The sequence below is a fragment of the Dipodomys spectabilis genome, unplaced genomic scaffold (assembly GCF_019054845.1).
Source record: "Dipodomys spectabilis isolate Male_0828 unplaced genomic scaffold, ASM1905484v1 ptg000289l, whole genome shotgun sequence".
Taxonomy (NCBI): Eukaryota; Metazoa; Chordata; class Mammalia; order Rodentia; family Heteromyidae; genus Dipodomys; species Dipodomys spectabilis.
The window spans coordinates 4,594,194-4,737,500 of NW_024870966.1; the positions used below are offsets into that span (position 1 = coordinate 4,594,194).

Consider the following 143,307-nt stretch of genomic DNA (forward strand, 5'->3'; position numbering starts at 1 on the left):
TCATCATCATCATCATCATCATCATCACCCTCACCATCATCATCATCATCACCATCATCATCATCATCATCATCATCATCACCATCACCATCATCACCATCATCACCATCGTTATTATCATCATCATTGAAAAATTACCAGAGTTTTGTTGCTGTATTCTATATCCATGATTTAATTTAATCTCTGAAATAATGTCATGAGGGCAGCATTTTGTACCCATTTTATAGATGAGAAAACCAAGGTTCAGGGACTGAAATTAGCCTTCTAAATCACTTTGGGGAGGTTGTTCAATAATGAAAGAGACAGATGAGTCAGGAGCTAAGAAGATTCCAGAAGTGTCTGCCACTCTTCCAGACTGTGGTGGGGCATGGGGTGGGGGGCAGACTGGAGCAGAGTTTCTGTCTGGGAAAGAGAGCACAAAAGATTGTTCCTGTTTTGCAGATCTCCCAAGAAAAAGAGAGCCCAGAATCAGCACCAAGATGCACCCCCCAATCAGGGGAACAGTGACTACAATCAGCCCTGGGAAGGAGTGGAAGCCACTGCTGGATGGCTTGTCTCAAGGGGAAATGGCATAACACACGATGTTATTCTGTCTCAGAGCTCTGATCCAACAGCATCCTCTGTGCCTCTCCTTTCTTCCCCTCTCTCTGTCCCCATCCTGCCACTTCTGGTCCATGATTCCACTCTCCTCTCCCAGTCTCTAAAACACGTCCTGCTTCCCAAGTGTTTCTTGTCCTCAGCTTCTTTCTTTTGGGCTCAGGCTCTTCCCTCAAACATGGCAGCAGGGTGGGGGGGAAGTCTAGGGACCCCATATGCTTCTGTCATCCCCACCAAATGGGGAAGCTGAGGCTCAAAGTGGTCAAGGACTGTGAGACTCAAGCCAAGCCAGGACTGTTAGCCCAATGAGCTCCTTTCCCATAGCTTAGTATTCTCCTTCCCTCCTCCACAGCTTAGCATGTTCCCTTCCTAGGCAACACTAGGCCCATGTAGTAAAGGCAGTAAATAATCCACCTGCAACCTCCTCTACCTTGGGATGGCACTTCTCTGGGGCAGCTACCACCATAGAAAGCAACAAGAGCCCCTTAGAGTGACCTTCAGGTCTGGGCAGCTGCAGGACCCTTACCTACTATCTGGATAGCAGCCATAAACCCTAGTCTGCCATGATGAAGCCCCTGCCCTCATGTCCACACAGGGTCTCTGCCTCCTAGGCCCTTCTAGCTCCTCCTAAACCTCCTAAGTCATATAAGTCATCCCAGACAATAGCTGGTGCTTCTTTTCACTTCTCCCTTGTGAGAAGGGGTCGTGCCGGGCCCTTTCCTGGCAGTAAACCGTTCTTTGTTCTCTGTACCTGGATATCTCCGTGGTTTCTGGCAAAGTCTGAAATACTCTAACAAGGATCTTTGCAAATTCTGACTATACTTGAAACCCCTTCTGCCTTCCTGACAAAATTAGGGGGAGTCCAGATCACCCCCAATTCCCATGTAACTTAGGCATGGGAGGCAGGACTAGCAAGTATAGAAAGAAGCCTGCACTTGGGTCCTAGCCCTGAACCCCGCACTTACCAGATAAAGGGACCCCCAGAAAAGCCAAAAGTCCCCTTGGAGCGCAGGTGAATAAGAGGAGGAGGAGATGATCCGAGGCCAGCAGACGGCAGTGATGCTGCGGCCCTGCTCAGAGGTTCTACATCCCCCAACGTCCATCCAAAAACATGCAGGCCAACTTCCAGCCTTGTTAGTAATAAAGTACAAAAAAAATCATTAAAACCTGGAGTTCCAGGTTCCCTGAAAGCTGAGTGCGTTGTTCCTTTCCAGGAACCAAATCTCCTCTCTTCTCCAATGGTCTCCTGACACTTCTTTGTGTCATCCTCCTCGTCTCTTCTGAGCACCCTGACTGCTTATCTGAGAAAGAAACAAGCCTTTTGAAAGAAAGAGCCTTGGCCATGGGTTTCATTTTTCAGGGCAAGTTTTTGATTTTCTTAAACTTAAAGGCCAGACCTCAGAAATTAGAGACGGTCTACCCTCACAGGGCCACAGACCAAATATCCATGTCCCCTACCACAGTGCAGACCTCCCAGCAACCCTAAATATCCATGTCCCCTACCACAGTGCAGACCTCCCAGCAACCCCAAGCATCCACCTTGCAGCTCTGCAGCTTGGTGAGAGCTGAGGATGGTGAGGGGACTCGTGTCCTTTTTGATGCCAACTAAGACTTCACTCCTCCTACCTCAGAGAAACATGGATGTAGGTGCTGTGGAGAAAACGGATTTCCAGAAAAAGAGTCCATTCTTACAAGAGCTTTATGTTTCTGTTTCTCCATCTCTGTTTCTCTGCATGTGTTTCTCTGTCTCTATCTCAATGTCTTTCTGTCTCTGTCTCCGTCACTCTCTTTGTCCCTACTTTCTGCCTGTTTCTGTCTCTTGCTGTCTCTGTCTCGATCTCTGTGTCCCACTTGCTGCTTCTTTTTCTGTGTCTCCGGCTCTCTGGCTCTGGCTCTGGCTCTCCATCTTTCCGTGCTGTCCTTTACTACTTGTGCTTCTTTCTGTTTCTGTCTCTAGCTCTCAGTGTCTCTGTTCTCTATTTCTGTGTATCTCTCTGTGTCTACTTCGTCTCTGCCCCTTTCTGCATCTGTGCCCATCTCTGTATCTGTGTCTCTATCTCTGTGTCTTTCTGTCTGCCTCTAAATCTGTCTCTTTCTCTATTTCCATGTCTCTCCATGTCTCTCTGTCTCTGCCTCTCTCTGTCTCTCTCTGTGTCTCTGTCTCTCTCTCTCTCCCTCCCTCCCTCCCTCCATGGTCAGTGTTTCTTTTCTCGCAGAATGTCACTGGAAGCAGCAAGGGCTCAGGCAACAGGAGACCTTTAGGTCACAAAGCACAAAGTCTGAAGACAGCGGTTACTGCTGGGTTTGCAGCCCCCGAGATGACGGGTGGGGCGCTGTCCAGGTTGCCCTCTCTGGAGGACACAGGTGATCTGGGGACACGGGTGGGCCTCCCTCAGCCTAGGTGCTTTGATCCCCAGTCAGAGCTCCAGGTCTGCCAGGCCTCTGATCAGACAAAAAGCCCCTGCTGTTACAAAGGGCGCAGCCAGCACCCCTCTACCCCGGCTTCTTTAGGCGCACATGCATCATGTTTCCTGGTATCCTGGAAACCACATCAGGGACACAAAGCCGCACACACAAAGTGTGTCCACTGCGCTCTCCGGGAACAGGGCCAATTAAACCCGTCCCTCAGACCCACAGAGCTCTGAGTACTGGGAACCAGGGTATCATTTTTTCCTGAAGCGATGAGCGGCCCTGGCAGCAAGGGTTGCTATGGTGATGTTTTCTACCTGGGTCCGCTTTGGGAAAGATTGGAAACAGGACTCTTAACTATTTAAGCCAAACTAGAAAAATAGCACAGGCAAGGCCCAGCAGGCAGAGGGCAGGTGGGTGCAGGTTTTCTTTTGTGGGTGCAGGCGCATTTTGACCTTCCTGGTGATGCCCGTGACTCTCAGTGAGGTGACATGAAAGGATCCCAGCACTGGAGTCAAATGGGCTCAAGTTCCAATCCTGTGTCTACCACTGGCCTGCTGAGTGGCCCTGGTCTAATACTGGGCGGTCTCTGCCTCAGTTTCTTCATCTTCAGACGTGCAGGGTTAGTGGAATGAAAAGGTGATGTGGGGTGGTAGGTGTGCAGCACGCCACAAGGCTTGGAATAAGGGGTGGACAAGTTCTCAGGTAGCACCTATGCTCTGTATCAGAAGAGCCAAGCCGAGTGTGCCTACATCACACCCAGACAGGCAGACGTGGGGAACTGAGAGACAAGATGCAGGTAAACATCCATGCCCAGTGCACCAGCCTGCCATGCACCTTCCTGTCCCACCCTTCGGTCCTCCAGAGAAGCTGGCCCATGTCCAGGAGGCAGGAGGCTAGCTCTCCCCATCTAAGGGACAGGAAACCAGCACCGTCATGCCTTCCGCCTAGGCAGGGCTGGCTGGACAATCATGTGGCTTGCAGCTGTGGAGGTTGTCAGGAGAGACTTGGAAGGAAAGACGTAGAAAATCAGATGCTTGGTAGTCTCAAGACACCTCAGCCAGAGCAGCAGATCCACCACACAGCCTGGTTGTGGGGCTCCCTGCGGCCCTCCTCGGGGACCCCAAGCTCTCCCTCTAGTGCTGTCCATACCAGCTCAGTCCTGCGAGACCCAGCTCTGCCTTCTGCACAGAGAAGGGCTTTAGTCTGAAGCCCTTCCTGCCCTGGGAGGCGCTGCCCCTCTGTTCCTGTGCCTCTGCTCAACTCATCCTGTGACTGAAGGTCTCTTGCTCTGATGTCCAGGAGAGTCCCTGCATCTACCCGTGAGCCCAGCCTGGGGAGGGCGTGTCCCAGCAGAAGAATCGCCCATCGCTTGCTCGTCCACACTCTGTGCTGGGATTGACCCCAGCACCTTTGGATGCCTCAGTGTTCACCCAATGAGCATCCATGTTTACCAACAGACTTTCCTTCTCGCTTGGCACTGAGGCCAAGGTTTAGGATTGAAAGCCATATGTGCTCTTGCCCCCAGTGGATTAGAGTGAGATATACAGCATAGACATGTAGCATAGTTGGGGTCCTCAGAGCCTTGGGACCAGCCTGGTGCTTCTCAGGTTAACCATGGTCTCCACACCTGCCACATCAGTGCCACAGTTGACCCCATATGACCACTAGGTTCTTTGAAACAACCAAAATGTATGACCTCACAGTTAGAGGGGTAAGAAATCCAAATTCAAAGATGTTGTCGGGGCCATATTCCATCCCCCTGCCAGTCCTAAGGGATGGTCCCCCTTACCTACATACTCATGTTGCTTGGATTTTTCCCCCCTTTGAACTACTTGTAGCATATTACTGGTTTCTTCATTGAATGGCGAGTTAAATAAACCTAACGTGTATTCATCTCAGACTCTATGATACTCATGATTTTACCCAAAATTGTATTAGCCTTTTAACAAAGACAGTGGGACAGTGCTCATGGGTGCTCATGCACATCAGGGTTGCAACGTGAAGGAGACAATGATGAGAATTATGCTGTGATTCAGGTTCTCAGGGGAAGATCTGGAGCCTCTGACAAAACCTCAGCAGGGATTGGCCCGCTTGCAGGATGGAGGGCGGGGTCAGCAGGAGGCCAGGTGTCAGTTGGCCACTGGCTGCAGGAGAGCCAGCCTCTCACCCACTGTGGCCCTGCCCCAGGAAGGTTTTCCCCCCTGAAGTATGGAGAGAGGAGGTTAGATCTGAAAATAACAGGAACAAAGGCCATCAAAGAAACGCTGCTGGAAGTAAGGTGAAGCCAACGGCATGCCAGCTGGCTAAAGTCAGGGTGCTGACAGCCCTGGTGGGTGGAGGCCTGAGGCTAGGATGAGACCGTTCACAGGCAGATCCTTCTAGAAGCACAGATGCCTGGAAGAAGTTCTCCACCTCCTGATCTTCTGTCCACATGGAGGAAACAGAGCTCCTAACATCCTGGAAAGGCCATGAAGGCTGTGTCTATCTCCAGAGACAAGGCGGGGGCAGGTCCTCGGGGGCAATCAAAGAAGCTCATAATCAGCTGGGGACATGTTCAACTGGTAGAGCACTTGCCTAGCAATCACAAACTGCTGAGTTCCATCTCCAGTTCCACCAGAAGGAAAAGGAGGGAGAAGAGGAGTGGGGGACAGAGAAAGGGGAACCCACAGTCTTAGTTAGGGACTGCTAATTCCACATGGGGATGTCCTGCAATACCAAAGCTTAGGACAGGATGTGCTGTACCTACAACGTTAACATGTCAGAAACCTTGGCCTCAGGATTGTGCAAAGGCCCCGGGCTTGCGTATGGAGCTGATTTGGGATCCCTTACTGTTATGAGAAAGGTCAACTCCTCAAATAGACACATTAGCCTCGAGTGGAATCTCTGGATGGGGCAGAGTGAATCTGAGGGTGGATCCTCATAGTTATTTGTGGAATTTTCCTAGAACCCCCACATCCCTCCAGATAACACAGTGAATCCTGGCATTTCCAACCTTCTGTTTCCAGAGGGAAGAAAGAAGCCCGGCACTCCCTGCCCGTGCTGGGATGCTTGACTATCCTTCGGAATCCTGGAATGAAGTGTGAGCTCCACAGAGCAGGTGCCGTGGCCCCAGGTGTCCCAGAGAAGCCCGCCAGCCAGCTGCAGACAGCGTGGGCAGCCCGGACTGTTATTGCAAGTCATGGAATTCTCTGGCCTTGAAAGCTCACCTCCGTGTTTCTGCCAAATAATTAAAATACTAAGTGAAAAACATTGCTGGGAATGAAAGGTAGTGCTGCGTGTCCTCAAGTAACTCCTCAGCTCCTCACCCTGAACTTCCAGCCACAGCGTCTGCCTCTGAAGCCTCAAACTCAGGCAAGGCCCAGGAGAGCAAGTCTCTCCCTCTCCTATACAAACCACACTTTTCCTGGAGGTCCTTTTCTCCTTTGATGACTAGTCCAACAATGCAAGGAGAGGCAATATCTTTTTTCCCTCTAAAACTGATGCTCCAGGCTCAGAGCAACAATGGTTGAAAAGCATCCACAATGTGTTATCCATGTGAGAGTAGAAGGTACAAGGCCAAGGCCTTCAGACACCAGCAAGTCCTCCTCCAGAGCCATGCCAAATGCCTTTTAAATCCTTTTGACAGCTGCAGCCCACATGTCAAGTGTGTCTCCCTGCCTCCTAGGACCTGGGTCGGTCCTGCATCGCTGCTTCTGCTGTGGTCTGTAGACTGCACAGTTCTTGGAGAGCAGGAAAGGAATCACATTAAAGTCCTCAAGGTAATGGAGGCTCTGCAACTTCTCCCATCTCCTCCCACACTCTCTCTACTGTTCAAAAGGCCAACTCAGTCCTAGGCTCTGTAATTTAAACACACACACATATCCCATTCATGTATGGCATTGGTGTGTATAGATTTTTTTCATATATATATATATTATTGGAAAAATACTATACAGAGGGGTTACAGTTACATGAGTAGGGTAATGAGTACATTTCCTATTGAGCATTGTTACCTCCTCCTTTGTTTTCCCCCTACTATCCCTTCCCTCTCTACCTCCCCAACTCCTCCCTCCCCTCCCCCTCCTCGAAATTGTAAAGTTCATTTTCAACATAGCGTCTTGTACATCTCATTGTTACAATGGGCCAACCTGTATCCTTATTTAAGCATTTTGTTATATCCTTTCCCCTCCCCAAATTATAAAAATGTATTGTGTATAGATTTTTTTATGGAGTCATTTGGAGGGAAGGAGGCATATCTGTTCACAGGATAGGTTTCATTCCTCTAGGCACACAGGCTACATTTCCCAGCTTCCCGTGATTCCAGGTTTGACCACATGACCTGTGTCCCAGCAAATAGAAAGAGATAGAGTTGTGAAGGTGCCGGAGTCTATCCCTGTGAGGAAGTACTCTTTCCAACAAAAAGGAACAGAGTTCTGATATATGATATCTCAGAATAAACCTCAAAAACGATGTCAAGGGAAAGAAAACCAGAAACAAGAGATCAAATATGTTGTGACCCCACTTCACTGGAATACCCAGGATATGCAAATGCATAGAGACAGAATGTAGAGCAGTAGCTGCCAATAGAAAATAGGATCAGAGCTGGTGCTGGTGCTTCACATCTGTAATCCCAGCTACTCAAGAGGCTGAGATCTAAGGATCAAGGTTTGAAGCTAGCCTGGGTAGAAAAGTTTGTAAGACCCTTATCTCCAAATAAACAGCAAAAAGCTCAAAGTAGAGGTGTGGGCTTTTTTTGTTTTGTTTTGTTTTTGTTTTTGTTGGTCATGGGGCTTGAACTCAGGGCCTGGGTACTGTCCCTGAGCTTCTTTTGCTCAAGACTAGCACTTTGCTACTTAAGCCACAGCAACATTTCTGCCTTTTTCTGTGTATGTGGTACTGACTGAGGAATCAAACCCAAGGCTTCATGTATGCCAGGCAAGCCATGTTCCCAGCCTGGAGATCTGTTTTGAGCAAAAGAAAAAAGCCAAGCAGGAGTGTGAGGCCTTGAGTTCAAGTCCCAGTACTGACACATAAAAATTAATAATAATAATAGTAATAATAATAATAATGAAAGAAAAGAAAAGAATATCCAAGATTAACCATAAATGAGCAGCAAGGATTTCACTGGGGAGTAAAAAGTTCTAAAACTGGATTCTGGAGATGGCTATACCTCCTGGTAAAAAAAAAAAAAAATGAATTGTGCACTCAAAACAGTAGATTTCACACTATAAAAAAAGTACCTCACCAGAGGTATTTTAAAGAACACACAATGCTGGTGTCATGGCCCACAACTCTCATTCCAGCTCGCGGGAGGTGAAGGGACAGAGGGACAGAAGAGCAGCTCTGTTCCTGAGCCTGAAATGAGCTAGCCTTGGTCTAACCATTCCTCCATCCGGGTCTATTGTTAAAGCAACTGGTCTACCCCACGGCCTGTCTCCCAGCCTCACCTCTCTTCTTGAACTGCCCTAGGGGGTTCCACACCCATCTCTCCAAGTTGGAGGGACTGTTTGCAGAATCACCTTAGGAGAGGAAGGAGGCGAGCAACCTGTGGCTATGAAGGGTAGAGCCTGCGGCAGGGGAAGGAAGTTGAGAGAGCAGGCTCTACTAAACTCCACTGGAGGTGCAGGGCAGAGGCCTGGAGCACTGAAGACACTGCTGGCAGTCACAGTACTGAGCACACTGCGCACACGCAACACACACACACCCTTATCCCAGCTCTCTATCTACGTTTCTGCTTCTCCAGAACCAAGTGGGCACGTGGGTGGGAAGATTCAATAATGTTTCTTTGAATCACGAGAGAGAAATGTATTGAATATTAACAAGGACGAGATACTGCAATAAGGAAATGCTCCCAGGCATGCACGTGATTGGCAATGAACAAAATAATTTTTCAAGCATCCTTGAAACTGTGGAGGAGAAAAAAAAAAATCCTGGAAAGTCTCTGTGGCGTAGGCAATGACAAATGGAAGCTAATTTTGCAACAATCCTGCTGTTATTCAGTGACGGTGTAGAACGCTGTGGGCATTGTCATTATCCAGGCATGGGTCCAGTGCTGCCAGGCTCCAAATTCTACAAAATCCACCCCATTCCCCTCAGTGTACCTTCTCCACTCTCCTCCCCAGCTCTGTCTCAGAGCAACCATGGCCATACCTTGCCTAGATTTCCATGGCTCCTGCCTGCTTTCCCTGCCTCCTTTCTTTCCTCCTCCAGCCCTCTCGTCACAGCCGGTGTGACCGTTATAACCCATGTCATTTTCCCACTTGCTCCCGGGAAGAGGCACGGATGGGTCCCCTGTTCAGTGATTTAGGTTGACCACACTCCTGAAATGAAGCAGAGTGCAGCCCACACATCCTAGCCAGGTATCCTTCAAATGTAACACCAAGAAACCACTGAGGTCTGCGGTGCTCACGCATCTCAGTCCTCACCTGTCATCACTTTTGACGGATACGTCTGTCCAACCGTGTGAAATCTCCAGTCTATTCGCAGGGCTCTTCTTCCGTGGGACCCTCCCTCTCACCTCCCTCTTGACTGCTGTTCCCATGCCAACATTGCATCCACCAGAAGGCTGCCCCACCCCTTCCTAGATCCCCTCAGTCCTCTGGCCGAGTTAGCCCCGAAGTATCCACAGCAAAGCACCAACAGCCCTGTAGTGTCCTGAGAGCTACCGCAGGCTAGCCCTGCCCTAGATGGGAGGTGAGGAGTGGACCTGCCCATGGCGGGGTTGGAGCTGACTAGGTAGATGGGAAGCCAAAGCACAGAGGTTCCACCTCAGCAAACAGGCAACCACGAAGGAGGCATGGAGGGAAGGCAGTGTCCCGTGGACTCTGGAGAGGATATTGTCTCCAGCTCAGAGGAGGCCCTGTCCCTAGCTTCAGAGTGATTCCTTGACACCTTTGCCCTTGGTTCTTTGGGTCTCTGAACTGTTTCTTTATGTGATGATGATCTGGCTGGATAAGATCCGAGGCCTGCTCAGGGTTTGCGTTGGGCTAAATAACCCTTTCCACCCCAGGGCCCTGCCAGGAAGGCTACCCCTGGTGATTCGCAGCCCACTGGTGAGCAGTGGGTGGTGATGTGGCCCAGGGACGGCCTGGGTGGAGATGGGAAGGGAAGGGTGGTAAGGTGAGGGGACAGTAGATATCTTCAGCAATCATCTCCATCTTTCCCCCGTTTCCAAATGCTGCCCTGACTTTTAGGGGTGCCTGCCTCAGGTCCTTAGCCTGGCCTCAGTTTCTCTCTGACTTCCCTCCATGTGAGAGTCCAGGCCAGGAAGCCACAGGGAGAGGGTGCAGTAATAATTCGGGGTGACTGGGGTTCGGGAGAGGGGTAGGGCTGCACACAACAAGAACAGGGAGGAAGACAGGCTCTTTTTTTTTTTAAGTCAAATTGCTAGATTAAAAGGCTTTTTGTTCTATACTGGGCTTCTAAACTCTGGGCTTGTTTTCATTTTGCTTTAAATGAGAAACAGACCTCCGTGGAGGGTTCCACCCTGTGTATTAACTACAGAAAGCAAGTGGAAGGGCATCGGAGCCCAGGCTGCTGTGCCTTTCATCACGGGTCCTTCAAAGGAGCAGCCTGCCCCCTCCCGGAGTGCGGGGGGGGGGGGTGCGGGGGGAGGGGGCGGGGCGGGGGCGGGGCGGGGCGGGGGCGGGGGCGGGGCGGGGGGCGGGGCGGGGGGCGGTCCAAGCTCGCTCAATGAAGGGATGGCTGGCCCCTTCCTGGTCTAGGGAGCCTCTGGTTCTTTCTTCCCTTTAAGTATTTGATTATTCACCTATGAGAAGGGGCACCATGGATATTTACGCATGTTACAAGAAAGAAGTACATTGAATAAAGCCAAGGAATGTGGGGAGCAATGCCCGGGTTCCAGGATCTCTACCACCTCTGGCTGAGCAAGTGATGACACCTCTCCACCTCAACTTTCCCATCTATAGAATGGAATGAGAATGTGAGGTCTGGAAGGCTTGGAAGACATCTGAGTAGGCACGTCGTAGCATTTTCGTATGGACGAAGCATGCCACTAAGTTCAGAGGCTGTGGCAACCTGTCCATCAAGGGGTAGGAGTGTGAGCAAATGGTGAACCTATCCGGCACCATTTCACTCCTGTTGGGCCCAGCCAGGGGTCCCCATCCCTGGACCCGTCAGCAGGGCTTGGAGGCGGGGAGACACAAGGCTGCAGCGAGTCACCCCTAAGGAAAGGAGAAGGTTTTCTAGAGAAGAGCCAGAAGATCACACCATGGTCATTGGCAGTCTGGGGGCGAGGCAGCCAAACCCTCCCTTGACAGGGTCCCCTTCCCTTCCTGCACCACAACCTCGTTTGCTTTAGACAAGGGCCTGCAAATAGGCTTTGTCTCCCTATGCTCAGGGGGCTTTCCTGGGGGTCACCAGCAGAGTCACACCAAGGCTTGGAGTGTCAGACCCAGCTCTGCCTCCCAGAGGCTGCACAGCTGCGGGGGGGGGGGGGGGGGGGGGGGGGGGGGGGGGGGAAGCAGGGGAGAGGGGACCACACCCTCCCCATACACACCCTCAACTTCTCTCTGCTCAGACCCCCACCTCAGGGGTTACAGGTCAAAAAGTGCCTGTCATCCTAGCTACTCAGGAGGCTGAGATCTGAGGATCATAGTTCGAAGCCAGCCTGGGCAGCAAAGTCTGTGAGACTCTTATCTCCAATAAACCACCAGAAAATCAGAAGTGGCGCTGTGGCTCAAGTGGTAGAGTGCTTGCCTTGAGCTGAAGAGCTGAGGGACAGCACCTAGAGTTCAAGCCTCACGACTGAACAACAACAACCAAAAAAAAGGATATCTGGTCAGTTGCTAATTTGGGACATTCTGACCCCTCACCACACATTCCCTCCCTCCCCCCCCCCCGCCCCCGCAAGAGAGAGGCCTACTGATGTAGAACTCAGGGAAAGAGGAAGGTAGGTAATTTCCTAGAAGGTTCTGGATGAGCTTCTTTAGTTGTCTCCAGAGTTCTCCGCTTGAGCCAGCTGGGCTCCATGAAGAAGAGGAGATGTCTTCCCACTGCTAGCTTGTAATTCCAGCGCCGGGCCTCTTGTCCTGCACGAGTCCACACTGCCCAGGCAGCCCCTCGATGTAAGCTCCAGCCCCACATCGGGCCACAACACCAGCCTGCCACCAGCCCTCTCCCTGGGAGCTAGGCACCCACAGAGCCCTTCAGCAGAAACCAAAGGCCCCCACCATCTCCCGGTGGCCTCCTTTCCCCTCACACACACATAAACCCCCCAGAAACCACCTTCCCCTTATTTTCATGAAACAAACCAGATGGAAAGGAGAAAACTCAAAAGAAATGTTTAGAGAGTAATGACTTTTTTGTTGCTGTTTAAAAAAAAAAACACCATGCTCGTTAAAAACGAATTCAAGCCATGTAAAAAGAACAAAAAGATCCCTTCAAAGTTAAGTGAGGGAACAATATAAAATAAGAAGAACTTGAGCTATTCCATTTTGAAATGACTGTGTACTTCAGATGTGACTTCTGCTAGAAAAGCCCAGGAAAGGGCCGTCTGCCCCGGGGGGGGGGGGGGGGGGGCGGGGGGTGCCCTGCTCTGCAAAGCAACTCCACAGGTTGTTGAGCCTTAATTCTAGAGCAAAGGGGTTCCAGGAACTCAGCCCCAAGCGCCTTCAGGGATGATGGTGCCTACTGCTTTGTGTCCTAGGGACGGTGGGTCCCCCTTCCTTCCCACCGAACTCTGAAGGCTTGGACCTCAGACACCCTTTCTGGGAATGCGTGTTTTGTCTGGTTTCATCTGCTTTGGTGCTCATGGGATTCAGCTTTTGTCTCCAGTACACAAGGCTGCGTCTGAGCACTAATGTCTCTGTGAGCATTTTTCTCCTTTTCTCTTCCCCTGAGGTACAATGTACTCGAGTTGAAGATATAAATTCCCCTTGTAGAACGTTCTCTCACTCCTTCCAATGTCCTTTCCATTCTGCCCATGCTTCTCTTCTTGAGAAACGTCGGCCACTCTCTCCTTGCCTTCATTTATGATCTCCTCTCCACAGCCATGTTGATGTCTTTTTGTGCGGGTAGATTTTTGCATGACTTGGTCAAAACGGCATTTTCCAGGGTTTGTTGCTAGATGTGTGCTGACTGTCTCCACGATGGTGCTTTTGTCTCCATGTGTCCTGAGCTCCGTCAACCTGCCTTCCTTCCCTCTGCCGTCAGAAAGTCGCCGCCTGGAGACTTACACAACGCTCTGCTGAGCCTGGAATTTCTCTGTCCTGTCTGTGGAGCTGGGGTTCATGGGATGATTGTTTTCCTCTCTTGGAGCAATCATTCTGCAGAAGTGTGCCATGCGGCTGAACCTCCCCACGCTCCTTTCTGCCTTGGTTTCTGATCGCCTGCTTGCTTGTTGGTTCTCCTGCTGTGCCTGCGCATAGGTTTGCGCCAGTTCTTTTCTGTTTAGCTCTCGGCTTCAGTGGCTCAGCTCTCTCTGATGAAGCAGCGGCTTCAGTGGCTCAGCTCTCTCTGATGAAGCAGCGTGGGCGGGAGTGAAAGACAGAAAATCATCAAGTCCAGTCCAGCCTGAGCTGGGGCCTGGCCTCTCTTCTAAGTCCAGGGCTTGACAAAGCCCCTTTAGTCAGGCTGTGGGATCACCTTGCTCCCCACTTTCAGACAGTCCCTTCCAGCACTTTTGTGAATGTCACAGACAGTAAATCAACAAATACTTGTAGTTGTCTCTTCCTGCTCACCTTCTCAGGCCTGTTGAGGCAAGATACCAGCGAGGGGAGATCCAGGTTTGAGATAGAGAATGATGAAGAGGCAGGAGGCGTGGGCAGGCTGCTGAGTGTTCTCAGCTGCTTCCTGACCATGCTTGTCTGTCACCAGATGAAGTGATGGGGGGGAGGGGCTTAAGAATCATTTCTAATGAGCCAGGCACTGGTGGCTCACGCTGATAATCCTAGCTACTCAGGAGCCTGAGATCTGAGGATCTGAAGTCAGCTAGGGCAGGAAAGTCCATGAGACTCTTATCAGCAATGAATTAACTACCTGAAAACCAGAAGTGGAGCCGTGGCACAAAATACTAGAGCACTAGCATGAGCAAAAGAAACTCAGGGACAGCACCCAGATCCTGAGTTCAAGCCCCACACCAGCAACAGCAATAACAACAAAACAAACAACAACAACAAAAAGAATCATTTCTTTGATGATCTTCTCCAGAGAACCTGGGACAGTTGGCACCTGGGAGTCTTTCTTTCGGAGCTGATCATTCTGTTCACAGAGGTAACTGGCACACTCCAACCAAGTAGCACCACATATTCTGGAGATGGGCAGGAAGAGGCAGACATCCGGAGGTGTGGAGCATATGTTTTGTTTTGTGGGATTTGGGGAGGAGTGAAGGTAAACTTCCCTGTGGAGCTGCCATATTTAACTGGACTTCAATTCTCAAGATCTACATTATAAATAGTCTCTCACAGCTGTCCTCCTGCCCAACATGCTCCTGGAAGTCCTACCAGGTTCAAGGCCTATGTGAAGAAACATTCCTTGCTGCCCTTGGAACTGTACATCACCAGAACTCCATCCACACCAAGAGGACCTACAGAGTATGGACATGTAGACAATGTACCTACCCTATGTCTACATGATTACAAAGTTAGACATCAAGCAATAGCCAGGAGGAAGGAACACTGACAAACTTACTTTCTGAACAGCCTGAGCAGTCAAGTTCAAACTGTTCAAGTCTTGCACTCTAGCATTTCACACTGCTACGCACATTGCACACTGCGTTCCTAACCATACCTGACTCACCCTGACCACCCATCATACACACTGGGTGCTTCTCCCTCCTATCTACCTCCTCATAGACTCCACCTGGGCCTGAGGAACACTCACACAATAAGGTGGCCCGCTTGGGTTAGATGGGCCCTAGAGGGAAGTCAGCATGAACTCCAGAAGTACATGGGATCCTTTGAGGATCGCTTTGAATTTGTGCCAAGATAATTAGTAAACTATTATTCTAGGTGTGTCTGTATGAGCTTTTTTTGGATGAAATTAGCATTGTCATCAGTAAACTGAGTAAAGCAAATTGCCCTCCCCAATGTGACTAATCTATGAAGGCCTTAAAACAATCAAAGACTGGGTAAGAGAACTCGGGCTCTCTCCTCTACTGGTCTTCAACTGGGAACTTCAGACTTCTTTTGCCTTCAGACTTGAAACTTACACCTGTGACTCTCCTGGTTCTCAGATCTTTTGGGGTCACTTTGGAAATATACTCTTGCTTCTCCAGCTTAGCAATGATTGACCCTGGGACTCCTCCATCCCACCAAAAACACCTGAGCCAATTCCTTACAGAGCTTGGAGTGTTGTCTAGAGGAAAGGCATCAAGGCAAAGAGAACATGCCACCCCAAATACGCCTCTGTGGTCTAAGGACTATTTTGAGCTGATTATTTTGAGAAGCTCTGAAGACAGAGTGGAAGTTGCCCTAGGAGGAGGGAGATTTCCATCCACAAAGCAACCTCCGCTGGTGAGACCTCTTCCTGAGCAAAAGGGGGCTCCAAGTCATGCTAGCAATCTGCCTTTCAACCCTGGCTCTTCCTCATGGTGCGTTGCCTGCGCATCTCCTCTCTTCCTTACCAGCTTTCTCCAGATCTTCTCTCTTTACTTCAGAGGGCAGGGGTATTTAAGCCTGAAATATAGGCCTTTTTTTTAATATTTCTTCCTCTTTCTTGACATCTCCCACTTGTGCACAGGGTATACTTGTTATTAAACGCCTGATGGGTTCTCTCTCATTTATCTGTCTTTCGTTTCAAGCATCTGCCCTGCCTTAAAACTATGAAGGGTAAAGAGTTCATTACTTTTCATCTCTAAAGGGCATGGGCTGTGTGTCAGAATGTCAACTTGGTTTTTAGTCTTTGACCTTAGGGAAAGGACATAGCCTGGGTGCAGAATGTCAGGGTGACTATCTGTGTCTTCGGTGACCTCTGCTGTTATTCATGTCTGGGACAAAGAATCGAAACCCCCAGCTCAAAGAAAAAAGCTTTCACAAAGATCTGATAGTTTCCAACGTTATGATACCACCTCGCCTTCATCCTTGGAGCCACACCTACCATTTTAGAGATACCTGTCTTCTGGAGCCTGAGAGGCGGCAGCACCACATTGGACATTGTCTCCTCACCTTTCAGTAGCCACACCACGGCCGCAGCACACCGGGTCTCAACCTCCTATCATCCAACCTGTTCTGTCTTCCCAAGTTCCCATCCAAAAGCCAATGTTCCACATTGCCCTGACGTGTTCTAGACAGTAGACCAGTAGAGATCCAAATGGCAGTTCCTGGCTTTTAGAAACTCCAGAGCCAATCATTTTAAGTTGACGCAAACACCGTGATTCCATGCCCAGCAGCTGAGCAGCCAAAACTGAGACCCACCATGGCCTCAGAGCAAAGGAGAATGCGCCGAGCCTTACCACATCTCCTTTATATTTCATGTTTTGCCTGAGACCAGGGAAAGCTTGAATCTCTCCTCATTTTTTTTCCACATGAACAACATTTGGAAATTACTTTTTAGAAGCGCGTAACTGGGGTGAAAATTAAAAAGCCATTATGTTAACCAGAGGCATATGGTGCCCGGCTTGCCGGGATGGCGGCGGGAGAGCACGGGGAGAAGAAGCAGATGTGAGGCTGACTTTCCGCAGAGCTCACCTCAGTGAGGCAGCTGGGGGCTGCCTCTGTTTCCCCTCATTGTACCGATGCTAGTCCTCCCTAAGTAGCAGTGCCCAGCTTTGCCTTGTCCCCTCCCCCCCCTCCCCCCCTGGACCAAAGCTGCTCAGCCAACCTCTGCCCACCTCCCTCACCCTGCTCCCCACCTGCATTCCTGCTGTAGCCCCTGCCTGGAATGCCCTCCCTTCCCCCTTGCCCCATGCCTGGGGGGGGAGGGGGAGAGCAGCCTGGGACCCTCCCCCGGAAGCCCACGGGAATCTCTCCACTCCCACAACCCACTTGGCCCCCACTTGCTTCCCAGCCATCTCCAGCCATTGTCATCCACTACTGCTGCCCGGGTCCTGACTTTCTTCCCCAGGGCTGGGCCTGGCCTGGCTCTTAGAAGTTATAGAACAGCTATAACTTCAGACTGCACAGGAACTGGTCCTATTCACATGTCGAGAGAGCCAGACCAAGAGTATCCACTGTTCCTCCTTCCTCGCGCTGCTGAGAGGCTGCTTTGTTATTTTGATCTCAAGTCCTCCCAGGTGCATTTGTTCTGCAAACTCTCCGGTCACACTCCAAGCCACTGCCCTAGCCATGCTGGCTGAGGCTCTGTCCATAATCCTAACAGTCTGGAACTGTATTCGGACTTTATGAATCTCTTTGTGAACGGGGCTAAGATTCAGTGTGAAATTCTGTCCCTTTTGGAAACACGCCTTTCCCCTGCCATGCGTCAGTCATTCACACCCCCAGCCTTGAGGCGGGCTGCTGCCCCTGCTAGGGACTGTGTGATCCGCCCGTTAACGTGAATGCTGCCTCTTCAGCTGGGGCTGGGGTTGATGGGCCATTCCTTACCACCCAGTGTTCATACTGGATCAGGCTCCCACTATTCCCAGTGGTCAGCCATAGAGGGGCATGAGGGGAGGAGTTAAGGAAAAAAATGTCTTTAAAACCTGAATAGCTGAAAGCATGCTGGTCAGTCAAGTGAGCTTGTTCTTAGGCTGAAGCTACAGTGTGAGCATACTGAGGTGTCTGCTCCTGTCACAGTGGGCGCAGGTGAAGGCTACAGGCCTGAGGAGGAACTGTCTACCCAGCCTGGTGACTTTAAGGCCCAATCTAGAGTGCTTCTTCCTTAATTTCCAAAAGAGACACAGCGATGTGGCAGCCCGGACCCCGGGCTTGCACCTCCCTTATCCTCCGAGGACATTTGCTTCCTGGAGCTGGAAAACTAAAATAAAATTAAAAAAGCAAAAAAGATCGCATGGTCCCCAAATTTGCAGTCTGAGACAGGGCCTGGCATCAATACCTTGCCAGGCATGGCCCTCCCATGCGCCATCCCTTCCCTGGCGGTCAGCTCCGATGGGGGAGAGACAAGCAGGGGGCAGGGGTGGAAGGGAGGAAGCAGAAATCAGAGGGCTGGGAACCAGCACCAAGCACTGGCCCTGCCCTCACCAGCTGCGGCCCCAGAAAGAGGCCACAAGGAGAGTGTGCTGGTCAGGACCCAGGATGGGGCCCCCTGGCCTCCCCGCTCGGGGCTCTCTCTGTAGCCCTTGGAGACACACCCATCAAGGCCAAGGCTCTTTAAGGCCAGCCACCCACTGGTCAGGGAGTGTCACCTCCACAGCTTGGAAGCCACGGCAAGGAAATTGGGTGTGGCTGAGAGATGGTGCCAGACCCCTCTCCACACACCCTGGACCTCCCTGATGAATTGTGACCTCTAGAAAGGCCCTGAAAATGTGCCAAGCCTCTGCTCACACTAAAGCCTCAAGGATCTCATTCAATGACCATATCATACCGGTGGGTCTATTCTTAATGTCAACAGGCTCACAGCAGACCTTGAATCTAGAAACTTCCACATTCACACACAGGTGAAATATGCTCCTGGCCAGCCCTGGATAAAAACTTACTCTGGTCCTCTCAAGTTTGGGAAGAAGAGTCAGCCCCACCTCAATGGCACCCAGCACTGGTGCCCGGCTGCTGGACCCAGCAGCCCTGAGATGATGGACAAAGAAAGCATCAGCAAGTGCAGGTTGCCATGGAAACACGAATTGTGTCTAGAGAGCCTGCCCCGCTACTCAGAGCCACCTGTTGGTTCACACCTGTGCAAGGACCCCTCTCCCACATGAACACCAGTTCCCCCCAGCAGGCTGGATGGGGCTAAGCATGGCCGCCGCGCTGTTTCTCCTCAGCCCTCAGCCCTGTGGCCTCTCTGTCCGATTCCTTCCACTGTCTGCACCCTGCTGTGAGGACGTCATTCTCCCAAACATCATTTCATCCTGTCCCCATCTGTTTGGAGATAGGAAACAGATACTTGTCTCCTCTAGGGCTCTGTGGCCGCCAGTGCCTGCCACAGGAGTCTCCAAGCTCTGGCAACCTTTCCCTTCCTGATCTGGTGCCATTCCCTGAGTGACATCACCCATCACCCCATTCAATGGGTGACACAGGAAGGAAGGAAGGAAGGAAGGAAGGAAGGAAGGAAGGAAGGAAGGAAGGAAGGAAGGAAGGAAGGAAGGGAGGGAGGAAGGAAGGGAGGAAGGAAGGGAGGAAGGAAGGGAGGAAGGAAGGGAGGAAGGAAGGGAGGGAAGGGAAGGAAGGAAGGAAGAAGGGAGGGAGGGAGGGAGGGAAGGAGGGAGGGAAGGAGGGAAGGAAGGGAAGGAAGGAAGGGAAGAAGGGAGGGAAGGAGGGAGGGAGGGAAAGAAGGAAGGAAGGGAAGGAAGGAAGGGAAGGAGGGAGGGAAGGAGGGAGGGATGGAGGGAAGGAAGGAAGGAAGAAAGGAAGGGAGGGAGGGAAGGGAGGGAGAGAGGGAGGGAAGGGAGGAAGAGAGGGAGGGGAGGGAGGGAGGGACGGAAGGAAGAGAGGAAGGAAGGAAGGAAAGAAGGAAGGGAGGGAGGGAGGGAGGGAGGGAGGGAAGGGAAGGAGAGAGGGAAGGAGGGAGGGAGGGAGGGAGGGAGGGAGGGAGGGAGGAAAGGAGGGAAGGAAGGAAGGAAGGAGGGATGGAAGGAGGGAAGGGCCTGTCTTCTCAGCCCATGCCCAGAGGCAAAGGATCTTCACTGCACTTCTGCTTCTCTTCCGGAAGTGTTGCAGCCTGCAGGGTCTCCCTGTGACCCGGAAGTTTCTGGAGCACTTGGTCTTCTACCACTCTGCCTAGAACCCGCACCCGCGTGTGAGCTCAGTCAGTTGTGGGGGGAAGATGAATGCCAGGGGTCAGGAGGTCCTGTGGGAGCCGCCAGCCTGGGACAAGTGTCTCCCCCAGGCCAGTTCCACCTCTGCTGAGGAAAGAGAGATCAGCGCGTGCGTCCAACTCCGGTCACGAACCTGTCCTCTGATGCCGCGGTCAGAAGGAAACAGCGATGGGGACGAAAGCCAAAGGCTTTGAGCTGGAATGTGTACTGTGTCCACGCCCAGGATTCTTCCAGAATCAAAAGCAGACAGATGCAGCAGAGGCCAGCTTCTGCCCAAGACGAGGACCTGAGCTGCTCCCGGGGGGTCCTAGCTGGAAAGAACGGCCACCCCTGGGGCGGACGGGTGGCCACGGTGAGGCTTCTGGGATGTCAGAGCCAACCTCGGTGGCCAGGGCTAAGCCTGACAAAGGAGCCAGGCACAGCGAGAAGCGTGGGTCTGTCTCCTGTGCTCCTCACGGGGGCCAGCCTGTCTGCCTCTGCCCCATCCCTGCCCCACCCCAGCCCTGGCTGAGCATCCACCTGCTAGGCCAGGCCATGGGGCGGGCAGTGGGGGAAGGCTGGGTGGATCCCAGGAGCTCTCAGTAGCACTGCGTACCTCCAGGGGCTTCTGGAATGATCTGGATCAGTATAGAATTTCAGCGTTTCTTTACTTTTCCAGAGGCTGGGGCTGAAACTCAACCTGTAAGCATTTAAAAGAACAACAGGAAAACCTGATCCCTTTCTGTCCACAGCCCTTGGGGATGAGCGCCTTGCAGCGGGGAATCTTTTCAAAGAAAATACAGCAACTATGCCAGGTGCCGACGCTGGCAGACCCAGAGGGACCGCTGCTGCCCTCGGCCTGTGGCCAGCACACGGGGCCAGGCGGCTTCTGACTGATGGGGTTCAGCCCTGCCTCTGCTGCTCTGAGGCTGCTGGAGACTCGGGGTGGGGAGGTGTTCTGTAGTCTAAGAAAATGACTGCACCTGTCATCGCTCACACGAATGACACACGGGCCTTCTCAGCACTTCCCGGGCATTCACAGGCTTGGTCCCAGTAACGGATGAGAAACTTAGGATGTGGCAAAGGGTCCAGGGCCACCGCGTGGCAGAGCAGGCAAGGAGCCCTGGCTGTCTGGGTGGGATGTGGCTTAGATTACAAGGTAGACAGCAGGGCTGGTTCGGGGCTGGCAGGCTAGGACTAGCTGGGAGCCACGGAGACTGCAGGAGCTCAGGAGAGCAACCCCTAAAGGGCAGCGGGAGGGACGAGGGAACCCACCCTGTACAGGACACACACACACTCCCATAGCTAGAGCCTCCAAAACACAGTGGGCAGGGAGTCTCTGGAACAGGCAGAGATTGAAGGGTAGGAAGCCAGAGGACCTGGCTTTGCTGGGGGAGAAGCCTGTCCTGGCCGCAGGCTCTGGAGGGAGGAGCACCTGGAATGCTGCAGGTGGTGGGTGGAAAGGGAGCCAGGTCAGCGCATTCCCAGGTCCAGCCTGCCCCCTGCTGGCCTGACTGAGGATGTGCAAACAGGGCAACAGTGGTCTTCCTAACATTTTCTTAGGACCAAATCGGCCTTCCCGGTGTTTCCAGACACCGTGTTCATAACTGGAGGTGGCAATTCAAAAGAAAAGGTTAATAGAGTGCTGTGCAAACTGATTTTTTTTTTGTGCCACTACTGGAACTCAGGTCCCGGGCGCTGTCCCTGCACCTTTTTGCTCAAAGTTAGAACTCTACCACTTGAGCCACAGCTGCACTTCCAGCGGTCTTCATCATTACTTAATTTAAGAGTCTCACAGACATTCCTGCCTGGGACAGCTTTGAATGTCATCCTCAGATCTCAGCCTGCTGAGTAGCCAGGATTATAGGTGTGAGCCACTGACACCCTGTTGCGTGGAAAAGTTTTATCATGCATGCCAACTTGAACTGAGAACTGTGAGCTTCTCACAGTTGATGAGGTCGCAGCATGAACAGAATAAAATGTAGGGAGGGGGCATTTTAGTCCCAGCTGGGGGCTTGGAGGAGAGTATCCAGATGAGGAAAAGCACCGGACTCCATATTGTCTACCCCAGGATTTTGCAGTCCATTGGGGAGCCAGACTATGGCTCTGCTTTGGAAATTGGTCCTCTTGAGCCAGGTCAGCAGGGCTTCTATGCTGTGCACCTAGATGCAGATCTCAGACCATCTGGAATCAGACCCCAAGACTTTAGCACCAAAGATATTTGATTCAACCATTAGGAGCAAAGAGTTTTGATCCTGTTAAGAAAACAGCCTTTTGCTAATTTGCCTGAGAGACGTTTTCCTCCTTCTGTTAAGTTCATTAAGTTAGACCAGGTATTTTTCAACTATTTCTGCAGTTGACTGTAAAACACAAGCTCTAGTCCTGTAGGGGTCTCACAAGACCAGCTGATCTGAATTTTTCAATGACCCAAACATCCCAGACTGGTTCTCAGTCTACTGCTTGTGGTTCAGATATCAGTGCTCTGTCCTCTGGCCAGAGGAAGCTAAAGCAGGAATAACTGTCCTGACTATAAAGCCAGTGGCAGAACAGGCATTGATTTCCTCTAACTGGAAGTCAGGCCCCATTAACTTACTAGCAGTGGGGTAAGTATGAAGGACTCCTCCCGCCCCAAGGCTCTTGTGTTGAAAGTTGGTCCTCAGTTGGTGAATCCAGTCGTTGAGAGGTGATTGGGCCATGAGAGCTCTTACGTCATCAGTGGGTCCTTCCATTGATGGACTCACACTTGGGTGGAATTACGGGAGGTGAGGAAAACCGAGTAGTGGGTCTGGCTGGAAGAAGATGGGGAGATACCTTTGAAGGGTCTACCTGGTGCCCAGACCCTTCCTCTTCCTTTCTCTGCTGTGATGAGTAGCTGCTGTCTTTTCCCATGCCATTCTGCCGTGATGTTTCAGCCTTGGCTCAGGCCCCCAGCAAGGGAATCCGCTGACCTCGGACTGAACTCTCGGAAACCATGGGCCTCCAGCATTTTGTCACAGGCATGAAACACTGACTAATACAAGCAGCAATCCTTGTCTCACGAGGCATGCGTTGGTGACTCCACTTCTCTTCTCAGCTCCCAAGACATCATCACCTCCTATAGTCTCTCCTCTCCTGGTCTAAGATGCTGACCAGCGGCGGGTGCCTCCAGAGGCCAGACTTTCACACATGCAGCTGAAATGCAAATGGCTCTTACCTGAATGCAGCCTATACAGAGCCTGGACCCAGTCACACAAACCATAGCTGATTAAAAGGAAGTCTCAGATGGTCACACTGATGAGCACACAGCCATCATCATGGGAAGTCCTGTCGGACAGCCTTGTCTGAGGTGGGTTCAGAGATCAAGACAAGCCGATCCTGCCTCCCAGGCTCCACCCGCCACCACGGCCTTCCTTCCCCAGGCAGGCAGGAGCATTCGCCCTCCTCAGCTCCCAGCATTCCTGCTCTTCAATTCTCCCTTTGCCTGTTCTGACTGGCAGGGGAGAAAATAAAGAAGTACAAGTTCTTTCTAGGTCCAACCCAGAAGATATGGGGGCAACTAACACTGAGCAAATACCCACTGAGCACTGTGCCAGATGATTATGATGGGAGTTACCACGAGGAAGGCCAAGTCCTCCTCTCCCTGGAGCTGAGCTGTGGCGGAGCGGGGGGGGGGGGGGGGGGGGGGCGTCAGTGGAAGGCAAGAGACACAAGACACAAGACACAAGCCTAGGAGGTGGATGGAGTTTCCAGCAGATGACATCACATGCGAAGTAGAGGCGGGGGGGCGGGGGGGGGGGAATCAGAGCAGGGGGAGGGGTGGCAGGCAGGGATTGAAGAGCAAAGGAGGGGTGCCACACAGGCTTTTGGAGGCCGTGGAAAGGATTCGAACTTCCATCTGAGCCAGCGGGGCGCAGGCAGAGCTGGAGCTGAGCACAGCCGCAGTCCATGCTTGCCAGTCTCCCTCCGGCCTCTGGTCTGTACAGCTGCCACATGTGGGAACGACAGGCCGAGGTGTCCACAGCCCTGTCCCCCCAAGGGGTGCTGGCATGTGGATTTCGTCTCAGCAAGGGAGGAGGTGAGAGGTGACCAGAGGGCTTTGAACCACAGCACCATGTGAGGCCCTGGGGCGCGGTGTGGCGGTGAGGTGAGCTAGCTGGTGGCGATGGAGCCTGGGTCCTCGCGAGACCTCAACGCGCAAGGACAATCAGGCTGGGGCCCGGTATACAGCGAGGCGCACGCTGGGGGTCAGCAGGTCGGCTGCGTGGTGCTCTGCCCCCTAGTCTGGAGGTCACGCCTCCCCCCCCAGGCCCCATGCTCGTTCCCACCCAGCCTCCCCTCCACCAGCCTGCCCTCTGCAGAGGCTGCCTCCCCCAGGGCCTCAGCAATGGGGAGATGACTGCACCCAGCCTGGCACAGCACGGGAGCCACCGGGGGACTGCTCCCTGCTGTCCTCACCGCCTGTCCGCAGAGGTGGCTTAGGCCGGCCCGCAGGCACCAGCACCCAGACATTGCTGATTGAGAGGACCCAGCCCTGGAGTCCTCCATGCTCAAACCTGCGCACACGAGCACCCTCCACACACATACACAGGCCAGTTTCTTTCCCTCTGTCTCTCTCTCCCCCCTCCCGTCCCCCTTTCTCTCTCTCCCCCCACTTTCTCTCTCCCTCCCTCTCTCTCTTCTTTCCTATCCCAGGACCCAGCTCTCCTCCCCCTTTCCCACTCCTTCCTGAGACTAAGAGATACACAGAAAGCCAGCGACCCCTGCTGGTGAGTGTTGGTAACAACAGAGTGCAGCTTATTCAGTACTGATCCTGAGTTGGCTGAGGAAGGACAGACTTCTCCAGACCCCTTCAAAAAGGAAATGAACAAAGTTCCCCACCTGTGGCCCTGCCTCCGAGTCATCCCTTGCATTTCTCCATTACCATCAAAACAGTACTACATGCATGGCACGCATGACAGCAACCGTGGAGATGCACATCAATGCATGGGAGCAGGCCAGCTAGAGACTTGCCCTGTTCTGAGTCCCAGATGCCTGGCCTCCCAGGACCCAGCAGGCAGGAGCGCCCTCTGGAGGAAGTTCTGCGGTTCTCAGCCCCCAGCCAGACCTCTGCTCCCCCCAGAAGTCAGGGGACAGACGCTTCCTCATCTCCTTGAGAATGGGCGATCAAATGGTTTGTGTGCTATTTTCTAATGTTAAGTCAGTGACCCCTGACTCCCAGCACCGGAGTCAGGCATAACTCCAGGTGTGGGGAGCTCTTCTGAGTCCCACCCCTAACCAATCCCAATCAGGACAGCCACAGCCTGTGGGGGACGAAGGGGTCTCTACACCCAGACCCTGGGCTTGCAGGCTCTCTGCACCAGCTACAACTGAGGAGGCCCTGGACAGCAGGCCTGCCTCTCCCCACTGGAATCAATCTTCGACCAGGTTCTTGTTCCTCTGAGTCATCGGGGCAGGATCTCCTTCCAGGTATGGGGTTCGAAAGTGGTGGTATACAGGCAACAAGGTAAGATTTATATTCTCTCTCTCCCCTCCCCCCATTAAGAGACTTCATAGCAGCCCATGTCCCATGTGGGGTTCAGACCCCACAGTTGAGGGGAGCGGGCCTCAGCAGAGGCGGGAAAGTCGGGCAGCAATGACCCCTCCTTTCATGCAAGGCTCCAACTAGGGTGGTCCTGCCTGGAATGAATCCACAGAAGCCTTGACCAAGTCAGGACCAGTCACTAACCCGAGGCCCCGCCCCTGCTGGGAATGAGGGCTGTGTTAGCCCAGGACAAGGATTTCACCTTCCTCCTTTCTCCTTTCCTGGGAACGCAGAGACTCCACTTGACTTCTCTGAGCTTGGGGCATCTGTAGTTGGGCTTGGCAGGCTCTGCTGGGGCAGGAATATACTTTGGAATCCTGACCGCTCACAGTTGCTTAGGAATTCCTAATTTGGGAGCAGAGGCGCTGCTGGCAACCGGCTCTTGAAGTGCAAGGTTCTGCAGAGACTGCAGGACCCCAACACCTGGTCCCTTCCTCGGGAGTTTCTGGCGAGCTCTGAACTGTGCTTGTCTGAGTACGCTGCGACTTGCCGTCTCTCACGGATTCTTTTTTATTTTTCACATTTGTTTTCAGCCCCCTCGTCCATGATGCTTCTGATGAAGCTTACGGGAGAGTGAGTGCCCCCCCCCACCACCACCACCGAGCTCTCCTGTGTGCACTACCCTCTCTCCCTCCCTCCCTCCCTGCTCAGGGCCAGCTGGCCTCAGCTTAGTCAGGAAGGGAAGTGAGATGCACGAAGGGGAAAGCTGTGCATATCTTTCTGAATTGTTTGAGCCTAGACTAAGGCCGTTGAAGTTAAAAGGCAAGAATTTGAAAACTTTCCACTTGGTTTTACTTTTTATTTGCCCCCGGGAGAGCTTAACCACCAAGCCAATTAAAGAAAGCATCCAGGGGAGTTAGCAGGAGCTGATTTTTTCCCTGTCATCCTGCTGGATGCAGGGAGGGGGGCTCCACCCTGTCCGCCTTTCTGGCGGCCTGGCTGGCTGGCGAGTCTTCTCGTGGTAGGCTGAAAGCACGGAGGTGCTGGCTCTTCATCATCCTTGCACCTAATCCTGCCCAGGACACCTGCAGGAGCCCTCCTGATGTGCGCATGCGTTTGCCCATCCCTTGACCCATGTGACTTGCTTTGGCCAATGGGATGTCAGCAAACCTGATGCACCGTCTGCCTTGCTCCTCCTCCTTTGCCCTGGTGCTTTGCTGAGAGCATCCTCCTGGAGGATGAGCAGGTGTAGCAAGCAGTTAACTACTCACTGGCCCAGCTGCATCATCCTAAGTGAGCCAGGCTGGAGCAAACCACCAGACCAATGGGTGAGCCCAGCCCCAATCAGAACAGACAAGCAAGCCCAGCTCTAAGTGAAATCCACAATGCTCAGAAGCTGTAAACCCAGGGCAGGGATTTGGTGTGACAGTGACTCCTCTTGTATGGAAGGCACACTTGGAAAAGAAACCGCGTGTATCGTCTCTCATATCTCTGCGTGTTATTGCCCGCATCTTATCCCACCGCGGGAGAAATACACAATTTTAAAAAGCAAATTATAGAGCAACTTCCCTGTGAGCATAGATACAGAAATTCTCAATGAAATGCTTGCAAATCCAAATTCAACACACATTAAAAAGATCAAGTTGGTTTCATTCCAAGATGTTAAGTCTGATTCAACATACACAGACCAATAAACATAAAACAAAACCTAAACAGAATCAAGGACAAAAATCATATGCTCACTTTAACAAACAGAAATAAAAAATCTCTGACAAAATGCAGCATGCTTTCATCATTGAAAAAAAAGCACTGAAGAAAGTAGGAATTAAGGATTGTACCTGAACACAGTAAAGACTATATGCAACAAATGTATAGCCCACATTATACTTAACTTTAAAAAAACTAAAGCATTTCCTCTAAAATCAGAAATTTAAGAAGGGTATCTACTTATTTCACTCTTATTCAATATAGTGCTTAGATTCTTAGGGAAATAAGAGAAAGAAAAAAACGAGGGGGGATTCAAATAGGAAAGGAATAAGTCAAATTGCCTCTATTTGAAGATGATGTGCTTCTATACTTTAAAAACCCTAGAAATCTCTTTGATCTGATAAACAGTCTGAATAAAGTAACAAAATACAAAACTCAACATGCAAAAATCGGTAGCTTTCCTATATCTTAATAATAAACATTCTGAAAAAAAGTCAGAAAAGCAAACTTAACCGGAAACTATGGGGAAAGACAGGTGGAAAAATAGAGAATCTTATCAGAAAAGTGAAAAGCCATGAGAGGAATTAAATGGAAAAGTTGAAAACTAAAAATCACAAGAACTAAAATTAAGAATGCAGTAGATACATTTATTATCTATTTGTGTTAATAACTATTATTAGACTGGAACCAGCAAAAGAGATGATTAATGAGTTAGAAGCAGATCAACATTAAAACTCCAGACTGAAACATAAGAGCTAAAAAACAGAACACACAGAAATGAGCATGAAGAATATGCAGAACCAGATGTAAAGACCTAATCTTCTACATATAATGCAGCCCAGATAGAGGAAGGAGACGATGGGTAAAGAAATATTTGAAGGGGCTGGGAAGGTGGCTCAGTGGTAGAGCGCTTGCCTTGCATGCCTCTGAGGCCCTAGGTTCGATTCCTCAGCACCACATAAGCAAAAAGAAAAAAGCCGGAAGTGGCGCTGTGGCTCAAGTGATAGAGTGCTAGCCTAGAGCTGAAGAGCTGAGGGACAGCGCCCAGGCCCAGAGTTCAAGCCCCACGACCAGACCGTCCCCCCAAAAAAAGAAATATTTGAAGAACTAATAGCTGACAATTTTCCAAACCATGGACAGACATTAAACGCACAGATGAAAAATCACTGCAAACCCTCAGCAAGATGAAAAGAACAAATACATCATTAAAGACACATACACGGGCACATGTGGCTCATGCCTATGACCTTGCATCTTGGGAGGCTGAGCTCTGTGGATCTTGGTTCAAAATCAGCCTGGGCAAAACAAGGGATTATGGGACCTCTTCTCCACCAATAAAAAGTTGGGTGTCAGTCCAGCTGTATGGGAAGCATAAATAGGAGGATCACTGACCAGGTTTACCTAAGCAGAAACATGAGACCCTCTTAGAAAAATAACTAAAACCAAGAGGGCTGGGCGTGTGGCTCAAGTAGTAGAGCACCTGATTAACAAGCACCAGACCCTGACTTCAAACCCAGGAAAACCAAAACAATTAAGCAAATACATATAAGTATAAAAAAGATGCAACACAAAGTAATAGTGATAGCTATAATCCATATATATCTATCAGTGTGCTAAATACAAAGTAGACTGGAAACACTGAGTCTAGTAGTGTTGGGTATTTGTTTTGTTTTATCTCAGGGTTGGAGACTGAACCCAAACACATTATACATACCAGGCAAGCACTCTACCACCAGGCATTCTAGCCCAAGTAAGCTTCTTTAAAACCTTGATTATATGTTTGTTATAAGAGATCTACACCAAATAAGAGAAAAAAAGAGTCAGTAAAAGTTAGAAAAAAAATTAGCCCAAATAAAGGAAAGCGTGTGTCACCACGCTAGTAAATACCAGACAAAGCATCCAGGCAAGAAGTATTATTAGAGGTAAAGTGAGTGTTTTATGACAGAAGGGCCAACCCACCACACAACAAAAACAGGGAGGCTAAAGAAAAAATAACAAGTTCAGGAATGAGGTGTGCCCACAGGCCTCTCCACTTAAGATAGGAAAAGCAGGTCAAACTCAGGAAGGATGGAGAATGGGAAAACACCACCAGCCCAACCTCATTACACCTCATTACCATCCATGAGTGAATGAGCTTTCTCTGTTTGGTGTTGTCTTTCTCCTGCCTCAGCCTCCAAGTGCTGTGATCCCATGCCTGGGCCACCATGCTGGACTGACAGCACGTGAAGTCCACGGAGAGCACTTGGTAAAAAGAGCCAGGTGGATGCTGGGCCATAAAACACACCTCAGATTCCAAGGGCTTCAGATCATTCAGACAGGCAAGTCCTCAGACTACCTTGAACTAATACAGGCATTAATAACACAAAGCCGACTAGAAAACCTCCTGCTCTGCCCTGCTGGTCACCTAAATAGATATTCCTCTCTTTGTAATTCACAGACAAGAGGAAGGAGGGAAGGAGGGAAGGAGGGAAGGTGGGAAGGAAGGAAGGAAGGAAGGAAGGAAGGAAGGAAGGAAGGAAGGAAGGAAGGAAGGAAGGAAGGAAGGAAGGAAGGGAGGAAGGGAGGAAGGGAGGAAGGGAGGGAGGGAGGGAGGGAGGGAATCACTAAGGGCAGAAGTCAACTAGAAAGGACAGTACTGCTACTGGATGATTCATGAACCAGCGCCCCAGAAGTTGGGGTGGGAGGCTCAGCGTACCTGTGTCCAAAGGCTGGATAAAGCCGGGAATCTGGACGACCACTCGATACTGGAGTTCTCTTGCTCTCTCTCAGCTTTTTCCACTCACAGCTGATGCTCTACCACTTGCTGATTAACGAGGGTTAAGCCTTTTGGGTTTGTTTGCCTGGGCTAGCTTCAAACCAAGATCTTCAGATCTCAGCCTCCTTCGTAGCTAGGATTATAGAAATGAGTCACCAGTGCCTGGCTAAGCCTGCCCCTTCTTATAAGAATGACCACACAAGCCAAAGAGAAGTATCTGGAACAAGGCCTGAGAAGGTACAAGGGAAGGCTCCTGTTAGAAGCTAAAATCCCCCCAGCCCCCCAGCCCTTGGCCCCCATCAGATATAAAGTCTTCATCTTAACTTTCCATGGAGGAAGGAAATCCCAAACCAAAAACTAACTGCAAATGTTCATTTTAGCAGAGTGAATCTCTGGCGACACAAAGCTGGATTGTCTCCCAGAGCTCCCAGCTCAAGGCATGTGCATGCTCCAAGCTAAGACAGCCACGGCCCAGAATCAAGCTCCCAGGAAGCCTTTCAGGTGAAACACTGTGTGAGGGAGAGTGAGCAGATACTATCTACAGGGCAATCGGAGCTCCAGGCCCCTGTGCTAACAGAACAGTCCAGATCCAATTATACACAGAATGTTTGAGACGATTCAATATATTAAAAGGAATAAAAATCAGATGGAAAGAGCACTATTCTATTGGGGGGAAAAAATGAGACTTGAAAATGAACCAAATTACAGATACGTTTGGGGACTGAAGATGACTTTTAAAAATATAATTTGAGCCTGGTGGCCCAGGCTGGTAATCCTAGCTCGTCAGAAAGCCGGGCTCCAGAGGGATGGAGCTGCCGTGGTGGAGAAGAATATCACCTGAGGGGCTGGGAGGGAGCTGGGTAGCCGCACAATGGCATCATGAACTTGGCCTTCCAGAAACGGCTTTCCGGACAGCTGTGGCAGGTTGGGTGGGAGGTGTGGCTGGCTCAGAACCTGGGAAGAGAGTGAGGAGATGATCGATCCAAGGATGGAAGGGCAGAGTGAGGAAGGGAACGGGAGAAGAGACCCAGAAGACTCCCACTTCCCAGGAGGCTGGGCGAGGAGGCTTCAGCTCAGTCCATCCTCAGCTGGCTTCCCAGATGGACAGCCTGAGCTGGGGATCAGTCCAGCATCTGTGCAGACCCTCTCCCACCTCCTTTTCCCTGGGAGGACTGTCCAGTTTGTGCGGGTCCTGGGCCTTGAATTCAGGATCTTGGTGCTGTCCTAGAGCTTTTGTGCCATAGCTCCACTTCTAGCATTGTGCTGGTTAACTGGAGGTAAGAGTCTCATGGACTTTCCTCCTCTGGCTGGCTTTGAACCATGATCCTCAGATCTTAGCCTCCTGATTAGGATTAGAGACGGAAGCCATCAGTGCTTTTATATAAATTATTTATATAATTTATATAAATAAATTATTTATTTATATATTTATTTATTTATTCGGTTGTGGGTCTTGAACTCTGGGCCTGGGCGCTGTCCCTCAGCTCTTCAGCTCGAGGTGAGCACTCTTCCACATGAGCCCCAGCGCCACTTCTGGTTTTCTGGTGGTGAACTGGAGATAAGAGTCTCTGGACTTCCCTGCCCAGGCTGGCTTTGAACCTCGATCCTCAGATCTCAGCCTCCTGAGTAGCTAGGATTGCAGGTGTGAGCCCCTCATGCCTGGATCAAATGATTTTTAAGTCATTATCAGTCCAAAAAAACCTATAATTTGGTTCATGTTCAAGTCTCTCTTTTTTTATTTTCTGAGAGGGCAGGTAGGGAAAACTGGAGACCAAAAACTGGAGGGAACGCTGCTGGGCCCTCACAGCTGCTCCTTCCCGCTCATCCACAGCCTTGCAGACAACCTCTCCCGAGGCCACCATGGCCTATGCTGTGGTGGTCCGGTGGGCAGTGGGGATGGGTGAGGACTCCAGGTGGAGGCTCAGAGAAGTGAGAAACGCTTCCTGGGTGTAGTTCCCACATTGGCCACCAGAGGGAGGATCCGGGCTTCTTTCAGGACCTGCTGGCATCCTGAGTCCGTTCTGCAGAATGCAGACGCAGAAGGCTGCCAGCTGGGCCCGGTCCTGTCTTCCACACCTTCCTCCGCAAAGCACGCCAGGGACTCAAGTACTGTGGGGCTCACTTCCAAAAGGCACAGACACTGCAGGTCTAAAGGACCCCAGACTCCCGGCTGGCTCAGCAGCTGGGGACACAGACTCGGAGCCCTTACATCACTTGGCTAAGGCTGTCTAGCTCTGTCCCTAGATCCCAGTTCATTCTCCTCTTTCTCTGGCTGTCTAGGAGTGGGGATAGGACAATCCAGGAAGCCTTCATGGAAGAAGCAGCAGCCCTTGAACTTGGCCTTGGGATGCAGGGAGCTGTCGGGGAGATGGAGTCCAGGAAAGGGAGGGCAGGTGAGGCCAGACTCCGCCTTTATAACTGCATGGCTGGCTTGCTTCTGAAATTCCCCGAATTCCATTTTGATGAAAGTGCAGAATGTAGTGGCTTCCCCATTATCTCATGTGGAGACGGGAGTAAGCAAATGGTTTCCATGGCCACTGTTGTACGGTCCGGCTGCCCCTGCACTGCTGGCGGCCAACCCTGGCCGGAACGCCGGCCTCGCCCCCATTCCTCCGCTGTGACTTGAACCCATGGCGGCCAGGACTGCTGGCCACTGACCACAGGACTGGCTGTCTGTCTCAGCCGCAGCAATTTCCTGGGCTCTGGGGGGTACAGGAACCAAGATTCCCACCTAGGCATCTCCCCCAAAGTCAGGGGACCCCTCCTTAGGGCCAGCGGCACAGGCCTCGGCTTCCTGCCGCCGGGGTGGACAGGGCGGGAGTGGGGGCATTTGGGCCTGGGAACCTCCACTGGCGCCAGGAAGGGGGCAGCTGGCTGTCCCAGTCCGTTCTGCTGTATCTCCAAAGGTCAGACCCACCTGGCCTTCACCCTGGCTGGGGTCCTCGCCTGGCCTCAAAACACTTCCCTCCTATCTCTGCAGAAACTTCCTCCCATAAACTTGAATTGCATTTTTTTTTTTTTTTGCCAGTCCTGAAGCTTGAACTCAGGGCCTAGGCACTGTCCCTGAGCTTCTTTGTGCTCAAGGCTAGTGCTCTAACATTTGAGCCACAGTGCCACTTCCGGCTTTTTCTGCTTATGTGGTGCTGACGAATCGAACCCAGGGCTTCATCATGCAAGGCAAGCGCTCTACCACTGAGCCACCTTCCCGGTCCAGACTCAGATGTGGGAAGCTGCCATCAGGACTCCGGCCCTGACTGAGCGCCCACTTTCTCCTCCTCACTGGCGGCGAGTGTGAGCATGCTATTCAGAGTCCCCATCCTCTGGCCTTCACAAAATGGTGGAGGCTACAGTATGGGCAGGCCCTCCTTGTGGGGTCGTGGTGAGGACTGAGTGAGAAACGCGGTGCCTTTGGGGGCTGGGGACCACCCTGTGACAGGCATCAGCCCTGTGACAGGCATCGGACGCCATCGCTGCCAATTCCCTCCCATCCGGCCTTCCTCAGGCAGATGTCCTGCATCCCAAGCACCCTGCCCCATGCGCGGCTCTCCAGGCACTTGGCCATGCTCTCAAACGCCCTGGTGTCTGTTCTGTATTTCCAAGTCAGTCATGTTCATTCTCCAGCTTCTTCTATGCCACTTGTTCTTGGCATTGTAAATGCACGGTCTAATTAAACATATAAATCAGCAATTTTCAAACTGCTTAGTCCCAAGATTCCTTTACATTCTTAAGCGTTTCTTCGATCTCAAGGGAACATTTGTTTATGAGATAGTCTTCTCTTGATATTTATATGTGAGAAATAACTACAGCCAAGAGGGAAGGATGGAAGGGGAGATGCGGCTCAAGATGCATTGCACACACGGGTGGCAGCTTACATTGAACCCCCTGGTGCAACCATTCACACATCCTCCTCCTCCTCACAGGAGTGTTAAGCACACCCCCTACGCACACCCCATCAGAGGTCAGAGAGCCTAGGGCCCTGTAAATCTTTTACTTGTACAATTGAGAAAGAATAAGAGGGTGAAGGGTAAGCGACACCCATGTGGTCTAATTTCTCTCATAGATCACAAGAATCCGGAGGCTCCCGGGCAAAGCAATGATGACATAAACGCCAGTGCGAGGGGAACGCACCCTCAGAAAACCGGGGTGAAGGCTCAAGGATGTCTCTCCGAAATGAAGAGGATAAGTTAGAGGGAGAAGCCACAGGATTACCTCGGGACTCCACCTCCAGGCTGCTTTGCAAGCGCTCTCTGGTTCTCAGGCCCCTTTAGGGCGCAGAACAGGAAATCAGTGCTGACTCACTGTGCTGAGGTTTCTGGGAAGAAGAAAACCCAACACTCTGGCTGCAGACCCATGAGGAGAAAAGGTTCTGGCCCTTTAGCAAAAGACAGGCTTGAGATATCTCAAGTGAAAATAAAACATTTCAGAAATGTCCATGTGGCTCGCTAAGACTTGCCCTTCTGGCCAGCTTGCATGACTGTATTTACAGATTCCGCAAAGATACTAACCCATCCCAGCCCCCTTCCCGATAGGGTGAAGCTCCGAAGCTCCCCCCACCCCCCCGCCTCCATCCACCTTAGGCCAGGCACCAACTCCAAATCTAATCTTTGCCTTGATCATTACTTCAGCACGCTGAGTCTTTCCTGGAGGGCAGTGTGCAAGAGTCCGGGATGGGGCTGAAGATGGGATGGGCAGCAGTCCCATGAATGATCACAGTGAGTGAGGCAGACCCACCAGGGCCTCTCGGGGCACTGTGCTGGAGGGATATAGCATCAGTCATCATGGCAAACGGAGCTGGCCTCTGCGGGGAGCCAGTGGGCATGTGTGCTTCGGTGTAACTTCCCATTGACTACAAGCCTGGGGCTCAGACAGGTTACGTGGCTGAAGTCACACAGTAAGACTAGTATTAGAATCCAGCAAGTCTCCTTTCCCATTGCACCTTTGAGAGTAACTGGAGCATGTGACAAGCACTGGGGGAGATCAAAGACAAGGCCACAGAGTCAGACTGGGAAGGTGGTCAGGTGGGAGGGGCAGGACACTGAGGCGGACCAGGAGGAAGCAGCAGAGAGCAGAGGATCCCAGCACAGGTGGGGTAAAATCAAGAGGGAAGGCAAGGCGGGCCCCAGAGGCCAGATGAAGAGTCATGGCCTGGCTGGGCTCAGGCATTTGGCCCTCACCTGCTTCCTGGGTGGCTGAGATGGGTGGACCGTGGGAGATGGGCTGCATGGGAGAGGGGCGGGGCCCAAGCTCATTCCCCCCACAAAAGGCATCCCCCACCACCACTGTGAGCAACTCAGGGCTGGGCCCAAAAGCCCAGTGAAGGAGGATGAGGATGGGCTGAGAGCAAGAGCCAGGCCTGGCCCTAGGATCCCCCCACTGCAGGAGCAGAAAGGGGGGGGGGTCATCACAGAGGCTTCCAGACCAATCTGCAGGTCGGTGTCTGAGCCCAGTGAGCGGGCCTGAGGCAGGCTGGGATTGGTCCTCCCACGGCCTGAAGCATGCTGGGACTGGTCCTCCCATGGCTTGGGGAAAGCCAGGCCACCATTCCAGCCCCTCACAGGAGAGGTGACTGGGAGCAGGGATGGGAGAGAGTGGAGGGTGCAGGTCACTGTCCCCAGCCCCTCCTTTCTGGCTGTCATAGTGCTGTGTAGCATTGCATAATGCTCTGATCCATCCATCTGTCCATTTCTGATCATGTCTGTCGGGCCCTAAACCCCAGCTTCCTGTGGGCAGATGGTGGATGTGCGCTCCCTCCAACACCAGGACTCGGTGGAAAACCTGAGAATGTTGGCAGTGAGCAAAGAGCGGTCCTCCACCACACCTCGTCCAGAAAATATTTACAGAGAAAATGAAATGCACAATTTCTAGCTAGGCGTGGGCTTTGAGGCAGTCAGGCAGGGCTGAGGCTGAGGGCAGGGCTGTCCACTTGCTGTGACTCAGGCCTTGGGGGACCTGAAGCCCATCCACGGGGTGGCTTGGACCACTGGCTGGCTTCCCTGGGCAGTGGGAGGCAGGGAGGGAGGGAGGGAGGGAGGGAAGAAGGGAGAGAGAGGCTGAGAGGGAGGGAAGAAAGAAGGAGGGAGGGAAAGGCTGGGAGGGAGAGAAGGGGGTTGGGAGAGGCAGGGAGGGAGGGAAGGGGGGAAGGAGTCAGGGAGGGAGAAAGGCAGAGAGGGAGGGAGGAAAGGAGGCAGAGAGGGAGGGAGGGAGGCAGGGAGAGGCAGGCAGGGAGGGAGGGAGGCAGGAAGGGAGGGAAGAAGGGAAAGAGGAAGGAAGGAGGAAGGTCAGAAGGGAGGCAGGGAGGAAAGAAGGGAGGGATGGAGGTGGAGAGGCAGGCCCGGAGGGAGGGAAGGAAGGAGGGAGGAAGGGCAGTCCTGTAGGCTGGGTCTCCGAGGCTCAGCCCAGGTCCTGCCTCTTGCCCTTTGATTTCCCCAGGAAGCCCCATCACCATCCAGACCCCTGGCTGGGCAGGTCCACTAAAGCCCTGGCTCAGCTCAGAGGACCCCAGAACTCACTGCCCTACCTTGAGGGCACTGGAAATGGGGCTGGAGGGAGGGGTAGGAGTCCCACACTCTACATGCTGCTGGACTGCTGAGGATGGGCACTAAAACAAAAAGCTTTTATGTTGTTAAAAGACAGCTGCCATTCTGCTCCCTCTTTCTGGTCCCTGAGCTGTGTGACCCCACAGGTGTGCACAGCCTCTCTGACACTCAGCTTATAAACTGTTTGCAACTCTGATACCTGATCATGAACTTGACAGACCTGTGGGTGCTAAAAGGATCTAGCGGTTACCCCAAAGTTCTGAGTGGACCATCCCAGGCCCTCTGTTGGGCCCCAGCAGGGTAATCAGCTCCGAAGCCTCCTGACCCCAGGCCCGCCTCCCACCCCTACCCCCCAGGGCCGTCCTTGTGGGGCTGTCTGGTGGGGTGAAGTGGGGCTCTTTGTGGTGGTGAATGCTGAAGCTGGGGGCGGTCACACCTCTCTTCCTCTCTTCCCTTTCTCTGCTCTTCCTCATGAGTCAGCTCCCTGCTGTCTGGGGCAAGCTATGAGTCTCCCAGAGCCCATGTTTCAGCCTTTCTAGATCCAACCACTTCTAGATCTCCCCAGAGCCTGCCTCATGGGGTCTTTCAGAGCACAGAGTCAGGGGTACCCCCCATGAAGCCCCCTGCACAGCTGCAGGGGCCTCTGCACCCACAGAGGAGTCGAGCTTTGGCAACAAGCACCGAAACAGGCCTGGGCGGGTCCCACGTGCCCAGAAGGGCATGGCCACTCACCGGTGGCTGGTGACCGAGGTCCACTCCTCCCTAGCCCAGCCCCCTGGGGGGTCACCTGGTTATCCCTCATGTCCACCCTTGTGCTCACCCCTTATCACGCAGGCTTTCAGAGGACAGCAACTGGAAGCCCAAGGACCCCAGGCCGGCCCATAGTTCTCCATCCTCTGCCCCTGACATGTCTTACAGTCAAGGAAGACAGAGGAGAGCCGCAGAGGACTGGCCGCGCGGGGAAGGCAGCGCTGGGATCAGGCTGGTGGGATGGACAGAGGCCACAGGCCAGCCTGGGACCATCAGGCAATGAATGCCAGCCAGGTAGGAGGTCAGCCTTGCAGAGACCAGGGCCGGGAGGATGCAGCCCCGGAGCTCTCTCTTGGGATGGGGAAACCTATATTCGCAACTTTCACGAGCTGTTCTTGAAGCATGATGAACTCACCAACAGTCCCGCTTCAGAGACCGGGACCTGCCCAGGTGGCTCTAATGGGCCTGCTGGGGACATGAAAGAGTAGCTTCGCAAGAATGAAAATGCAAACAAAACTGTAAGCAAGTGTTCCACAAGCTGCCACTTGCAAGGCTGAGAAACTCAGCTCTCCAGAGGTCTCAGCTCGGTGTGGGAAGCAGGTCTCTTGTCCCTCTAATCCCATCACAGGGCAGGACGACACTGCTTCAGGCTTCTGCTGGCCCTGCGGGGACATTACACAGAACTAGCGTCTGGGAACCTACTCCATCTCCTGCGCTCTCCACCAGCCCAGAGCACTGTCCTGTGGCAGCAGAAAGATGGCTACGGTACAGCCCCACAGCCCACAGATGCATTCCACAGCAAAGACGTGGCGGCTTTGATCTCGAGGTAGCGAGATTGTCCCCTACCCCCCCCCCCCCCCGCAGACTATCCAGTAAGTCCAGTGCAAGCAGTGTTTTCCTGAGAGGCAGACGATTTGCTGCAGATGTGGCTACGGGGCACCGACAGACTGAAGATGCTAAGCTAGGAAGATGAAACCACGAGCCAGGGATATCCGGACCTTTAAAAGCTGGAAGAAGTCAGGCAAATTTCCCTCAAGCCCTAGGGGGAAAAAATGGATGCAGCCCTGCTCATGGCCTGACTTGAGCCTGGGGAGGTGGATCCCTGACTTCGAGCTCCCAAAGTGTAAGATGAGAAAGCCGTGTGATTTTAGGCCACTTGGGTAGGGGAGATTTGTTGAAGCAGCAGCAGGAAACACAGCCAGCTCCTGGGGCTACCGCTCTCCTCAGCTGGGCCCCGCCCCACCCCACCCTGTCCTGCCCCACCCCCGTGCTTTGGGTGCCCTCAGGGAGGGCCAGGGTTTCCCCAGCTCTTGGAAAATCCAATTCATCAAAGTGCTGTTTTCTTGCAAGTCTCCACAAGGTTGGCCCCACCCACGGCAGACTGCCTGATGGGTGGGAGAGAGAGAGAGAGAGAGAGAGAGAGCCTCTGGCCTCGGCACACAGGAGCCGCCCACCCCTCCTCTGGGCCTGGGGGGGGGGCGGGGAGTAATGGAAGCGCTTCAGGAAGGCCCTGTCCTGCACCCAACTCCCACTGACCCCTCCCCCAGGCAGGCCCGTTCTCCCTGAGGGAGCTACACTCAGCTGGCCTATGATGAAAAGCTGGAGCTCTCCCCTTTTCCCATCCCCAAATACCAATTTGGGGACAGTACTTGGGAGACAGGTTCTTTGGGGCTTCCCCAAACTGGGGTGCCAACTGGGGTGTATCCCGGGTGGGCTAGGTTCCAGAACCCAAAGGTGAGACACTGCTGGGAGACTTGCATCCCCCTCCCCAAATCCACGTGTCCACACCCCAGCCCCCAGTACCTCAGAATACAGCTGTATTTGGAGAGGAGGCCTTTAAAACGGATGGTTGTTAGAATGGGTCCTTCCTTCCGGCAGGTTCTCGTCCTGTCTTGACCAGTGTCCTCGTGAGGTGACAAGACACTGGGGACAAGCAGAGGACCAAGTGAAGAGGCAGCCAAAGAACAGCCATCAACAGGCTGCAGAGGTGACCCGAGATACCAGTGCTGGCCTCTCACGTGGACTTCCAAGCCTCAGAATTGAGAGAAGTGCCTGCTGTGTAAGCCATCCAGCTTGGCCTACCTTCTAACGGTGGCCTAAGCTGACAAATGCACCACCTCCTCCCTTAGACTCTTAAGTCCCAGCAGGGCACCGGATGTCTACTGACAATGACACGCAGCAATGAAACACCAGCACCCCACACTGATACTCCTCAGGGGCCAGGCAGGGCCCAGGAGAGAGGCCTTCGCTCAGTCCCCCTGCAGATTCCAATCGCTAAGGCCACAGCTGGGGGGGAAGGGCGCCTGGCTCGGCTCTCCACAGGACACCCCAGGACCACCCTGACTCCGCTCTTCCAAACTCAGGGCCTGGATGTTGTCCCTTAGCCTGTGCTCTACCACTTAGAACGAGTGACTTTCCGGTGACCTTTGCACGCATGTTGGACACCGCAGAAAGAACAGATGGGCGTGCAAGTGATGGGTGGGCACAGCCAGGTGGGCCCGTCTTTAATTGTGTTAAATATTCATGAAAATACAGCATAATGGTGATCCAGGTCCCAGGCCTCACATGGCCGGGGGAGGACAGTTGGATACAGTTGGAGGTTTGGGGGGACACAAGGGGACTGCAACACCAGGTCGGGAGAAACGCTCCTTTTCACTTTGGCATGGGGTGCCAGGCTGCGGTCACTGCCTGAAACGCTACCTGTGCGGTCACCCAGAGAGAGCCTCAATGGACAGAGCGCAAAGGCAACAGCAGTGACCGCAACGCCTGGAAGGAGCGCCAGGTCTGGATGGCACTGAGGGTGGGCCTGAGGAGATAAGATCAGTAATGAACCAAATAATATTGGAAATAATATCCCCAGTAATACTTCTGTAAGAAGCAGAATTGCATGGTTTTTCACATGCGTAGGAGTGTGTACAGAAAATCCCTTGTAACCATTATTGGTGAGGAGTAGGAAAATAGATACTGCAAAGGAGGCGTTAACTGGAAGAGAAATTAATCTATAAAAGCACAGTGTCCAGAGAGGAGGTGGGGGGAGTTTCATCAGCCACAAAACCCGGAAAGAGCCCACTCCGAAAATGCAGCCCCCACATACGCACACACACACACCGTATTCCAAATAAATACACACATACACACACCGAAGTGACAGCGCCCCAGCACCCTTGTGCTCCAGACAGATCCCTTCCTGGCGGCCGCGCTGAGCTTTGGCTGGGACTGTCTCTGTACAAGGGCACTGGGGACACACAGCTCCTTCAGGAGCGGAGCAGCCCCAGCTTCCCGGTGCGGAGGGCTCTCGTGCACCTTCAGTGCTCTGCGCAGCCCATCTCCAGCAGCAGACCGAAGATCCTCACACCACCCAGGCCCAGCCTCTCGCACCAACGCCAGGGACAGCTGGGTATGTAGTGTTTGCACTTTGTGACGCAGGTGGATGGGACCGTGACCCGAGACCATGAGTGAATTCGCAGGAAGCGTCCACTGACCACACTCCAGGGCTATGCTTTCAAATGCTCCCACCCAGGCCTGTGTGCCAAATGGGCATTGCGTCTGGTCTTCCCTGGGGCTTTCCGAGAAATGGCAAGACCTTCAGCCCCCTCAAGCCACAAACCAAGCTGCCAAGAGGCCTGGAAAGTTCCATGAAGAACATGGCCCCAGTCCCAATGTCACACGCTACCCGAAGTTGAGTTGGTGCACCAAGCTTCAGAATCAGGACCTGAAGATCTTACAGGACCATTGCGAGGGAGAACTTGGACTACGCACAATGGAGGATGTGGGTAGTCTGTCTGAATCAAAACTTGAAGCATCCTTTAGCTCCCGGATGACGCTGTACACGTACGAGCCTCGGGTACCAGATTTCCCATGAAGTGTCTGATCCCTTGAGGTGGCTCTGTCCTGGCATTGACATCAAAAAAAAAAAAAAAAGCTACAAAACTACCCTTCCAAATACAAGTTGAACTTCTTCAGAAAGCATTTAAAGAGGCAGAAGGGAGCTGGGCACTGGTGGCTCATGCCTGTAATCGTAGCTATTCAGGAGGCTTGAGATCTGAGGAAGCCAGCTGGGGCAGGAAAAGTCCGTGAGACTCTTAACTCCAGTTAACTATGGAATAGCTGGAAGTGGAGCTGTGGCTCAGACGGTAGAGTGCCAACCTTAAGCAAAAAAATATAAGAGACAGCAGACTGGACCTAAGTTCACACCCCAGTACTGGCAACAAAAAGAAAAGAAAAAGAGGCAGAAAGGAGAGGTAGGGCTAGTCAATGCAGGAAGTCATCTGTTCTAAAGGTATTCCTTGTCTGTGTTAAACATAAATAAAAAGAACAAAGGGGAAGAGGTTGGAGAGATTTCTGGGTTGCCAAATGCTGTGTTTTTTCCCCTTCTTCTTGGGAAGAGTGGAGTGAACAGGGCTTATTTCTGATGTCACTGAAGGGCTGACTTGAGAATAAGATTTCAAAAAAGAAAGAGGCTCTAGACAGCATGTTTCCAAACTGCATCTGAAGTGTCAGCAGAGGAGACCTGGAGCACGGCCTCAAGCTTACTTAGCGGGATCCCAGAGTTTGTGGAACCCCTCAGGAGGGGCTCAGTGGGCAGGGCGGGGCTGTGTCCTCCTGAGACGGCCTCTCTGTGTCTGGCATGGTGCCAGCCTCCCATCCCTGAGCTCCAGGTGCTCTGGGAAAAGTGAATTCCCGTTGAAGTGTTCTCTGCTTCGGCCTCTGGTGGAGAAGCTGTGGGACGGGTCAAGGGCTGAGCTTGAAGTGTGGCAGGGGAAATTCTGGAATGGCTGTAACAAACAGGTGCCTGGGGAGAAACCCGGGTCCCCTCCATACTGTGACTGAATGGCTTCCTATCAAGAGAGACTTCTCAAGTCATGGCAATGATGGAGTCCAGCAGCTGCAGCAGGACTCGGTGTTTCACGGTGTCTTCCAAGCAAACGCTTCATCGGCCAGGACCTGGGCCAGCCTGGCATTGAAAGGCCTGTAGAAGTCCCGCAGAATCTTCTGTGTGACGGGCCACATGGGCCCCAGGCTGCGATCCTCAGGACGCCGGGCGTTGGAGGCTGGGCTCTTGGTCATCAAAGCTTCTTGCTTCTCACTGAGAGGCCCTGGAGTGAAAGAAAAAGAATCTCCTGAGCTGGGGGCATGGCAGGAGGCAAAAGGAACAACGGACCCCAAACCCCCAGCGACGGCACGCTGAGACATGTGTTTCCCTTTAAGAAGACTGGGTTGGGGAATTCAAATTCTTTGGCTGGTTCCATTTGGAGGCGTGGAGGGAGGAAGATGGAAAGATCATTATGAGATTGCGAAGCGATTCTGGGGCCCAGCGTCTGCGCTGGTATGCAGAGATGAGCTCATCTGGAGCCCAGGCCTCCACCGTGGCCCACTTGGGGGCTTACTCCTCATTGCCCTGGAGGGCTTGTCTGGCAGCCCATGGGCCTGTCCTGTGAACGGGGAAGTGCCAGCTGCCAGGCAGTCTTAGGACTTGGGGTTTTCTTCTAAGCAGCCGCTGGACTTCACCTGGCCCCGTCTCATCCTATGTCGTGTCTTCTTGCAAAGTAGCCATGGTGGCGACAATGCCTGCACCCAACCCGTGCCCAGAGCCCCGCTGGCCGCACCCACACCTGCGGCCAGCACGCTGGTGAGGACAGGTTGGCAGAGGCTGCGCTGAAGCCCACCCTCCCCCCACAGCCCGGCCCTGCAGAGCAGCAGCTGCACACTGGCCCAGCCCACGGTGACTGCCAGGCCTCCAGGACCCAACTTAGTCCTTAACATGTCTCAGTGCTCTAGGGCTACGTAAGACAGAGAAGTGGCCTTACTGTCCCTTGTAGGGACAAAAGGACAAGCCTATATTAATGCAACAGTCAGTAAGTGGTCAACTTTTTTTTTAAAAAAATGGCTTGAAGCCTTTTTCAAAGGAGAAAGAAATGACTACACTTCAACCAATGACCAGATCTCCAAAGGAAAGGAAGAAACAAAATAAAACCAAATGGCTAAAGGACCCTGTGTTCAACAAAACTTTGGTTAACAAGTCTCAGGAAAGGTCCTCAGATGGCTGCAGGAAGGAAGGCCCTGCTGCAGCCTTGCCCGCTAGCCCTGGGTGACGGGTGCACAGGGGCCGCTCCCTACCCTGTGGCTGCTTCTCTGCCAGCTAGCACCGGGCACTGCCTTAGCACAGTGCCCCTGGGACCTCCCCTCCCTCTACAACGTGAGGGCTCTGACGCCAGGGGTCCCAGCAGCATCAGAAATGAATGATACAGCCGCCAGCTCCTTCCTCCACAGCCACACCTCTGCCAGCCCCCCACTGTCGCCTGGGGCTCCCCCATAGCTCACACTCACATCTCTCTCTTTCCATAAACTCTCCACAGCCCTCCCAGGAGCTGTGGCAGGGCTAGCCTCCCCTTCCCCTGTGGCCTGTTCCCAGCCACTCTGTGAATGGAGCCGAGGCCTCCTCTTCTCCCTTGAGGAGACAACTAACTTCCAGGAAGGATGTCACCTCCCCTTCCCCCCCCCCCCCCCGCCCCAGAGAGCCCCTCACCGCACCTCAAACCTCGACCCAGGTGCCTCTGCTGACCCAGACACAGGGACTGGCCTGGCCTCCCGCAGCCTGTCTCTACCCCCCTCGCCCTACCATGCTTGACCTAGAGAGCTCCAAAAGAGCCAGCAGGGGCCAGCAGCCGGGGACTCATCACGCTGTACCCCGCAGTGAGAGGCATAGCACATACCCAGGTTCAGGAACTGGAAGACCCTGTGCATGGTGTACTTGACATTGGAGGCGTGGTCTTCCAGGCGCAGAATGAGGAACTGCTCCTTACTGAAGACGGTGAGCCAGTCGAGAAGGTACACGGCATACAGCCCGACCTGGAGCCTCACCTAGGACAGAGAAGGAGGCTGGTACCGCAGGAGACACTCTTCCGGAAGCATCGCCACTACAAGCCAGTGATGGAGGCTCCCAGCGGAGATTTAATACAAGCATTTAATGCAGCATTTTTCTTGAGCGGCTTCCTGCTACATGTGCTAAGAAGTCCTAGCCCAGGGTTGCATTTAATCCTCTTGGCAGTGCCTGGCAGCTCCACACCGCTCACAGGTCCACACCTGCACCCAAGGGGGCAGGCTGCAATAACCAACAGCGTCCACGTCCTCTGCATGGCATGTGGCTAGCCCACTGTTCCTGGTGCTACCCAGGTCCAGCAGGCTGAGAAAAACCAAGCTGGGACACCCCAGGCGCTCTCGGGACAGGGCCGTGGCCACTCGGCGGGGGTGTGCACACACAGACTGGAAAGAGGCCAATCAATCGGAAGTCCTTCCACCTTCCCACCTACTCAGTTCTGGGCCCTCATCTTCTTGTCCCTTTTCGGCTGCCTACCAGGTGTAAACCGGGCAGTAAAGAACTGCCCTGACTCAAGAGAGGGGTAGCCTTGGTGCCTAGAATGTGCTGCCCCACAGGAGCATTTGCGCTCACTGGGGTTTGGGGCCCAGATAGGCTGACACTGTCACTTACAGTTGGGACTCTGGGCCACAAAGGTAGGTGTCAGCTTTGGCCTCTGGGGAGTCTCAAGACTAAAGGCCAGCCAGGAGGCAGCATGCACCCATGTGACACAGAGCTTTGGGGTGGTGACATGTACATCATGGCTGTTAGCATGACTTTGTACATCTTCCCTTGAGTGACATCCACCCTCATGCTGTGTCATACATCCTTCAGGGCCAGACCTTCTAGAACACCGAGCAAGAGTGGTCTGGGAACTCTCCTCTGCAGCCCTCAGTCACGGCCAGAGCAGGAACAGTGGCAGGGCTCTCACCTGCACCTCCTGCGTAGGCCCGTCCCCTGGTCCACTGCCATCTCGCCTGCTGGGCTCACGCAGCTCCTGACCAGGCCGCCCACCTCCCATCCCTGCCCCCCACTCCTCAGCCCCCCACCAGCATGCAAAGCAGTGAGCTGCATGGGCCGACCCTGTGGAGAACTCCAGGGCTGAACTTCCTGCCCACCCCTCCATGAGGGGCACCTCCCAGCGTCCTTAGCGCCCCTCCCAGGAGTCAGGCACTCTCCCATCATACGTCCTCCCTGTGCAGCTTGACCTTGAGCTCTTGGAGGGCAGAGACCACTGCTTGGCCATTAAATCACAGCACACGGAGCAGTATGGACCTGGGTAGGATTGCTGCACATGGTATCAATCAGCATGATGATAAAGCATTAGACAAGAAACGGGCAGATGCTAATTAGCTTCAGCTCTCAGGGTTCTTTTTTCCATTTTTATTATTTTCCTAACAACATAGGAAAGGATGGAGAGGAAGAAAAACACTTAGTGGGAACAGATAAAGTTGTCTCCAGAATTCATTAGCTGCCTCCAGCCACACTTTGTTGCGACCCTATACACTAATCGTAAAAGATGCTGGGTGGAAGCCAGAGAGAAAATGAGTGCCTGCCAGTCTCAGAAACAAATACACAGGTCACCTCCAGCACGGATAATGCGCAGGAACTTCCCGTGGTTAAGTCACGGGCAAGCTTCTCCGTCTTCCCCCGACCGGCTCACAGGCCACTCCTCAAAGGGAAGTCAGCAAGGGATGGGGCGATGTTGTCCAAAAAGAAATGGACTCATTTCCTGACTTACGTAGCTAACTGTAACCCTTCTGTATATCATCTGTACAGTAACAATTAAAAAATTTTAATTAGGAAAGGAAATATAAAAGATGAATGAGTTAAATAGCTATTATTTTTTAAAAGATTTTTAAACCACACAAATAAGAGGAAGTCTTATCTCCTGGGTTGCATTTCTTCCAGAGAGCCTGCCTTTGTGGCCTGACAATTTCCCAGGAGAGGAGCTGAGTGTTGGTGGCAGGATGCTGAGTTTTACAGTGCTGAAGCTGACCCTGCACCTGACCTGTAACAGACCATTCCCTGTAACTTTCTGTGAGTACCCCGTGGACAAAGTCTTGTGGCTGAGTTGTGCATTGCACAAGGTCTCTTTTCCAGGTCGGGCTGGCCCAGGTGGGAGGGGAGAGGTTTCCTGGGTGCTCTGCCAGATCCCAGGGGAAAGAGCCTCCCATCAACCCACTCCAGTACACTTCCACCTCCTCACAGCCAGGGGGAGCTCTGAGCATCTCAGGGAAGGGTGCAGCATTGCCACTGCAACAAAAACCCAGGCCACTCCCTGGGGGTCCCTTCTCCCTCACCTTTGCCCAGTGGGGAATGAGAAGCAAAATAACCAAAGTGGAGAGGAAACTCAATGTATTTAAACATAAACTGTATTACATCCCAGAGAAGCCTGGAGATCACGAGTGCCGGCTGTTTCATGTGGAATGTACAGGCCCAGAAAGGGCTCTGCCAGCACCGGCATTTGACCTCTCCACAGTCAGGTCCTCATGCATGGGGCTTGTCCCACCTTAGGGGAACCCTGAGGAAAGGTGTGCACCACAGAACATCCCAGCAAACGCCACACGGGACACAGAGAGCCCTTTGTGGAGACCTAGGGAGGGGAGGGGCCCAGGGGACACCGCATGGGAGTCAGACTGAGCTGACTCTCATTCCAGACCCAGACGGGCACCACGCATCTCTGCCCTCCAGCCAGTGGGGACTCTCCACCTCCTCCTTACTATTCTCCATTCATTCACTCACTCATTCATCTGTTTAGAAACGACTTTGAGCTCCCACTGTGGGAAAAGTGCCTGCTGGGCCATGGAGACACATTGCTACTTAACAGGCTGGGCCCTGGGGCCATGGACCTTGCAATCTAGTGGTGGACACAGAGTTACAGAAACACCTGCGACGCACACTATGAAGAACAGGTCAGATTAAGAAAGGCTGGAAGGGTGAGAGGTCCTTCCACGAGCAGGGGAAATGTGTCCAGGAAGCCAGGGAGGGATAGTGAAAAGGTACCCAAACCTGACGCACAGCACTCACAGAGAGGCTGTGGACAGACTGAGGTCCCTGCCCACACCCACCTGCACAAACATCTGACCAGGATGCCAGGGGTGGGGGTGGCGGGAAGGAGGCAGAGAGTTTGCATTTATGGCCAGCGCCTTGGAACCCTGCTGTAAGCTCCCGTGTGGAGTCTGGGGCCATCGAGTGATAGGGAGGAAGGTAAGGAGAGGCTGGGCTCGGCAGCACTTGGGAGCCGCAGGGAGGCAGGGGACGTGCAGGGTCCCCTCTGGCCTAAAGTGCTGCCCCACCCCCCACCCCCACGCTGAAACCGGGCTGGGATTTGCAGATGGAGAGACATTTTCTTTGCACAAGTATGGAGTCATCTCCAAGAGAAAGGCTTCCCGTCCTCCCCCAGGGACTGGAGAGAGGTGAAGCAACAGCCCCCGCAGCCACAGCTGCCCCCTGCGCTCCTCCCTTTGATAGAACATCATCCCTAGCAGGTCTCCAAGGGAATTAAGATGCGTGCCTCCTCCTGGCTCAAAGGCTTTGGGGAGGCAGGCAGGGAGTTTCAAAGCCACCACACTTGGGAATGAGCCTGAACCAGTCTCTGGTTTCAAATGGGAGGACATCTTTCACTGGAAAGTAGGAAGGGACCTGGGGAGGGGGAGCAGTTTAAGACAGGGCACAGCACGGACAAACGGGATTAGATCCTTCCCCGTCTCACCAGCAGAACTTCAAACCTTTTATGAGGCTGTTTCCAGCACACAAGGAAGTGGAGGGCATCGCGTGGCCGCGGTGAACTTCCGGCCCAGTCTCAGCAGTGTTCTCATGCTCACAGCTGAGGGTAGACGGGAAGTGAGCGGAAGGGCACACCCTCTGCCCTCCACGGGAGGAAGTGGCTGCAGAAACCCTGCCTTCAGGAAAACCGTTTAGAGACTGGCAAAGCGGGTGCAGCTTGCCTGGCCCCAGGCAATGCCTATCACAAGAGAAGGTGTCAGGGAGGGCCGTCTGGGGCACCATGGGTAGCATGAGGTGCCCGTGGCATGCAGACCTGGTTATGCCAGGCACTCAGCCTTCAGCGGAGAGCGGCACAGTTCACAGCTAAACCCAGCTGTGCCTGGGCAGGGGTCCACCAGACTGGCCTCTCCCGACCCGTCACAGCCACCAAGCTCAGGCTGAGCTGAGTCTCCTGACGTGAGCCCACTCCGCCCCGCTGGGGAGCTCTGCTCACTCCATGCTTCCCTGGGATCGGAGCCCTCCCTGCCCTTGCCCTGCTTCCCTTCTTCCCTGTCTTCCCCCTACCCATCAGGCGAGTGTGCAGTCCCACACAGTCAGTGTCAGATGGCCGGGGTGGAAACACATCAGCCCGGGTGAATACCATCCTCGACCTGTTCTAGGCCCATCAGCCTTCTCCCTCGGATGCCAGGTGCTGCCACAAGGTGGTGTACCAACTGCTAAACACCAGAGTGCCGAGGACACACCGCCACCCTTGCAGGGAGTGAAGACGAAAGGCCTATTTCTAGAAATTTCCACTGGGCTCCTAGCCTCTGCCCCTACCCTCTGGCATGGCTCTGTTACAACATGCTGGGGCTATTACCTCCCTCCCAGCCCCAAGCATCTTCCTAAGATACTGAGCCACGGTAGCTAACGTGGGGCTCGGGCAACGTGGCCCCTAGAGATGGCGCCTTGAACTCAGGAAGACTGGGGGAGGGGGAAGGGGGGAAGTTTCCTCACCTTCCCGTCCTGCTCCCCTGAAGCAGGCCAGGAACTCTAACCGACCCTGCACGGAAGCAGGTAACAGTGCCTTCCCTGCACGCAGAGGAAGCCGACATCCTGACCCCTGAGGAGCCAGGGCCCGAGCCCACAGGCCTGCTGAGAGCGCAGGACCGCCGTTAGGTCACACCCTCTGCTGCGCTCCCTGGCCACCAAACCTCAACATCACAACGCACATCGGTCCCTGTTCCCTGGACAGACCCAGTCACACACCCTTCTCCTTTATGTTGGCCTCACAGAGAAGCATTTAAATCTGTCGTCCATTCTGTGGCTGAAGACATTTTGTCCTAGGCCACTGAATGTTCAAACAACTGGGGTTCCTCTAAAACTCACGTGCTATTCCCCGGACATCCCCCTACCGTCACCTCCCCTGAGACAGGGGTGTGTGAGTTTCTGGGTCCCACCAGGTTGGTGGGTGATCACATTTGTGATTATCCCTCCGGACTGTGACGTCTTCTCTTCGGGTAATAAATCTGTACGCCTTTCTCCTATCCGTCTGTCTGCGGCCAGATCACCCCCAGGGAACCTGAAGAGGGTACAGAGGAAATTCTCCTTTGCTCATCTGCCCTTCTCTGCTTAAAACCCTCCTGTGTGGCTGGAGGGCAGCTCAAGGGGTAAAAACCTGCCCAGCAATCCAGAGGCCCTGAGTTCAAATCACAGTATGACTAATATTATATGTGTACATATTGTATATTATATAACATGTAACATATAATATATATGTCTCTGTGTGGACAACTTCAGAGACTCACTAGGTCCTTGGCAAAGCAGCCCATGCACCCCACAGCCGGCCCCCTGCTCATGCTCCCCTGTAGCCATGGTGGGTGTTTGTAAAGCTTCTCTCTCAAGCTGTTCTACATCCAGACCATAGCTCTCCCCTGGCCTTGGTTAATGCACCCAGTACAGACATTCCCTTCCATAAGTCACAGCCTGCCTGGCGCCGTCTTCAGCAGCCTCTGCTGGTGCCATTTCCCAGCCTCTGCCCAATCTTCCTTCTGGACTACACTGAAGGACAGGGACCATGTCTGCCTTGTCCTTGCTGCAGCCCAGGGCCTAGCCCCATTCAGGAACACAGAGGAAGGATACAGTGCAAGAGCAAGTGTCCACACCATCCACCCCTTAATTCTTATGACACCCTGGTAAAGTAGTTTGAAGCAACTGAGTCTCAGAGAAGCTAAGATAGCTGCCAAGAGTCACACAGCCAGCAAACTCAAGAGCCAGGAGGTGAACCTACACCACTGCCTGCCTCTGAGCCCGTGCCTGGCTGCCTGACACATCCTCCTCACCAAACTACAAAGACCAAGGACATGGCTACCTGTGCACTCTGCCTTCAGGTGCGATGGTCTTGGGTAGCCAGCCCCACCTCCCGGGGGGGGGGGGGATCTGAGGCTCCACAGCATTATTTCACTCCTTCGAGTGGAGCGCTCGCCACACTGTGGAAAGCTGCCCGCTGAAGGAGTGTCTAGGACCCCAGAGCCCAGCTGCCCGCCCTAGCCTAAAGGTCCTGGATTCACCCTCAACAACTGCTTTTGCCTAAGAGAGCGCAGACATTGACAGATGTGCTCCTTCTGGGGAAACAAGAGCCTGCAGAGGCCCGCGAGAGCTCTTCCCAGTAGACACACGGAAGGGACTTTTGAAGAAGCCTTCGAAGGCACTAATGGGGAATTTTTTTCAACCAGCAGAACAATCCACGCTACAGAAATGCCCATAAGAAAATCTGAGAGCTGGGTGTCCTCCTGTCTGCCATCTCTAATTGCTGGGTGTGCTTTTGAGCCTCGCTAAATGGAATCTTCCTAAATGCACCCTGAATCTCTCTATGAGGGAGGAGACAGATGATGCATAGTGGCAGGGTGGCCGGCGGCGGCGGCGGCGGGGAGCAGGCTGGAAGGGCCGTCAGCTCTCACAGCTCTCACAGCTCTCACAGCCCGGAGTATTTGTTTCTCCATTAGCCACCGCTCAAGGCAGCTGAGCGACATTTGCATATTAAAATGCCTCTCTCAGTGTTGGTGCTCCACTCCCGCTGCAGGATGCTCCCTGCGCAGAACAGCAGAGGCCCCCCTCTGTAACAGGCCCCTTGGTGAATACGCACAGGCATGGCGTTGTTGAGGGTGTTGTTGTAGACACAGGCGCGCAGGGAATAATCCAGCATGCAATTTTCAAACAGCTGCAGAGCCTCTGTCACTTTTTCATGGAAGTCATCTGCAGATTTATTCGAACTTGCAAAATAGAGATAATCTGAGTACAACCTGTGAATAAAATAAATGGATAATTTTACCATCTGAGAATGTGAAATCATGCCATTTGGGTGACAATGAGAATCAACGTGCAATTACATTAGCTAGTTTTGTTCATTACAACGCAACCATTTCTCTTCCTTCCTGCCAGGAGTCCCCATCCCGGCTGCGCTTCACTCTCCCACCCCAGACTCCTCTACCACAGCCATGTTTTATGTTTGTGTTTTTATAAATTCTTTTTTAAGTCGAGCACCAGTGGGTCATATCTGAGGAGGCTGGGATCTGAGACTTTATCTCCAATTAACCATCAAAAAGCCAGAAATGGATCTGTGAATCAAGTGGTAGAGCACTAATCTTGGGTTAAAACACACATGCACACACGCACGCACTCACACGCGTGCACGCGCGCGCACGCACTCACACACGTGCACGCGTGCGCACGCACTCACACACACGCACACGCACACACACACACACACACACACACACACACACACACACACACCCCTCAGGGACAGTACCCAGGCCCTGAGTTCCAAGCCCCAGGACCAGCATACACATACATTTTTTTTTTCTAGTTACCTCACATTAGGCTCTGCTTCTACACCACCAGATTTTAAAAATCATACAATAGAGGGGAGAAGCCATGAAAATTTTATATACCTTCCCAACCATTTCTCCCCTCTTGGAGGGAACAAACACAGAGCATCTGTTGCTCTTGCAGTTTTACAATGCCTTGTGAAATTCCTGGCTTGTCCTAGAGATGTTCCTAACATTTGGGGGAAAAAATATTAACTCTGCCTTCCTAGATTCAAAGGCTCACAGGCACCTGTTTTCTAACCCAGTGCCAAAGTACCACCAGCGCAGGTGCAGGTGAATGTGTGCACAGCAGGTGCTGTTTATTCAGGTGCAGACTCAAAGCTATGTGCACAGATACACCCCACACAGGCAACCAGCTCTTCCCCCAGAACTGACAGCCTTCCTTAACCCAACTCAACTTTCAGTGGCCCAGGTCTGCCTTTGCATCATCCCATTTTAGCAGGATTTTCACTGGTATAAGAAACTTGTGGAAGGAAGGCAATTGCTTTGGGCTTCTCTTCTAGACCTAACAGACAAGACCAAGACCAAACAAGAATGGAGTCTTGGAAATGGCGGGGGGGGGGGGGGGTTGACTCAAGTGGAAGAGGATAAACCTTGAGCAGAAAAGGCCAGTCAGGAGCAAACAGCCCTGAGTTCAAGCCCCACTAGTGACATAAAAATAGGGAATAGGTATATAGAATGGAGTCTTTCCCCTAGGCATCTAATAAATCAAACCACACTTGGAAAAGGCAGACTCTAGCTTGAGATGTAGTGCCTCTGAGTTCAATCTCTAGTGCAAAACACGAGGCAGGGGGCGGGGCAGGGGCAGGGCAAGGGGTGGGGCAGGTCTTTTCCATAACACAAGAAGATTCACAGCAACCAATCAAAAGGAGCCCAGTCAACCTGAACCTGCAAGGTAAGAAGTCCCACTGCTGTAACCCAGGGTGGAAAGCAATTCTCAAACCGTCTACTTCTCATTTTCTACTTGTACTTCTTAAACACCTGTGCCTATATTGTCCACCTCTATGCACCAGTGGCAAGCGTATGTGGGGCCCATTCATGAACCCTAGACCCTTAAATTAAATCCATGAAAATGTGGGGTTTATAGACAATGCCACCCCTGCCCTCCAAATCTGATCACACCTTCTGCTCTAATCAGGTACCTCCTGGGCCAGGAGATGTTTGGTCCCCTGGCCTGCCTTCACCAGGAATCCTGTTTAGGCTGATTTAGCTAAAATGTCCCCTTATCATCAAAGTTTCCCAGCCCTCTGCTCCTTGGCTACAAAATGCCCTACTTCTTTTTATGAAGCGCTGAGACCATTTCTTTCCCCTACTGCAAAATCCAATCATAGCAGTCCCTACACCTACAGCAACAGCCCTGAAGAAAAGTGTTTTAACATTTTAGCAGATGTCAGGATTTTTTTTTTTTCATTCACAGAACTTCTGGGTTGTGAGTCTCCTCCTTATGGAAAAGGTAAGAATTTCCTTTTTCGTGGGCGGGGGGGCTTTTAAGAATTGCTTTTGTTTTTCCAGATGTTTCTCCCTCCCCTCTTCTTGCACAGACCTCCTGATGCTGCCCTGGCTTTGTGTGACACCCTTCCAGCACACACCAGCCCCAGTCATACCTCCTGCTGAGTCTCTATGGAGACAGATATGCTGCTCCTCCCACTCAGCCCTGTGCTTTCTAATCTCCAGCATCTTCTTCGTGGTTCTCTCTTTCCAATGAAGGTAATACTGTGACTTTCCCCCTGGATCATGGATCTGGGGCTATACAACTGCATTGACAATTACACCTTCTGCCTCAGACACACGTACACCCCGCGGAAGCCATGGCCCCGCAAGATCTGTGGTGAGGCTTTCACTGCCCTCAGCTCCAGTGGCGTCAGATTACCCCACAGGCCACTTCTTAGGAACAGGGACAGATCTTACTTGCCTCTTCATCTCCCACTTGGCACACTGCCTTGGGGACCACCGTTGGGAACTGCTAGCTGAAGATCACAGAGGGCACAATTCTTGGACAGCTTGAGAGGTTTGGAAGGTTCCCACAGGTGGCCTAGAATCTATGCATCCACCAGAATAGAGTCCTGTTGATCCCTGCCTGGCCAGCCACCCTCTCCAAAAGCCTTACCTCAGAAAGTGTTATTAAAGATGCTCGGGGGGGCTGGGAAGGTGGCTCAGTGGTAGAGCGCTTGCCTTGCAGGCCTGAGGCCCTGGGTTCGATTCCTCAGCACCACATAAGCAAAAAGAAAAAACCCGGAAGTGGCGCTGTGGCTCAAGTGGTAGAGCGCTAGCCTTGAGCTGAAGAGCTGAGGGACAGCGCCCAGGCCCAGAGTTCAGGCCCCACGACCGGACCCAAAAAAAATAAAATAAAATAAAAAATAAAATAAAGATGCTCGGGGGAGAGGGGTGAACAGCTGTCCCCCAGATCCAGACCCACGGGCCAGTGAACACAGAGATCCAATCTCTCGTGAATACTTTCCTCATCAAATTAGCCTGGTCCTGGTGCTCCTTGACATGAGCTATGCTACTTTCCTTATTCAAAATCAGGACATGCAGCAAGACTGAACTATGGTACCTGCTACAGCAGGGCCAACCATAGCTAGTAGAACCAAAGTCTGATTGGTAAATGCCAAGGTCAGATTTGCACAGATCTGGACTTACAGTTCGGCTGAGCCTTGAGGGATCCCATGGGGTATGCTGATGGGATCTCCTAGGCTACTCATTTCCCATCAGTCCTATCAAGAGCATGGCTCACATAGTGTCTTGTGAGTATGGTTGTTGCAATGGCTCATCCTTTGTTCTTGTTTTCATCATTTTGTTATTCTCCTTCCCTTCCTCAAATCAGATAAATGTAAGACACTATGTAGAAAATGAACTTTGTAACCTTGGGAAAGGGAGGAGTGTGGGAGGGAAGGGATAGTGGGAGAAAAACAAAAGAATGGGTAACAATGTTCAACAAGAAACGCACTCGTTACCTTACTCAAGTAACTGTACAGCATCTTTACAATAAAAAATCAATGGAAATTTATTTTTCAGCCCAAGGAACTATGTCTATGAAAATTAATAGATGCTTCCAAAATCCTGGTCCAAACCTCCACATAATAGTTCTTACCAAGGATGCCCACAGAACTATCCAAACTGTCTGATGGAAGTAGATTTCTAGCACATAAATTCCCTCAGAAAAACCCAGTGATTGGTCCAAGGTTTCCTTCCACACTGAGATTTTATTTTTCCTAGTGGTAATAACATTTCTTGTGGACATTTGGCTCATAAATAAAACAAGAACACCTAAGCCTGCTTCCATTTTCAATACAAAAATAACGTCTTGAAAAACTCTGCTGATTCCATACAATTCTTCAGAGATCAAGAAGTAATCTTTGAGAGGAAAAAAGAAATGGAACATGCCAAATGTCCCACCCAGGCAACTACACCCACCCGAGTGAGACTGTGGAGTTACACCTACTCTGGGTACCTGAGAGGGAATCACGGGCCCACTTCCTGTGAGTCACAGCCTGTTCTGTCAGGCCAGGCTACTTCTGCAGCAGTTAAGAGATTTTCAGGGTCCCTTGGTCACCTCCAGGTTCCTTGGATCTGACCCCCTTCCAGCTAGAGCCCACGTTGGAGTCCAGGGTATAAACACTCTGCTGCCAGAAAACAGCTGAAAAAGGACTTGATTCACCCTTATTGTAAATTGTGTTCTGTCCAGATTGTGCAGTTAGTTAATAGAAGCCCCCTCGCCCCCAAAGATGGAGTCTAATGGGAGCCTGCAGGACTGGAGTAGACACACTCATGCAACAACAAGTCCTCATCCAAGTGCCTGTTGAGTGTGATCTTATTTGGCAGCAGGGAATCTTCACATGTGTAATTAAACTGAAGATCTTGGGATGAGATTTAAGGTGAGTCCTTATCAAATGAGAAGACACAGGCATCCGGAAGAACACCATAAGAAAACTAAGGCAGAGACAGAAATGGCTCAGCTACAAGCCACACAAGGCCAAGCGTTGCTGGGAACCATTAAAAGCTGGGGGCCAGGCAGGGTGCAAGATTCTCTCTCAGAGCCACCAGAAGGAATCTGCAGACATCTAGATGTCAGACTTGGGCCTCGAGAATGTGAAGGAATAAATTCCTGTTGTTTTAAGCCACTAAGCTTGGGATGATTTATTAGAAGAGCCCTAGGAAACAGATCCAGTTTCAAAACTCAAATTCCAAGGAAGACTGAGTTGTTTTGGTCAATGCTATTCTCCTACCCTGAGGCCCTTGAAGACTCATGGCCAAATGGCCAGATTTGCCCCAAGAAAACAAGAAGGGAGACCAAAGCAAAGCAAAGTTCCCTTCGGGGGAGCTCTGTGGTATTCTTCCTGGGAGGGAGCAGAGGCCTGGATAGGCAGCTTTGGTAAACTGTGCCATAGTGTCACCATACTGCTCTCTGGGAGTCAGCTGACCATCATGGGCAACTGAAAGCTAACTGCATGGATTAAAACCATATAGGAGAAGAAGTGGCGAAGGACAGCAAACACAAGAACATACACCTAATGGAGCCTGCGGGGCTGGAGCAGACACACTCATGCAACAAGCTACCATGTAAAGAGACAGATTTAGATGTAGACATTGCAGTCTTTAAAACCACCTGCACAATGCTGAAGAAAGAAATCCACATGACAAACATGTATTCATTTAGCTGACATAAGGTTCTGTGCATCATCACTCACCTGTGGTCGCACAGATGCTATGTGAAGGGACAAGTTAACAGCAATGGCGCTGAGGCAGGTCCTAGCCCAGGAAGGAGCAGCTTCCTGGGGACTCCAGGACTCAGAAGAAAGGAGAGGTTTTCTGGACTCCTGAGCAACTGATCCGCAGATGGAGTTCCAGTTAGAAAGACGGGCTTCATGAAAGGGGAGAACTCCCTCCCACCAGGGCAGTGGTTTTAGTGGCCGTGACCCCAGGCTGGATGGGAGGAAGGCTCTAGGATAGTGTGGAGCCACAGAACCTGACATGCCCTGAGTTCTGGGGCTGCCCAGCCCCCTCATACTGATCCAGACCCAAACCATCCTGAACAGACGGGTGTTACATTTGGCCAGCACTGTTTCCAATGGCAATTCCAAATATAAGCCCAAATACATTCCAGGCCTTCTGTGCTGCGGTTATTTTCGAAGGCTGCTGGGAAGGCCCAACCACGCTGGGCCAGAGCTGTACAGCCCTGTCCCTGTGCAGCGCGAGGTCGCAGGGCAACAGGAAGGCTGGCATGTGCTTCAGAGAGAAGAAGTAGGTGCCCTCGGAAGGTAACCATGGCAGTGAGCCCCAAGGCCCCACCACATATGACCTGGGTGTGTACCCCATGGCCACTGATGAACTCACCCACTGACTTTAGGGAGCTCTGCTTGGAGCTGACGTGAGTGGCAGGCAGACAGTGTACGCCTATGAACCCCAGAGCTGGGGGCGGGGAGGGGGAGAGGCTGGGGTGTGGCTCAGTGCCTGAGGCCCTGGGTTCTATGCTTGGTTTTGAGAAAACAATATCAAAGAACAACTACTAGTGAGTGGGTTCACACAGACTCTAGCTTATTGGCGGTAGTTCACTCTGGGTCTGGCCTGGTGTGGACAGTGGTTACTGAAGGCCTGATGTCCCCAGCCCCACTGGGCACTGAATGCATTTTCTTTTTCCTTCCTCACCGTCTCTCTGGGAGATTACAAAGGAGACTCATATTTAAAGGGTTCAGGAACTCATCTAGCCTCATACGGCCCAGGAACAAACCCAGGTCTGGTTGGCTCCATAGTCCACTGAACCCACCAGACAAGGCCCAGTCCTCATCACTCAGGGAAGCGGACAGGCCAGCGCCACTCTCGCCAGGATGGTCTGGGGGCTTTTGTTTGATGTTTCTACCACTTTAGGTACACAGTGATTTGGAAGAAAGTCAATTTTGACACAGAACAACTTGTTTAGTCACAGGAGACTGGCGAGCAATTACAACAGGCAACAGCAGTAATCAAACACTTGTAAGGAAGCTGAGGAACTCCACTGCCATGGTCAACAAAGGTGGAGGGGACACATGGAACATCACACTGGCTATCTAGAGAAATGACAGCAGCAACATCAAATGAGTGTTCAAACAGCTCCTGTTCCCAGCACACACTCCATATTCTCCTACCACCGTCCTAGGCCACAAAGACAGGCCCATGTGGACACGCTCCTGTGAATAGGCTTATATGGTTAGGCTCACATGAGAGGCCAGCATGGATAGACCATATGAGCAGCAGCTCATTAGATTTTAAGTTTTAGCTCCTAATCATGAATTCCTTATCTCCATGGGAGGACTCTGAAAGTTCTATTTCCAAGGACACTAGTTTGGTGAAACCTCTCTGTAGCTGATTTCCTTTATAATATTTTTGTTCTCTGTTTTGTGCATCTATGTGTGTCTGTGTGTGTAGGTATTGGGATTTGAACTCAGGACCTTGAGTTTGTTACAACAGCATTCTACCTTGTGAGTCAAGCCACCAGCTCTGCTTTTTACAGTTTGTTTTTGGAGGTGGAGTCTAGGGAACTTTTCTGCCTGGGCTGGCCTCCAGATCTCAAACTTCTGAGTAGCTAGGGCTATCGGCAGGAGCCACTGAATGACAGGCTCATATCATATTTTTATTGAGATATAATCCATTCACCATACAATTCGCCCTTAAAACTCAGCAGATTTTAAGATATGCACAAAGTTGTTAGAGTACTACCACTGTCAAACACGAGAACATTTCCATCACCCCAATAAGTGGCTATTGTTTTAGCAGGCCAGACCCCGGAGGGGCCATGTCCAAAATCACTAAACCTGCTCAGAGGCATGCCAAAGCACAAACTCAGACAGGTGCAAGCTCTTGGTGGCCTTCAGCTGGGAAATTCAGTCCCAGTTACCTCTCTGTGCATCCGACCCTAGAAAGGATGTGTGGTGGGTGCTGAAGTGGGGGGGGGGGATGGGGCTCTGACTCCTCCTGGGCTGCCTCTCCCCAGTGACACTGCCTCCGCCCTTCCTGTGCTCCTCCAGCCCCTGCCTGCAAGCCTCTCAACACCACTAACGCGAAAAGCCACATCTCCTCACCCAGCAGCCTGAGAGGTGGCCACACTTGTGTCCTCCAATTCACCAACCCCACCTCACAGTCCTGCAGCCACATGAGAGCCATAATAAATGCGCTCATGGACATCAAAGCCCGAGCAGCTGGCCTCATTATTCTCCACTGCCAGCATCCAAATTCAAATCACTGATCAATAATTTCCCAGCCTCTAATACAGTGCCACAGATAATGATTATGGACATGCTCTCCTCAAGAAACAAAAGGCCAGTGCAGGTGGCTGGAAAGGAGCCCTTTTGTCTCCCTGAATCACAAACTGTGACTATGTCGTCATGAGGCAGGCCTGGCTAGGCTAACTTACTTGGAGGAAATGCCAAAGGTCACCTTAGGCTGGACAGGTGATACTGATGAGGGTCACTTTCTACCAGGTAAGAGCATCCACATTTGGACCAACAACACATGTAAAGGGTACAAAACTGCCAGGTGCTGGTGGCTCACCCCTTTAATCCTAGCTCCTCAGGAGGCTGAGGTCTGAGAACCACAGTTTGAAGCCAGCCTGGGAAGAAAAGTCCATAAAAGCCTTTTCTCTAATTAAGCACCAAAAATCTGGACAAGGTGTTGTGGCTCAGCAGTAGAGAGCCATCCTTGAGGGAAAAAGATAAGGAAGAGCACCCAGCCCTAAATTCAAGCCCCAGTACCGGTACCTCCCCCAAAAGAGGAGGGACTCCCTGTTCTCTGGGGCCACTAAGGGAGCAGAAGTCATTTCTTCCCCTCAAAGCCCAACATTTCTTGAGCATAGTTTGGCTCTTTTCAGGAATTGTAATCCTGAGTCCTCACCCAGGTCCTCAAAGCGGAGTCGGGACCTCTGGCACAGCACAAACATTTCTGAGGGCTCTTGTGACTCACCGGAGGCGGTGACAGCTGACATCTGTATGGAGGAGAAAACTCAGGAGCTCCCAGCAACCACTCAGGTGACCAGTCAAGGACAGCTTCCACATTTGAAACCTGGACGCACATGCTAACCCCTCCTTCAATGCTGATCAGCCCTAGGACAACAAATCCTTGAATTCTCCCTGGCTGCCCACAGTATATTACCCTATCTAGCCTGTGGAATACCTCATAAGCGCTTTGCCTCAAGGTGTCTCCCAAACCCTCTCCATGAACCACCCTTTGCAAACATTGCCTGAGAGAATACAGACAACCAAAGGCTCTGCAAACACCCCTACCCCCCCCCCCCACCCCCATAAACACTGTGGAACATACTGGGATTTCCAGCTTGATGGTTTTCCCCCACTAGTAATACCAGGTGGTCACTCCTGAATGGTCCTCAGAGAGGACTAACACAAAGGCCTCTGCTGTCCTTGTGGCCCTCTGCTGCCTCCTCCTCCCTGCTTGGAGGCCTGAGCCAAACCCCCTCACCCTCGGGTGGCTGGATGGCTCAGTCCTATTACAATGGCCTTAGGCTACTTCTGAGGCCCACAGAAAAGTCTTCCCTGACACCAAAACAGGAGGCTTTGGAGAAGTCAGATGCCTGTGTGCTGTACTGGAGGTTGAACTTGGGGCATCCTGCTCTTGCTTGGCTTTTGTGCTCAAGGCTAGCATTCTACCACTTGAGCCACAGCTCCACTTCTGGCTTGGTGGGTGCTTAATTAGGAGTCTCATGGACTGTTTTGTTTATGTGCTGGTGTTACTGGAACTTGAAGTCAGGACATTGTGCTCTTGCTTGGCTTTTTCATTCAAAGCTGGTGCTCTACCACTTGAGCCACACCTCCATTTCCAGTTTTTGCTGGTTATTTGGAGATAGTCTTTTCTGCCCAGATGGCTTTTAACCATACTCCTTAGATCTCAGCTACCAGAGTAGCCTGGATTATAATTACAGGCTTTGGCATGGTGGGATGGCTCAAGTGGGAGAGAACTTGCCTACAAGTGGGAGGCCCTGAGTTCAAAACCCCAATACTAACAAAAAGTAGAAATAAAAAAAATAAATCAACAGAAAACCGATTACAGACATGAGGCACCAGTGCCCAAATAACAGGCAGCTCAAGTAGTCTCTCCAGTTCCCTCTGCCCTTCTTAATCCCCCAAGGCAGAGTGAGAGCTGGGGTGGAAGGTCAACTTAAGGCTCCTGCACCTGTCTCTCCACAAACCCACTTCACACAGAGGCAGTCTCATGCACGCGCCCCAGGAACCGACTCGTGACAGGGGTGAAATGCTTGGCTCTTCATCAGACCTCAAGACTCCCCAGGTGACTTTGGGTAGTTAACCTTACCCCTCTGAGCCCACACACCTCACCTGTGCTCATGTCCTGACAGAACGCTCACCTGTTGGCAAAGCCCCAGTGAGGCCCTGTCTGAACAGGACTCAGCAGAGGTCGGCTTGAGCAGGTGCTCCAGTAATGTAAGAGCTGGATTTCATTGGGGCCCTCCACTAGCCACAGGTCCCGAGGGCCATGTAATGGTTCGTTCTCCTATGTATGGAGTGCCACTGGCTCATCAAGGAGTTCATAGATGGTGAGTGAGTGATCAGCCTCATTCTCGTTAGGTACTGCTGACACCTAATAATAATACTAATAATAGTATCAGATAATATTTTTCCATTTATCCAGCATCACTTAAATACATTTCTATGTATGTGGAGTCATTTAATTTTTGTCTTCCTAAAGGTAGGCCTATTCCCTTCCTATTCCCCACTTCATTTTACTGAGAAGGAAGTAAGACACACAGAGGTTAAATTACTTGCCCCAGGCTGGAAAGCCAGTGAGTGGCAGAGCTGTAGACCTAATGTGGACTGTCCAGGCACCTGGCAGCTATTCTATCACCATGACCCCAAGACACACATCCTTCGCATGCACACACACACACAAGAATGCACATATACTCACACACCCACATGACGACCCTGCATTCTACAGATGAAGAGAAATCATGAACTCTGATTCCTATCCAAATGTTTAGCCAAGTGATTACTCCGTGTCCCCAAGGGCAACCACATATAAACAGACGCCTTTCATTAAAAGCCCCATTCACTTATCCTCATAAGTAGATAAGTTATTTAGACAGTCCAGGGGATTGTTTTTTTTTTAAAAAAAAATCAGTTTATATAAGCAGATGAAGAAAACAGCTACCCAAGTTCCAAGGCTCTCAAAAGATGTGGGTCAAGATCCAGTCTGAATAACTGAGTTTGTATGAAACGTAAGAAAAGAACCATCCCTGTGGTGGACACTGTACTGAGACTTCACGCAGAATTACAGACAAAATGGAGACATAGCAAAATCCACAACAGATGGTGCCTGACCCCTCTCCAGGGGTCCCTGGAGTGGAAGAGGAATGCGATGAGGTCAAAGAGCCAGCACCTTCCACCGTCTGCCACATCCAGTGGGGGCTGTAAGGTCCCTGAGTTAAGAAGCAAACTTCGTTGCCCGCATCTCACAAATGAAGAGGCTGGAGGCTAATGTGAGCTGCATTTGAACAGTGCTGACCATGTAAGAGTGGGTTAAATGAAAAATTCTGCCTGCAGTTTCCTAATTAAGTAGGTGATTTAGCAGAGAAATGCATTACTTTAGTTCAAAATTATTGCAATCTCTTACAAAGAGAAACTTGGAACACAGATTCTTGGCTGGCCTCTGTCATTTGAGCCATCCCACCCACTTCTTTCCATTATTCCTCTATTCTCTTCCAGAAAAAAAAAAAAAAAGGACTATTTACATCTTTCTCTGGAAACTTAATTTGACTTGACTTCTGACCCCAACATTTTTCACACACTCTACCTTGGATTAATTATAGAAATACAGCTATATGTAAATATAAAGCTAGAAATAATCCGTTACTCTCCCCTGCCAAGCTGATGTGCAGAAGGAAAACAATCATTTGGGGGCTGGGAAGGTGGCTCAGTGGTAGAGCGCTTGTCTTGCATGCCAGAGGCCCTGGGTTCGATTCCTCAGCACCACATAAGCAAAAAGAAAAAAGCCGGAAGTGGCGCTGTGGCTCAAGTGGTAGAGCGCTAGCCTTCAGCTGAAGAACTGAGGGACAGCACCCAGGCCCAGAGTTCAGGCCCCATGACCGGACTCCAAAAAAAAAAAAAAAAAAAAAAAATAATCATTTGGACCCATCCAACTGGCATCAAGCAGCCCAAGGCATCTCCCACGTGCAGACGTGCAAGGTCATAAAATGACTAAAGTGGGCTAAAGGCCCAGAAGCCAGTTAGACTAATGGGGCCTGGGGTTCACGGTTTGTTTCCTCAAGAGTGACCTAAACACACAGTATTTATCATCATCTCTATGGCTAAGACGGGGAAGCCAGCCACTTCAGATAGGCCGTGAGGCTCTGGGGTTCCAAAGGAGAGATTCCTATGGTTGCATATTTTTATAAATGTTTCCAGAGCAATGAAACAGCTGCTGCTGTCAGTAACTCAGAGAAAAACATGCACAGGACACCCGCCCACAGGAGTAGGAGCCAGCCTGAAGCCGGCGGCTTCTCTGGGCTGCAGGACAAAAGTGCGGCTCCTGAGCATTGGGTTGGCAATGCAGAGTGCAGGGGTGAGAGCTGGCTGCTCTTTGTCTTCACATCTGTGCTCTCCTCCACATGAATTGGCTGTGGCTGGCTTCTAACCAACAGGAGATGGCAAGTGTGATGGAATGTCACCCCTGTGATTAGGCAACAAAGGATCATGACTTCAGATCTACTAACTCCCCCTTGCTACTTTGATGAAGTCAATAGCCATGTTGGAAGGCCTCATGACAAGGGAGTGAGCACAGTCTCATCTAACAACCAGCAAAGAACAGAAGCCCCAGTTCAACAGCCCTTAAGGAGCTAAATTTATCTAAAACGCAAAACACCTCACTACTCAGTTAAGGGGGCACCTCAACTATCTCCTTGAAAAAGACCCTGAAGCAGAGAACCAGTAAAGAGTTGTCTAAGCTCTTGACTCTCAGAAACTGTAAAATAATTGGGTATTGGGCCGGGAAGGTGGCAAGCTGGGAAATTGGCTCAGTGGTAGAGTGCTTGCCTTGCATGCATGAGGCCCTGGATTTGATTCCTCAGCACCACATTAGCAGAAAATGCCAGAAGTGGCTCTGTGGCTCAAGTGGTAGAGCACTTGCCTTGAGCTGAAGAACTGAGGGACAGCACCCAGGCCCAGAGTTCAGGCGCCTTGACTGACAAAATAGTAATAATAATAATAATAGTAGTAGATAGCTAACAGAGCAGGTTACCCATGAGTGCCTGAGCATTCTGACACATATGTCGTGGCCAGAGAGGCAAGAAGCCTTTCTTTACCTTTGGTTCCTAACATAGAGTATTTGTTAGAGAGAGAAGGAAAAGAAAGAAAGGAAGGAAGAAATAGAGGGAAGGTGAAAGGAAAGAAGGAGGGAAAGGAGGGGAAAAAGGAGAGAAAAAAGAAGGAAAGAAGAAAGGAAAAAAGGCAGGAAGGAACAAAGGAAAGAAAGAATGAAAGAAAGAACAAATGGAAAGAAGGAAAGGAATGAAGGAAGGAGATAGAGATATAGCCATGTGCTGGTGGCTCATGCTTGTGTAATTCTAGCTACTCAGGAGGCTGAGATCTAAGGATCTCAGGATCCTCTGCGATCTGAGGATCTCCAAGCCAGCCTGGGCAGACAATTCTGAGAGATTCTTATCTTCGATTAACCAGCAAAAAGCCTGACAAGGAGGTGCGGCTCAAGTGGTACAGCAATGGCCTTGAGTGAAAAAGCCAAGCAAGAATGAGAGGCCCTGAGTTCAAGTCCCAGTACTGATACCAAAACAACAACAACAAAAACATTGTTGCCCAAGGAGGACCCTTCCAAGATGGTGGACTTGTGCCTGGGTCTTGAAGATAAAGTGGGCAAGTCCTGCTCCTGGCAAGCAGCTGAGCCTGGCCAGCATGGCTGCCCACCTACTCAAAGGCTCACCTTCATGGTGCTTGTGCTCTTAGAGGTAGAGCCAGAATTCCAGGGGGAAGGCACGCTGGGTTCACTCTCCGGAGGACACATCATCTTTGCCTCTCTGGAGAGCTGCCCTCTCTGCAAAGGATGCTTCTTTCCACTGATTCATATTACTCCCTTGTTTATGTGGCAAACATAAACTACTTCTCATCGTTTAAAGCCCACTCTGGCATTGCTCCTGCAGCGCAGTGGCCCTTCCCACTCAAAGCCCGTTCCCTCTCCCCACCTCTGGTTCTTGCTAAGTCTGCTAAGCCATGCCTGACCCCCTGACTAGCCCAGGAGCCCCCACTCCCTGGCCAAAGCAGAGCTGGCATAAACAGAAGCAAGTGCAGACAGCCTGGTCCCCACCTCTGCCCGAAGGGCTACCAAACCCTGCTGTTTTCACTCCAGGCCCTGAAGCTGGGCACGGCCTGACCTTCCTCAGGATGGGAAAACAGGAGGAGTGACAGGAAGCCACATGAACAGACAGTGTTCCACCCTGCAAACTTGGGCTAGCGGGAGGGGGGGGGGTACAGGGGAGGGAGGCAGAGCAGCTGTGAAAACACCTCACCGGGTGGTGCGGGGTGGTGCGGGGTCAGTTCCCTGGGCAAGCCTGCCCCTTCAGGCAGCAGGCCACACAACAGACTCTGCAGTTGTCGGTTCTCCAGGAGAGCACCTCAGGATAGCACAGCTGTTCTGGCCTAGGGAACCCAGCCCACTTCATAAGGGCTGAGCTCCTGCATGGCCAGCAGCAGGTAGGATTTGGCAACTTGAAGCTGAGGTGGGCTCCGAGGCTGGGAGACTCACAGAGAAGAGGGAATGAGTGCAGCAGCTGCCCTGCACCAGGCGGGCTGTGGTGCACAGGCGTGGCTCCCACGGCAGTCACTCTGGGAGGAGCTGCACCTGCTCTGAGCCTTTGCAGACCTCAGTTCATCAAGCATGTCCTCAGGTGAAAGAAGAGGCTAGACGGTACACACCGCACTGTACTCATCTGCATAGAAAAGAAATCTACAAGAAAATGCATGGACGTATAAACTGTAATCATCGGAGTGAGAGAGTATAGGTGTATGTGAAAAGTTTTCTATACAGTTTTCTAATGTATTATCTACCATTCTGCTCTTTTCTTCCCTCCCTCCTTTCTTTCCTCCCTCCCTTCTTCCCTTCCCCCTCTCTGCCTCTCACTTTTTTATTTTGGCAATACCAATGTTTGAACTCAAGGCCTCACACTTGCTAGGCAAATGCTCTACCACTCTATCCACACCACCAGTCCTGCTTTTGGCTGGTTATTTTGGAGATGGAGTCTAGCAAACTTTTTTATCCAGCCTGGCCTCCAACCCTAATCTTCCAAATCTCAGTTTCTTGAGTAGCTAGTATTATAGTCAACTTCTATTTTGTAACATGCCTATTGTTACCATTGGAGCAAGGCTGTGACAAATCACCACACTGAGGTAGCACAGAACAATAGGAATTTATTCCTTTATTGATCAGGAAGCTGCAAATCTAGAATCCATCTGGTTCCTTCTGGGAGCTCCAAGAGAGAACCCATTCTAATTCTTTGGCTGGAGGCCATATACCCCACATCTCTTCACAGAGCAGGCTCCCAGGTCCAGCATGACCTCATTTTAACTTAAGTGCATCTGCAAAGACCCTATTTCCAAATAAAGACACAATCATAAATACTGGGACCTAGAACTTCAGCATGGATTTTTTTGGAGGTATAATTCAACCCATAACAAAACCCGGTTAGCCCAGAGGAAAGCAAGACACAAAGAGCTGTGGCCTCCTCTGTCTTTTAAATATTTGGTAAGTTCTCCCCGTTTGGAAAAACTAGCTAGAACTAGAGAAGACCATTGGACCAATGTGTGAAGCCACCAAAAAGACCAACTTGGTCTCGAAGCAGGAAGAACTGAGTTGTCCCAACTTACACTTGCCATCTTGGATGAGGCTCTCTTACTTCAGACTAGAGCCCCTCCCCCCTTCTGATGTGGTAGCAATTAGAGGGAGCACTGGACTAAAAAAAATTAAGGTCTGGTAGTCCTGTGATTGACACACACCTGGTCAATGACTTAAGTATCCCCCCAGTGCTGGCCGGGTCACCCCAGTATTGTCTATTCGAAATCACAGATTAAGCAAAGCAGCGCTGTTTCTTCCTTTGGGAATCAAGACAAATTAAAAAGCACAGTTCAAGGAAAAAAATATCAACCAACTTGGGGGAGGGGAGGAGAAGAGGCAGGTATGGAATTCTTGCAGTAAGACCACACAAAGAACCTCAACACCCTTGATCTTAGGATGTTTCCCCACATCCTAAGATCACCCCACATTCTCAGGTCAACCCCCCCCCCAGAGGCCTTGACCCACAGCCTAGCATCAGAATTGCTGAGAAAACAGTCTACAATTTGTTTAAAGGCTGGGAGCATTGTATTAAAATAACATTTACATAAGAAATAGCCGTAATGTAGCAAGTTTAGCTTGTTTATTTTGGGTTTGTTTTTTCTTAAAGTGGCAAAGTCCTATTTGTGGTGAGAAGCAAACATTGTGCTCCAGAGCACCTTTTTTCCCCACCCAAATGCAAAGCACCCACACACCACACACCCCCACCCCAGGGCTCACCTCTCCACAGGGTCCCTGAGCATGACAATGAGTTTGGCATCGGGCTGAAAGGCATGGATGAAGTCCTGGGTCAGGAATGGCGGCTCACCATCTGTGCTATTGTCATAGAAGAAGGTCCAGGCATTGTTATCCCACATGGTGGAGGCACTGGCCTCTCCTGAAAACAGAAGATCCAGCAAATGAACAGGTGCTGGGGTATGGGGTAGGGCTCCCACTTGGGTCTGGAGGCCAAGTCTGGCTCGCATGCCTTCCTCTTAAATAACTGTGACAGGCAAGTTGGTCAGCCATCACAGACAGTTAGGACTCTGGGGAGAAGTCCCACTCCTACTACAGCATCCTCCTACCTCCACTACAGGGACCCCGTGGCCCCTAAGGCCCTCTTTTCTCCTGCCCATCTCTGTCTAGAAATCCAGGCAATCTGCACAACACTGAGTATCCCAGTCCCCCCAGAGCTCCTCTCTCCAGGATGAACAAAAACATAATCTCTAATTGCGTCCATAATAGTTCCACTACATAATGCTTAGCTCCGCTGGCAGCTCATTGCTCTAAGGCATTTTAAGGGCCCACTGAGAATGTATTAGATGGTTTTCTTCAGAAAGTGTCAGGGAGAAAGGCTGCTTGGGGAAGCTGACCCTCACTGGAAAGTTGGATGCAATTTGTGTGCGTCTTTCCTGAGAACCATAACAAGTTAGTGACAGAACACACTCTAGGACCAAATGGGAGGAAGGCTTTGCCAAAAGCCCAGGGGGCCTCAGCCCCGGGCTCTGTCTTCTGCAAGGCCAGCTGTCTACTATCCACACCTCTAGCACTCCGTGTGCACTGGACAAACAAGTCTCAACCCTGTTTTCTCATGGTCCATATAACTGAAGGATGACACTGTTAAGTATACTTTCAGAAGGACAGCGATGAGGACAATGCACAGCGATCTAAATAACACAACCTCTCTCAGGTAACCGAGCTCATTATCTATAATTTTTTTAAGGAATATCTTCAGAGACTTAGAAGAGAAGGCAACTCAGTCAATGAGTTCTACAATCAATATCCAGACAGGGTGCACAGAACTATGGGTCATATCTCAAAGTCTTTCGTTCAAGGAGAATCTGAATCAAAAGACAGTGTCTTTGGTCAGTGCTAAGCGCATTAGGGCCTCATTTCTTCTGTTGGATGTGTAATCATGTCAGCTGAGCATTTCTGTCCTGGCCTGCTTTCCTTTATTATTTTTTGTAAGACATAATTCTCTAGGATACAAAAAGGCAACTCAATCAGAAGTCCTTTGAGAATTCTCCTCACAATGAATAGAGAATATAAAAGACAGGCATACCTAACACGAAATTGGCATAAATTCTTTCAGCTCTCAGAAAGGAACTGATTCTAGAACCACAGGGGCATTTGTCCTTCTTCCCAGATGTCTGTCCATTCATCCTCTATCTGCCTAGAAACCATTCATTTGGTATCTAATCTGTGCCCCTCTTTGTGCTCAGCACTCACTGGGGCCAGATGAGGAAAACAAAACACGTGGACTTTATAACCCTAAAAGGAGGGACAGACAATTGAAGAAGTCATCAAGAGCCAGGTGTGGTAGTCCACACTTGTAATCATAGCTGCTTGGGAGATAGGGGTAGGAGGATTGTCTTCTAAGAATGGTTCAAGCATAGTTAGTGATAACCCATCTCAAAAACAAACTAAAATCAAAAGGACTGGGATGGGACTCAAGTGATAGAACTTAAGCTCTTAACATGAATGAGCCCTGATTTCAATCCTCAGTACTGGAAGGAAAAATGAAAATCCATCAGAAGAGTTGAGAGTATATAGCTCAGTGTTAAAGCACCTGCCTAGCAGCTGCAAGACCCTAAAGGAGAGCATGCCCCTCCCCCAGTACAGGGGAGGAAGGGAGGGACATAGGAAGGGAGGGAGAGAGGCACAAGATACCGCGTGAAGTGCAGAGACTAGACAGACAGGGTGCTGTATCAACAGAAGCAGGGGCCTTTCAACATGTCCAAATCTCCAGCCTCCTGTGTGCCTCTCACTGCCAGAGACTGCTAAGGAAAGGCTCCTTCTGATCTTGTCCCAAGGTGGTGAAGGCTTTCTGGCTCTGCCAAAGCTCCAAAGGGAAAGAAGGGTGAAGCTGAGCTGAGTCACATTGTGGGGAGGAAAGAAGCCCAGAACTGACCTGGCCCAACAATCTCCCTGAACAGACATAAAAACTGAGTTCAGCCCAAAGCTTGACTTGTTATGTAGCAGGGCCAGACGCCAGCTCTTCATCTGCCTGTCCACCCTGCCTATCATTTCATGAGACCACCATAAAGCATATCAACTCCAGCTTTAGAGTAAATACCAGTGTGGTATTTTGACTTTCTGCCTTTTTAAAACCTAACAGTAACTAAAATTAGAGAACTAATCAAGCTTCCTTTCTCATTAACGAAGCCTCGGTTTCCTGGACACAGGATGAATAAGTTTCACTCTTTCACAGAACCTGAGATTTCCCAGAGGCGCATGGTATAGGAGTCACAGCAAAATATTAATTATACTTATTATTCAGGGGTATTTGGGCCTCCAAGTTTGAAAAAAATAACAGCCAATTCATACTGCAGGTTGGGGACACCCACTGGCTCCCAGTGGTCTGAGTTAAAAAAAAAAATCAATTTGGGCTTTGGCATAGACTAATATCTCCTTGATGGGACAGTTACAAGGAGAGATTCTTATACAGCAGCTGATTGCAACTCATCCTGCTCATGGAGAGATTTGCTGGGTTTACAGAATCAAAATATAATACACCCAGGAAAATTCAAAACTAGATCAATACTGCCAGTAACCAACTTGAGCAAAAGATGTGATGAAAAGTCTCTCTTTCAGAAGGTATCAGCAATACTCACCTTGTTCGAGCTGATTTCCAGTAAAAAGAGTTATGACTGAGTCCAGAGATCTAAATGTACAATATGCTGACTACAGGTAATAATATCATAATGCATGCCTGTGGTAAGGTGCCAAGAGAGTAGATCTCAGGTGCTCTTACCATAAAAAAAGGAAACCATGTGAAGAAATAAATGTGCTAATTTTTGTTGCAGTAATCATTTCATTATATATAAACACATATTGCATATATGTTATGTACATATATAGACTCTATTATGTAATGATATATATATGCATATTATATATATACACATTATATGTAAACCAGAAGCTGGTGGCTCACTTCTGTAATTCTAGTTACCTGGGATGCTGAGAATGGGAGAATCTCAGTTTGAGGCCAGTCCAGGCAGAAGAGTTCACAAGAACCACCCTCTCCTTCCACTCCCCCAACCCCACCTTTCTCAACCAATCAATAGCAGCATGTTGGCACATGCCTGTCATCCTAAACTGCATGGGAGAGAGAGACTGGGAAGACTCCAGGCCAGCCTGGGCAGAAAAGTCAGCAAGAATCCTACGTCTCAATGGGTGTGGGGATACACGCCTGCATTCCTATCTATAACTAAAGTCTAAAATAGGAGATTGTTGTCCAAGCATGCACGTGGCAGGAATAAGACCCTATCTCAAAAATAACTAGCACAGAAGGGAGAGGTATAGCTCCAGCAGCAGACTGCCAGCTTTGAGCAAAAAAGCCAAGCAAGAGTGCAAGGCCCTGAATTCAAACCCAGTACTGGCACAAAAAAAGGGCTGGAGAAGTAGCTCAGCAATGAAGCACCTAACTAGCAAATGTGACGTCAAGTTCAAACCCTAAAACTATCAAAAATACAACTCCAAACATATGGTTACAACTAAATATGCACAATCCAAAAGAACTCTTTAAAGGGTTAAGGTATATGTTCCAAACCGTCTTACAGATTTTTGAGTGATTAATCAAGCAACCTCATTTTGAATTCCCATAGGCATTAGGCTGACAGCTGCTTTTACCCAGGGACTGAGTGCAGATGGTGCCCAGGGCTGTTCAGTTCAGGAGATGCTGCCTTCATGCCTCATAGGATGGCAGTAGCCCAGGTTACAAAAGCACAAGTATTAAATCAATGGTTAATCAGTAGTCTAACTTGGATCAGTGGACTCTAAAAAGAGTCCACATGCCTGTTTAAAAGTTAAAAACAAAGGAAATTAATACTTTTTCAAAAAGTCATTTCAGCTATCCTAAGTCTTCATAGAATGGACAAGCTGTTTAATGTTTCTGTTTTATATTACTGGTAGAAGTGAGGAGAACATTTATGCAGATGTATAAGTGACAGTCTGGCGAGGAAGGGAAGGAATGCTCCGTGGTCATCTACAGCCATCTGCAAACGCTCTGCACATGAGGCAGAGCAGCCCAGAGAAGTACTCTCCCAAGCCCTGGGGCTGCCCACCAGCCATACCAATAATGATCTTATTCATCTTGCTCTGCTCTTTTGCAGAGCTGGCTTGCAGTCCCTGATGGATCTGGTGTGCAGCCAAGTCAAAGAGGTCCAGGTAATCTTCCACAGGGTAGCGGTCCCGCAGCCCATCCCTCAGGCGGACAATTCCTGCAAGAACCAAGAAGCAGGTTATTAAGGACAAAGTTGCTATTGCTGGGGTGGTGGTCTCCTAGACAATCACCAGGAAAGGGAAGGGAGGGCCCAAGGGGCCCACCTACAGCAGGGTCCAGGTGAAGTGTCAGCAGAGGTTACCCCAGGGACCTCTGGGAATTGCTACCCCCTTTCCAAACATGTATGCATGCTTCCCACCAGGATGGGCAGGGGCTGCTGAGAGCATCCAGGAGGGCCAGACCTTGGGACTTGGTTAACAAGAGCACCATGTGAGGCTCCAGTGAGTGGGCAGCAGTGGCACCCAGGATACACACAGTGTGCCAACCAGGAAGAGTTTGGAGAAAGTCAGCCAGCAAGGAGGACCACATCCTGTCACCTCCATGGTGCCTCTTTTTACACAAGCCTGGCAGCATCTGCCTGCTGCTTGTTCACAGGGTAAGGGGAACTGGTCATCTCTTGGATGGATATATTCTGGCATCAGCCACACATGGCTGAAATTTGACCTTTGTCTTAAAATTGGGCAAGTGCTCACAGAAATGGAGAGGCAAAGGGTGAACAAATGCAGCAGTGGTATTCATTGGATACTACGTTGAAAATGTTATACAACTTGTGGGTGGGGACAGGAGGGAAAAACTGGGAAAGAGCAAAGGGAGCAGGTGACTCTGTCCAAGAAAGAAATGCACTCAATATAGCTCGCTAATGAAAAGGTGACCCCTCTGTACATCACCTTTATGATAAGAATTTTTAAAAATTAAAGTAAAAAAAGGGCAAGTTCCACTTGCAAAAGTGTGTGTGTGTGTGTGTGTGTGTGTGTGTGTGTGTGTGTGTGTGTGTGTTGGTACTAGGGCTTAAGCTCAGGACAGGCACAGTCGTTGCTTTTTCACTTAAGGATGGTACTCTATCACTTGAGCCATAGCTCCACTTCTGGATTTTGGGTAGTTAACTGGAAATAAGAGTCTCATGGCCCTTCCTGACCAGGCTGGCTTTAAACCATGATCCTCAGATCTCAGTCTCCCAAGCAGCTAGGATTACAAGCAAGAGCCAACGGCACCACATTTTAGTAAGCATAAAAACACACACGCACGCACGCGTGCCCAATACCTCAGCAACTAAATGACAGCATAACAGAAAGAGATTATCTGTGGTCTAGGCAATACCAGCTTCTAAGGCTTGCCCCTGTTCTTTCCTAACATTGGCCACCTGGTTTTCATTAAGGGAAACAAGAGGCCATGGAGGGAAGTTAGCACTCTGTAGTGACCAAGTGTGTTCACATACTTGGGCTAATATACAAACCAGAAGCCTTGGCCACCAGAACAGTCACTGCTAACACACACACACACACACACACACACTTTTTTTGTTCAGTCCAGGATGAACAACACAATGATGAAATCCAAAATCAGTTTGTCAGGAAGCCCTAAAAAGAGATCTAAGAAACACTTGAGTTTCGTCTAGCAACCTGGGGCCCTTTATGTGGAAAACATCCTGATGTCCTGCCCAGACTTTGGCAGAAAATAAGCCATGTATCACCCTGTGACCAAACGTCTCCTGGCAGAAGGGAAAAGGTTATGAAGAGGAAATAGTGACCAGAGGGCCCCAGGGTGCCTGGGCTGGGCTAGAACAGAAACCAGCCTACAGGAAGGGATGGACAGTATCTATGGTCAACTCATAGCAAAGCAGGGTGTAGAGAAGATTTTATGGAGAGAAGATTCTCCGGAGATATTGCCTTTATGTTTCATACCACAACACATGAGGCAGACAGGACAAGACACACAAGCCAAGGCTGAAAGCAGATGTCTCTCTCCCAGGTGTGGGGGCTCCAATGAAGTGGCACACAGTTGGATCCAGGCCCCCATGTCGTGGTGGGCTGCTTCTCACCTAACCTGGTCCGGCCATGCATTGCTCACTGTTGGAGTCATGCACCAAGAGCACTTGCCTAGCACGTGCAAGGTCTTGGGGTCATTCAATCTCTGGCATCGCCCCCATACACATATATACAGACAGAAACAGGAAGAACTGCCTATTCTGTACCAGTCCCCTTGCCCTGCACACAGGTGGCACTCAATCATTGCTTACTGGATGGTTGAAAACTGAGTTCTGGCCCTTGGCAGTCCCTGCCCATGAACTGTTGCTACGGTTTGGAAATGGTTTGAGTGTGTCCCCCAGAGGCTCACAGGATGGAAGCTTGGTCTCCGGTGAGGCGGGGCTAAGGGACCTGTAAGAGGCAGGACCTTGGGGCAGGGGATGGGGTCACTGGGCTCCTCCTGGGAATGGATTAAGTGCTGATTTCTTGGAGTCACTCAGTTCCTTTGCTAGTGTGTAAAGCAAGGCCCTCTGTGTGCACTTGGCTCTCCTTCCTTCTTTCTCTGCCATGTTTTCTTGCAGCCTGGGAAAGGGGTGGGGTGGGGGGAGAACTCTTGCCAGATTGCCAGTCCCATGCTGTCTGACCCTTCAGTCCTCAGAATCAAGAGCCAAATAAGCCCTCTTTTCAGTTTCCCAGAGTCTGGTCTTTGGTGTCAGCTGCACGGAACAAGTCTAACACACCTGTGTACTAAGCAGTGGCCACAGCTGGTGGATCTCTGCGTCCTCACCCACTCCCGACCCAGCCCTCACCGAATCGCTTCCGGGTCCACCAGTGCGGCTCCTTGATGGCCGAGAACTTCACTTCCGGGTGCAGGCGGAGGCGGTCGTAGAGGTCGGTGGTCCCGCACTTGGGCTGCCCGATGATGTAGAAGCGCGGCAGGCAGCGCAGGCGGAAGTGCTTGCCGCGCATGTGCGACAGGTGCGCCCAGAAGGCCTTGCGCAGGGCGTCGAAGGTGGAGCGGAAGCGGCGCGAGTAGAGCACGTAGGAGTTGCTCAGGTAGGGGTCGGTGGTGTTCCTCCCCGAGAACTCCTCGTACCAACAGGGGCTCTCGCTGTTGGGGAGGAATTTGTTGGGGATTACTGAGAACATCTGCCGTGAGAGGAGAGAGAAGGGAGAGACGCACAGGAAGAAGAGAGCATTAGCCACGCGAGTCATCGCCACACGCCCCATGGTGCTCCCAGGAGGACCACAGGGGACCGGATCGGAAGAGGCAACTGAGCTAAGATGGGCCATCGACGTGGGTTTTCCCTTTCCCAAAATAAAAATTGCGTGAGAAAATGAAACTTCCATCAATATCCAGCTGACTGTGGTCCCTCCCTCCCTCCCTCCCTCCCTCTCTCACACAATCTAGCTGAAATCTTCTCACCACTTGTACATTTCCGTAGCCATTCAGGACAAAAAACAATGATTAAGACCGAACAGGAAAAAAAAAATTAAAATTATTGAAATTAAAAATTTATTTAAAATTATTAAAAATTAAATCCCCAAATCTAGAATTCTAAGTGATGATGCTCTACAACCATGGTGCCTCCATTCCAGGCAAGAGTGCAGTCAGGAGAAGGGGGTAGTCCTTAAAATAAATATTTGTAGTGGGGCCATTTAGAATTTCTTAGTGTTCCACAGCATAAACAGACAAAGCTACTGCTGTTCTGTGAAGCTGTCAAATTATCCCTGCTAGCCGAGGCACAATGGCTCATATCTATAATCCAGCTACTCTAGAGAAAGAGATTGGGAGGATCTCAGTTCCAAGGGGGAAAAAAACAAACAAACCAACCTAGACCCAATCCCAACCAATACAGTTAGTGGTTCATGTATATGGTCCCAGATGCATGAAAGCTTAAGTAGAAAGATCACTTTCCAGGCTGGCCCAGGCAAAACCACATGATCTGATCCAAAAAGTAAGCAAAAAGAATTGGAGATAAGGCTCGAGTGGTAGAGTGCTTGCTTAGTAAGCTCAAGGCCCAGTTTCAACTCTAGTATCATCATGAAAAAAAAAATTATCCTGGCTACATCTGAGAAAAATTTCTATCATTTTCCTCTTGTGTTCCCAAAGATGGCGACAGGAAAGAAAGGCCTCATTTTTTTTTCATTTTCATTTTTTTTTCATTATCAAGATGAACACAAGGCTACTCACATGCAACTCCTGCCTCTTGAGATCTTGTAAGTCTGGGAGCTGTCTGGTGGTGAACTCAATCCTGGCAGTGATACTATTGATAATTAATTTAATGCTTGGATAGTCCTTCACATAAGAAATGTTATTTACAAAGGGTTGGTGATGATATTCTTTCATGTCACTGGGGTTTTCATTGTCCATCAAGCTGGGGTTACTGGGAAAGCTCCCATAATGGAAAGGGGATGAGATCAAAAGCTCCTGGTGGGCCCCAGAGAGGATGTAAGAAGCCATGACTAAGGTCATTATTATCAGTCCAAATACCAGGCTACATCGCTTCCCCTTCTTAAAACGCAAAAACCCACCCCAGTTCTCGTTCCCCTCAGTCCTCACTTCGAGAACAGCAAGCAAGTTCATCTGCTTACTGTCTACACGAAACAGAATTTTGTTCTCTCCTTTGCACGTGGGGCACACCTGGTGACTGTGATGAGGGCCTTCTTGGCAGCCGACTTGCTGTTTATGTGTGCCGTCAGGTAACAACTGTATGCAGGGATTAATGCAGTGCCTCATGATAGTGCCCGTGGGCGGCTGGCTTAGCAAGCCTAGGGCAAACCCCCAAGGAATGTCTATGCATGTGAGCTGTGCTGGAAAACTGTAAGTTAGATGTCCCAAGATTCCATAAGATGGTCAGAAAGGCCCAAGCATCAGAGGCTAGGCTAATGTGAAAATGAGCAGACACCAACACACTAGGGAACAGGAAAGCAAATTCTTTGGTTCAGTTCTTCAAGATGATAAAAGGAAGCACTCTCCAACTGTCTATGTTCTGTGCAAGCCACTGCGACACAGAAGTGGTCACAAGTTCGAGTACAAGTCTGCCTAGTTCAGGTGTTACCCATGGTACCCAAAAAGGTGGGAGCAGTATCACTGGAAACCATGGAGACACATGAGAGATTAAGAGAGGTCATGGTTATCTGGTGGATGGACGGATCGGCACGTCACCACAGAGGGTCTTCACTCTTACATCATGTGTTCCTCCGGAGCAAACTCCAAAAACTTCCAGATTACCTAAATAGAAAGAAAGTAAGTGTTATTACAGTATTATATTTTTATGTGGTAACAGTGATATATAGGGATCATCTCCCAGGAAGGGATTACAAGGTTGCACTTCTCTCTTCTACAGGGAGCTTTGCAGTTGTCTTTTTGTGGTACTAGAGATTGAACCAAGGGTGCTGAGCATGCTAGGAAAATGCTGAACCTCTTGAGCTACCACCTCAGTCCTTTAGTTTTTGTTTTTAACACTGGGCCTTGATCCTTTGTCTAGGCCAACCTTGAACTCTCAGTCTTCCTGCCTCTACCTCTAGAGTAGCTGGGCTTACAGGCGTGACCACCAAACTTTGAAGGTTCTGTGTTTGGCTTTGGAACTCATTCTCTGCCACCAAATATGGTCCTTAACACCAGCACCACCATCCCCATAGCATACACCATCCCACTGTCCCTCCAATACCTCTGCCTATATACATCTAAGCTACAGCACCCCTGATGCAAGAGTTTGTGGCCATTCTCAGATATGTGCATAATGATCATGAGTTTCAAAGATGAAGTGAAATATCAGTGCTTTTCATCAATGAAAAATTTTAAGGAGTTTTAAGTGGAAATGAGCAAAGACAAACAGGGTTAAAATAGAGTTGCCTACCATCCCTCCTTCCCCCTGCCCCTTCCCACCCCATAGGATCAGTAGTATTTCAGCTACAGCTAATCTTTACTATGGGTTTAGGAAGCAAAAGTTAATGAAACTCTAGAAACAATGAAATGGTTCTCTTCTTCAGTAGAGTGTATCATAAAAAAAATCATTTGACTTTAAGTTATTAAGCAATTAAATCCAATGTACAGTATTCCTCGGAGCAACATAAAATTTCAGACCTTGAAGTAATTTTTCATTTTCATCATCAGGGGAAGACATGATTCTTTAAAAATCCCATTAATGTGATCCTGTGGTTGTTCATACCACACTTTCTTAGAGATGTAATAAATGGAGCAGTGGATGAGCAAAATTGAGAGGAGACCTACTTAGTTTCTAGCTGTGGTAGACCTGAACCTACCATCTATGTGACTTTGAGCAAGCTATTCAGCCTCTCTGAGCCTTGTAAAATTAGAATGAAAACAGTTATCACCCTTGTAGGTTTGTAACAAATGCTAAATGACTTAACATGTGTAAAGAGTGTGCATAATACCTGAGAAATATCTAACACCCTATCAAGGTATGTAACATTGATAATAATAGCATCATCCATGACTATAACTATTAGGATCTTAATTGTCAGTTAATTCCAAGAACATCTGAAAGGCAATCCCAGATGGGGAAATCCCAACCCACATTATTTTTGATTATTGGTTGATACCCACAGGGGTAAAACTGACTTCCAACTCTATCCACCTCTCCACACTCCTTACTGTACTCAGAGAGGTGGCACTAAGTAACCCTTCATCAGAGCCTCCACCTACTGGCTGGAGGACAAGCAATCAGCACCCAAGAGAAGAAACGTTCACTTCCCTTGGACCGAAAAGCCCATGTTTTCTTGAACTATGCCAAGCAGTGTTTTTCCCAAAACATCTTCCACCCACAAAATGTTCTGCATGCTGTCTGTATTTGTGTTTGAAGGATTTGGAGAAAAGTAGGAGGAGGGGATGGAGAAAAATCTACAAGATTATTTATGGCAGGACTTTCAGGGTTTTTAATATGGTAATGAGCCCTGTGAATCCACAGGAATATAAGAAGCAAAACTGGCAAAACACAGTCGGCCAAGAAATTCTAAGGTCTCATGTCCTGGATGGAGGAGGGCAGGTCAGTAGATGCTGAGCTTGGAGTCACGCAGGGCCCAGGCAGCTGGAAGACTAGAGAGGAGGGACGTGTGGGAGGAGCTACCCTCTCTGGCCCCCTCTCTATCCCTTAGGACAGCTGGAGGGGCATGTCAGGATCCTCCAGGCTCCACTCTCTGCTTCCAACTTGCTCAATCACCCCTGACCCATCACTTGGTACAAACAATTCCGCCAACCCAAAGAAACAAAAGGGCAAGAGCCCCTACTTGGAAACTCTACCACTGGAGCCAAGAAAACATTTTTTCACATGTCCAAGACAAGGCGAAGCTGGGGTTAAAAATGAGACTCCAACCAGGAGTTCAGCAGGAGGCAGTTCGCACCCTTCTGTCTTTCAGCTGCTAAAGGTCTAATTAGATTCTTTTAAAAAAAAGAAAAAGAAAAGGATAAACAAACACAGACTCTGAAGCCACAAGACAAGAATGTACATAATCTGAACCCAACAGAATGGACAAAACATTCCTAACCAAAGCCAAAGTTATTTTAAGAAAGCAAAAAAAAAAACCCAGGGAAGGAGAGCTGACAGTCTCCACAGTGGGCATCACAGTGCCAGGCCAAGTGTTCTTCCCCTGCTCAACTGTCCCTCCATCCGCAGCAGAAGCTGCAGGACCCATTCGCACACATACAGAACTAAGAGAAAAAGCAGATGCTCCTGAGCCTTGGCAAACATCAGAGATGGTATTTTCTTATCATTTGTCATTCATTCATGCATTCATTCACTCACTCACTCATCCTCAGCTCCTGGCACACAGATTGTATCTTTGGAGTTTCCTGACTGCTAGGGTCCATAGAAGCATCTTTCATGATTCATATAAGCCCTTTTGGCCACGCCCAAGTTTATGCTAATGAGTGACCTCTAATGAGGCTACTAAGTGGCTTCAGGATGGGAACTGCCTCCCAGAAAGGCCAAACCTTGGACAGAAGCTTGGAAATCTCAACCTACAGGTAAAAGAGTAGAGCTGGAGACAACATTAATCACCAGTGATCACCAAGGTAATCAATATGCCTACATAATGGCCTATAAAAATACCTAACTCAAGGATCTGAGGGCTCTAGGATCAGATAACACATGTAGATACAGGCATATAGGACAAAGATAGGGACGCTCCATCTCTTTCTGTCCCTGCTGACTGGTCCTGACCTTCACCCTCTATAACAAACTGCTGATCCTGAACACTTCCCTGAACACAATAAGGTTTTCAGTGAGTTACCAAAACTGCACAAGATGCTATGGGAACACACACATTTGTGGCCAATTCCCACAGGAGTGTGGGTGGCCTGGGAAACCAATACTGTGAGTGGTGTCTAAGGTGGGGCAGACCCTGAAGACAGTCCTGAAACTCCAGAGGGTATCATAGTCGGATAGCAAAACCCCAGGTTAGAGTGGAAGAGTTGAAAATTTGTTAGTACAGGAAACACACTGGGAGGGGAAAGGACTCCTCTTTTACACAAATACAAAACTATCTTATATTTTCCAGTTTTACCAAAATATGCAGCTACTGGCTAGCATGTAAAATATCATCACCAATCTTGAGAGATTACATTGCCCAGCATCTTCATAGGTGAAGCTCTCCTGGAGCTCTGGGGAGACGGGAGTCATGTAAAGGTGACCAAGAAAGAGGTGTCGTTATATCACACTAGGGTGGGGGGGGGCTGTAGGACAAGATATAAAGAAGTTACAATGAATCAATGAATCAGATAAGTCCAGGGGCTGATTTAGGTGCTGAAGGAAGTAGGAAGACAAGAACAACCAAAGCAAGGAAGAGAGTTTCACCACCACAATGCCATGTTGGGGCTGGGTAATTCCTTGCCATGGGGCTGCTCCTGGCATTACAGGATGGCCTCTACTTGCCAGATACCAGTAGAACTCTCTCCTAAGATGCAACAACCAGAATTGTCTCTAGACCTGGCCAAGGTTCCCTCAGCAGGGAGGGGAGAACAAAGTACAATCACCTCCAGTTGAGAACTGTCTTAGAGGGAGGAAAGCCACACAGAGGATGAGGAGGAGGAACTAATCACCCAAGGAGCCATTTGAGGTGATGGCTGATTGACAGGAGGAAAGCTTCTCCCACTGGCTTGGAAACCCGGCCCTGGAGAGCCAAAGCCTGGGTAACAGAACTCCTGGGACAGAGCCTTGGGGTCTGGGGCTGGGAGGTGAGCAGTGAGCAGGAACCATACACTGTAGGACACCAAAGGCCAAAGTAGGGGTAAGGTTTGCTCAAGCGTAGAAATGAAGGCTGGCTATGTACTCTTTCCAAAAGATCTTCATAAGATATATTAAATAACACATTTTAGGGAAGAAAACAAAAACTAATGTGACTATACTGGGAGGGAAAATGGATCGCTATCATGTTCCTTAATGGGTCTTTTCCTTATTCCACAGGCTATCCCAAGAACAGTCCCTGAGAAAACTAACACCCATGGTTCTTCCCTCAGAAATAAGAAATGCACACCCCGGCACTCCACCTGTCTGGAATGCCCACATTTGGTGCCAGTTGACTCTGATTAAGCAGGACACTTGGCACTGCCATTCATGTATTAAACTGGAGTCCTCAGGTATACATTTCAGTGAGATTGCTTCCCAGCCCAGGCTGGCTCCATTCGGTGCCCATGGATGCAGACCTAAGTGTGGGAACCCAGTGCCACCATAAGAGATCAGATAACTGGTCCCCAAATAGAAAGCATTCAATTACCCAGCCTTTGCTTGGATGCCCCCTATTAACCTAGTGCCCCTAGCATCATTAGCAAGCCATTTATAACAAAATTGTAATTGAGAGACCCAAAAATATCACTCTGGATTAAGTAATTGAATGCCCCCTCAGTGTAAGATCGATAAAGGGCATCCAATTTCACCCTAGGAAAAACTTATTAAATTATTGCAGCTATAAGCTGATATCTCAGAAGAAAGATGTATGAAACTTCAAAAGAAATCCAAATGGATTAAAAAAAAATAGCTTCCTTTAGGTGAAACATTTACATCTGCCCTCTGGGGGCAGAAAGGAAAAAATAGCTAATTACATTATTTTACTTTTCTGTTTTAAGGGGAAAAATTCGATGGTTCTTAATTAACCTTTAATAGAACACAAAGCCTTTTTCTGATTAGTATGTCTAAATGCTGACATCTCTCTTTGGGCTAAGTATATGGAAATACATTTTTGCAAGGAAAATTAATCAACAAGTAGAGAAAGGAATTTCTTTTTTTTTTTATTAGCTCAAAGACATCATAAGGGATGTCACTGAGACCAAGAAGAAAGCTAGTAAAATGAGAGGATTTTGTACAAATAATAAATGAGTTTTACAGTCTGATTGCACCATAGTCAATTAACAGACTAAAGGTATACCTTTCACTGACACTCACTGGCCTCTAGCAACATGAAAAAGTCACAGCTAGTGGTCACACAGATCAAGATTCCAAACTCCTATCTAACTAGGGACCTCAGACAAGCCACCTAAGTTATCTGGGCCTCTGTGTCCTCAAATAGCATCCCAGTTGGCAGCATGCCACACACGATTGGGGCTGACAGCCTGGATGTTGGAGACAAGCTGCCCAAATTTGACCTTGAGCAATACATTCCACCTGTCTTCTCACTGTTCTTTTCTGATATAAATTGAGAGGAATCATAGGAATTATCATAGCATTACTGTGAGTATTGAGCAGACTGATTTTACAGTAACCAGGTATAGCCCATATTAAATACTCAACCAGAGTTAGCATGGCCCTGGACCATAGAAGTATCATTAATTATGACTCATAAGCATCACTGATAATACATTACTAGACCTGATCATTTCCCAGTGTATTCTCAAAGTCATTAGTAATTTCAACTACAGCAGTGGAGTATGTCTTCACCCTTTGCCTTGAGCTATCTTCCCTGTTTTGACCAAAAGAAGCGCCCGTGTGCCAGTCATAAGCCCATGCACTGGGACAGGTATGTGTCCCATCCTCTGATATCTTTGCATCCCCATGGAAGAACATGGCTGGGCCAAGAGGAGGATGCAGCCATGTGGAAGACCACTACCCGGCTGAGCTTGACCTGAGCAGCCAGCAGCTAGCTGATCCAGCCAATCACAATTAGTTCCAGTGTGCAGCTAATCTAAGTAACAAATGGAAGGAAGCAGGTGGAAGCACAGGCAGGCAGGCACTCCAGTGCTGGGCTCGGGAGAGAGAACAAAGGATGCTGTTCTAACTCACTGAGTTTGGGAGTGGTTTGTTACATGATAAAAGCTAACTGAAATAATCTCTTTTAGTAGTAATAGATGTTATGGAACAGTTGTAGGTCTGTGGATTTCAAAATTGTGAATCAGGCAATTCAGGCCCCTGCAATTCACCAAGGACACAGTGAGTCCATTAAACTGATGCTTTTTCTTAAAGAACCCTTCCACCAACACCAGAAGTAGATATGCTAAAATAATGCAGGAAAGCCAGATAGGAGCTCTTCCTAAATCAAGACACAACTGCCCCAAACATCACAAACCACATTATCTTCTGGAAAATGTGTGTTTATGACAACCACAGCAGCTCTGTTTGAGTTATCTGAACAAGTGACCCCACTCCTCCACTTCCTGATGGAGAAATTTTTCTCCTGGCCTCTTGCTTCCTCTCGCCAAAGCAAGTCCCTCCTGTAATCTGATCCTTATAGATGATTCCTTGCCCGATTTCATCTTTCCTGATGCCAGCTCAATAGGGGTGATCGTTGTGACCATGATCAGCAAGATTTTCTTAGCCAAAACGTGTGTGCCATGTATACCACAGGAGGTCTTCAAAGGTGGGGGGGGGGGCAGTGGAGGGAGGGTTTGTGTGTGTGTGTGTGTGTCTGTGTGTGTGTGTGTGTGTCCCAAGGCTTTAAACTCAAGGTATGGGTGCTGTCCCTCAGCTTCTGTGTTCAAAGCTTGTACCCTACCACTTAAGCCACAGCTGCACTTCTGGCTTTTTGGTGGTTATTTTTCAAGCATACTCTTCTGTGCAGTTAAGTTCATCTCAACATTATGTTAGTAATGACCTCCTTGCATGCCTTACAGCATAATGACAGCATAAGCTATCACTGCATTTCATGGGCTGTATCTATGTGAAACACATCTTCCCAGGGAGCCTCACAATGTGTCCCACCCGTCCCTTACACTTGCCTGTGGAGCCCAGGTGGGGCTCAGCAAAAAAGTGCTTCCTATGCAACCAAACGAAGGCCTTCTGTGAGCTTTGGAGTTGGGCAGAACCAGCATTCCATCTGGCTCAAATGTTACAAGATTTACGACCTCAGGCAACAAACTGAGCCATAAGACAGGAATCAAACTGTGGCAGTCTCCCAGCAGGAAAGCAAAGAGATGTATACATACAGCAGGCCTCGGTAAAGAAAGCACGTTCTTCACATTCTTGCAGAGGCCCTTGAGCCCTCATCCAGGGCCATTTGCTTAGGCATAGATGTCAACTTCTGCAGTAATGAATAGGAAGAGGCAGGGGGAAGTTTGAGGTAGACACACAGACACAGGAAGTGACACAGTGTGACCGTAGAAGCAAGCTATTGAAAAACAGGGCTGCCTGGGACCATCCAGGCACCTCTGCAACCAGACCAGGGGTACTAGCTCTGGAGACGCCAGTTCAGGGTGACACCACTGGGGAAAAAGCCCACCCCTGAAGGATGACTGTCCCAAGTACTAAACAGGTAGGACCAGATCTCTAGGAATATGTCAGACCTCAAAGGCAGGGGAAAGCCACCTGCTTGTAAAGTGGGAGATAAACAGCAGGCAATGTCACAGGGCTGGGGCCTTCTGCTATACAACCATTCACAATGTGAAACCTGTCAGCAGTGGCCACTCAGCTCTTTTGTGTTGCTGTTGTCAGAATATAAAATTACATTGGGCCTCAGTTTCCTCCCTGTGAAAGACAAGGCTGAACTAGAAAGTTCTTACAGATTCACACCGTCAGGTTGATAACTCTGTGAAGCCCACCCAGGTATATCAGGGCTCTCACTGTGCCTACCTCTGTCTTTAAGATGTTGGGGAGTTTTCAAATTGTGAAGCAATAGTGTTGATGCATGGAGCCAGAGTTCCTGGCAGCCAAGGCAAGAGGGCAAAGGGTCTTTCCATGTGCTTCTCACAGAATGGTCTACTCATGCTCCCTGTGCCTGAGCCCAGTGCCCCAGTCCCTCTGAAATACCTGACATACTGCAGTTCTCTTTGCAAAGGCAGGGTGGACAAGAGAATTCAAATATGTTCATGCTGCAGTTGTCACCCAATAATTTCAATGTGCATAAAAAATAGAAAGATCCTTGTGACACAAATGATGATTTTCTTTTTATGAACCCAATGGGGGAGAAAACCTATTTCAGAGCACTCATTTTATTATTTCCAGTGGTGAGTCAAATCAGTGTAGGTAGCAGATTTTCCACTCAAGCACATCTGTCCACTAACTTGGTTTTCTGTTAACTTGGAGCCCACTGAAGCTCAGCTTTGTAGCTGCTATGAAGTCGCCTGTCAAAATGCCTTCTGGGCAACAAAGTGGCCAGAGCCATAGATCTGAGAAGCATTTCACCCTTGAAATCATATAGACTCCATCTAGAGTTTTAAATGACAGAGAAAGGAGGAGGAAATAAATACTAGCCCAGGATCGGCTGTGTGCAGAGTATCATGATAGGCAATTCATGACAGCAACTCCTTGGATCACATAGCCAGTGGTGGGTCAAATCTAACTGCAGGTCTGCTTGGCTGCAAAGTCTGTGAGATTTCTCCTACACCAGGCAACACACCAGCAGAGGCTCAGAGTAGAGTGTCAATCGCATTGGACCAGCCACAGGTGAGAAAGCCAGGCAAGACTTTAAGGTCAACAGAAGCACAGAATCTGTAATGTTCAACCCTGAAGAGCACATGACTCACATAGGACAGGAACTCAATAGATTTCTAGGTTAACAAATAAAACTAGCAAACACACAAATAAATGCCCAGCCACTCCTGAGAACAGGGCTCTAGATGCTCAGGAATTAGAGCAGCACCAGCTAACACTGACTTGGATCCACATGCCAGCCTGGCATAAATGATTGTTTAAATATCACAGTAGAGTAAGAGGAAAACACAATTTCTATCCCCATTTTATGGACTGGACACCTGTGGCCCAGAGACACTAATGCCATCTGCCTCCTCCCAAGCATGGCTTACAGAGACAGAAGAGAGGGCCAGGCTGGGTAGGCCCTGGGAATGGAGGGGCCTCTACCGAGCACCATCCTTCACCAGCCAAGTGACCTCAGACAAACCCTTCACCACTTTCCTCCTCTTCTCAGAACACCCCCCATCATCTTCTTCTCATAGCAGATAAAAAAGAGCATTGCACATAGGCTCAAAAGACCTCAACAATGGGGTGTTTGAGGAACTCTGTTACTCTTTTTGAATGCTTTCAGGGGTTCCCGCATCTACAACACCAAACCCCTAACTGCCAGGAAATTTCCTTGTCCAACTGGGGTTCATTTTGGCTGGACCACAGAGATGAGTACAGTGGGAATTCTAGTTTCCTTCCAACATTTTTTCCCTAACATAAAGAGAAAAAGAATGAGAAGAGGAAGGAGAGAGGCTATATCTTAGGCCCCCAAGGAGGATGGCTCTGCTCCCTCTCTCGTCCCCAGACTCCTCCTGCCCTCTGGGAGTGACTTCAGAGAGTGGGGCAAAGGTTCTCAGCAGTGGAGATGCCCATCAGGATGGGCAGAGACCAAAGGCTTGGAGTAGACACCCAGCTCCCACATTCAGAAACAACTGTGAATAATGATCCTGCAGATGTACACCAGCACCCTAGGATGAATACATTAGAGGCGGCACAATTGAAAGGGGAGCAGCTGCGTGCTCCCCAACAGATGGCCTTGCTGATCTGAATACTTCTCAACATTGTTATATTTCCCAAGATAAGCAAACTAAGAGTCTGGTTAACCCGTAAGTGAGAGGAACAGCCCCCAAATCATTTCACTGGAATCTGTTTTGTTCTAATAGAAAGACTGAGCAACCTACAGACAAAGTCCTCTGCAGCAGTTTACAATGAGCTGAGTGGGATTTGGCACACTCATCCCTGGGCAGACCAGCTCTTTCCAGGTGTGGCAAGGGGCCTTCTCATGCGTGTGCAGACAGGGACTAGGGGGTTGCATGAATCTGCAGTACAAAACTGAAGCTTCCATGTTGAAAATATTGAAATGTGGTTTTAAACTCAGGATACACCCAGATCTATTACTAAGTGGGAGAACTTACTATCTTTTGCCTTCATTGCCTTTGGCCTAAGTCTTGATAGATGGCAAGGAAGAAGAACTGGCATGAATTGAGCACCTGCTCAGTGGCAGGCCTGTGCTGGGAAGCCACACATTTCATCTCTGACTGCTCCCTCAGCCACTCAGGTAGAACTGAGGATGTTCCCCCAGTCATGGTGCCAGCAAGAGGCTGAGCCGGATTTAGACACAAGCCCAGTGCCTCCATCCAGGGAGGGATGTGTACATCCCCATCCCACATCTAATAGTTCCTAGGACTCAGACAGCTTTGACACATAGTTCCAATCTGGCTGCCAAGTTGACTCACACATATAAAAAATACTGAACAATGAAGCTATAACAGATAGAAATGAGCTGGGCCAAAAATTCCTTGACACAAGCTCACATTCAGTGAGTTGTGACTCTGAGCCTCAATTTCCCCATCTATTAAAAAAAAAAAAAGCACACACATCTTACCATCACCACTACCACCCCCTGCCACCAGATCAGACAAAGTAGAAAGGATAAAAATGAGGAGGTCAAGGCCAGGGATGACCAGGCTAAAGGGTTGTGTACAGAGTGCAGACTTACAACTGAGGCTGACTTTACTCCTCATCTCTCAAGTTACCTTTGAACTAACAGCATCTTTGCACCAATCCTAATAGTAATAAGCCAGTCCCATCTGACTCAGAAGAATGCACCAGAAGTAAGCCCAGGAAGGACACTGTCATGATGATGGAAAACCCAGAGCAGACCGCAGAATGCCCCAAGTGCACCTTTATAAATATGCCCAGGCCACGCAGGGCCAGGTGGCAGAACAAAAGAGACAAAGAGACCATGAAGGACACGTACTGAGCACACTCACCAATGTCCAAAGAGCTCTGGACAGAGCACAGAGCCACAGCAAGTGTGGGGTATGCGCACACCCCTGGTGGAAATAGAAACACGGTGGAGAACAAGGAAGCCAAATCCCAGTCATATATAAATGCACACCTGCCCATCTGGGCTGCCTGCACCCCTTCTCAGCTGTGTGTCCTCAGGCCAACTACTTTGCTCTTCTGGGCCTGTTGTTGTTCCTGCATCATGGAGAAAACCACAGCTCCTACCTTACAGAGAGCTGAGATTAAACAGATCACCCATGCAAATGCTTCATGGGAATGCACACCCCCAACCACCACCTGCCTCTCTCCTCTCCTGGGGTTTCTGTAGCTGTCAAGACTTTGACCTGGCATCTCATTCTCCAGCCATACCTGAAGTATGGCAGGATACCTTAGGAAGAAAGAAGGCAGAAGACCAGCAGTGTGTGGACAAACTAGTACAGAGCCCTCACCTTCATGACCCTGTGGTGCCGAATCAGGACCATTGGCGCACCTGCAGAGTCAGAGCTGCCCCAGAGAGGGAAGAAAGAGCTAGGGAGGAAATGCTCCTTTTAACTTCCTTTAAATATCAGAAAACAGACCCACTTTCAAACCTGGAGTTTGACTCCCAGCATTTATTTATAGCCATATCACCCAAGGCACTGAGCTTGGAGATGCCTATTCTATTAAAAAGGGATTCTTGTTCTTATTTCCCCTCTTAGTCCAAACAACCTGAAAGTATTTGATAGGGTATGAATTGCTTTTAAACAAACCTCTCTAAGTTTCAGTCTTTGAAGCTGGAGAGATAAATGTTGAATAAGTACTATAGTAAGATAAGGTCATCCAAGAGAACCTATGTCTGTCCCCAGCTTGGCTAAGATACTCTGAGATCATGGCTATTTGCCCTGCTGACCCTAGAGGGAACTGCCACTTACAGATAGGTGAGGCTGGTTGAGAAAATGGGACAAAGTGTAGAAAAGTGTCCTCAGTTCTATGTAAACAAGTTAATAAAAATTTTTTTCTTCAAAAAAACAGTAAGTGGTTCTTGGCTTGACCAAACCAACTCCCACAAAGCAAACCATTTTTGATATGAGAAATCTGTGACCTCATCAAATGAGCCACAGGAGAATGGAACATCTCTCACAAAGACCCAGGGAGCGCCCGGTCTCACCGGGAAGGCCAGTGCTATTCTCAGAGAATATACTTCCCTCCTGGCTAAAAGGAGGGAAAAGGAGGAAGGAAAGGAAGGAAGAAAAGGAAGAGGGGGGACAGAGGGGGAGAAGTAAGAAGAGAGGGAGGAGGGAAGGAGGAAGGGAGAAGGAAAGGAAAGAGGAAGAGTGGAAAGGAGGAAAGAGGGAAGAAAGGAGGGAGGGAATAAGGTAGAGGAAGCGGAGATGGAAGAAGAAGAGGAGAAGGAAGAGAAGGAGAAGGAAGAAAGGGAAGGAGAGCCTTGTTTAAAAAAAAGTCCTTGTGCCGGGCGCTGGTGGCTCACGCCTGTAATTCTAGCTACTCAGGAGGCTGAGATCTGAGGATCGTGGTTCAAAGCCAGCCCGGGCAGGAGAGACCGTGAGACTCCTATCTCCAATAAACCACCAGAAAACCGGAAGTGGCACTGTAGCTCAAGTTCTGGTAGAACACTCTCCTTGAGCTGAAGAGCTGAAGGACAGCGCCCAGGCCCAGAGTTCAAGCCCCACGGCCGACCAAAAAAAAAAAGTCCTTGTGACTGACTTTCTATCAAGAGCTGCTCAGCTCTTTGTTTCAGAAATATATTTGGCCAAAGTGCACAGTTGTTCGGCCCAACACCAACCAAATTCCTGTCAACACCATTCAAGTCCCTATACGGTGCCATCCCTGCCCTTCCCAGGGATAGCCTCTGGCACAGGCCTGGCTCATTCATTTTTACAAAACAAAAATAATAAGTGTTAGATAGGTAGATAGCCACAACACAGAAAGTCTGCGATACTAATCTCCAATTAACTGCCAAAAACGCAGAAGTGGAGCTGTGGCTCAAGTGGCAAACAAGTTCAAGGACGGCACCCAGGCCCTGAATTCAAGTCCTAAAAACACCCCACCACCACCACCAAAAAAAAAAAAAAATACCCTGAAGGAAGAAAATTAGGTGGGAAACAAGCAACACAGAGAAAAAGACAGCAACAGCATAAATAAAAAACAACCAATAAATGCTTACATCTTGGGCAGTTAAGATAGAATTTAAAGTCCTTCAGGTTTTCAAAGCCTGGCTTTCTAGGATTCGGCTCTGCATGGAAATCCCATATCTTGATGTCTCACAGGTGGGAAGCTATCACTGGCCTCTGCTGTGGCCCTGGCTTTGTAGGCTTGAGGATACGTGGTACCCACGGGCAGCTTTCCCTCTGCCTCACGTTACCCAGTTCTGCTGGGAGCAGAAATGAGGGAACCCCAAGGGGTCCCATGGCACACATGTGCCTTATTCCTGCCTCCTAAGGGCACCTCCTTGCCTTTTCTAAATTAGCTTTCACACTAAAGAAAACACCAAATGATACGATATATCTTAGTAAAATTTATGAGGGTATTTTTTGGCAGTACGGGGGTTTGAACTCAGGGCTTCCTGTTTGATAGGTAGACTCTTTACTGCACCGGGCCATGCTTCCAGCCCCTCTCAACAAATTATAAGATCCTGATCTGTGGACAGAAGTTCTGTTTCCTTCATTTTGCTGGATTTTGCCCCATTTTAGTTCTTACACATAGATCTTTCAGGCAAATTTCTGAATGCATTCAGATGCCACCATTTTCCACCACATACCACAAAATCCCAAGTACTGCGCTTGGGACAAAAGAAAGGGAGAAAAAAAATCCTCCCTGTGGACATTCTCATTCCATTCCTATAAAGGAAATTTGGAAGTGCTTCAAGAAAAACCAATTACCTCTCATTTCTTTCATCTCTCTTTCTCTAATTCTGGCTCCCTCCATTATATGTTCCTCCTTCTATACTTCAGAAAAGATAAGCTACCACATCATTTAATGATGTGATTTATCTCCCCTGAATTCATTTGAGACCTTTACTGGCTTTTATAGAGGACTACACTTGGGGGTTCAATAATTTTGCAATCACATTAGATGTTGGGAACTGATGGAGCGGCAACCACTCCAGCACAGAAAGAGTGTGGGGGTGAGTGGGAAAGACAAAGTTCCTCTCTAGCAGGGCAGGGATTCAAACCCAGGGCTTCATGTCTGCCACTGTCAAGACACAAGAGCTATTGCTACTTCAGCCTCTGTTTCTGACCTCATCCTCCACCTTTTATGAAACTGGTTGGCAGAAGTAAGTCTCCTTTGTCACAAAGCAATTTGAAGTGACCTTTTTTCCTGTGTTTTTTGGCTAGAGTTATTTTTACCTTCTGATGATGATACAATTGATGACATTGATGTTTTTCCGAGGTTTCCACACCCAAAACCTTGAACAAAAATGAGTAATCATGAACAAGTCCCACAGATGTTTTTCCTTAGACATGGCCAAAAAAGGAATGAACAGATCAGCCCAGGCAGAAGAACCTGTGGCACTCCAGCTTAGCAGAAGCTGAGCATGGTAGCATGTGTCTGTCATCCCAGCAACAGGTGGATGTGAAAAATAGGAGGAGGGTGTTCTAGGCACATGCACCTAGAAAGAAGCAAGACCCCATCTCAAAAATAACCAGTATAATACTAGGCTGGAGGTGTGGCTCAGCAGTGGATCACCAACCTGATTTCAACACGCAGCACTGCAAATGGATGGATGGATGGATGGATGGATGGATGGATGGATGGATGGATGGATGGATGGATGGATGGATGGATGGTTGGATGGATGGTTGGATGGATGGATGGATGGATGGATGGATGGATGGATGGATGGATGGATGGATGGATGGATGGATGGATGGATGGATGGATGGATGGATGGAAGGATGGATGGATGGATGCATGCATGCATAGTTGGATGGATAGTTGGATGGGTGGATACATTTCATCTGGGGAAAGGGGGATCCTAACGAGAGGCTAAACATCTCTCTGCCATTGAGGTTGACCCAAGCCAAGAGGCTACTTACTGAGGCTATAGTCTTCCAATGTCCCTCCTAGTCCCCCACCAGCCAATTCACAGCTTTCTGAAATGTGAGGCAAGGCTACATTAGCACAGGTTCAGCCTCCTCCTTTGTCCCACTTGCCCCCACCCCCCCATCCCATGAAGATCTGACCCACCCTGGAGGAATGCTGTATCTTGAGCTGAGGAGCTGCCTGAACATCCCAGAGTAGTTGACTGGGTCTCTCTGGGCGTTCCCAGCCTCAGGTGCAAGACAATAGCACCCCCAGCCACGGCATCCTACGAGGAGGCCTGAGGACATGATTGATGTGCCAAACTTCACAAGCAACATACGTCAAGACTCCATAAATTATCTTTGGGGGAATCACAAAGAAAGATAAGGAATGCTTTTCAGAGGCTGCATGAAACTCTTGGATATTTATCTTCTGTAGATATTTTCTCGGCAGTAATTTACATTCACATCACTCACTGAAATCCCTGGCATCTTCCGGACGTATTCAGACCAATTTGCTCCGTAATCAGCCCTAGTTCTATAGGAGGAAAGCAAAGAGGAGCACACTTCTGTCCTGCATCCCAAGTGGACAACCCAGACGAGCACAGGGACGTCTGGGACAGAGGAGTCCAAATTCTATAGAGCCACCAGAGAGACAGTCTTGTTTAAAGACCTCCTTCCCTAAATGAGCAAGGCCAGACAATCTCTCCAAGGTCAAAGCTGGCTTTCAAGTCCAATAAACAGCTGGAGAATTTTGTGTGTTGGAAAATTAACTTATAACTCAAAACCTTAGGAAGCCATCAAGTACTTTCGGAAAGGAAGTTCGAAATTGAAGTTAGTATCATTTCCCCCAAGTAGAGTTTGGGGTTTTCAAATTCCATTAAGGGTTGTGTCTAAGCATGTAATGTGAAAATGATACATTGAAGCAATTACTCAGATACTTAATGTCAAAACTCCCAACACCTTGGAGTCAATTAGTGAAATAACCGAAGCAAAAAATAAGCATATGGCTAATTCCGGGCAGAGCTGGCTCGAGTTCTCACCTTCTCTGGGGATAACAGAGCCCATTCTCCACTCCCATGCTGCTTAGGTGTTGAACACTGGGGAGCAGAGTGGCGGTTACAGAGACATGAGCCATCTATCTAGACACCTGGAGTTCTTATCACCAAGCCCCTCACTTCCTCATCTTAAAACTGGGGATGGCAAGGTGGACACTGGTGCCTCACACCTGTATTCCTACATACTCAGGAGGCTGAAATCTGGAGATGACTGTTCAAAGCCAGCCCAGGCAGAAAAGTCTGTAACACTCTTATCTCCATTTAGCCAGCAAAAACAAAACAGAAGTAGAGGTCTGGCTCCAGTGGCAGAGCACCAGCCTTAAGTGGAAAATGCTAAGGGAGAGTGCCCAGGTCCTAAGCTCAAGTCCCATACCACCAGCACATTCACACAAGAATGACAATATCTAGCCTAACAGAACTCTAGGGAAAGCTAAGATGTGGACAGAATGTGCTGACCAGGGAGCCTGCCACCCTATCATTGCCAGACAACAGTGCTATCTTTATTATGATAACCATCACCATCATGCCTGTTGGTACCGACTCTTTAAGTTTGTGTCTACTGACACAGACAAGCAAGGTGTATATGGTCTGGTCCAGTCTGTGCCAGGCAGATCTGTATTTCTTTCTGGTCTCATCTTCTAGAAGCCTGCTTGGATGGAATACATCAGAGATGAATTACTTTACTGCCTCTTACAATAGCTTTGCCTTCATCTTTTAATCCACAAAAAGAGATCAAAACACATGCATTTTAATGTCCAATCACGTGTGTCAGCACCATGTTCTCATTAAAAAAAAGTCCTTTCATCACTTGCCTTAATAGCTCTACTCCCCAATACAAACAGTAACAATAAAGATCAGAACACACAGGAAGAAATCACTTTTAAAGAGATCTTGTCTTGTGAATAACTGTAAAACATTCGATCTTAAAAAGAAATTCGAACAATAAAAACTGGACCCTTTTTTATTAGAATGTTCAGTCTTCTGGTATTTGAGACCTTGAGTACACACACACACACACACACACACACACACACACACACACACAGGATGAGCTGGCCCCGTAGTGGCAGTGCAGAGGACAGCTCCTTGTCATGGCCCAGACACCCCTGAGCTCAGCATCTCCCCCCTCAGGCTCTTCCCCAGGGAGGAGGCTGAGTTGGGGGTTGGAGTTCCCTAGGCCTAATGGTAAGCTCCTCCCAGGGAGTCCTAACCCATTTTCCAACCCAGGTCAACTGAATTCTGCAGTTTAAAGTCAGTGACTCAGAATTCTCCAGTACCTATCAGTGCCACACAGGCAGGAAAAGCAAGGGTCTTGCAGACTTCAAGCTGATCTCTGCTAAGTTGGGGGCTCCCTCTCTGAGAGAGACAAGGGGTGTCATGGGTGACAGTGGCAGAGACAAAAGTGACAATGGAACATTGCAGAAACCATTCAGGATGGCACTGGGCAGGGAGGGCAGCACAGGGAGGCGACAATCTCTGACAAGTGTGTGGGTATCCCCACCCCAGACTGTGTGATGTCACATCAAGGTCACTGAGCATTAAAGGATGATGCAAAAGCAAACATGAACAAGCAGAGTCCTGTGCAGAGTCTGACCTGGGGAAGCTAAAATGTCCCAGGTGTCTGAGTTCATGGCTTCAGGCTGTAGAAATCTGAGTCACTGACTTTAAACAGGGAGACAGAACAGAGGATCCACAAACAGGACAAGGCTTCTCTACAAGTTCCTGCTGGGGACACCTGGGCACACCGCCAGTATGAGACTGTGGCTTCCCAGGTGGCCAGCTTGTCCCTGCCACCGCAGACCCTAATCCTGCGTGAAGAGGGCACAGATTTCTCACTACCTGACTTCAACATCTGCCCTCCGGGTGGACGGATCAGGGTTTATACATTAAGAGTTTCAGGACAAAGTACAATGTAGATCTAAGACGCTTGACTATACTCAAGTCTCCACATGTGGGTCTATTCCTGGGGGTGAGATGGCAGGGAGGTCCCTCTCCCTACCCTCCAGAGCCACATTCTGCCTTCAGGTTAAGACAGCATGCTTCAAATTAACCCATTCCATACCGCAGGCTAGTGGGAAAGCCTTCAGAATTCAGTGAAGACATATCAGAGGGCTGAAGGAGAGAATCTGCTGACACTCGGGTGTGCTCCTACTTGCCACAGCCTCCAGGAGACCCTGCAAAACTCCCTCCGCTCCTCCAGAAACAGGCAGGCACACAGGGAGGCAGCATGGAAACCCTATTTGCTTTCCGGGCCACATTTCTGTGGCTTGGCACTCAGCAGTGCTCTCTATCTCACTGGGGCAGAGAATTGGATTAATTTAATTAAGCCAGAGTTTAAAGGCAGAGTTCTCACCCTGAATGGCAGCCGGTCAGGGCCTGCTTGCTTGAGGTTGCAATATAACCCAGGGCAGGACTCACTTGAATGTAGGGAGGATGCTTATTTCTAAAGGTATCATCTGGAGAGAGATGGTAGAAAGGCCAGGGCCCTGACCTTGAAGCAAACTACCCAAAGGACAGGATTACCACAGGCCAGCCAGAACCCAGAAACCCATCAGAGGCAGCCTGGAGGCCATGCATGCAGATGCCAACCCTGAGCCTACTCCCGGGTGAGTGAAACCCTCCAGGACCTCTCCAAGTCTCCAGTCAAATTCTTCTTTAAAATTTTTTTTTGGTTATGGGACTTGAACTCAGGCGTTGTTCTTGAGCTCTTTTTTGTTTTTGTTTTTGTTTTTCCTCAAGGCTAGCACTCTACCACTTTGAGCCACAGTTCCACTTCCAGTTTTTTGAGTGGTTAGCTGGAGATAAAAAGTCTCAAGGGGACTTTTCTGCCCAGACTGGCTTTGAACCACAATCCTCAGATCTCAGCCTCCCGACTGGCTAGGATTACGGGTGTGAGCCACCAGGGCCCAGCTCCAGTCAAGTTCTAGCAAGACAAGTGAATCCTCACAGAAGCTCTAATAGAAACCCCAAAGTTTAAAGGTCCCAGGAGAAGTTAGCTTTCATATGTTATGTTTCCAATCTATCCTAAATAATACCATTTCAACATGTAATCAGTATCATGTAAGCTATTAATGAAAATTTCACAGTCTTTTAACACTACAGTTTCAAAATCCATTCATTTAGCATCCAAATTGAGATGTGCCTTAATGGGAAATTACAGCACATCTCAATTTGGATGCTAAACTTTTATCATAAGTACTTGATGTATTTAAATTTTATAGGACTTAAGTGCCCAAGCTGCTCCTAACCCTCTTAAAGTCTTCCCATAACCGAAGTGAGAATCTGTTCTTAAATTTCAATTAGTTAAATGAAACATAAAATTTCATTTCTGCAGTGGTTGTAGGCACATGTCGGGTGCTCACAGGCCCTGTGTGGCTGGTGTCACTGGGGTGGACGGTGCAGTGGGCGGTGCAGGTGGATGATGCGATTACACAGCAAGCCCAGCATCCAGAAAGTTCTGACACTCAGGGATGCTGGCCCGGGAGCCCTGGGGGGCCAGGTGTGTTGCTCATCTCCTCATTCCCTTCTTCTCTGCCTACTACCAAAAGACACTGGGAAGTCATCTTCCCAAAACTGAAGTAAGCCTCTCAAGGGCACCTGCCCAGATCTACTACACCCGCCAGGGCTGGGAAAAACCCCAAGTGTAAAGTCTTCTCTTGGATCTCCTGAAGTCCCTCCTTCCTGAGCTACTGAGTGCATGTGGCAGCCCCAGGCCCTCCCTCCAGGAAAGAGAATCACAGCAGCTCCAGCCCTACCGCTTTCATCTCAAAGATTGATCTAGAGCCTTCATTCAATGCCAGCACATACCCAAAAGCACAGGGGCTTAAAACGCTGATTCTGCGCTCTTGGAGACTAACCAACCCACCCCCAGGTTGGCACACAGCACGGTCCAATGTGCAGAGACCCAATAAGGACAGGCCCACCTTTCTGGAGACTCTCTCTACTCATTCCCCTGTTCATCCAGGGGTCGTCTGTCAAGGTCCTTTCTTCTGGGGAAGTTGGGCAGAGGACCAGGGGAGTCTGCCTCATCTATGATTTGCCCAGGTTCTTATTTCCTCATCTGGGATATTTTTGCACTGCTGTTGGGGACTGCAGAGCAGTATGATTGCTTGATGGGCTGGCAGCATCTCCTGAAGCTAAGCTGACTCATCCCAGGTGAGCCTTCTACTCATGCATATGGGCAGAAAGGCATCCTGTGCTGATCAAAAGATAGCTAGCACACCCTCAGTTCTATCTGTAAAATCCCAAGTGGAAATCTCACAATGTTTGCCCACAGGAGAAATGGGCCAGGGTAATTCAGCTATAACAACAAACAAACAGGCCAAGGAAGAATCCCACAGATCTAGTGTTGAAGTAAAAAAAACCTAGATATGAAGGACCCATTTCCATAAAATCCCAAAGCAAGCCTGAGCTGTGGAGGTCAGAAAAGAGGCTTCTCTGGGTTTGGGGGAGGTGGACAGTGACCTGAAAGAGGCCTGGCGTTTCCTGGGTGCTGCTCAGATGCCTGACCCCAGTGGTAGTTGTACAGGTTTGCTCTGTTTATAAAAAATAACCCATCGCCGGGTGCTGGTGGCTCACACCTGTCATCTAGCTACTCAGGAGGCTGAGATCTGAGGATTGTGGTTCAAAGCCAGCCCGGGCCGGAAAGTCCATGAAACTCTTATCTCCAATAAACCACCAGAAAACCAGAAGTGGCGCTGTAGCTCAAGTGGTAGAGTGCTAGCCTTGAGCTGAAGAGCTGAGGGACAGCGCCCAGCCCCAGAATTCAAGCCCCACGACAGACAATAAATAAATAAATAAATAAAAACCATCAAGCTGGACACTGATGGCTCACGCCAGGAAGCTGAGATCTAAAGATCAGGGTTCGAAGCCAGATCAGACAGAAAAATCTTGAGCTCAAGAAAAATCTTGAGCTCCAATTAATCAAGAAAATGTCCAGAAGTGGAGGTGTAGCTCAAGTGGTAGAGCACCAGTCTTAAGCAGAAAAGCTAAACGTGAGCAAAAGGCACTGAGTTCAAGCCCCAGTACTAGCACAAAGAACACAAAAATCAAGCTGTCCACTTAACAGTAGATTCTCTCTCTCTGTTATTTAAACATAGTGCATATGGACTAAGTAGAGCTCCTTGCCTTTCCAGTGTAAAGCCCTGAGTTCAACCCCCAACACTGCCAAAAAAAAATAAAATGCAAACTAAAAATAAATATAGCAAAACTAAAGCGAGAGGGGGTGGAGTTAAGCGTCTGCCCTTGCACCTTGACCTTGAAGGTAAGCACTCCATCAGATGGATGCCCATTTCCCTTCAGAGGTGCCAAACCAAAGCTTCCTCCCTTTAATAATGTTTAACAGAGCTCAGAACCACTTAAGGCTCATTTTATGACCCAGATTGCAGTCAGATAGCTAATGACCTCCGTGTGCCAGGTTTCAAGGATTTCCAGAGTCTTAAAGGGCACCACCCTCCCCAGACTCAGCCAGGAGGCCAGAGGCGCTGCTCTGCTTGACCGCCACCCAGCAGACATCCCAGGCGGGGATGTCACCCACCTACTTTTCTCAGCCTCCCTCCACGGAAGACTTTCTTGGGGCAGAAATGGGTATGACCCAAAGTGAGCCCAAGCCCGCTCACTTCCCTCAGAGATGGCGAATTGCTATTCCATCCCAGGATGGCAGACCCTGGCTTCACAGGCCAGCAACCCGGGGTTAGGAAGATCTCAGCCCTTCCACGGTTCCCTCACAGTTACTCCCACAGGATGTCCCAACTCTCCCAAATCTCCCCAAAAAGAAAGAAAACAAGCCTCCTGAACCCTAACTATGGACGAGAGACACTCAGGTCCCCTGGGTGTAGTCTACAAGAGACACCCAACCTGCCTCTCAACCAGCGGGTGCAATTCTCGGGGCAAGCAAGAGAGGGAATGGTTGGGAGAAACTGGCTAGCTGTGGCGATCAACCCACTCTCCATGTGCAAGGGGTCAAGCTTGGTCTCTCAGCAGGAGAACCACAGGTCCAGATGCCTTTCTGGGGGTTTCTGTAATCCCTACCCTCATGTTCCCCATAGCTGACACCTGCAGAACACCTGCAGGTCCTGTCTCCCCGGGGACGGGGAGGGCCATCCCTTCTAGCCGTTGGGCTCCGAGCTTCCTCTGCACCCAGACTGTCCAAGTTCCCTGTACTATGACCAGAGACCTGTGATACGTCCTCCCCACCCCCCACCCGCAGAGGTCTCACTGTATTAACTGGACAAGGACATCCATACCACACCCTGAATGCCTTCCCTCTGTGGAGGTCACCCCAACTAAAATTAGTCTGTCAACTGAGAACTTCCATCTGGTCTACCCCTAGGCTCTAAATTCCAAAAGGGGCAGGATGGGGCAAGACCTGTCACCCCTGCCTCCCACAGCCTGGCTGATCATCTGTCCCTGTCCCTCAGTGGGTTAAGGATCAGACTGGAGACACCAAGGCATCCTAAACAACAGCTGGCCATTGATAAGTGGCATTACTTCCTCAGCCCCTATGGCTCCCATAGTCTAGAAGACACTGGGGGCAAGTGCCTAGACACTGCAAACTGGGTGACGCCAGACAAGTTACCTAACTTCAACTGCCTCCTCTATAAGTAGGTATCAAGCCATCTGCATCTGAGATCTGGAGAGACTGACTCAGCTATATTAAACACAGGCCACAATGTGTGGAATATGACAGTGTTTTCTTTTTCTTTTCTTTTCTTCTTTTTTTTTTGCCAGTGATGGGGCTTGAACTAAGGGCCTAGGTGCTGTCCCTGAGCCGCTTTTTGCTCAAGGCTAGTACTCTACCACTTGAGCCACACTGCCACTTTCAGCTTTTTCTGAGTAGTTTATTGGAAATAAGAATCTCATAGACTTTCCTGCCCAGGCTGACTTTGAACCACGGTTTAGATCTCACTCTCCTAAATAGCTAGAATTATAGGTGTGAGCCACCAGTGCCTGGCTTATGAAAGTCTGATTTTTTCTATCTTTATCAGTTCCTTTCATTTGAGACCATTGCCCAAGACCACCAACTCAAAGGTCCTAATGGAAACCTAGTACCTGGCTCACTATTCATTAACAGATTCTTCAGAGTGTGTCTGTGCCAGCCTGGGGCTCAGTGGGTGGATGTGGCAGATGGCACCCTGCCCTGTGGAGTTGACAGTGAAATGGTTTGGGCACATTCGTCTTTCCCTATGTCGCTTGTTTGCTCCTTCTCTCTTTGTGACTTGTGCATCAATATATTTTCACCAATATTTTAAAACCAGACTTACTCAAGTTCTTCCAGAGTCCCACATTAGATAATAAAAGTACAGTAAAAGTATAGTGAGTCTTAGCATTGTTTTCTTTTAAAATGGGGGGGGGATTGAAAGAGATGGGGAGAACAATGGTAGCAAAGCAAGGAGTGACACTGATCAAGAAGCATTGTACTTAGACACTGATTGGCTGAATTGAACTCCTTTTTATGACTTAAAGGCAAAAAAAAAAATTAAAACAGTGATTGTAGATGTCTTAACAGGAAAGATAAATAAAACCAGCCTGAACATGCAAGTGCTATGTTTGTTCTTCGCTGAGTAAGTTAGGCCCTGGCTGAATTCTCAAATGATTGAAAGGATCCAATTCCACACATCCAGGTACAACACAGACTTCCCTGTGCCTGGCCCACAAAGGCTGGCTTCCTGCCCTGCTTTCTCCACACAGCCTGGAGGCATAAAAGACACTTTCTTTCTTTCTTCAAGTGTCACAGTCCCATTCAGGCTCATTAACTTGTGACAATGCGGTCATGGCACCGCATCCTGGCTTCCTCCTCCCTCCAAGTTCCCCTGTCTGCTGGCCTCTACAAAAGCTGAGGACACAGGCAGAAATCATGGAGGAAAAACAGTCCATTCCCAGTGAGGCAGTTCTGTGGCCATGGTGGGGAACGCACCAATGGATTCTGAGCAGAGTGTCAATTCTATCACCAATGTACAGCTAACTTTAATCCTCATTCAAGATCCTCAATTCCAACTTCAAGTCTGAAAAGACTGGGCTCTCCTTTGGCTGGAATCTCCCTTCTCTGGCAGTCAGCCCTGGATGCTACTCTTGACTGTTCTGGCTTCCAAGAGGAAAGGGGAACCCCCCCCCTTTTCCAACACACACACACACACACACACACACACACACTCCAAGCCTGGACTCCTGAGCTCACAAAGACTCAACACAAAGGAGGGGAGCCTCCATCTAAGCCCATTTGCTTCAGGGGAGGGAAGGCTTGGCTAATGTTCACTTCTGCTCCAAGATGTAGAGTAGGCCCTCAACTCCCACCTCCTGACTTTGCAAGCTGGTTTGATCCAAAAGTGACGGGAGTGATTTCCAGTGTCCTCTGAAATCCTAAGCTGTCTCCAAGGGCTTCCCACCCAACTCAAAAGGGCAGAGCTTGAACAGAACGTAAGAGAGATGAAAAGCCAAGAAGAAAAGCTAGCTTCCCACACTTGCAACAGAGCTACAGAGCTATGGAGGCACAGAGCCATGGACAAAACCACCACCTTAGCATGTTACCCATCACAGTCTTTTCCATTTTGTAGGGGAAAGACACAGACTTGAGCACTCTCTCTCTTTCTCTTTCCCTCTCTTCCTCTCTCTCTTTCTCTCTCTCTCTCTGTACGCGTGCACACACACACACACACACACACACACACACACACAAAATCTTCAAATTTTGTGTTCAGGTTTTCTCTTCTCAATGCAGAGCTGTCAGTGCTCATTAGAGAATTTCAGTCCTTGTCCCTGTCCCTTCTGAACACAACATAGGTAGATTGTTCCAGATTCCTGACACGTGGGCCCTGAAAGCCACGGGGAATCCCCACATGAACCAAGAGCGTGTTTGACTCACCCAATGCAAGCATTTCCTACCTGTGTACTCGACCAGGGGCCTGGCACACTACCTCTGCTCTCAGGTCGTTTACCATCCACTCTCCCAGGGTGCCCTAAATCCAGTACTTCAGTATTATAAAGGGTCCCAGAGGCAGCTCCGTAAGCCAGGACTGGACAGTCCACCAGTGATCCAGTACAACAATGGACCTCTCTCTGTTTGATTCAATGCATTGCTGTACCTGTTTTGAAATTCCTAATGCTTTTTGTTTTGTGCCAGTTACTAGGGCTTGAACCCAGGACCTTACACTCACCCTTGACTTTTTCTGCTCAAGGCTGGTGCTCTACCACTTAAGCCACACCTTCACTTTTGGCTTTTTGCTGGTGAACTGAAGCTAAGAGTCTCAAAAACTTTCCTACCTGAGCTGGCTTCGAACCTCAACCCTCAGATCTCTGCCTCCTGAGTAACTAGGATTACAAGTGTGAGCCACTGGCACCCAAACCTTCAATGCTTCTTAAATAAGGGATTCATATCATCACATTGCATTGGGTCCAGTGATTTATATGACTGCTGCTGGAGACAGATACAGAGTTAAATAGTTGGGATTAAAAGGAGAGAGAGGACACATCCAAGAAGCTCTTCTCATGACAGACAAATGCTTAGAGAATGGCGCTGCACCTTGTATTTAAGTTCATCATCCTGTCCAGGAGCTTTTCAGAATGAGACACAGAACCTTCCATGTGCCCAGGTTAGCAGAAGTGGCTTCCATTAGTCTAGCTTACCAGAACTCCCCCACCAGGAGCATTTTCTCTAATGCAGAGCTGGCTGCTAATTTCTGTTTAACGTGGGGCCCTTTAATTTATCACACTAATGCGATCACACATTCATCCCCAGAGCCCAAGCCTCCCACAGCCACTCAGGCCAGGCCGGTGGTCATTGGAGAAATTTACGAGCTGAGGTTTACACCCGCTCAGCCCCTATAAATGGGAAAATCTTTATCTTGTCTGAGTGATGTGCTCCATCCACAATCTGAAGAGAAAATTAAGCCCTTCAACCAGTGCCCTGCTCTGTTAGTTTTTACAACTCGTCTCCAAGCCTGCACAGTTTAAATACCATTTACCAACAGGCTCCATCCTACCCTTCCTTGGAAGAGAATGTGAAATCAATTATGCCTACGCAGATAAAGCCCTTAAATGCCATGCTGGTGACATCTCACAATTAACACTGCCTGTGAGGCCAAGAGAAAGGGACACGCATGCGCAGACACACATGCACACATGCATATACATGTACATGCACTCACACACAGTTGTAAGTCTTCTGGTCAGGATGAGAATCCCTTTGGCACAGAGCTGAGCTGACTAAGAGAGATGCAGGCCCAGCCTACTAAACAGGGATTTTGTATCTTGAAGAAATCTGTTTGTAGATGGTTTAATTAAAATACACCAGAGCCTAATTCAATTAGAACTGAGGTTCCCATCAAACCTAATTAGGCTGCAGAAATTTCTCCATCCTTAAAAGTACCTAGAAGAGGCAGGGCAGGAATTTTGCCTGTCTTTTGTGTGTTTCTAGCTCACCAAGAAAACCCCACTGTGCTGAGTTGCAAAGGGCTGGACAGGCTCAGAGAAGTCAGGAAAGCAGCCCCAGGACACAGAGCAGCCAGTAAGCACTGACACCCAAAGTGGGCAGGCTCGAACCAAGAAGGAGCTCTGTGAGGCAACTAAGCCATCTCGGACTTCAGAGTGCCTGGGTTCAAGTCCCACCAACTCTCCACCAATCACAGGAACTTGGGCAGGACAAGCTCCTCTGATTTGGCATTTGCTTGTACAAAACTGGGGTGTTGGCTGGGAAGGTGGCTCAGTGGTAGAGCACTTACCTTGCATGCTCAAGGCCCTTGGTTCGATTCCTCAGCACCACATAAGCAAAAAGAAAAAAGCCGGAAGTGGCGCTGTGACTCAAGTGGTAGAGCACTAGCCTTGAGCTGAAGAGCTGAGGGACAGCGCCCAGGCCCAGAGTTCAGGCCCCACGACCGGACCCAAAAAAAAAAAAAAAACTGGAGTGTTAACTTGTATCCACCACAAAGGTTGCTGAGAGTATTAAATGAAACTAGGCAGATGATATCTAGCTCACACTAAATATGCCAAGCATGTGGGCACTGTGATCAGAACTTGGGCTCACGCAACCTGTCCTACATTCTTTCTCCCTGTCCTACATTCATTCTCCACCTAACTGCTCTCGATGGTTCCATCTCCAAAAATCACCCAGGAATGAGGCACCCCAAAACACCATGTAGGCCCCTGAGACACACACAGTGCATTAAAGATGGCTCTTCTAGTATTGCTAACCGGACGGAAACTAATTTTAATTCACTGCCAAGTGGAAGGCATCCAAAACCAACTAAAAGATAAAACAACAATGTTGGAATTATGTAATTCTAAGCTGCTCGCAAAGTACCACGGGTCCCTGGATTCAGTAGAATTAGAAGGTGGCAGAATGTGGCCTGCAGCTTCGTCCAGGGCATTGTCACAGGTCGATGGAGATACTGTGGCACTGGAAAGCCGGGTGAAGGCCACACAGGAAATATGTACTATTTTTGAAACTTCTTGTGAGTGTAGAATTTTTCAAAATAAAAAGCTAAAATTAGGAAGCAGCCTCTAGAAATGCCAAGAGGTGAAGGAGACTCTGGACAGATTTTTAGCTTCCAGGAAGTTGGGGTGGTGCATGAACTTAGGAAGGATGCAATGTTGGATGTAGTATCAATCCAGATTCTATTCAAGACGGGGAGGGGATCCTATTTTATCTTTCCATTTATAAACACACAGGGATGTTTACTTACAGCTTAAAAGTTACCCGCCAACAACATAAAATGTTTAATACTGCTACAACTACTGACCAACACCTATTAGGAAAATATTGTAATGTTACACCTTCAAGAAGGTCCAGTGAGTATCAAAGCGGGATTCGATGTGGAGACAGGAGGTCAACATTCTGTTGAGGATCTGACGGTTTTCAGACCTATCATTCATGTGGATATGGTTCAAGGCATCTGGATATAGGACCCAGGATGCCAGAGTACTATCCCATAGAGGGATAGTTTCTGGGGTGATGGCTGGGGCAGAGAGGCAGCCTGGAGTCTGCTGGCCTAGTGAAAGACCTTCCAAGAGCCAACATGCTACTGAGATGAAGAAACCTCTAGAAGCCAGAGTGGAAGAAAGGAAGAACCTCTGCCTGAGAAGGCTTAAGGAGATTTGAGTCCTGGAGGAGGGTGGTACAGTAAAATGATGGTCAGGTGGGGGCCACACGAGTGCAGTTTTCTACACCTCACCCCTCACCAGGGACCAGAATCAAGCTGCCTGTGCGGCTGAAGGCAAACGAACAGCCCAGGCTCGGGGACAGCACAGACTATTTCGGTCTTGTTTTTACGAGTGTGGTTTCAGCTGCTCACCCCAAGACTTCCCCCTCACGCGTGTGCATATATAAAATTAGCCTTGCTTGCAGACAACCCCCTCCCAGACAGGACAAGGCCCCCCCAGTGGAAGGCTGTCTCTTGTGCTTCTGAAACTCTGCCCTAGCTACCGGCCAGCCAGCCTCAGACAGGTGTTCTTCACCCAGCCAGAGGAAAACTGGAGAGAACGACAAGCAGCAACTTGAAAGGTAGAGAGCAAGAGAGAGCACCCCCGGCACCCCTCAGCGGGAGTCTCTCTCACAAGCATCATTTGCCTCGTCTCATTGTCTGGCTCCCCTCCTCTTGGGATCTTGCATGGCCTGTCATTGGCCCATGCCTCACACAGTGGTACCTCCTGCCACTGAAGGCAGAGTCGAGGTGTCACTTCCTTGGTAGGGCTGTCCTCAAGCCACAATCAAGCCCTCCTTCATCCAGCACTTAGGAATCCCTGTCCCCAAGATCTGTAGCCTGTCCACTATCTGCCTCTCCCCAGGAGAACAGATACTGTGTCCACACTAGACCTATCTAACTCTCTGGGTTCAACATGTGATGTGATAAGTTCCCAGGACAAACGGCCTTTATACGAAGGACAGGCAGAGCGGATCCAGAAGAGATGGGAAGTAGGAAGGTCCGGCTCCCAAGTTGAAACCCTGTAGGGTCTCCCAGGCCCCAAAGTGCATGCAGGAAGGGGACAGAACAATCAGGAAACCTCGAGCTATCAGTGCATCGTGGTACAAGGTTCTCCAGGATTCAAGACACGCCTACCCATTCCTGCCTTCCCCTGACCTATCTGTCCACCCATCTAACCACTGCTCTGAGTCTCTTTCCCATAGCATAGGCCCTGGGGACAAGGTTGAGTAACACACCCTTCCTGCTCCAAAGGGATACAGAACCTTCTGGTGGCCAAGACAGAAAGGAGGCAATTCTAGATTGCCACGTGTCAAAGGCGATGCGTGTGCCTCCAGCCTGGCCACTGTGGGGATACTGAGTCTCAAAGAGAAGGAAAAACCCATCTAAAGTCCTGCACTCGCTACAGAGAGTGACAATGAAAGAAAACCTGTGCGTTACATCTGAGGAGTCTGGACCTGGGACCCAAACCAGTCGCAGTGGAAGTCTCAGCCCAGAAATAGAACAAGAGAGGCGTGAGCCTCAGCTCTGCCCTGGAGGAACCAGAGATGGTCCTGGAAGACCAAGTATAACTGCTGCCAAGTTCCAGCACTGTGTGTTAGCTAGAGAGCATAACACATGCAGGTCCACACATGTGTGCACACACATGCATACCACATACCTAGACACACACCCAAGACCCACTTCCAAAGACCCAATTCAACAGGACCAACAAGGCCCCAGCATCTCTTTCCAAAGCCTTCATGGGGTTCCCAGTGTAGCATGCAAATGGCAGATCACTTTCCTCCCAAACTGAATTTCCTTCCAAACTGACTTCTTTTGTGTATGTTGTGTGCCAGGACCAGGTCTTGAACCAGGGTCCAGGTGCTGTAACTTAGCTTTTTCACCTAAGGATGTCACTCTACCACCTGAGCCACAGCTCCACTTCCAGCTTCTGGCTGTTTATCTTGAGAAAACAGTCTCAGAGAATTGCCTGCTTGGGCTAATTTTGAACCATGATCCTCAGATATCAGCCTTCTGAGTAGCTAAGATTACAGGTGTGAGCCACTGGTGCCTCACCGAAATTGCTATCTTACAGTTGTGAAGGTGCGTTAGGGGACCACTAACCATTACCTGACATGGGTCTGTTAGGGTCTTTTTGAGAAATACACAGTTTTAACTCCTCATCCCCCTCTCCCCTCTCAGTTCTATCTGCCTCTTCTGCCATCCTCTGGGTGATTTTTACCTGGTTCCCTGACAGCATCAAAGGTTCCCCTTGACCCGCAGTCAGCAGCATCCTTCCGGTACCTGTTCAGCTTCCGGCCTCAGTGATGTACAGCGACTCTTTACTCTTACTTGTGTCATCACACATCCCAGCCCGTCCTTCCTCAATACATCACCAACAGAGATGCCAAGGCTAGCAGATGTGACCATAGAATGTGTTCTGAATAGACCAGAACAGCAGCCACTCCATGAGGACTGGACAGAAGGTCCCCAAGCAGAGAGAACTTTCCAACCACAAAGCATATGTATCTACCTCATGGGACCCAAATAGGACTTGGACACAAAGCTCTTGAAAGCCAAACCCCCCGGACTGCATCCTCAGCCTATGCAAACCCCCAGCCAGGGAGGTCTGCAGCTGGAGCTCCGACAGAATTCTTTCAAGGCTACAGCTCACTGCAATTCTTTAGAGCACAACTTCATAATGCATCCTGGAGTCACAAGCCCCTTGTTTATGGGCTTGGCCAGATCAGATAAAATTTCATTCTCTGAATTGGTTCCTAATTTAATTACTCCCCGGATGAGCAGCGGCCTCCGGCTGCTGCAGGGGGGAAAAGAACTAGAAAGATGCTGGCGCCACAAGTTGTGGCTCTTGTTCCAGCTGGGGGAGGATGGGACACATTCTCAGGCCTGTGTCAGATCAGGGGGTCACAACCATGGGCTAGAGTGGGCGGCCACCATCTATCTACCAACCCTAGCCTACTACCCAAGTCAATCAAGAAGGCAGCCTGGACTGAGGGTATGACTCAAGTAGAGAGTGCCTGCCTAGCAAGTACAAGGCCCTAAGTTCAAATCCCAGACTCACCCAGAAAAAGAGGGGGGAGGAGGAGAAGGGGAGGGGGCAGGGAGAAAGAAAAGGCAGCCTGGAATTTTACTAGGGGTGCAGGAGGAACTCCAAAACCTAGGTTCAATTCTAACTGTTCATGGTTTTGCTAGGCCTTAGCTCCCCCATCTATAAATAGTCCAAGCCAGACGCTGGTGGCTCACACCTGTAACTTACCAGGCTAAGATCCAGAGGTGTGTGTGATTCAAAGCCAGTCCAAGCAGGAAAATCCATGAGATTCCATCTCCAAAATAACCAGCAAAAGCTAAACTGGTAGTGTGCTCAAGTGGGAGAGTACCAGCCAAGTAAGCAATCTGAGTTAGTGTGAGGCCCCAAGTTCAAACCTCAGTACTGGCAAAGGGGAGAGAGGAAGATCTGAACTATATTCACTAGTTCCTCTCAGCTCTACAGCTCAAACTAGTCAGTATCTCAGCAACCATCATAGCAATGGGAATCAGGACCTCATTTGAGATTCAAGAGCTCTCTACAGCCAGATGAAGAAAAATATCATATATATCTATATATATAGATATACACATATACATATATACATTACCCTAGAGATGGAAACATATAAACATATGTCCACATGAAAAAAATCAGTGCACAAGCATTCAAAATAGCATTATTCACAAGAGCCAAAGCATGCAGACAACAAATACCTACCAATAGACAAATGGAAAAATAAAGCAGTGGTCTTCCCCATATCATAGACCACTGTTTGGTCTTAAGAAGGGATGGAGTACACACCCCACACCAGAGATAATCAGTGATTATCCAAGCAAAGTGAAAGAAGCTAGTCACAAGCGAACACCTTCTCTTCAGCTCTGTCTACATCAAAGTCTAAAATAGAGGAACTGAGTCAAGACTGAAAGATTTGCACCTGCCTAGGGCTGGGGAGTGGAGGAGAGAGAATGGGGAGCCAGCATGTACAGCTGAAGGGTATGGAGTTTCTTTCTAAGGTGACAATAATACTGACTGTTGTTAGTATGATGCACATATCTGCAATCTGTTTTTAAAAAAACATGGAATTGCATACTTTAATTATAGATCAAGTAAACTGAATCTCACGAAAGCTAGTTCATTAGCCAGGCATGGTAATTCACACCTAGAACCAGCTATGCAGGAGGCAGAAGTAGGACTGTGTTCTGGGTAAAAACTTGCTATCTGATCTGAAAATAAATGTAATAAGCAAAAAAGGCTGAGGTCATGGCTCAAGTAGTACAGCATTTGCCAGGCAAGCATAAGGTCTTCAATTCAAACCCCACCGCCACGAAAAAAAGAAATGGATAATCTGAACGGGTTGAGGAAGGTCTGTTATAACATTTCCAAAACCAGTCACATGACAGTCTTGTGTTTTTATATATATTTGTGGATATGTGTGTGAATATATCTGTGTACCTGTATATGTGTGTATATGTACAAGTTTGAATGTGTATCATGTATATGTATATACATGTGTTGTGTATGTGTATGCCTGTATTGTGTTCATGTGGGTACATGTGGGATATGTGTGCATGTATGTACATGTGTGGCATGTGAGGTGTGTGTGTGTGTGTAGAAGCTGGCCAGTTCTGCAGACTCCTGAGCCATCCAAGGGGCTGTTCAGTGGGCAGAAACATCCTGTAAACCAAAACCCTGCTAACTGCAGAGTGGGCAGGTCTGCAGTTTCCTATTGATCTGTTTCAGTTGTAACAGCTGAAAGCAAATTTATTTTTGATCACTCAGATAGCACTGAGGCTCATCTGGTTTCTGATGCCAAACTGTATATAATGTAAAGGACATGTAGACTTTCAAATACCGATCAGCAAACACACGATTTTTGTTTCAGTTTTTCAGACATTTCTTTCAAAGAGGTTCCATTCTCCAGCTGCAGCTCTCCCATTCAGTATATCCTGCCTTATCTAATTTCTACTGAAACTGCTATCAAGGGTATAAATAGCTTCTCAGAGTTAAGATGACACGAAATGTCAGGCCGATACCATTCTCGTTCCTCTGCAGGCCCTCCAGCCCCCCCTTTGGTGTTGCTGATAACTTTCTCAGGTAAATTCAGCACACCCCAGCAGCAGGAGCTACTTCCTGTCACTTCCAGGGTAATGAACTTTCACAACTGGACACATGCCATCACAGAACAATGAGGACGGTCAAGGCATGTGGATCAGGCAAAGAAAGAAAACAGGAAAGGGAATGGTGTGTTTCTACCATCCAGCAACACCTAGAATATTCAAGAAGATGGGTCTTCTCAGGCCCTGCTCTTAAGCCCATATGATATGATCCAAGGGTGGAATGGTCCCTGGTCAGTCAAAGGAGCAAATTGGAAGTTGTGTGCTTGACAGTGGATGGCACATAGTGGATCTTGATCACGGGACTCCTGACTCTCCTTGCCTCAGACCACAACTCCCTATGCTTCCTCTTCCATGCTGGGCTCAGCATCCCAGAGAAGGGAAGGTTGCAAAGTATAAGGATGCCTGCCACACACTCCCAAAGTCAGGACCCCAGCCCTTTGAGAGGGAGATGGAGAAGGAACAGAGAAGGAAAGATCCTGCTATCTCGAGGATTCCTGGTCCCCACTCAGGGTGTTCAGTGGAAGAAGAAAGAACTGCCCTGCCCGTGGGAAGGGCCACAGGCTGGCTGGGAAGTGCGGTCAACAGAGGCCCTTCATTCCAGTCTCCTGGAGAGCCAGAACTGAGGACCACCACTGGTGAGAAGCCCTTCATCCTATGACGAGAGGGATTCTGCCAGATGGAAGGTCAACAGCAATCTGGGGTCTGCTCGGGGACCAGGCCGCCCTCTTACTAAGTCAGCTGACCTCTGCCATCCCAGTCACCTCCATTTGAGCCTCAGGGCAGCTTGGTTGGTTTGGTCAGTTGGTTGTTCTTTTTTGAGAGGGGGACTTTCCTACAGCATGGTAGGGAGTTCCTCAGCTCATGCAATCTCCCACCTCAGTTTCTTGCATACCTGGGATGACAGGCTTGTGCCACCATACCCCACTGGCATAGAGGGTTTGGAGAAATTCAAGAAATGCCACCGACATGTGCCATGATTCATTGGAATGAGACCCACATGAGGAAGAAGAAGAAGAGACAGAAAGAGACTCTCTGAGCTCCCCTATCTGTCTAGAGAGGGTCCCCCAGGAGACACTCAATGCCAGGAGTCCCCTCCCAGGCTCTTATCAACCAAGGAAGATTGCCTGGGAGAAGAGAAGGGCTCACCTGTTCTCCTGAGGGCTGCTCCAAAACAATGTCACCTGAGAACCATTAGCTACCTGACCTGTATTCACCTTGTCCCTGCCCCCTTGCCCTCCCGTGGTGCCAGGCACCCACAGGATTCTGAGCTCGTCCTTTCTCTAGCTCCACTGACCTTTAGCCATCCCACCCCTTCTTCCAGTCCCCTGTTTTGTGGGACTCCTGTGTGCAGGTAATTAAATACAGCTTTCTTCTTGCTCATCTGTCTTGTGTCAATTTAATTTGTAATCCAGCCAAGAAATGTAGTAGGGTAGAAGGCAGGCATTTTTCACCTGGCTACAGGGCCATCCTACAGACAGCTTTGGGAATAATGCCCCTTGTCTGGCCCAGCTCCACAGCAGCCCCTGGCCTCTTAGCGAACAAAGTAGGCCAGAAAAGCAAGTAAGTATGTGACAGATCTGGGCTGTCCTCCTTAGGCAACTGAAAAAGCCAACCTGCTCCTGATGTCTCTGATGGGAGAACATGACACAGGATTGCCTTCATACTTCAATAATGACCCTCAATGAGACGATCCCACTCCCTCCAGAAGGCCACAGAAAAGTCCCCAACATCCCCTCTCCTCCACATCTTCCTATAGCAACAGCACCTCTAAAATCAAGGGCCTGGTTACAGGATATAGAGATCAGCCAGCAGCAGTCCAGCCCCATCCTGGGCGCCCGAACAAGACAGGAAACCAAGCTAGACCATCCTGTAGGCCTCCAGTAAATTCCACCTCAAGCCTCAGCATATCTGTAATTCAGTGGACAGAAGAATCAATAGTGTATGCTGGGAAACACCACCAGTGCCCACATTCCCCAGGCCACCCCGCTTTCCTGAAACCCTGGAGATTCCTTATGTGTACAAAGCAAACGCGGGTTGTGTGTGTATATATTTGGAAGGCTCTTTATATAAACAGGTTCACAAATCAGAGGAAAAGAATCCTCTGTAGGCCAATAGTCTGATTGGGTGTTTAGAAAATTACGGTGGCTAAAAATACACACCAGGACATACTTTATATTTTTAATGCAAATATTTACATTCCAAACAAAGGAGCTATTTATTCCAGCTATAGGAACTGCTAAGCAACCCCACCTCCTGCCTGAGGAGATAGATGACTCTTGCTTATATTCCTGCAACACCAACTAAATTTCCATCATGTTTTCCCCCAAAACTCTCAAGATTAAAAAAGAGAAAAAAGCTGTGGTTGCTACCTTTTAATAGCCCCAAAACCTGATACCAGGAAGTCTAAGCTTCCTGGCTCTGGACTTCTTTACAGGTTCAATGGCAAATGTCAACTTTCCTGTGGCATGCTACCAAAATCAGGATTCCTTGCTGAGTCCATAACAGAATCTCTAGGAGAAGACAGCCCTCGAAGGATCATTTTTATGGCAAAAGATCATTTTAATCCATGAATGAATTCAACAAATGGCAGGAGTGCTTCCAGCTGTGCAAATGTGCCCCGATCTCAGACATTCCCTTTGCTGCCAGGCAGCCTGCACCCAGGAAACTGGAACACCATGCAATGAATATGTGGACAGGATCAAGGAGGAGAAATGCGACAGAGAGGAGCCGCAGTTCAGAGAAGGAAGATCGCACTTGGACAGGGTCAAGAGGCATGCGTGGGAGATGACCAGAGTGGCTAGCCAGGTTTCCTCAAGGCAGCAAGGGGGGAAGTGGGGGGCATACACAATGGAGGATCAAGACAGGTTAGCACTGGAGCTCCCCACTTCAAGGACTACAGACAGAACATAGCCACATCCAGACTCACCAGGAGGATACATTGCCAAGACTGAGGTCTCCATCTGACAGAAATACAGGCCAGAGGTACCCAGTTGTAGTCTCAAGACTAGGAAGACTGAGGCTGGAGCATCAGCTGAGTCTAGGAGGTAGGAAGAGGGAGAAGAGAGAAGGAAGGGGAGGGAATGGAGGAAGGGAAAAGAGGGAAAAGGGAAGATAAGAAGGAGGAGGAGAAGGAGGAGAAGGAGAAGGAGGAGGGGAGAAAGGGGGGAGGGGAAGGGATGGGAAAAATAATAATAATAATAAAGTGCTGACCTGATAGGGGAATAAGGAAGAGGCAGAAAAGGTTCCCAGACTAGCAGTGAGCTGCTATCCCCACTCCAAGTGTGTTGTGCTCACATTAGAATGTAACCGTGAGTCTTCTAAAAAGTGCAAAACAGACATTCTCTCCCTAAAGCCAGATAATGTCCCATAGCAGATGACATCACCGAATGAGCACACCATGCTCACACTGTGGCTGCCTCTACCCACTACATACCCAGGAGAGCCGGGCATCAACCCCCACCACGGGCCAGGCACGGGGCAGCATGTGACTGTGTCCCACTGGGAGGGAGTGCCACCTGAGACCTCTCCAGGTGCCACACCTGAAGCTGCCCACACGTAGAGGAAGGGTCTGTATCTGAGTGTCTGCTGGGTCTCAGGAGTGTGGAAGGAGAAGCTGGATATGGCCAGCCACCCAGCCTGGCACCATAAGTTGTCAGCCCCTCCCCTGCTAAGTGTCTAAGGGAGACAGAGGGCAGTTCAAAAGAGACCACAGATCCCCAGCTCTGCACACACGGGGCAGGTCAGCTTGCCAAAGCACCCAGTTCATTTACCCACTACGCTGGTTCAGCCATGTTCTCCAACCTCAGCTACAGACGGATAATCACATTTCATCTCCACTTGTCCTCATCGTCTGTCTCTCCACAGGTTCCAAATACACCAGGACAGAGCCAAAATTCAACATACCAACAAGCTCCATGGAACCCTAACGTATTCTTCTAATAATCACTCAACGTGGTAGAGAACTCCACTTTACACATGAGGAAATTGAGGCACCAGATTAAGACACTTGTCTAGGAGAGATGCACAGTGGGACTTGAGCCATTGTCGGTGAGGAACCCTGGCTCTATGAGTGGCCTAGGCCAATGTTCTATGCACAATCCAACCCCTATGCTACCCTACCCCAACATCCACTGACCACAGCATGAGATTGGCTGTTCTTCCTCCCACCAGCAGAAAGGGCTCACCAGTATGGGAAAGGGCAGCCAGGCTGTCCAGCCCTGTCAACAAAGACTGAGAACAGACAGCACATCTTACACCTTCTCCAACCTCTCAGACTAGAAAAGCCCGGCTTGGGCCTCTTGGCAAAGCTGCCCTGGGCCGATCTCAGGGGAACAGCCACTTATAAGGACACAGACAGACATTCAGGGCAGAACCCCAACCTGGTCGGTCTTCCTCCTGAAAGCCACCCCACTCTCTTTGGGACCACACAGAGCAAAAAAGCCAGGCAAGTGGATATTCCATTTCAAGAGGAAATGGTACAACAACAGGCTCCAGCATAGGGTAGGAAATACATAATTGTGCCTGGCCTATATCTAATTATCTGTCCCTGTTGGGGTATTTTCCAGGCACCTGGGTGGCTAGGCTGTTTCAAGACTTCTACCACAAACACAATTCTGGAAAGTATCCAAGTTTCCATTATAATGACACCTCTGCTTTTCAGGATCTGCCAGGCCCACGTTCTTCAGAAACCTGAAAGGCCTGGACCAGGATGAGTGCTAGAAACGTCAGTGACACAGAGTGCCGGTCCTATGCTAGAGGCCTCCCTCCCATACCCCAAGGACCCTTTTAGGCTTAGCTAGGTATTCAAGATGTGACATTCAACAGGGAGCTACCACAGCCTATTTCCACCAAAAAGTGGCCTGGTGCCTTCCCTGCTTAATTACATTACAGAGGAGGAACCCAGCAAAAAAAAACAGTCCACAGCCTGCCCACCAGGCTGAAAGGGGTAGATGCATAGATGAAGACAGAGACCACACAGATCAAGCAACCAGAGAGGGGAAACTGATCTGGACTGCAAGAAAACCAGGGGCTCCTCCTGTCCTCGTGCCCCCCACACACACCTTGGTCAGTTGTGGGGCTTGAACTCTGGGCCTGGGCACTGTCCCTGAGCTCTTCAGCTCAAGGTGAGTGCTCTACCACTTGAGCCACAGCGCCACTTCCCATTTTCTGGTGGCTAACTAACTGGAGATAAGAGTCTCACGGAGTTTCCTGCCCATGCTGGCCTTGAACGGCGATCCTCAGATTTCAGCCTCCTGAGCGCTAGGATTAAAGGCCTGAGCCACTGGTGCCCAGCTTCCTCATGCTTTTTAAGGCAGAGATCACCACCGCTCCAAGAAACCCATACATATACATTAAGAGATTGACATGCAACTTCAGAGGATTCAGAAAGATCTTCCACCCTTGGTTGTAATCTCTAGAACTAAAGAACACCACAAGAGCCGGTGTTTACCGACGGTTTACTGTCTACCACGCACTGTGCCAAGCACCTGGCAGGGCTTAACCCTTTTATAGGACACAGGGTGAGGGGTGAAGTGGTCCTGCAGCACTCCAATCTCCAAGTCGCTCCAAGGCTTCCACTGCACTTTGCCGAGGCCGCTTGAAGACGCTGGACGGCCAGCATTATGTAATTCTGACTTGCACAAGCTCTGCCTCCCCCTAATCGGCGCTGTGAATGTGCTGACTCTCTGGCCCAGGGCCACACCTTCAGAGAACGCACTGATGCTGCTGCTGGCTGCCCCAGAAGACAACAGAAATGAGGATCTCCTGTCCGCCACACCCTGGCAAATTCTGCAAAGATGGAAACTGAGAACCCGCTTCCCGCTTGCCACCTTCCCCACTGTACCACTGGGTGATTCAGCCTTCCTTCTCCTACAGGAATCACCATTGTTAACCCCATTCCCACCCCCCCCCCTCCTTCCTCCACTATCTTTGAGCCTGCCTCCTGAACACCTGGGTGGGCAAAATCTTGGGAGCAGGGGTGAACTTCCAGAGCCTCCCTGGTCCCGTAAGGGAGACAAAAGGATACACCTGTGAAACTTGCCTGGCCTAAGGCCAGCTGGGAAACACCACTAATGACTGCTATTAGGGTCAACTGCCTTCTTCCCCAACTCTATTTTCTAGCACATTCTATGTGTAGTCAGAGCAACCCCAAAGGCTTTGCTTTTCTTCTTGAATATTTAGGCTGGAGATCCACCAGATTTAGGACTCCCCTCACACTGTGCAGACACAGGTCTCTAGCTATACAGTGTTTGGTTCTGGTGCTTTATTTAAAGGAGAGGCTGTTTCACAAACAAAGCAAACCCAAATACTTCAGAACAATAAAGAAATGCACTGTACACATTGAAATGCTCTCTGAACAGTTAGCCAACTAAATGCAAACAAGATCTCTTTATTCCCAGTCTGGGAACAGTTACTCTTTGAAGTAACTTAATATCATACCTGAACCTCCCAACTTATACACCAGGAGAGGCAGGCTGCATTATTCTCACCAGTGATTGGCTAGTCACTTCTAAATCACACACTGCAAAGTCACGTCCTCTAAATGATGGCGCAGATATAGGACACTCCCAAGCCAGCAACAACTTTTAAAAATAGAGTCTGCTTTTAGAATTTAAGACAAACTCTTCTCTCATACAAATGGGCTAAAAATGTAACCCCAAGCTTGCTGAGGCCTGCCTGGGTAGGGGGGCAGGGTTAGGACGTGGGATCAGGACAAGTGCAAGCTACCAACTCTGGGGAGTGTCCACTCATCTGGAAGTTTCTAAGAGGTTCTAGCACAGTAATCACAGACCATCATGCCACTCCATGTTCTGAGCCTCTATTCTCACATCAGGAAAAAAGGGCTCTTCTGCACCCCACCCAACCTCATACACAAATGTGTCCCTGCCCCTTGCTTAGCTAGGTGGAGAATGGTGAGAGGGAAACTTGGAGCAAATGTCTAGGCCTCCCAGGCCTAACCACAGGTTAGGCATCATTTGTCTGTCTGGTACTGATGTTCTTGCTCCATCCTGTGAGGGCTGGGACTCTATCTTAATCCCCATGGTAACCCCCTTCTTCTAGAGGCTCAACTGGGAGAGCTATTTGGGAAATAAAGCTATATGAGAAGTTTTAGACTGTCTCGCTGTCTACAGGGTTCATAGATTGGCATCTGAATGCAAGACACACACAGGCACAGGCACAGACAGGAGCCTGGCAGGTCTTATTGCCAAGCCCACCCCAAGTCAGACAGGCAGCCATCAATTCTCAGTCCGTAATGTGCATCACCCCTCCCCCCACCCCGCATGACATCTTCCCTGATACATAAACACAATCTATAAAACGCAAAGCAAGAAGTCAAGGGTCAGACTCCTGGAGAGAACTCACGCTACTCCTCCACTGCACTTCTCAAATTCGAGAACTGCCTTAAAATTAACAAGGCCTGTCAACGTAGCTTTTACCCAACCAGCTAAGACTGAGTGGAGGCTGAAGGGGGGACCTGTGCTCACCTGTTCAAGACAGTCTCCATCCCTCCCCACCTGCCCTGGCAGGCACCTTCCCACAGCTGCTCCTCCTCCTGCGGGTTCAAACCAACCAGGGGCCCAGGACCCAGCATTTAACTCAGGGTTATTCTTCTAAAAACACCAGGTGAGCAGAGGCTGCTTGCCATCCTCCCAACCTTTCCTGCAAGCCTGGCTTCTGCCTGCTGCGAAACTAACCTTCTCTTTCTCAGTCATGTAGACATGACACTCCTCCTCCTAACACCTTGAAGGTGCTGGATGGGAGCAGCAGCAACAAGGAAAGAGAACGTATGGAAGGAAATGGAAAGCCTAACCGTGGCCATGGAGCTGAGTCCTGGTCCAGATAGTGGGCCAACCTCGCTGCACGCCCATGTCCTCCACAAAGGAATATCTCCGGCCCTCCATGAAGGAATGCTATCCACCTGCCCGCTGCTGTCCTGAAATGCCCACAGGAAAGGACAGTGTCATTGCTGAATTCCCTTAGGGGAAAAGAGGGGAAAATGGCTCCCTGCAGAGATAGAACCTGAAGGGCAAGCTGTCCACCTCTGGTAGAGCCATTCTACTTCCTGACTCCATTTTCCCAAAAAGGGATGAACTGAATTCATCCAGGAGATAGCAAGGAAAAGTATCTTCCTCCCAGGAAAATTTGTTCTGTACAAACAACCTAATTAAAAGACATTTCGTTCCCATGTTATTTTTTTTTTTAACAAAGTTCTATGTATGATCTGGGTGTCTTCATTTATCAATCAGCCAATCATATTTTAAAATCCCTACGGGCCAAATTCTGGAAGCAAAGATCCTGGTTTCCACAAAGCAGCAAGTGGGTGGGGTCATAGGAGAGCTCCAGGTGGAGAGTGGTGAGAGGGAAACTTGGGAGCAAATTTCTAGGCCTCAGTTTCCTCCAGGCCTCAGTTTCCCCGGGGGAGAGGGGCTGCAGATGCCTTCAGCCAGCCTTCTTGAGTGGCGACTCCACTTCAGAAAGACATCCCGCCAGTCAGGAACTGTAGTGGGGGCTGCACTGTGTGGCGACCCTAGCCTGCAGTCAGAAATGGCAGCTATAAAAGAGGAGCTGGGGGACTGCGAGTCCCCCCTTCAGTCTCCTTCCAGTGGCTTTCAAAAGCCACAACTTCACTCCCGAAAACTCTGGATGACTGCACTTACCCAACGTGGACGTGGAAAGGGGGCCCAGCTACCACCGAGGTGCTGCGCTTCCCCCAGGAGCCCCCGACAGGAAGCCCCCCGAAGCTGGCCCCAGCTCCCCCCCCCCCCAACCCTTCCGCCACTTCCCTCGGTGGCGGCGCGCGGACCACCAGCCGCCAGCAGCAGACAACCAACCGAACCAGAGCCTTTGGCGGCGACACCGGCCGCTCCCGCCGCTCCGCGGGGCAGGACGTGCAGGCATCGAGATGCCGGAGATCTCCGAGGCCGGGAATCCCGAGCCGGCACCGGCGCGCGCGCCGGCCGCCCCGATCGCCCGGAGCAGGCGGAAGGCTTGGCCGCCGCGCTCCATTCATTCCCCCAAGGCCGGGCTCCCTTCGCCCCGGCGCCTCCCCGGGCGATCCGGGGAGGGAGGGCAGGCCGGGCTCCATCCCGCCTCACGATCCACCCCCGGCCACCGTGCCCTCCCCACCGGCACGCACAGCCCAGCAGGCTCGCACCCCATCACGGTCGCCCGCGTCCCCCTCCCCCCCCCCCCGTCCCCGCGCCGAGCTGCCGCCTTCCCGGCTCCCCACGGCCTCGCCGCCCGCAGCCGGGCTCCCCGCCGCGCGGCGCAGACCCGCCGGCTCGCCGCGCCGCGCCCAGGCTGGCGGGGGCGCCGCTGCGGAACGCCGGCCACTCCGGAGTCCCCGCGCCCGGGGAGGCGCGGGGCGCGGGGGGCGGCGGGCCGCGAAGAAAAGGCCCGAAGCAAAAGTTGAGGTCGCTCGGGGTTCGGCCGCACCTTCGTTCCCAAGACCCCCCCCCTCCTCCGCGATCCCCTCCCGGGAATCCGAGTCCCAAGGGCGTCGGCGCCTGGGGGTCCTCGTCAATGCCTCCCCCGCCCCCCGCCTTCCCGCCCGGACAGACCGAGCGTCCGGGGCTAGGGGCTGGCGGCGGACACCCACCTACCTTCCCCGGGCAGCGCCTGGGAACTTCCCCGAAGTGCGCGGGGAGGGGACCCCCGACCTCCACGTTCCCCGGGGGCGCGCGCACGGCGCCGCGGCTCCCTTCAGTCCGTCCGTCCGTCCGCCCGCCGCGCTCAGCCGGGCGGAGCGGGGACACCGCTTCCGACTCGTGGGGCGATTCTGCGGGACAGCCGGCCCGGCGGGTGCGCGCCCCGCGGCGTGCGTGCTCCGCCGGCCTCCCGGCGGGCGGTCCACGGCACCACCGCGCCACCGCCCGGCCCGTGTCCCGGAGCTCCGGCCACCTTCCCGCGGCCAGGGAGGGGGCGTGCGAGCCCCGCGCCGCGCCGCCGGCCGGCCTTTCCCCCCCGGAGAGCGGTCGGGACCGGCGGCAAGGGGACGCCGCCCACTGGAGGGGGGGTGGGGGTCGCAAAATGCCGGGAGCCGCCGGGCCGGGCCGGGGCGAGGAGCGCGGGGCCCAAACCTGCCTGGGCTCGGCGCGCTCGCAAGTTCATTGTCTGCCTGGGCCGTCGCCGCCTCCGCGCCGCGGGAAGTGAGGCTGCGCGCAGCCTCCGCCGCCGGGACTCCGGCTCCCCGGCCCGAAGCCGCAGAGCCGAGCCCGAAACCGGACCTCCGCCCGCCGCCGCTCAGAACCCCCTCCCGGCACCCGCACCCCCACCCCACCCCACCCCGACTTGTACCTGAAAAGCCCGACGCCAGCCCGGAAGCCTCCGCCGCTCCGGCTTCCGCGGGAGCGCGCCCAGCCCCGCGCCCGGAGCCCCGCATCCAGGGCGCGTCAACCTGACTTGCCCGAGAAGCGCAGGGAGGAAAAGTTTGGGAGTGACGTGCCGAGGGCGAATGGAACCTCCCCGCGCGGGGCCCGCCCCCCGCCCCGCGCGGCGCTCACACCCCGCGGCGCGGGGCTGGAACGTGAGATCCCGGCGGGTGCGGCCGGGCGGGGGGCTCGGTCGGTCTCCGCCCCGTCCCCGGCCAAGTAAACACGGCTCGTGCGACGCCCTGATTCCGGAGGAGCGAGCCCCGGGCCCCCACGTCTGCCGGGGACACACCCCCGCCACCAGCAGCGCCACCCGCACGCGCGCGCGCCGGAGACGTTGTTAAGGAACTTGGCGCTCTGGAAGCGGCCCATACATTGATATTCAAGGCCATGGCGCTGGTGGGTTCGGCGCCCTCTGTTGTATTTCTTGCAGCCTGCGAAGAAGGCTGGCCGGGCTCCTCGGAGGCCCAGTGTGTTTGCTTCTTCGGGGAAGTAAGACTCCGCCGGACCCCGAGGGGCCACCGCCGGCCGCGGGGGACAGCGGAAGACCCGCTGCTCCGTGGAGCCGCCTGGGCCGATCTGGGGCAAGGAAGGGGCTTCTTCCGTCCGGGGCTGAAAATGCCAATCCGATCACGAAAGGACACTTGAAACTAAAGGTTCACGAACCCGCGAAGGGCTCTAGTAACGCCAAGCCCAGTCCCCAGGAACCGACTCGGAGGGTCAGGAAGGAAGCCTCCGGGTTTAACCTATCCCGTGTTCACAGCTAGAACCAGAACAAGTGCCTGGCATGGGTGAGGGGTGATTCTGGACTGCACCTTTTCGTCTTCCCTAGCCCCCCCACCACCTCCAAGCTAAAACCACCCCGAGATCCTAAACTTCCGCTCTGCAACCATGGCAACTAATTCAGAAGTCAAAATCAGGAGTATAAGTGCAGATGGGGACCCAGGATGACAGGGGAGTTCTTTAAACCCCGTCTTGTTTTCCTACAAGTAATGCCTCTTACATAAAACCCGCGAGGAAAAGATTAATGCAGCAATGAGACAGCCTTCGAATCGCAGCCTAGATTGCTTTTTTTCCCCCATGTAGACTCTGCTCGGTGATTTTGTTCTTTATTATTTTTTTAAAACAAAAACCTTTTTTTTTTTTTTTCTGAAAACACAATGAGCCGCTTTTTGCAGGGTTCACAATTCCCAATAGATGATGATGCCATTTTTCAAGGTCTTACACACGCTGTGGCTTTAGGGCTTATTTATTAGCTCCCAAGAAAAGCCTGCCTTTCAGTGAGGTTTATATATGCGAGTAATTGCACCAGGAACACAGTGCAGGGTGCTGTTAAAGAGGGTGAGTCTTACAGGCGTCTGCGAGGAAGGCCCTGGGCCAGGCAGCTGTCGGAGCAGAGTGTGGAGCCCGTTTAAGCAAACACAGGGAAGGTTCAATGGAAACAGCGAGGAGGAAAATCCCTCCATAAGGGCGTGTGGAACATGACTCCAGGGCCACACATACAGGCCTCTCCTCTCCTCCATCCATGTGAACTCATGCCCCCTCACCCGCCTGGGGATGGCACAGAGCCCACCGGATGACTTTCAAATTCAGGTGTCAGAAATCACGGCTGATGTGGAACAAATTGTTTTTTAAGTAAAATTGTGGTGCTGCTTTGATATGAGTCCTCCCCGAGACTTTCCAGTGGCATTACATGTGGGTCAGATTAGCTGCAGAGAGGTCTCCCTTCCACACCCCAAACTTTAATTTAAAAAAAATGAATTTCATTTAGGCCTGTTATTCTAGAAAGCTCTGAGAACATCCAAATGTCAGGTGTGTGGGTGTGATGGTGAATAGAAGAGTAGATGGACAGATGCATGCATAACTGCGCCTCCATTCATGCTGACAGAGGTATGGCCATTCACAGGAGATAACAAGGCAGATAATTGTAAAAAGGCAGCATACCCTCCCCAAGTCTTGGACCTCTATGATTAAAGGTCGTCATTGCCTGGGGTCCAACTCTACTTCTGCCACCTACTAAGTCAGTGGCCATGAGCAAGTCACACCTTTCTGAGCCTCCAGTGGTAACTGAATTACTGATCCCAGCTCTCCTGCCATGATGGTCACATTCATATGCTTTGTGTTCCCATAATGAAATACCTGGGGCTGAGTCCACTTTAGAGAAAAGAGGTTTAATGAGGCCACTGTTAAAGAAGCTCAAGAACCAATCATGGTCTTCTTACTGGAAGAAATGCCAAGATAACTCAGTGCATCACAGAGTGTGTTAGGCTGGGCTTGCTTATGTTTCAGAGGTCCACTGTGAGAAAAAAATGTTCCAAGTAGCAGCTTCCCCTTCCAGCAAGACTTCAGTACAAACTTGCATGGAACAGATCTGAGTTCTACAGGCAAGCTACAAGGAAGTCCCTGCTACAGCTGTACTCAAAGGTGCTTCAGCCAGCCTACAAGCACATAAATGTGGAAAAAATGCCACTACCGACCATTTCATTACACTGCATTATTATGGCAGAATCCAATTAATACATCCCCCTATCAGGCCGATGGACAGATTAATGACAAATATCTAAAACATACTAAGTGCAATTCTTGGCACATAGTAAGAGCTCCAACTATTAATAGTATCATTAGTAATCACTATTACCAAAAGTTGTTTTGCATGCAATAGTCACATCATAGTTGTCAATGGATTAACTGAATAAGTGAACAGTGTGACTCGGATTTTATGAGAGGAATGTGAAAAGTCATCTGGCCGCAATATCTGTCACCTTTTTCATTGGAAATGTCTGTATTACAGTGTTACATAAGAATAAAGATATCAATTAGAAAGGAACTCGTTAGGCAGTTTACTTCTGCAGAAAGATGTGGTTGATAGGAAGCCAAGTAAGCAAGCATACAAGTAGGAGTATGCTCAGTTTTTAATCCCTAATGATGTTACTGTTGTTTGCTCTGATTGGTTACAATTTAGGTTCACAATCTTGCATGACTGAATAGCTTGAAAGGGTTAAAAGATTGTTGGGTTTTTTTTCTCCAAACAAACCACCAAAACCAGGATACCTTGCCAAAGCAGGAACTTGTCAGAAAAGTAATTCTTTTTTTTTTTTCTTTTTTTTTTTTTAATTTAATTTAATTTTATTTGTGAACATACTGTACAGAGGAGTTACAGAAAAGTAATTCTTACTCAACTGGTGCTCTACCATGTGAGCCAAGCCTCCGGCCCCTAAAAAAGCAATTCTTATCACAGCATGTGGCTTACCCAAAATAGCTTCCAGTAAGATGGCAGCTGCCCTTCAAATAGCAATGCATATGTCAAGCGGCCACTTTGACAGAAAACATTCTGACTCCTGTACCACTGATTGGCAGGGTTGATTCCGCTGATCTGTCTGGCTAGGTCAGCATCCCTTTCCTCCCTCCCTGCTCCGTGTGAGTCCCTCCTGAAGCTGCATGCTCACTCAAGGTAGATGATCTTCAAGGAAAGAAAACTTCAGGATCTACAATGATCCTGCCAGAAACTCCTAAGAAATGCTCAAGCTTGTATAAGACACAGTGAGACAATATCAGACCAGAAAGCTATGGCCCCACCAACCTCCTTGAAATAACATCCAACCATCCATTCATTCAACAGACATTCTCTGACTCACACTTAGGGTTGGCTGATGGAGCTACTATAATGACTGTCAGTCCCTCCTAAGCAAAGAGTCCTACAAAGCCCCACCAGGTGACAAGGAATCACCTGCTCATACTACATCATTCGACCCTCAAACAACCTTCAAGGTTACCATTGCACACTCCATTCTTCAGACCAGCAGACTGATACTCAGAAACCACCAACACTTAGAAAAAATATCAAAGGCCACTCCCAGGCCATCAGCATTCCCCAGTGCCTGTGAATGCAGGTTATCGATGGCCAGGCACATCAAGAGCATGTAGAGGGACACAGGAAAGGAAGAACCTTGCACCTACCTGTCACACCCTGTGCCCCATGCAGGCAGGGTCTTAGTAAATGTAAGATACACCGACCCAGGCTCTGCCTCTGCCACTATAAAGGGTGTGCATGGGCACATGGGGAACTCTGAAGCCATGGTATAGACTCACAGATTCGTTTTAGCAGGCCTAGCTTCAGATTCCTGCCTCCTCTGCTACCAGCCACGACCTGCCTCCTACCCTGTGACTTTGACAAATTTAGCCTGCTCGGTAACCTGAAGTGCATTTCAATTTCATAAATTTAGAAATACTCTGGTTAGGCAGATCCTTTCCACAGTAATGCATCCATTAAGTGCACTTTAAGCCAATTTTGGTATGCTAATCCATCACAAATCGACGTGAAATTTGGGTTCTTGTGAAAATTTCCTACACCCGATCCAAAACCTCTACAAGATTTAGGATAATAGGTAGCGATTCCTTAAAGTGGCAGACTTGACTGCACCGAATCTTCAGAGAAGAATGGACAGGGCTAGTTTTAAATGAACATCTACCCTTGTAATTGTCACAGGAGAGCTGTTCAATGGAATGCCCGGGAAAGTGGGGAAGGGGTGCTTGTTCCAAAAATGCTACAGCAGCTGTACAGACCTCTTTCAGACCTTTGGGGTCATGGATCCACGTGCCTACATTCCCTGCCACTCCGTCACAGCCTGACACGAAGACCTGCCCGGTAGGTGTTCGGCAACTACCCCAGGAATGGCCTGTCTGGATTGGGGACTTTTTCATCAAGCTTCCCACAATTGTCTCTGTTCCCTAAGAGCCCCATCAATAAAGATGAAGGATGCTAAAGTCACGGGCACAACCCTCTGAAGGACAATCAAATGAGGACCCTCGCAGTTTTAGCAATGACACACGACAGGACAGTGCACCTGTTCACACACAGTCTCTGAGTCGGGAGGGAGCACATGCCCGGTAATTGGCACTACAAAGAATCCACGGGTGATGAAAGAGACACAATGTCATTGTTATCACCACCTAGGACTCTGTGGCTACCCATTGTTGAAGGGCAGTGCCTATTAACTAGATGTTTTTAGTGGCATAATAGACATTTTGCCAATAAGATAAAGTTTACAGCCTGGCGAGTTCTACTTACTTGCTTCTGTCATAAGATCTACAACCCACCCAACAACAAAATGAGCTGTTGACGTGGTACATTTATAGCAGCATCGCCTGCCCTAGATGTGAAATACCTGTGCCTTCCCAATGAATTCCACTTTCCCCACTGAGGGTTTGATGCAGTTAAATGTTACAAAAGGTATGAGGGATGAACACCCACAGGCAGATGCTGGGGGTGGCTGACTGCGCTCCTCTCCAGCCCCCATGTACTGTGGGGCATAACCCACACCACCTGCCCAGGCACCTGTAGGAGCGCTTCTACGCTTAGTTCCTGGCACACCTTTATCCACCATCCTGTTAACCATCCTATGGGTCTCAAGCCTGACTTTTACATTCCAAAATGTGGGCTGGGAAGGTGGCTCAGTGGTAGAGCGCTTGCCTTGCATGTATGAGGCCCTGGGTTCGATTCCTCAGCACCACATAAGCAAAAAGAAAAAAAAGCCGGAAGTGGTGCTGTGGCTCAAGTGGTAGAGCACTAGCCTTGAGCTGAAGAGCTGAGGGACAGCAGTGCCCAGGCCCAGACCGGACCAATAAATAAATAAATAAATAAAATTCCAAAATGCACTCTTGGACCCCAGTGCCAGAGATTCTACTTCAGACCTCTAGAGTAGGACTGAAACCTGTGCATTTCACAACCTCATGGTTTTCTGAAGTTTGAGAACTAATAGGACTCATCCTCCACCACCCACCAGAATTGTTTCAAACCTCTGCCCTTGACCTTTACCAACTGGTCCTTTCTGAGTACATAGCGGGGATCTTCCCCCAGATAATGAGCCCCAGACCCCGCAGCTGCAGTCCTGCTGCTTCTCTGGGTCCATCTGCCCCTCCATCTCTCCTGTCAGCACCATCTCCCTAGTTCCCAAGGCATCTCGGGGAAAGCCAACTTGGCGGTCTGCCTCAACCAAATCAACACCCAGCATGGGTGTGTCTGTGGCTACAGGTGATGTCAGAAGCAGCCACACCAAACGCTATACGCTGGAGCCATCAGAGTCTTGCTCGATGCACTTGAGAATTCAGGAAATGCTGCAAGGCCTCAGGCTGGGGCTCAGACCTCATTTGCTGTGCTCCCTCTGTATGTATGGCATCCCTTCTTGTGAATGGTGGGATTGGACAGTCACTTGGGACTCTCCAGTCTGACGTGAGGCATGGATAGAACTGGATTTTTCTTACTGTCTCTATTGGTCTTCTATTGCTAAGGAAGGACATGCCCCAAACCCACTGACTTTAAGCTCACAGCTCATTGATCAGAGATCTGTTGGGTTCCCTGTTAAAGAATAAGGTTGGAGCCAAGTACGGGGGCCATGCCAATAATCCTAGGACTTGGGAGCTGGAGGTAGGAAGAATGTGAGTTTGAGTCTGGGCCTGGGCGCTGTCCCTCAGCTCTTCAGCTCAAGGCTAGCGCTCTACCACTTGAGCCACAGCGCCACTTCTGGCTTTTTTCTTTTTGCTTATGTGGTGCTGAGGAATTGAACCCAGGGCCTCAGGCATGTAAGGCAAGTGCTCTACCACTGAGCCACCTTCCCAGCACACAGACTTCTTTCTTACTATACTCCTTGTTCTTTTCTGACTGAAGAGACCCACTCACATTCAAAAGGCAATCTGCTTTCCTAGTTCTGCTGTTTGACCACATACCTAGGTATTTCACAGCTCAGCCAAGGTGATACATAAGACTGGCTGTCGCAGTAAAATGTGATGTGCAATGTCCAGCAAAAGTTCTCCTGTGCTTCCTTTCACCAGATCTAAGAGGGGACTGACCTTGGCCTGGGCCTAACCCTGGACCTATGGACCTGCTGGATGTTGGGAGCAAACCTGAAACCAGCCTCCACCCAGGGCATCCCTCCTGCCTTGTGGGGCTGGGGCACACAAGTGGACTCCTTCCATATTTGCCTCCAAATGACTGGGCTGATGTTTCTCCCTTCAGATCCCATGGAAGCCAACACACACCACTCTTCTCATCCTCAGCCAACCCAGGCCATTACTTCTCAGGCTGGGATCAGACTCCAAAGCTGTCTACCCAGCAGAGGTGGCTATAATTCTGTTAGAGAACCCAGCAGATAGCCGAAAAGTCGACGAGGCAAATAGTCGTAGAGACTGTTGTGTAATTTTTTTTGGAATATTAATTTGGAGCAGAAATTCTGTGGCATTCTGATGAAGGAGCTGCTCCAAGTCTCTTGGCTAAAAGCAGAACACAAATAAACAGGTCCCACAGCTGCTCAGGACCTGCCCCAGGCAAAGTGCCCAAGTAACAACCTCACCAAAACCAGTAATGCTTTGACTTTCTCCAGTGCTTCACAGTTTAAACACTTCCATATTCATCTGGTCCTTTGGGCTGGGTACTTACCTCTAGCAGGAGTAAGGAACATGGAGACTATAGGCAGTATAAAACCTGCAAAATCATTTGGTACGTGATGAGCCAGATAATGTTTCTTGTCTGATTCTCGTTGCAGGAATCTGCCTACATTGATAATATCATGTAGCTCATGAGTGTTATAAATATCCAAATGTCCCTCTGCAGGAGAAAGGTTTCCTGCCCCTTGCAAGAGTCACTTAGGAAATACTGATGCCCTGATTTAGAAAGGAAGAAGTACATTGAGACAGGGGAAACTCAGGGACACACAGCTAATAAGTCATAACTGTAACTCGGAGGATTTGATCCAAGCCTGGGTACGGCTGGTGATGCGGCTCAGTGGGTGGGGCATTTGCCTAGATCTAGATTCTATCCCCCAGCACCACCAAGAAACAAATAAATGAATAAATAAGCCCACATCTAGTGCTCTCCCTGCTAAATCCCTTACATTTGTAAAATCTCAAGCTCACTGAAGCCCTGAAAAGTGCATTTTTGACCCATTTTGTGATTAAAGAAACCAGAGAGCTTTGCCTTGACCCCTTCTCAAAGTCCTTCACCCCATCTCCCTTTCTGTCCAGCCTCTCCCCTTCACCACTGCATCCCCCAGATCCCAGCAAGCAGGGACCCGCACGGGTGGCCTGTCTGTGCACGTTTGTCAGTCCTCGGGCTTTCCAGCCCTGCCATCTAAACAATATCAACACACCAGAACCACAGAACACAAGGTTTTCTGCACCTTAGATTATTTCCTGCTGACTCAGACAAGCTGGGAAGGAGCCAACTGTGGTAACTTCTCTGGCCCTGCGTGAGGAGTAGTTATTGTTGAATAAGGTCTTCTGTTTAAAAAGGTGCTCAGGCCTCTCGCCTCTCACTCCACAGGCATGGCTGTCTTCCCAAGCCTGCCACTTCCCTGTGGGATTCCTCAGGGTACCTTCATCCTCTATCGGTCTAGCATCTTGTGCTGTCCTCTGCAAAGGATGGGATGCAGCCAGAACTTCCATCTGCCAGAGCAGAACTTCCGGCTCCTCTTCTCACCCTAATGAGAATGACTTAGCCCTCTGCACCTCTATTTACCCATCTGCCAATGGCTGGGATGAAATGCAAGTATTGATTGATCTGTAAAGAAGGCTGCTCTAATTCATCCCCAGATAACCTGATTCTTCCCCGGAAGTGAAGTTGTGAAGGCTCACAGTCTGGAACGCCGGGGCTTCTCCCTGGAGGCTGAGCAATGAGTCTGAGGTGACTTAAAGAAGCCTTTGGGATATCCAGAGTGCCTCAGAGAAACGGTGAAAGCCATCAAGGTACCCGCATTACCTTCACGACACGGTAATGCACTAGGCATTTTGTAATGTGGTGAGAACATTTTCCTGCCCTTGGAAGAAACTGAGAGAAGCGTAAGACAGAGTAGGTTACAGCACACGGGATTCAAATCTCAAAGGCAAAAGACTATAGAGAGCGCTACTTGTGCATTATTCCTGAGATTGTACGGCATAATGTGTGCCCCATGGGCCCTTATTCTGAGCCTGCTCCACTTGCCACAGGGAGCACCTGGCTGTGTCCAGCCCTGTCACTGGGTTTGTCCACGCCAGGATTGATCCACTGGTCTCAGAGTTGATTGCTGGCTACAGGGACATAGGGGTTTTTCAATCTGTTGCCTCCATTTTGTTGTGTGGGAACTAGCCCATCCTGCTTCCTCTAACAGTGTCCAGCAGGGGTCTGAGAAAAAGGGAAGGAAACTCTGGCAGGTGCTAGGCGGGGTGATCTGGTGCTTAGCTGGCTGACTGCTCTGTCAGGCTCCTCTCCAAGGCCTCCAAGGCCACATCTTGCCACCAAGCCCTTCATGGTCCCCAGTGCTGCCCAGCCTCCCCAATCCCTTACTCAGGAATGACAATCGCCTATTCTTGTCCCCAACTTAAGCACTGTTGCTAGCTTGAGGACCTTCCTCCCCTGCCCCACTGCAGCAACCCCCGGTCAGGTCTCCATCCCTCTTACTCAGATCCTTAGAAGAGCCTCCCTAGCAGTCTCCTTAGCCCTGGTCTTAGCTGTCCTATCCATCATTTCCCTCGTGATCAGAGCTCAGTAGCCCACCAAGCCCCGTGTCACCCTGGCTGCCATCTGGCCATCAACTCATCCCTACCCCCACATTGTGTGGAGCAGATCTATTGCTCTGCTCACTCTGACCACCTTTGCAGGAGGTGAGCCCAGGAGCGCAGCTTGTATTCCGCAGCACCCCGTGACTCCGTCAGGGAGAACGTTGGCTATCGTGGTCTATCATTCCCAAACACTGGCTGCTTTACACACTCACCAAGCCTCATCCAATTCCCAGCATCCTGGGGTAGGAACTATTACGGACCCCATTTCACGGACCAGGAAAGTGGGGCTCAGAAGGCTCAGTGGCTTCATTTGTCACCCAATACTGAGGGGTCACCAACTTGACCTCTCTAATGATAGATCCTTCCTTGCTCACTTCCAGATCCCCAGCCCTTTGCACAGAATAAGCACCCAGAAGGTGCCTGGCCAAGTTTGCTAAGTGAACACTGAAATGAGACTCTGGATTTTTTTTTCCCTTGCTTTTATGCAGTGGAGCCTCAGGGGAGAAGTGTGGGGGCAGCGGCAAGATCTGCCCACAAGATGCCCTCACAGCTCAGCCACCAGAGCTATCAGCTCCAGACAGATGTCTACCACAATGGAGCCCCTCCTTACCCCTCTGCAAAGACAACTGGGGAAGGATGGATGAACACAGTCTTGATCGCTGGCTTCTATTTAGACACACTTCTGCAGAGGTCAGAAGGTCTGGTGGACTGGCACAGAGGCTAGAGGCCACAGGGCCTGGTGTGAGCGAGGAGAGGGAAGCTGCGGCCGGGCCTGGCAGGCTCGCCTCTGGTGTCACATGAAACACAAGGGAGCCGTTATGCTGACTGTCTTCCTTCCTGGACAAGAAGAAAAGGGACCCCAAGGTGACAAGCAAGAAGACTGTTCAGAGGCTGGAGGGGGAGGTCGGCTCCTGGAGCGGGTGGGGACAGCAGGAGGAGGGCAGGGAGGTGAACAGACAGCTTGCACTTTGTCCTTCACTGACTAACCGCTGATGCCAAGCTCTGGGGAGAAGGGGCACTCAGTGCTGTCCTGAGGACAGGGCCTTGCTGGGATGGTAGAGCCTGGTGGATTGGCCAGTCGGTTCCAGAAACTCGCTGATGGTGGTTGTTTGTTTATCTTTTTCCTAGCCTGGCCTGATTTAAGACCCACTCAGCCAGCCAATGGGTTTAAAGTCATACTTCATGATCAGCCCCTTGCTTCTCTGGCAGATTAGAAAGCACACAAGTAGAAGCCATCTCCTGCTCACCCTGCCCTGCCTCCCACACCCTGTTCTACCTGTGTGTGTGGGCAGGAGACAGAAAAGTGAGTTCCCTCTTCTTCCTCAGTACAGTGTCAAGTCTGGCCCTGGCTATGATGGTTCCAGACTAAGGAGGAAGTTAACAATCAGGACTGGGTGAAGCCAAGGGGATTCAGGAAAAGGAATCATGGATTCGGAATCCTGTCTAGAAGGTATGCTGCTTTGGGGTTCTGGATTGTGGGGCAATACATATCCTATAGTTTATGCTAGTTTGAGTCAAGGCCTTCTCTTGCTTAGGGGAAAAAAGCATCCTAAACTGATATATGTGGAGTCTGGGCCTCATCCTGAAGGGCATGGAGCATATACAATGAGTACTGGTAGAGGATGGATGGATGGACGGCTAGATGGATGGATGCATGCATACAAGGATGGATGCATGGCAATAGTCTCATCAAAAGCAGGAGACTGTAGTAGAGTTGAGGGGCTCACCAGGAGGCATTGGAAGCCAGGAACAGGAAGGACCGGAAGCAGGTGCAAACTGGGGGCCCACTAATGCACAACACCCCTGCCTTTGCAAAGAACCTGCACTAGGTACAGAAAGTCACTCATAGGACAGATCATGCAGCCACTGAGATTGTGCTACCATAGAAAGACATTAGACACTTGGTGCAATATGGCTTCCACCAAGCTGTCACGCTGACACCCCCCAGAGGCATAACACACATTGACTCTCTGCCTACAGAGACCAGTGCCGCCGTGCCTGCCTGTGTCAACACACGCTCATTAGAAAGCACGTTTAATTGAAAACACAGCCCCAGCATCCTTGTTCCATTCACTAGTAAACAAAGCAGGAAATCTCAGACCTGAAGCTCAGGAAATGTTCATGTAGGGACTGGAAACCCAGAACCAATGACAGAATCAGGGCTTCGCTGAGCCGCCCCGTCTGAAGCAGCTGCCCTAATGTACCCTAAGTGTTCTTGGGATGTTTGGTAAGTGGATGACCAGATGGTCTGGGACTTAAGGAACACTTGTGCTGAGTTCATCCAGAAATCTCCTGGGAGTCCTGCTGAGGAAGGCACATGGGGTGTTACTGACTGGTTTATAATTCAGCCCGGTCATCACCTTGAGGGTCTTCAGGGTCCCTCTATTTCTCTGCACCTCAGTTGTACCAAGTGTGACATGTGCGACTTCACTTTCTTTGCTGGGCAGACCGAAGGAGTGGGCTCTGTGAAGCAGTGGGAAAGCCAGATCTAGATGTGGGGGGCGGGAGGGAAAGAAGGGCTAGACGAGTTGGTAATTAGGAATGAATGTTTTCTTGCTGTGATTTTTAGCCTCCTAAAATTTATTCTCTCATAGGTTAAATATTACAAATTTGGGTTCTGCTTAAATAGGTTGTTTTCCTGTCTCTGGCTGAGAATTTAACCAAGACTGACCGTGATTTATCTGTTGTGAAAATCCTATAGAACACTTTCTACATTGGTCCCAGGCAAGTGGCCTCTTCAGGAATCAGCTTCATCACACTGTGGCTGTCAGAGCTCAGCTCGGTTCCCAGGCTTGCTCCCTCCTGGTCCACTGGCCACAGAGACACCCCTGTCACTTCTGTCTGACTTCAGACCTCTGAGGCCCACTTGTCCCTCCCCTCTACAAGAGGTGTTTAGCTGGCAGATGTCCCCTCCGCGTTCAGGACCCTCATGGCATCTCCAAGACTGGAGCCTGTGTGCCACTACAATAAATTCAAGGCTGCGGGCAAGACACACTGTGGAGTTTCCACAGCAGAGAGTAGGGCCTGGCATTGCTTCCAGTGGGCTCATATCCAAGAAGCCAGTACAAAAGATGTCTTTCTTCTGGAACATTCTCTGTCTCTTCTCAATAACTAGATTGACCCATTGTCCCCGTGTTCATGGCATGAAAATAATTCTGAGGTCAGTTGTCTTTCCTATTAACATAGGAAATCTTCCCATTCCACTTACTTCATTATTTGAATCTCCCTCAAGTTTCTGTGGCATAGACATGGGGAAAGGAGGGGAGATGAGAAAGACAACAGAGAAGGTAATACCCAACAACAACAAAAATAGTAAACCTTGTTCCATATCTCTCTACCTCCTTATCAAGCTCCATCCAGGAGAAGGGTCTGGCAGGAGCTAGACAGGATATCAAGGACCTTGCCAAGCGAGCAAGACTCTCTTCCTAGCGGTAGCAGGAAACTGAGGCAAAGGCCAACCCTGAACTGGGCCTGCACGGCACGGCAGAAGGGAGGGAAGCTGTGTAGAGATGACCTTCGGGAGAATCCCAGGCCCACTGGCTTTTGGGGATTTCCGAATATAGTGGCAAGACAAAGAGTTCCCAGATTCTCAAGACTCCATCATGGGCCTCAGCAACTCTGGGAAGGTGGTTCTAGGAAGCATGTTGCTGATTCGATCATCACCCTCCTCCCTTCCACAGGGCAGGATTTTTTAGGAGCACTTCTATCATATAGATTGTAACATGCAGGTATGCAGAAGCTGCCTAAATCACTGTGTCATGTAAAGACTATCCTATCTATCTAGGACAGGGGCAGTGTCTTCTATGAAGCTGGAAATGGAACATGCTTCTCTGGTATGGAAAAGACCAGAAATGAAGAGCCTTCTGTCTGCAGACTGAAGGAAGCTCTGCTCGGTAATATTGATTATCTTTGGGGCTAGAAATTGTTTTGCAGCTGTTGGTGATTGAAAGGTTTTCTATTAATTCCTACTGGCAGGCAGAATATGAAATATCGAATACCTAATTGCCTCTGAATTAATTACACCCCCAAATGTAATATCTTAACCAATGCATCATGCAATCGATGTTTTGCCCAATGAGGGCGGTTAGGGAGGCCATTGCAGGTCAGCCCAGGAGCAAAGGGAAGCACACTAAAGCGCTGGGCCATGGGGTTAATATGGGTCACCTACAACTTGACTCTCCCTTCTGTTCCTGCTCATTCTTGACTCACTAACCGAGTTGGTGGGCATGAGGCCACTCCTACCAGTGACCTAGGGAAACAGAATCAAGCTGTTTGCTGGAGGCAGCTGTGGTTGAAGCCCAGGGCTAGGAGTCAGTCAGCTTGGGGATACATACCGGCCTCCAGATCTTATCTGCCAGAGAGGAGCATGTGGGACCCATCTCAGTTGGGAAATCCAATGAAAGAAATGAGTATTTGATGGATGTGAAAGCATTTCATAGTCTCTAAATTTATCTGCTTATTTGTTTGGAAAACATATACATCTAACCTCTTCCAACAACCAGCAGCGCTTTAGGTATTAACATATAGTCCTGAATACATTAGAGGAAATCCCTGCCTTCAGAGAGCTTACCCTCTAGTAGCGAAGGTAATGATGGGCAAGCTTTAGAAATTCAATGAATCTGTGTTCTCTGGACCTGCCAGCAGGCTCTCAATCTGCCATGGATTGAAAGGGTTTTTAAGAGATGAGGTACAGTTCTTCTGTAGAGCTCTTACCTAGCATGCCAAAGGTCCTGGGTTTGATTCCCCCACACTGCAAGGAAACAACATTAAAAAAAAAAACATAAACCATAAAATCATAAGACATAAAACCACCTTTGTACTGAGAGTATGCAGACTTTTTTTTCTTGCCTCTTTTTTTTTTTGTCCCTACACAATTCAGTACAACAGCTACCTGTCTTGGTCACTGTGTCATGTAGAGATGATTTCAAGTGCATAAGATAATGCGTGTTAAGTTCTGTGAGAATACTATGCATGTCATAGAAGGGACTTGAGCACCTGTGGATTTTCATATCCGAGAGAGTTCCTGGAACCATCTCCATGGATACCGAGGGTCACTAGGAAAATGTGTATCGTGTTAATACCAAGTGCGAGGAGGACAAATCCATCAGGAAAGGGGGAAACAAAAGACTGGGAGGAGAGACCACAGTCAGCGAGGACCGACAGTGCTCTCAGAGGCTTGCACTGTGGCAGAAGCAGCTGAGTGGGCTTTGGTCTAGGCAAATCTTCACTCAAGCATTTGCTGAGATCTCCTGGGAAGCTGGCATTCCTTAAGTACTCCCCCTCCCACAACATCTCGGAAAGCACAGTGGGATGGTCTCCATCTCCAGGCTCCACCAGTCCCTTTGGAAGACATCGTGGGCATCTTATTTCTATATGTTGGGCAGTGTTCTATGCTCTATGCCTGAATTAGCTCTCAATTCTAATTATCAGAGAGAAAGAGATGATCAGGTTTTTCACTACACACACCCTGCTTTTAAGCAGTGATTTATGTGGCAAAACACCTGCTGTGCGTTCTCTGTAAACAATGAGTTTGTAAAACAACCCATTTTATGGACAGGAAAGGTGTCGCTTCCAGATAGCCATGCCTGCAGCCTGTTGAAGGAAGCTCGCTGTGATTTACAATCCTCACTCCAGGTTCACCCCTCTTGGCTGAGAGACCTGTCCCTCTTGCTAACTTTTGCTTGAAACCAACAGCTTGTCAGGGAGGTAGAGAATCGGACCCTCAGTCCATCCATCCAGTAGCCAGGAGCTTTTCCTAAGGATGGAGAGGGCTTGCTTCTTAGATGGGCCATGCTGACTCCCTTCCCACTACCTGCAGAGCATCTCTGTGTTGTACCTGCTGGCGTAAGGCACCTTCCTGTCACCATGATCCTTTGGTCCCAATTCACAGACCAGAGCACAGCTCAGCAAGCCCTTCCTCTTTCCAGCAGGAACCCAGCTTGAATTTATAATTCGATCATCATTAGCATACCACTTTCAAAGCACTTTGGGGATTTTTTTAAGTGACTGCTCTAATCACCTCCTAGATAAGCCCCCTGAATACTTTAAAAAAAAAAAAAAAGACTAATAGTCCTCTTCCACTGAGAATTTGAAAAAAAAAAGAAAATGAAATCATACTTTTATATATATATGAAAAAAATCACTCAGTGTCACCCTAAAACACCTTCCATTTGAGATCTTACTGCAGTCTAGAGACAAGGCCCCATGGCTGGGGGAGAAAGACTGGGCCTGTGGGAGGAGGAAGCGTAGAGAGAGAATGCTGCGTCTCAGGTGACTGAGCAAACCATGGAGGTCTCTCTTCAGATAACAGACTTGGCTCTGATTCACCCCTGATAAAAATCAGCCCTTCTGCGAGGAGGCTTCAGAGCACCTTGGGGTGGAAGATCCATTTTTCCTCCAACTCCCAGTGGTGACACCTTCGTAAATAGCCCAGGACATCAGCCCAGGGCAGGGCTGACTGAAGGACCCTCAGTTCCCCTCCTCCAGCAAGGCCTGAGCTCCGCAGGGCTAGAGGGGAAGTGAGCGCTTATAAGAGCTCACATGGTGTGTGTCCCTCCGCATCCTCTGCTGGAGGAGGACCCAGGGCTTGGTCCTGAGAGTCCTTTGGCACAAGAGGCTGAAAAAAAGGACGCATCCAGACACTGACCTGAGAAAACTCAGGGCCCCAAACTCAGCTCCACCCTTTGCCTGGATGCCACTGCTTGTCACCAAGATGCTCATGCGGTTTCCTTTTCTGCTCTGGCCTCACAGGAATTCTAGTCACGAGTGACCACCTTCCTTCATAATATGGCTCCCGCCATTCCTTCTCCTCCACCTGCAGCCCCAGCTCTGCTCCTCCACTCATGGGACCTGCAGGGTCCCACCCCTTCCTGCTCCTCAGACAGGTCCACCAGTTATGGCTGAGCACCTACCAGGTGCCCAGTGCAGACAGAGATGACCAGACACAAAGTGGACAACGCGCAGGGGAGGCCAACTCAAAGGAAGATGCACATGGGTCAGAGAAGTTCAGACCCTTCTCTTAGTTCCCCAAAGTGGATGCTTCTGGACTAGCTCAGAGACCATAAGGAGGCCCCTGGCCTCTTTGGGCCTCAGTTTCCCCATTTATAAAGTGAAATGGTTGATTTATAACCTAGCCAAGATCAACATTGTTTAGTAGAACTTTCTGAGGGGAGCCGGCTACGTGTGCTGCCTGAGTCAGTGGTCCCCAGAAACACCTGAGGAAATGAATTTTCATTCGGGTTAATTTTTTGCCACTTTGAATAAGGAACAGTGTTGGTGCTTAGCGCTCTGGACAGCACAATTCTAAAAGGTCTACCCCATCCCCTGCCCAGGTCAGATTCTCCAGAGTTCCACCAAAGAATTAGCCAACATTTCAGCCACTGCAAAGCCACTGCTCCCAGAGATATCGGGGCCAGGCTGGTTTCCACGTGACATGTAGGGAGGGGACACCATACACAGAACCATGTGCTGGGTGAGGGCGGCTTGTAGGAGTCATCTCCTGACCCCTCTCATCAACTGGGTTGTGGGCCAAGGTGGGATTTCACACACCTGCGTCCTTCTAATTTCCCATCAGCAGAGAAGTCCATGGGCAGAGGCCCTGAAAGAGGACATAGAGCAAGGGGCTGATGGTATGGATAGATCAGGCTCCTCTTGTCACACGACCTAAGCAATATCAGAAGGAAGCAGACTCACATTTATGCTCCTCACACCTGTCCACAAGCTATGCTTGAAGGAGGGGAGGGCAGAGATAGGGAAGACATAGTGGAAGAGGAGGAAGAGAAGGGGAGAAATGAAATGGAAGAGAAGGTGGGCAAGAGTCAAGGCCCCGCCCAGCTGGGAAGGAAAGTCCCCAGCCCCAGTGAGCTATGTGTTTGGATTCCACCTGCTCGAACTGGACCACTGGGAGCCACCTGGTTGGAGCAAGCTTTCCTACCTGGGCCTGTGTGCTCCCTTCTGGAACTACCTCCCTTGGGAAGGTCCCACAAGAACCCTGTCTTCACTTCTGGCTACCCTGCTCCTCAAAGCCTTCTGTGCACCCCGTGAAGGTCACATAAGCAGCTGTTTCTTTTCTTACTTTCCCCCCCATAAGCCAGCCAGCCTAGGGGCCAAGATCCAGAAGGCCTGGGTTCAGATCAGGCTTATTTTTAACCTAATCACAAAGTTATGTCCTACCAAGTCTGGTTTTCTTTATATCTAAGGTAGCTCCATCTACGGATGCAGAGAGGAAAGAGCTTGGTTTTAATCATCTCAGGCCCAGACCCCAGAGCGCTCAGCCAGCAACTGTGAGCCAATGGCTCCCTTCCCTCCCTCACTGGCCAATTGTCTCCTGGAGTTGGGGCCGGACTTCCTAGTTCTCCTTTGTGTCCAACCATGGGTGAAGTGGGTGGGTGGTCAGCCACTCTGTGCCAAAACCATGGAAAAGGATCCAGAGGAAAGAAGCCAGGATCACTGGCCTCCTGTTTCTTCCCCAGGAATTAGAATGGAAAGCCACCTTCCCCATCCACGATAAATACCATCAACACAGGCCATCCTGCTGCCATTTCCTCCTTTCAAACACACAAGTTTCAAACACATTCCCTGAACAATAGGAGGAAATGAGGGGGAACTGGGAACACAGCCTGAATACTGCTGAATGGTTCAGAAGCCCACGCTTAGGATGCTGGTGGTGTGAAGAGGAGGAGACTGAGAGGGTAGCCTTGACAGCAAAGGGCAACAGGAAATGGCACAGGATATGTGGCGTGTGTTTGTGTGTGTGCGCGTACTCTATGGTATGGCTTGTGTGTCTATGGTGTATGGACATGGTATAATTTATAAGTATATGTGTGGTTGTATGTATGTAATATTGTGCAGGTGTGACTTGTGAAATAGTGTGTGTGGTTTGTGCAGGTGTCTAGATATGTGTTATATGTGTCTACATGTTGTACATGTCTGTGTGTGATGTGTATGGTATGGGTAATATGTGTGTGGTGTGTGTCTGGATGTGTGTAGTATTTATGTGTGAGTGTGGTATTGTGGTATGTGTTCGTGTCTGTGTGTGGTATGTATGTGTCATGTGTGTATGTGTTTGTGGCATGTATTGATGTGTATCTCCACATATGGTGTGATTTGTGAATGTCTCTGTGGTACATGTGTGTGCTCTATGTTTGTATGTGCATGTGGTGTGTACAGTTTTTATGTATATATGGAGTCATGGACAATCTATGGGATGTAAATGTATATATGTAGTATGGACAATCTATGGGCTGTGCTCTATCTGTGTGTGTGTGTGTGTGTGTGTGTGTGTGTGTGGTGAGTACAGTGTGAGTATATAGATATAGTATGGATAATCTATGGGCTGTGCTCTGTGTGTGTGCGTGTGTGTGTGTGTGTGTGTGTGTGTGTGGTGAGTACAGTGTGAGTATATAGATATAGTATGGACAATCTATGGGCTGTGCTCTATCTGTGTGTGTGCGTGTGTGTGTGTGTGTGTGTGTGTGTGTGCGTGGTGAGTACAGTGTGAGTATATAGATATAGTATGGACAATCTATGGGCTGTGCTCTATCTGTGTGTGTGTGTGTGCGTGTGTGTGTGTGTGTGGTGAGTACAGTGTGAGTATATAGATATAGTATGGACAATCTATGGGCTGTGCTCTATCTGTGTGTGTGTGTGTGTGCGTGTGTGTGTGTGTGGTGAGTACAGTGTGAGTATATAGATATAGTATGGACAATCTATGGGCTGTGCTCTATCTGTGTGTGTGTGTGTGTGTGTGTGTGTGTGTGCGTGTGTGTGTGTGTGGTGAGTACAGTGTGAGTATATAGATATAGTATGGACAATCTATGGGATGTGCTCTATCCATAAATCGGGATAGAACCAGGACCATTATGGCCCCAGTGCTTCCTCAGCCCGGAAGTTCCTGGAAGGGAAGACAGCATCCAGGGAACAGAGGTGAGAGGTGATTTGAACGCCATAGATGGCTGGTTTCAGTTTAGCATAGGGGGGCCTGGGCTCTGATGGGGTAAAAGGTATGAGGGTTGGGGACTGCCGCCCAGTGACTGAGCAGTGACCGAGTGCTAGAGGCCGGACCCTAGCGTTGCTGTACTGCTGTCTCAGTCAGGAAGGCACAGGGAGGTCTAGTTTAAGGGTCAGCAGAATGCAGGCAGGAGTCAGATGTCATTAGAACCCCACGTGCCTCTGTCTCTGTTTCTGTCTTTCCATCTCTCCTGTCCTGTCTCTCTTCCCTGGACCACACATTCCTCTCCAGCTCTCTCTCTGGCCTGCTTCAGGACAATCCTGAAGTGTTGACATCCTCTGCCCCCCCCTCCCCCACTGCCCAGTCTCTAGGTCACCTGCTCCAGTCCCTCGTTTAACAAACTTTGACAAGGTGTCACCATGAGCCCAGCCCTGGAAGCTGAGGGAACAGAGGGACAGCAGAGCAGGTTGATCCTCACAGGCTTACTTTGTATTTCCTAATCTCATGACAAAGCATCAGACTAGTCACTGGCCAAAGGCCAATCCTACTGGCCTTGGATTCTGTCACCCTGAGCCAATCAGCTGGAGTCAAAAGACAACAGATGTGAAAGATCCACAGGGCCACCAAGTACTCAAGAAATGGAAGGAATTAGGGTGGCATTTAAGTTGTTCTGCGTCCTGCTGGGACTCCACAGGACTTAACTGGACCCCTGGATAAACTATTGAGCAGTCTAGAAGTTACTTTCCATGGCCTCAGACTTCCAGGCCATTTACAGATGCAGAACAGTGTGATCTGTCCCGTTCCTGCTGGCTGTAAACATTACCTCTGCTGAGACTTTGTCAAGACAGCACGGCCCCACACAAAGATGAGGGAAACTGATCATGCGCCCAGATGCTGCACTCAGCACACCACCGCCATTAGCTCATTAATCCTTCCAGCAGTCTCATGAGGCCTCTTCTGTAATTGCCCAATATTACTGACACTGAGGCCCAGAAAGGGCCTCAATGTCTGAAATAGAGCCAGGATGGAACTTGAGTCTGCAGTTACCAGGCCCTGAGCAGAAGGGTTTTATACAAATCATATATTTGAGCCATTCACCTAGTTAACATTTGGGTCCATGATGTGTATAAAACAGAGTACAGGTGCTTTGGGGAACAGGAAGAGTGATGTGTAGACATAGCCCTTGCTTATAGAGATACCATCTGGGCTGGAAACAATACAGAGAATCTCAAATGCAAGACACAAGGACTCCGACATCCTGTCTGAGCACTATGGCTGCAAAACAGATGCACATGCAGGAACTTAGACAGTATTCCTATCAGTGCTGAAGTAGATTGCCAGCTGTCATCAAACCCATTGCATTTGTTCATGGACTACATCTCCCAGCCTAACTTGCAGGAGGCGTGGCCATACCATACACTCCTCAAAGGAAGAGCAGAAATGAAACCAGCTGCTTCCCACCTGGCTCATATGAGCCTCCCATATGGCATTCTCTCCATTCTTCCCTTCCAGCTTATGAGAACAGAGATGACCCCTTGAGACCATAGGGGTGTCAAAGGTGGCCCTGAAGATGCTAGAGACATAAGACAGGACCAACAGTGACCCAGTTGTTCCTTACCGGATGACTGCTGAGGTAGTTGTACGGATTATTTCAAGAATAAGCACAACGGCTGGAGGTGTGGTTCAAGTGGTAAATCATTTTCCCAGCAAGCACAATCCTAATTGAGAGAGGGAGAAAGAGAAGAGGAAGAGGAGGAATGGAAGGAGGAGGAGGGGGAGGAAAAGAAGAAGGGGGAAGAAGAGGAGAAGGGGGAGGAACAGAGAAGACAAAGAGGGAAGAAGAAGAGGAAGAGAAGGAGGAGGAGGGAAGAAAAAAAGGAGGAGGGGGGGGATGAGAGGAGGAGAGAGAGGAGGAGGAGGAGGAAATATGACAATGACAACAAGGATGAGACTTGAATTACATTGAACCAGTAAATTTTGGGTTGTTGGTCATCTAAAGAAACTAGTGTTATCTAATGATGTCTTCCCAACTCTATGTCATTGCTACAATCATATACAAAGCTCACTGGGCATCCAAATTTCCCAAGCTAACTGTGGATATCTTGACTCAGTAGATTTGGTGTGTGGTCTGGGTTTGCTCATCTTAAAAAACATCATCTTTGGTGATTTTTGTATAGATTCTGGGTATGAATGATCCTCCTGTGTCTACACAAACTTTTATAGATTTTACAGAAAATGAGACCCCAAGGGTTCATTGTACCAGGTCTCACATCTAGTTATAGACCAATGGAGAATCAGAACATAGAGTCCCTAACACCTAGGTAATAATAAGACAGAGCTCTTTGTCCAGGATCCACATCTATAAGTTCCAGGTAACTGCTTTAAATCTCCAGTGGCATTATAGGCAGATTAGTCAACATCTCTGCTATAAATAGAACTTAGAATCAAGTTATGCAAAGATATTTTGAGAAAACGATTGTCTGACTTTAGGGGTCTACAGGGATTATTCATTTCCTCCTTGAGGCCATCCATGTTCCTAATTTCTAGCACTGAGATTGAGCATCTCCTGAGCTAGGTCTGGTCCTAGGGCCTCCCCCACAGACTGCAGCCTCTCCATGGGTCTCCCTCTACTCCTCTACCTCTAGAGGCCATGTGATGGATCAGCTCTGTTCCTGCCTTTACATAGCACAGCTACAGGGGAAAACTCAGGGCTTCCCTTCTCACCAGGAAGCTGCAGGTCTCCTCAGAACCCTATTTTGCTTATGTCTGCATCCCCAGGCCCAGATCTCTAGTTTGTACTAGAACTAGATCTCCTCCAAGTCTGACGTCTGGACTAGTCAAGAATGATTTGAGCATTTATGTGTTAGATGCTAACATTCTGTGGTTATAGTCCTGGGTATAAACTTCCATGATCTGACTGTATTCTAACTTTCCCTAGTATTACCCCAACCAGTCCTGGTCAATATTATGCATACTTTTAAATCATCCCTGCACAGTTCCACTCTGCTTTGAATATCACAAGACCAACTGTGAGCTGCTGAGGTCTGGATGGATCCTAGACATCGGTAAGTTAGCCCGCCTCTCTTTCCCTCCCTCTCCTGCTCACCACAGGGCTCCAGTGCGTATTTCTTATTATAAGTGAGCCAAAGCTCAGAGCTCCAGCCTGGGACAAACACTGTCAGATCCCATATCACCTTTTCTGACACACTGTCCCAGCCTCAAGTCCTTGAAGAGGGCATAGAAGTCACCTCTGGGACCTTAACCAACAGCGAGAAGTTTTAGATTCATTAGAGTTCTCCATTTACCGTAGGGAAAAAAATTTTACCTGGCTCTGAAGAAAATTCCATTCCCTAGTTTAGTCATGGTTGAGTATTTTAATTTCCTAATGGATTTATAACAGGAGGAAAATTACATCTTAATAAGGTATTCTTGTCAGACATCAAGCCCACTCTGGGTTGTGCCGAATAATCTGAGCTGCAACTCTCTGCCTTGTGTCCACCACTGAACTAAACACATTAATCTCCAGAGCTTGGAGCTGCACTGGAGAAAGGCCTACGCAGCTTCTTCCCTGGAGTGAATTCATTAGGCCTTTGGATTAGAACCTCACAGGGTCCAGGGCCAGGTTTTCCTGCCAAGGCTCCTCAGGACACCCGCTCTGTGCATCTACAGGGATACTACCCTTGCAGGCTGTAATGCCAGTGTAATCCGGGTGTCTACATCAAAGGGGTTGATGAGATTGCCTCGTTCAATGCTGTGGAGAACAAGGAACTGGAGGCTCAGGGATAGCTATGAAAGTACACTGGACACAAAGCCAAGACTGCTATCCATCACCTTTCCATCTATCA

General features: G+C 49.9%; 1 protein-coding gene across 3 annotated transcripts; it reads right to left on the bottom strand.

The window, feature by feature from the left end:
• Positions 1-41,414: 41,414 nt before the first annotated feature.
• On the bottom strand, positions 41,415-120,102 carry Chst15 (carbohydrate sulfotransferase 15). 3 transcript variants are annotated; one of them, XM_042701440.1, is made up of 8 exons: positions 119,912-120,102; positions 75,535-76,575; positions 74,150-74,489; positions 71,387-71,533; positions 67,050-67,206; positions 50,753-50,909; positions 43,757-43,904; positions 41,415-42,139 (listed from the first exon to the last, which is right to left on the bottom strand). In XM_042701440.1, the coding sequence occupies exons 2-8, from the start codon at positions 76,078-76,080 to the stop codon at positions 41,949-41,951; spliced, it is 1,686 nt and encodes a 561-aa protein (XP_042557374.1). In that variant the 5' UTR covers positions 76,081-76,575; positions 119,912-120,102; the 3' UTR covers positions 41,415-41,948. The 3 variants fall into 3 exon arrangements, with proteins under 3 accessions (XP_042557374.1, XP_042557376.1, XP_042557375.1); XM_042701442.1 differs by lacking the exon at positions 119,912-120,102 and adding an exon at positions 119,218-119,248; XM_042701441.1 differs by lacking the exon at positions 119,912-120,102 and having other exon boundaries at positions 75,535-76,581.
• Positions 120,103-143,307: the final 23,205 nt, after the last annotated feature.

Excerpts from the sequence above, each read along its gene's own strand:
- Chst15 (XM_042701440.1), bottom strand. The coding sequence starts at position 76,080 with ATGAGGCACTGCATTAATCCCTGCATACAGTTGTTACCTGACGGCACA. Across the intron at positions 71,534-74,149 it reads GTGGACCCGGAAGCGATTCG|GAATTGTCCGCCTGAGGGAT; the intron begins GTGAGGGCTGGG and ends TGGTTCTTGCAG. Across the intron at positions 50,910-67,049 it reads CTCAGGGACCCTGTGGAGAG|GTTGTACTCAGATTATCTCT; the intron begins GTGAGCCCTGGG and ends TTTTATTCACAG.